Source organism: Coregonus lavaretus (assembly GCF_964263955.1).
Source record: "Coregonus lavaretus genome assembly, chromosome: 2".
NCBI lineage: Eukaryota > Metazoa > Chordata > Actinopteri > Salmoniformes > Salmonidae > Coregonus > Coregonus lavaretus.
The window spans coordinates 45,984,222-46,126,979 of NC_139989.1; the positions used below are offsets into that span (position 1 = coordinate 45,984,222).

The 142,758-nt window shown below is 45.2% G+C and overlaps 5 protein-coding genes across 8 annotated transcripts; 4 read left to right on the forward strand and 1 right to left on the reverse strand.

The window, feature by feature from the left end:
- Nucleotides 1-5,891: 5,891 nt before the first annotated feature.
- LOC311100696 (uncharacterized protein) lies at nucleotides 5,892-51,840 on the forward strand. 3 transcript variants are annotated; one of them, XM_084141653.1, is made up of 9 exons: nucleotides 5,892-6,063; nucleotides 30,770-30,834; nucleotides 31,853-31,904; nucleotides 32,919-32,999; nucleotides 35,066-35,145; nucleotides 35,436-35,514; nucleotides 49,842-49,869; nucleotides 50,144-50,227; nucleotides 50,890-51,840. In XM_084141653.1, exons 3-9 carry the CDS (start codon nucleotides 31,860-31,862, stop codon nucleotides 51,729-51,731), a joined length of 1,239 nt encoding a protein of 412 aa, XP_083997779.1. In that variant the 5' UTR covers nucleotides 5,892-6,063; nucleotides 30,770-30,834; nucleotides 31,853-31,859; the 3' UTR covers nucleotides 51,732-51,840. The 3 variants fall into 3 exon arrangements, with proteins under 3 accessions (XP_083997779.1, XP_083997778.1, XP_083997780.1); XM_084141652.1 differs by lacking the exon at nucleotides 30,770-30,834; XM_084141654.1 differs by lacking the exons at nucleotides 30,770-30,834; nucleotides 31,853-31,904.
- Nucleotides 51,841-57,531: 5,691 nt separating this feature from the next.
- Nucleotides 57,532-60,634, forward strand: LOC311100680 (uncharacterized protein). The gene is made up of 3 exons (XM_084141628.1): nucleotides 57,532-58,856; nucleotides 59,697-59,785; nucleotides 60,146-60,634. Exons 1-3 carry the CDS (start codon nucleotides 57,725-57,727, stop codon nucleotides 60,236-60,238), a joined length of 1,314 nt encoding a protein of 437 aa, XP_083997754.1. The 5' UTR covers nucleotides 57,532-57,724; the 3' UTR covers nucleotides 60,239-60,634.
- Nucleotides 60,635-62,499: 1,865 nt separating this feature from the next.
- Nucleotides 62,500-64,743, reverse strand: LOC311139265 (anoctamin-10-like; the record flags this gene model as incomplete). The annotated part of the gene is made up of 1 exon (XM_084174154.1): nucleotides 62,500-64,743. The coding sequence occupies one exon, from the start codon at nucleotides 64,741-64,743 to the stop codon at nucleotides 62,500-62,502; it is 2,244 nt and encodes a 747-aa protein (XP_084030280.1).
- A 15,898-nt stretch (nucleotides 64,744-80,641) lies between these two features.
- On the forward strand, nucleotides 80,642-84,922 carry LOC311100720 (uncharacterized protein). Its single transcript, XM_084141681.1, has 2 exons — nucleotides 80,642-80,952; nucleotides 82,496-84,922. The coding sequence occupies exon 2, from the start codon at nucleotides 82,591-82,593 to the stop codon at nucleotides 83,743-83,745; it is 1,155 nt and encodes a 384-aa protein (XP_083997807.1). The 5' UTR covers nucleotides 80,642-80,952; nucleotides 82,496-82,590; the 3' UTR covers nucleotides 83,746-84,922.
- A 5,258-nt stretch (nucleotides 84,923-90,180) lies between these two features.
- Nucleotides 90,181-107,234, forward strand: LOC311100625 (uncharacterized protein). 2 transcript variants are annotated; one of them, XM_084141551.1, is made up of 2 exons: nucleotides 90,181-90,391; nucleotides 103,888-107,234. In XM_084141551.1, the coding sequence occupies exon 2, from the start codon at nucleotides 104,396-104,398 to the stop codon at nucleotides 106,148-106,150; it is 1,755 nt and encodes a 584-aa protein (XP_083997677.1). In that variant the 5' UTR covers nucleotides 90,181-90,391; nucleotides 103,888-104,395; the 3' UTR covers nucleotides 106,151-107,234. The 2 variants fall into 2 exon arrangements, with proteins under 2 accessions (XP_083997677.1, XP_083997678.1); XM_084141552.1 differs by lacking the exon at nucleotides 90,181-90,391 and adding an exon at nucleotides 96,950-97,004.
- The last annotated feature ends 35,524 nt before the right edge of the window (nucleotides 107,235-142,758 follow it).

Here is a 142,758-nt window from a genome sequence, read left to right on the forward strand (position 1 = left end):
CATCCCAAACGTGAAGCACGGGGGTGGCAGCATCATGCTGTGGGGGTGCTTTGCTGCAGGAGAGACTGGTGCACGTCACAAAATAGATGGCATCATGAGGAAGGAATATTATGTGGAAATATTGAAGCAACATCTCAAGACATCAGTCAGGAAGTTAAAGCTTGGTCGCAAATGGGTCTTCCAAATGGACAATGACCCCAAGCATACTTCCAAAGTTGTGGCAAAATGGCTTAAGGACAACAAAGTCAAGGTATTGGAGTGGCAATCACAAAGCCCTGACCTCAATCCTATAGAAAATGTGTAGGCAGAACTGAAAAAGCGTGTGCGAGCAAGGAGGCCTACAAACCTGACTCAGTTACACCAGCTCTGTCAGCAGGAATGGGCCAAAATTCACCCAACTTATTGTGGGAAGCTTGTGGAAGGCTACCTGAAATGTTTGACCCATGTTAAACAATTTAAAGGCAATGCTACCAAATACTAATTGAGTGTATGTAAACTTCTGACCCACTGGGAATGTGATGAAAGAAAGAAAAGATGAAATAAATCATGGTCCTTTGTAGCTCAGCTGGTAGAGCACGGCGCTTGTAACGCCAAGGTAGTGGGTTCGATCCCCGGGACCACCCATACACAAAAAAAATAAAAAATAAAAATAAAAAATGTATGCACGCATGACTGTAAGTCGCTTTGGATAAAAGCGTCTGCTAAATGGCTTATTATTATTATTATTATTCTGACATTTCACATTCTTAAAAAAAAGTGGTGATCCTCACTGACCTAAGACAGGAATTGTGTACATATGAGATGAGTAGTGCAAGATATGTAAAAAAAAAATTAAGTGACTGGTGTTCCATTTCTTAAAGTGGCCAGTGATTTCAATAGGCAGCAGCAGCCTCTAATGTGCTAGTGATGGCTATTTAACAGTCTGATGGCCTTGAGATAGAAGCTGTTTTTCATTATCTCGGTCCCAGCTCTGATGCACCTGTACTGACCTCGCTTTCTGGATGATAACGGGGTGAACAGGATGACATTATATTTTTGACCTTCCTGTGACATCGGGCGCTGTAGGTGTCCTGGAGGGCGGGTAGTTTGCCCCCCGGTAATGCGTTCGGCAGACCACACCACCCTCTGGAGAGCCCTGCAGTTGCGGGCGGTGCAGTTGCCGTACCAGGCGGAGATACAGCCCGACAGGATGCTCTCAATTGTGCATCTGTAAAAGTTTGTGAGGGTTTTAGGTGCGAAGCCAAATTTCTTCAGCCTCCTGAGGTTGAAGAGGCTCTGTTGCACCTTCTTCACCACACTGTCTGCGTGGGTGGACCATTTCAGTTTGACAGTGATGTGTACACCAAGGGACTTGAAGCTTTCCAACTTCTCCACTGCGGTCCCGTCGATGTGGATAGGGGGGTGCACCCTCTGCTGTTTCCTGAAGTCCACAATCATCTCCTTTGTTTTGTTGACATTGAGTGAGAGGTTATTTTCCTGGCACCACACTCCCAGAGCCCTCACCTCCTCTTCTCGTCATTGTTGTTAATCAAGCCTACTACTGTTGTGTTGTCTGCAAACTTGATGATTGAGTTGGATGCGTGCTTGGCCACGCAGTCATGGGTGAACAGGGAGTACAGGAGGGGGCTGAGCATGCACCCTTGTGGGGCTGTTGTTTCCTACCTTCACCACCTGGGGGTGGCCCGTCAAGAAGTCCAGGATCGAGTTGCACAGGGCTGGGTTCAGAGCCAGGGCCTCGAGCTTAATGATGAGCTTGGAGGGTACTATGGTGTTGAATGCTCAGCTATAGTCAATTAACAGCATTCTTACATAGGTATTCCTCTTGTCCAGATGGGATAGGGCAGTGTGCAGTGTGATGGCAATTGCATCGTCTGTGGATCTATTGGGGCGATAAGCAAATTGAAGTGGGTCTAGGGTGACAGGTAAGGTAGAGGTGATATGATCCTTGACTAGTCTCTCAAAGCACTTCATGATGACAGAGGTGAGTGCTACGGGGCGATAGTCATTTAGTTCAGTTACCTTTGCTTTCTTGGGTACAGGAACAATGATGGCCATCTTGAAGCATGTGGGGACAGCAGACTGGGAAAGGGAGAGTATGTTCGAATATGTCCGTAAACACACCAGCCAGCTGGTCTGCGCATGCTCTGAGGACGCGGCTAGGGATGCCGTCTGGGCCGGCAGCCCTGCGGTGGTTAACATGCTTAAATGTCTTACTCATGTCAGCCACGGAGAAGGAGAGGCCACAGTCCTTGGTAGTGGGCCGCGTCAGTGGCACTGTGTTATCCTTAAAGAGGGCGAATAAGGTGTTTAGCTTGTCTGGAAGCGAGACGTCCGTGTCGGCGACGTGGCTGGTTTTCCTTTTGTAGTCCGTGATCGTCTGTAGACCCCGCCACATACGTCTCGTGTCTGAACCGTTTAACTGCGACTCCACTTTGTCTCTATACTGATGTTTTGCCAGTTTAGTTGCCTTGCGGAGTGAGTAGCTACACTGTTTGTATTCTGCCATATTTTCAGTCACCTTGCCATGGTTAAATGCGGTGGTTCGCGCTTTCAGTTTTGCGTGAATGCTGCCATCTATCCACGGTTTCTGGTTAGGGTAGGTTTTAGTGGGAGTGTTTATATGAGCAGAGGACCTCTAAGTGCTCCCCAGTCTACCCTGAGGTGAATCAGCAGGTCAACCACGGGTAACTCCACAATGACTCACTCACCTTCATTAATATAGCATTACCACTGGGAGGCTGATAGGCATTAGCCACATTAGCTAACACACAGTGCTCTCTGTATAGTATCTGACCCTACAGCATAAAGCAACACTGCCACTGGGGGTAACCCCTCTAGGCAAGCATAAAGCAATGCAAGACTGTTTTTACTTGTATTTATAGTTGTGCATGGCCTGTATACAAACAATTATCATAAATGTGTTACAATTTTTTCTTTTTATTATTGTTTTTAAACTCTGCATCGTGAGGAAGGGCTTGTAAGCATGTGACAAATAACATTTTATTTGATTTAATCATAGCCATTGTAGTCAATGGTAAAATATAAAAGGGGACTATTTTGTGGAGGCTAGGGCTGTACTAATGGTAGTTGCCCAGCTCTATAGCTCCAGCCCCAGCCCCCTGCTCCCCCCTCACTACCCCTCCTCCAGTGCATTGCTGTTCTGGCTCGGTGGGGTTGTCAGAGTGGGGATGAGATATGGCTACGGCATTGTGGAAATGAGGAATCTGGCCATTATTAGGCCGTTATGGTTTACAGCACATTGGATGTCTGTCCCATGGGTCTCCTCTCCTCCCCTCCCCTCCCCTGCCCTGTGAGAACATAGCCGAGCTGCCTTACTGACTGATCAATACAGACAGAGGAGGAAGGGGGAGGAGAGGAGGGAGGGAGGGATAGAGGGGGGTAAGGAGAGAGAGAGGTGGAGGGGTCCGGGTATTCTCACTGTGGGAGATGTGGGATGTGGATGTGTGGTTACTATGGTAACCCTGCCTCAACGCTGCACACCGAGACACAAAAAGACAGACACAACATGGGTGGACTTTATGGGATGTACACATACATTTACACATGCATGCACTTTGCACAAACATACACTGAATTAATAGAATATTCATATATGCTGTACATGTATGTGAATACATAAGCACCTCCGGTACCTCTGGTTTTACTGCCTATAACACCTGCATACTGACCAGTTTTAATAATTTAGGTGATTGATTTTGTGAGAGTCTTACATTTGATGGGCATCCATGCAATATAAATAATGTGATGATCCTGCAGTATTGGGCAGTCAGTCTGAGGGGCAGTCAGTGAACTGAACTAGCAGTACAAATCCAGTGGTTTTGATTTAATTGCATATTTCCTTTAACAATGTAATGGCATAATACATTTCCTATGTGGACAACCTCCACTCAGCAGATCAGTCTGCAGAAAGATGGGAAAACATGCTTAAGCATACACACATATGTGCACACATACATTGCCAAGCCAAGGCTCCAGCTGTGGTCCATAGGGGCAACTCATTAATCAGACACACAACAATAGGCTACAGGTGTAGGATCTTAATTTGATCACTCTTTTGTTGCTGAGAATCTTCCTGCACCGCAGGAAATGCAGATGAGATTTGTGATTTACATACATTCACTGAAAACCCACACTAACACATAGTTACATTAACAGTATTGCACTTTTCATGTAGCCTACTTTTGGCCAGCTAATAGCCTAACCACCGATCAAGCAACATTATGGACTAATCATTCAAATCCTGTTGCTGAAGGATTACTTTGCTATGACAATATACATGTAGGTCAAATTAAAATCCTACATCTGTACATTCCTGTGCTTGGTCTGCTGTCTAAACAGCCTCACACTGTTGGCCTTGGTCTGCTGTCTAAGTAGCCTCATACTGTTGGCCTTGGTCTGCTCTCTAGACAGCCTCATACAAGGCCAACAGTATGAGGCTGTTTAGACAGCAGACCAAGGCCTTGGTCTGCTCTGCTCGGCTCACTGAGAAACAAAACAATGAGCACTTAGGTAACACCGATGTGAGAGGAGAGCGTGCTCAGGGGAGAGCGTGCTCAGGGCGACACAAGGTGCGATACAATGTTCAGTCAGCCGGGCAAATGCCTGACTGACCTATCTTAACCTTATGCAAATGTCTGCTAGAGTGGCCTCCATTCTTGCGCTCCTGGAATGCTGTAGCTGTACTGTAGTCTATGCTCTGTGTTGGGCTGCTTCAGGTTTGTGTCATAAATATGGACGGAATGGATACAGTGAGTGGGCTGGCAATGCAAATGACAGGGACTAGGTGAGATGATTTGATGCCGATTAGAAACTAAAATCTTGTGATTTGTTTTACGCGCTTCAGTTATTTTTACAGGATCTGATGAAGCCTCTTGTTCATGTGAGAGAGACTGCAGAAAAGCCTTCAGGCATGGGGGAAATTATGCATGTTATTGTGAACACACCAGATGGGGTCCAGAGGCAGAGTACACTGAGGTATAGGGTGTTAATGAGATGTAAATGTAGGTAGTGCAGGCCTCATTTTAATGGATGACACTGCAAGGTTACGCAGGTTGGAGCAGGCTGGCATCCCAAATGACAGGTAGAAAACCTGCATGCCAAAAAATTCCCATTTGTCAAATTTGGCTGGGGACAAAACCTCATTATAATGACAAGAAGTGCACCTCCTACAGAGCTGATTATTAATCACTGTCTCATGTGTACACTATCAAAGGAGCACACCCATAATGACTCCATTCTGCCTCAGGTGATAGTGTCTGTTTGGCTGACTGCATGGTCTATTAGTGAGATGGAATTGATCTTGATTTTAAATGACTTTTTAAACTTGTTAATCTTGATGACTGCATGGTTTCCCTCTCCTGAATTATCAAGTAATAATCAATGGGTTTTCAATGGTGTAAATATTTAAATTCGTATAGGTATGCTTATACATGTGACAATGACGTTTACAATAGAGTACATACCATGGAAGTGTCCCTAACATGTCTACTGTGTGGTATCTGGCCCATACTTTATCTTGTATCTGGCCATAGGCTGCACCTTGTTATCTTAACTTAACCGACCCCCATGGAAACTGATGAGATAACCAAGAACAGTCGCCCTCAAGTTAACGTTCCACTTTTTTAAGGAAACACTACCTATCCTGGCAGCAAGACATATTCTAAAACTGTTTTTAGAAAATAAAACGCTAAGACTATTGCGGTAGTTAACGGGCTCGAGCATTCTTCTGGAGCATGCTATTCTTCTTCCCTGGACCTTCACTGGAACGAGAGGCGCGCTGAAGTGTTCATTATGAAGTGGGCTACTCTAGCCTCCTATTACGTCTCACTGAACTTTGTGGTCACTCCCACAAACGAATTCGTGTTTTCCTACTAACTTCCCAGCAGTTTTCATACCAAACGTCACACATCGTAGAAGTGGAAAATACAGTCAAATCAGAATGAAGAGTTGATAACTGTTTCAATCTGAGTCCTTGAACCATATATTTCTGTGCGCTTGTTCTACATTCCAACTGCGAGTGAAAGTTACATCATATTACGCAAGGTAAGGCTATTTACCTATTTGTTCAAATGCTTTACAAGTCATTTCAATTGTATGGAAATTATTGTAGTTCATCTCTTTTAAAAGTCCATTCTGCGGGTCAACTTCTAATTATCATATCCCATGAAGTTGTACCATGTGGATCCCATTTTGCATTATTATTCAACATTGAAGTTGTGCCACAGATCTTTAAAAAAAAAGTGTTTTGTTTTGCAACATTGCTTATTACAATGTTGTAACTGGGCTGCTTCAATATAATTACAACTTTTTATGAATATCATGTGAAATTAATCTGTTCAACTTTCATTGTAGTCCTGTTCAAAGTGTAAAAACCAAGTACCTGGCACCATTTCACAATAGACTGCCTGTTGTTAAATAATAAATTGTCCTCTTTAGGCATTCCTGAACTGAATAACTTTGTCAGGAGTTTTCTATGTCTGAGCCACTTAGCTTTGTATGAAAAAACTCCCTCGCTCTATTGGCAAAGCTTAAGACACAAATCCCTGCTTTTGGTATAGGAGAGATGAATGTGCCTTGATGCACATTAATATAATGTGTGCATTTAAAATAGCTGCTTTTGTGGCCCACTCAATACTGATAAACAACCTCTCAGTCATAGACAACTGACACATCTCTAACAGTGAGCGCTTCATTAACTAACCTACTCCATGGCAACAAAGATCCCCTAAAATGGCTTAAATGCTTAAGGAGACATTGCTTAGGGATTCTCAGCCAGGGCACAATAATCAAATGTAGTCTCATTGGAATTAAGTGCTACTACATTCCAGCCACACCGCACCATCCCAACACCACCACTCCAGGTCTTGGCTTCTATGCTGCAGTACAGAGACAGTCCCTCATTACTCTGTGACGTCTTCTGAAACAGAGCTGAAACACATATCAGCATCAGGCTGAGGAGCTTCATAGGAGATGACTAGTCTAGAATTGACACAGGCTCCACCTACCAAATATAGAGCTTGTTGTCAGGCAAAACATCACTCATTACCATAATGATAGTCATGTGAATAATGATATTCATGTGAATATGAATATCAAAGCAATGTCTTTTAATTAATGAGTAAATGGGTAATGATCAGAACAACATTAGCAGTGATTAGGGCACTACTGCTCATATTGATTTCACATCAACAGAGTGGTAGTGTTTGTGCTAGGGTGGACGGCGTTTGAAGCCACCACTCTGCTCTCTGTAAGAGAGGGAAATATGCAGCGAGTAGAGTGTCTGCCAGTGTTATGAGCATCCAGATTGGGCCTGAGGCGGGTGAGACTCACTTAAAGACACCCACATGCTCCAGCAAAGTGCTTCATTAGGTAGAACATGGAGGGAGGAACACCGGGGGAGGGGGAGGAGGGAGATGAAGGGATGGTTCTCGTGGCTCCATCTGGTCAGAATCTTGAACTACATTACGCTCCTGTGGTGTCAGGCCTTTACAGCCGGTTCAAAGCCTGACTTCTTGTCAATGTGTAAAATCTCAACCGGTAAGGTCAAACCAGCCACTAAAATTCCTGTTTTAAGCCTGCGAGAAACAATATGAAACAATTATTTACCAACAGTTTGTGCCCCCTTTAAACATTCAGACTATTGGTTGTTTGGTTGGATCTCTCATGGACAGACTACATAAACATAACCAAATTATGTGAGATTTTAGTTTTGGGTTAACCGAGATTAGGTTGTAAATAGGGCTTTGCACCTGTCCAGAGCCACCAATTTTCAGTGTTGAAGTGTTGCGCTTGTAAATGCAGGTGAATTTTGCTCTCTTTAATATTTAATGTTTCACATCACGTCAGGTAAGAGACTTACTTCAGAAGCTCTTGGTACATGGCTAACTTATTGTCAGTCATCTCAAAGAGAAGCAGCGCTGTTTTCTGAAAACATGGCTGAGTGGTTCATGTTCTTCTGAGCCATTACAGTTAAATGTCAGAGCTTCAGTCACGGGAGGGAAAATGGATTTCAGAGAGAGGAACATTAACCATGCAGTTTGATACTGAATATCTACTGTTCCATAACCTTAGGCAGTTCTGGTCTTGAACAGATGTTCTGCGATATGGAGGAATTAGCTTACTGTGCAAAATACTTTTGAACTGTAGTTTTTATGATTGTTACTATAGATTGAATGGATGTGGAAATGTACAGTACTGTTCCTTAGATGAGGCAAAACCAAAATCCTGCCCATGGATTTGGAAATCGAGCTTCAACTCAATTAACACCTCTGAGCGCTGCTCTCCGTGATATCTCCTTGGTGATATCAGCAGCACAGTCTCTCACACAATTAGATTGATGGAGAGCTTTGTGCTGTTTGATTTCAGCCATGCCCACTCTTCTTCTCCCCACAAAATCTCCATCCAGTCATCAGCTTAATGTAGCCCATGGATACACAAGCTGACAGCTTGAGAAAACCCTGAGGATTCTGGGGTCCGGGAGGAGACAATGGGCTGTCACTCCAGAGTCGTGAATCAGCCTTACGCCTGATGGAAAGACACCATTAGACACAAAACCTCGACGGATTTGTCTGACGAAGCTGGGCCTGTAAATGTGATTACAGACAAAGGAATATGGCTGCTGCGGCTAACACCGCCTTGCTTTCCCTTCTCTATTATTTATGGGGTTGCTCTGTCCCACAGCCCCCATTACCTTCACATAAGGTGACCCACTTTTGAGGGGATGGATGCCACTGCCAGGGAAATGGCTGGTAGGGAACCATAAATCAACATTTATTGGACCATTTACCATCCCAACTCTGACATGACATGTGCCGTCCTATGTTGGGTGGTGTTCTTTTGAAAGGAACCTCCGCCTAAATGACACAGCTGAGCGTTATGGATTGGACAAAGTGTTGTTACAATGACAATGTAACATCTAAGGACCTCGACTGCCACAAAATTCAAGAACCAATACTTCAGATTTTGAATACGTATTTATACTGTACACAAATTCATTCAAAGTACTCATAAGAGATATGAGGTCTGATGTGTAGGATTTGGATTGACATTTGGAGGCTCTGGAGGCTCATCAGACAATGACTGTTTATTCTGCCTCAATCTAACCTATTTTTAGTTTTTATTTAACCTTTATTTAACTAGGCAAGTCAAATAAGAACAAATTGTTATTTACAATGGCAGCCTAACAAGAGGCAAAAGGCCTCCTGTGGGGACGGGGGCTGAAAAAAAGAAGACAAAAAAGTAGGACAACACACACATCATGACAAGAGACACCACAACACTACATAAAGAGAGACCTAAGACAACAACACAACATGACAACACAGCATGGTAGCAACACAACATGACAACAACAAGGTAGCAACACAACATGGCAGCAGCACAACATGGTAGCAGCACAAACATGGTACAAACATTGTTAGTCACAGACAACAGCACAAAGGGCAAAAAGGTAATGACAACAATACATCACGCGAAGCAGCCACAAGTGTCAGTAACAGTGTCCATGATTGAGTCTTTAAATGTAGAGATGGAGATAACATGGATCTAATTACCCTTCAATAAGACTATAGTTGGTCCCCTTTCCCTCCTCTAGTGCCGCCTCATAAATCATGAAGTCAACTCAAATGTGATGTCACATGCATAAACAACAGGTGTAGATTAACAGTGAAATGCTTACTTCCAGGTCCGTTTCCAACAACACAGTGCAAAAAATATACGCCTGGCAAGTGAGACTAAGTGCTTGATGAATGCTCGTTCCCATTATGGAGTCATGTGGTCCTCTGTAGCTCAATTGGTAGAGCATGGCGCTTGTAATGCCAGGGTAGTGGGTTCGATCCCCGGGACCACCCATACGTAAAAATGTGTGCGCACATGACTGTAAGTCGCTTTGGATAAAGCTTCTGCTAAATGGCATATTATTATTAACTCATTAGACTTGCGCTGTACATTGACAACGGCAAAAAAAAATTTTAAGTGCTTAAATTGTAACCTCTAGCAAGAGACATTGAGCTATTTCAGGAAGCTGCATTAGAATGTGCTGGAAACATCTCCTTTCCTAAAAATTATTTGAAATGCCTTTGCTCCATTGCCGTTTTTATGCTGAATTTGAATCAGTGAAAGTACTTGTCAAGTGAGGTGTAGAAGAAAAATACATGAATTGTGCATTGAATACCCCTTTCCAAAGAGTAAATTGAGTGTAAAGTACCTGTGACAGGCTGAACGCACTATTTTCCATAACGTTTACACATTTGAATGGACAACCTGTTTTTCATAATCCAAGCTGCGTCAAGGAACCGGGGTTGACATCCTCACATGACAAAGCCATGCATACCTTAACGCTGAGGTTAACAACATGACCTCATCTCTGATCTGACTTGAAAAGACATCACTATACATATATTCCGCATATCCGCCCAAATTATGTAATCGTCCCTCCCTAACGATGTAATGGTGTTAAGGCAGAGGAGGGAGAGGCTGCAGTGTCGATGGCTAAAAACAACGTAGCTAGGGAACAACAACAGCTTATGTCTTCTGTTTGTTTCTCCAACTGGAGCAGGTTGCTGTGGAGGAACACACGGTGTGATGAACTGGACACTACATGATTTATCAGATATGCGTGAGCCTTAGCCAGAATAAACAAGGATTAAGTGGAATATGATGTGCATAGATAGAATGAGATACGATTTACAGACTTTTGGGGAGGACAGAATGAGGACATACTAGTGTTGCATAATGTATTTGTATACAGTGGGGAGAACAAGTATTTGATACACTGCCGATTTTGCAGGTTTTCCTACTTACAAAGCATGTAGAGGTCTGTCATTTTTATCATAGGTACACTTCAACTGTGAGAGACGGAATCTAAAACAAAAATCCAGAAAATCACATTGTATGATTTTTATGTAATTAATTTGCATTTTATTGCATGACATAAGTATTTGATCACCTACCAACCAGTAAGAATTCCGGCTCTCACAGACCTGTTAGTTTTTCTTTAAGAAGCCCTCCTGTTCTCCACTCATTACCTGTATTAACTGCACCTGTTTGAACTCATTTACATTTACATTTACATTTTTTACATTTACATTTTAACTCGTTACCTTTATAAAAGACACCTGTCCACACACTCAATCAAACAGACTCCAACCTCTCCACAATGGCCAAGACCTGCACAAGGCTGGGATGGGCTACAGGACAATAGGCAAGCAGCTTGGTGAGAAGGCAACAACTGTTGGCGCAATTATTAGAAAATGGAAGAAGTTCAAGATGACGGTCAATCACCCTCGGTCTGGGGCTCCATGCAAGATCTCACCTCGTGGGGCATCAATGATCATGAGAAAGGTGAGGGATCAGCCCAGAACTACACGGCAGGACCTGGTCAATGACCTGAAGAGAGCTGGGACCACAGTCTCAAAGAAAACCATTAGTAACACACTACGCCGTCATGGATTAAAATCCTGCAGCGCACGCAAGGTCCCCCTGCTCAAGCCAGCGCATGTCCAGGCCCGTCTGAAGTTTTCCAATGACCATCTGGATGATCCAGAGGAGGAATGGGAGAAGGTCATGTGGTCTGATGAGACAAAAATAGAGCTTTTTGGTCTAAACTCCACTCGCCGTGTTTGGAGGAAGAAGAAGGATGAGTACAACCCCAAGAACACCATCCCAACCGTGAAGCATGGAGGTGAAAACATCATTCTTTGGGGATGCTTTTCTGCAAAGGGGACAGGACGACTGCACCGTGTTGAGGGGAGGATGGATGGGGCCATGTATCGCGAGATCTTGGCCAACAACCTCCTTCCCTCAGTAAGAGCATTGAAGATGGGTCGTGGCTGGGTCTTCCAGCATGACAACGATCCGAAACACACAGCCAGGGCAACTAAGGAGTGTCTCCGTAAGAAGCATCTCAAGGTCCTGGAGTGGCCTAGCCAGTCTCCAGACCTGAACCCAATAGAACATCTTTGGAGGGAGCTGAAACTCTGTATTGCCCAGCGACAGCCCCGAAACCTGAAGGATCTGGAGAAGGTCTGTATGGAGGAGTGGGCCAAAATCCCTGCTGCAGTGTGTGCAAACCTGGTCAAGACCTGCAGGAAACGTATGATCTCTGTAATTGCAAACAAAGGTTTATGTACCAAATATTAAGTTCTGCTTTTCTGATGTATCAAATACTTATGTCATGCAATAAAATGCAAATTAATTACTTAAAAATCATACAATGTGATTTTCTGGATTTTTGTTTTAGATTCCGTCTCTCACAGTTGAAGTGTACCTATGAAAAAAATTACAGACCTCTACATGCTTTGTAAGTAGGAAAACCTGCAAAGTCGGCAGTGTATCAAATACTTGTTCTCCCCACTGTATGTTGTCCTTATATGTGTATAGCTCTGCATTTAAGTTCTAAACTATGTGCATGGTTGAGCGCATTTGTGCTATCATGTACAGTATGTCTGCGTTCGGGTTCAGGTTCACGTGTAAATGATTGCATGCATTTGTTTACATGTAGTGTGTAGGCTGGTCTATGTTCAGTTCATACACTATATATACACAAAAGTATGTGGACACCCCTTCAAATTTGTGCATTTGGCTATTTCAGCCACACCCGTTGCTGACAGATGTATAAAATCAAGCACATAGCCATGCAATATCCATAGACAAACATTGGCAGTAGAATGGCCTTACTGAACAGCTCAGTGACTTTCAACGTGGCACCGTCATAGGATGCCACCTTTCCAATAAGTCAGTTTGTCAAATTTCTGCCCTGCTACATTTTACATTTCAGTCATTTAGCAGACTCTCTTATCCAGAGCGACTTACAGTTAGTGAGTGCATACATTTTCATACTGGCCCCCCGTGGGAAACAAACCCACAACCCTGGCGTTGCAAGCGCCATGCTCTACCAACTGAGCCACAGGGGACTTAGCTGCCACGGTCAACTGTAAGAGCTGTTTTTGTGAAGTGGAAATGTCTAGGAGCAACAACGGCTCAGCCGCGAAGTGGTAGGCCACACAAGCTCACAGAACGGGACCACAGAGTGCTGAAGTGCGTAGCGCAAATGCATAGTGCCAACTGTAAAGTTTGGTGGAGGATAAATAATGATCTGGGGCTGTTTTTCATGGTCCGGGCTAGGCCCCTTAGTTCCAGTGAAGGGAAATCTTAACGCTACAGCATACTATGACATTCTAGACGATTCTGTGCTTCCATCTTTAATTTAAAGACCCTTGCTCCCTTCGGTCTCAATGTAGACTTTGATTTGAAGCCATTCTTGTGATTATTGTGATTTTGCTATTCATTGTAAATGTTTGTGGGCCTATGTAGCCAAGTTTTATCTATGATCGTATGTTATCTATTCATGTTTTTTATAGGTTCTGTTTATCTGTGAATTAACCAATGATATCAGGCAACACCCGGCCATGATTACAGACACCTGTGTGTGTCCTTTGACACTATTTCAACTAGTGACCCGCAGTGTTTGTCATTATACCCTGATGAAGACAGCTTGTCTGTCGAAAACGTTGGTTATTAGGTTATTAAATTATTGCATCTGAGCTCCTGTGTGCGACTCTCCTTTTCTTTTTCATGGCCTGCACAGAGCCCTGACCTCAACCCCATCGAACACCTTTGAGATTAATTGGAACACAGACTGCGAGCTAGGCCTAATCGCCCAACATCAGTGCCCGACCTCACTAATGCTCTTGTGGCTGAATGGAAGCAAGTCCCCGCAGCAATGTTCCAACATCTAGTGGAAAGCCTTCCCAGATGAGTGGAGGCTGTTATAGCAGCAAAGGGGGGGGACCAACTCCATATTAATGCCCATGATTTTGGAATGAGATGTTCGACGAGCAGGTGTCCACATACTTCTGGTCATGTAGTGTATGCTGAGCCTGTTTCTATGCAGAAGGTGGAAATCCTACAGAGGGAATGACAGCAAGACATCATGTGACTTTACTAGATTAGGAGATTACATTGTGTACACTCTGCTCTCCACAGCCTTCTTACTGTCTCTATGTGTACAGTAAATGTGATCTCACTGCCTGGAATGTGTGAAGATGAAAAGTGAGCAGGCTTTTAATGAACTTTGTAGTGATAGGGTCAGAGTTCAGTGCTGCTGTCAACTGAACGAAACATAACCAGTCATAGCACTCAGTGAACTATTAACTAATGTTCGAGTACATAGGCGATCTGAGTGTCTATGGGACTGAATATCTGCTTGTCTGCAAAGGCTCATACTTAGGAGTGTGTGTATCTGTGTGACATTCATACAATGTTTATGTTAGGTTGCACAGGACATTCCCTTAATGTTGTAAGAATAAATAAGTCTGTTTCTTACTGGTACCCCGTGGGAATCGAACCCACAACCCTGGCATTGCAAGTGCCATACTCTACCACACGAGCCACACGGGACCCCTGCCTTAGCTCAAAAGTGTGACAAAGCTGTCATTTCAGTGTGACCTAGCTGTCATTTCAAGCAGCAGTAAATTAAAGGTCTAGTGATATTGCTCATTACTTATATTGCTAGAGATCCTTTCAAATTTGATGTTGCCGGCCAGACAGTAATTGCTGGAATGCCATAATGTTGATTGGTCATTGTGGATAGTTTCATTCTGATCATGGACCAGAACGGCTGAATCACTGAAAGTAAGGTAAGGTTCACCAGCTTTAACTGATTGTGCTATGGCTTTTCTCTCTATAGTGATGACAACTCTGCTGTTAATGGAACTGTATAACGTGATGATAATGGTCATCAATGTAAAGGATGAGGTGTTGTGTGTGATGGGTAGAGGTAAAGAGAAGTCTATGTGAGCAGAGCAGGTTCAGCGTCTCGCAAAGTTAACCAGGCATGCTTATAGGCCACATTCTCCAGGCCAGAGCCATAGTTATTAAGTGCTAGGCAGCCCAGAAAAGCACGTTTCCACCTCCCTGAATGCATATTTTTTACACTGCCGAAATTGCAGGGCACAGGTTCACCAATTCTTTTAAAAGCCCAGCTTTTTAACTATTTATGAGATGAGAACTTTTCCTGGGTCAACACTGTGTTATCTCGGCCCTCATTGTGCAGAATATTCCAGTCACACAATGTGCTGCTGCAGACAGTAACACTTCATGCAACCTAGAGCACATTGTTTCCGCCTGCAGCCAAGTGTGCATGTGTCCATGTGTATCCATGTGTATGGACAGTATATGAGTGGAGGATGGGGGTGAGGTGCAAGTGTTGGCTGCATCTGATCATTTTGTACCCTGACAGAATCTCTAGAATAGATGATAATTGGTGTGTTCCCATTAACTATAGCTACCCTCAGTCACCTCCTCATGGTCGGAATAATGGCACCGGAGGGGATGGCTGCCGATTTACGGGCTCCTAACCAACTGTGCTATTTAGTTTTTTTGCATTGTTTTAACTCATTTTGTATATAATGTTGCTGCTACCGTCTCTTATGACCGAAAAGAGCTTCTGGACATCAGAACAGCGATTACTCACCTCGAACTGAAAGAAGATTCTTTCTTTAATGAGTCCAACGCAAAGACAAGGCCAAAATCCCTGTCATCAGCGTGACGAAAAGACGGAGGAAAAGGGGGAGGAGGCCTTGTAAGAATTTGCCGACGAGTAGGTAAACTACCACTACCCTCCGTATTATTGGCCAACGTGCAATCATTGGAAAACAAACTGGACGATCTATGATTAAGACTATCCTACCAACGTGTCAACGTCTGGGTGAAGTGGTGAAATGGAATCAAGCGCAGGACACAGAACTGAGAAATGAATGGATTTACTAAAACAAAAGTAAACCATACAAACCCTCCACGCAGGGAAGAGCAGAACAACAGCTCACCAGACAACGTAAAACAACGGACAATCACGCACAGACCCAGGAGAGAAAACAAAGATAATTATAGGGAAACAAATAAGCATAATGGGTAACAGGTGTGAATAATAAAGACAAGACTAGTGTAACACAGAAACATCGATCGGTGGCAGCTAGTACTCCGGTGACGACGAACGCCGAAGCCTGCCCGAGCAAGGAGGAGGGGCAGCCTCGGCTGTATTAGTGACAGTACCCCCCCCACCCCCCGACGCGCGGCTCCAGCCGTGCGTCGACACCGGCCTCGGGGACCGCCAGGAGGACGCGGAGCAGGGAGAGTCGGATGACGACGATGGAAATCCCTTAACAAGGAGGGGTCGAGGATGTCCCTCCTGGGAACCCAGCTCCGTTCCTCCGGACCGTACCCCTCGCACTCCACGAGATACTGCAGGCCTCCCACCCGACGCCTCAAATCCAGAATGGAACGGACCGAGTACGCCGGTGCCCCCTCGATGTCCAATGGGGGCAGAGGAACCTCCCGCACCTCAGACTCCTGGAGCGGACCAGCTACCACCGGCCTGAGGAGAGACACATGGAACGAGGGGTTAATACGATAATCAGGGGGGAGTTGTAACCTATAACAAACCTTGTTCAACCTCCTCAGGACTTTAAAGGGCCCCACAAACCGCCGACCCAGCTTCCGGCAGGGCAGGCGAAGGGGCAGGTTTCGGGTCAAGAGCCAGACCCGGTCCCCCGGTGCATACACCGGAGCCTCACTGCGGTGGCGGTCGGCACTCGCCTTCTGTCTCCTGATAGCCCTTTGCAGGCGTACATGGGCAGCGTTCCATGTCTCCTCCGAGCGCCGAAACCATTCATCCACCGCAGGTGCCTCGATCTGGTTCTGATGCCATGGTGCCAGGACCGGCTGGTAACCTAGTACACACTGAAAGGGAGACAGGTCAGTGGAGGAGTGGCAGAGGGAATTTTATGCCATCTCTGCCCAGGGGATGTAAACTGACCAATCCCCCTGGCGCTCCTGGCAATATGACCTCAGAAATCTACCCACATCCTGGTTTACTCTCTCCACCTGCCCATTACTCTCGGGGTGAAAACCTGACGTCAGGCTGACCGAGACCCCCAGATGGTCCATGAACGCTTTCCAGACCCTTGATGTAAACTGGGGACCCCGATCAGACACTATCTTCAGGTACCCTGTAGTGCCGGAAGATGTGTGTAAACAGGGCCTCCGCGGTCTGTAGGGCAGTAGGGAGACCGGGAAAGGAATGAGACGACAGGACTTAAAAAACGGAGGAAGATCCGTAACAAAGTCCACCAATAGGGCAGGTGTCTAGGTGACTTGCACTGGGCGCACACCGAACAGGAAGAAACATAAACCCTCACGTCCTGAGCTAAGGTAGGCCACCAGTCCTTCCCACTAAGACAGCGCACTGTCCGACCGATGTCAGGATAGCCAGAAGAGGGTGACGTGTGAGCCCAATAGATCAAAAGACAGAGTGTATGCCTTAGCATTCTGGGAACCTGGTCTGTACAATAGACACGTGAACACAAAACACGTGAAAAACATGGCCCACCTTGCCTGATGAGGGTTCAGTCTCCTCGCTGCCCGTATGTACTCCAGATTGCGGTGGTCAGTCAAAATGAGAAAAGGGTGTTTTGCCCCCTCAAGCTAATGTCTCCACACCTTAAGATCTTTCACTACAGCTAACAGCTCCCGGTCCCCCACATCATAGTTTTGCTCCGCCGGGCTGAGCTTCTTCGAAAATAAAGCACAGGGGCGGAGTTTGGGAGGCGTACCCAAGCGCTGAGACAGTACAGCTCCTATCACAGCCTCGGACGTGTCCACCTCGACCGTGAATTGCAAGGAAGGATCCGGATGAGCCAGCATGGGAGCCGAGGTGAACAGCGCCTTCAACTGACCAAAAGCCCTGTCCGCCTCAGCTGACCACTGCAGGCGCACCGGTCTGCCCTTCAGCAAAGAGGTTATGGGAGCTGCTACCTGGCCAAAGCCCCGGATAAATCTCCGGTAGTAGTTGGAAAACCCCAAAAATCGCTGCACCTCCTTTACCGTGGTAGGAGTCGGCCAATTACACACGACTGAAATGTGGTCAGACTCCATCTCGACCCCTGACTCTGACAGGCGGTATCCTAAGAAAGAAACGGTCTGTTTGAAGAACAGACATTTCTCAGCCTTAACGTACAGGTCATGCTCCAACAGTCTACCAAGCACCTTGCGCACCAGGGACACATGTTCGTTGCGTGTAGCGGAGTAGATGAGAATATAATCTATATACACCACTACACCCTGTCCGTGTAGATCCCTGAAAATCTCATCGACAAAGGATTGAAAGACTGAGGGAGCATTCATCAACCCGTACGGCATGACGAGGTACTCATAGTGACCAGAGGTGGTACTAAATGCCGTCTTCCACTCGTCCCCTTCCCGGATACGGACCAGATTGTACGCGCTCCTGAGGTCCAATTTTGTGAAGAAGCACGCCCCGTGCAATGACTCCGTCATACTAGCTATGAGAGGTAGAGGATAGCTGTATTTTACGGTTATCTGATTTAGACCTTGATAGTCAATGCACGGGTGTAAACCTCCATCCTTCTTCTTCACAAAAAAGAAACTTGAGGAGGCAGGGGAAGTGGAGGGCCGAATGTATCCCTGTCCCAGAGATTCGGTGACATATGTCTCCATAGCCACCGTCTCCTCCTGTGACAGAGGATACACGTGACTCCTGGGAAGTGCAGCGCCCTCCCGGAGATCTATCGCACAATCCCCTCGTCGATTCCAAATCGGCATATTCTGAGGGAATGTGCATTGTGGAGACATGGTTTGGACTCTCCACCGTAGTTGCCCCTACGGAAACACCTACACACTTTCCCGAGCACTGAGGTGACCATCCCTTAAGAGCCCTCTGTTGCCACGAAATCCTGGGGTCATGGGTGGCTAGCCAGGGAAGCCCCAGCACCACGGGAAATGCAGGAGAATCGATAAGGAAGAGACTAATTCTCTCCTCATGACCCCCCTGCGTCTCCATCCGGAGTGGAACTGTGACCTCCCTAACCATACCCGACCCTAAAGGGTGACTATCTAGGGCACGTATGGGGAAGGGCACATCTACAGGCAATATAGGAATCCCTAATTTATGCGCAACCAGCCTATCCATAAAATTCCCAGCTGCGCCGGAATCTACGAGCACCTTATGCTGGGAATGTGGGGAAAACCCAGGGAAATGTACATTGACCATCATTTAGAGCGTCTGCTAAATGACTAAAATGTAAATGTAAATGTAAATGTGAGCAACAGGGAGCTCTGGGTGAGTTGGGTGCATACTCACCTGGGATGGTCCACCAGGGCCCTGCCTGCTGCCTCGATTCCATCAGGGTCCTCTCCTGCACCGGCCCGCAGTGTGTCCTCTGCGGCCACAGTTGGTGCAGGAGACCACCCCCTTGCCGGGTCTCTCCACATCAGCACCTCCAAGCTCCATAGGAGTGGAGTCGGAAGTGCTGGGGGATGGACTGGACGGACCCTGATCTGGACGTCCGCGGGTGGCCAACAGGTTATCCAGCCGGATCGATAAATCTACCAGCTGGTCCAGGTTTCGTGTCCCTGCAGGCCAGCTCCCTACGAACGTCCTCCCGTAGACTGCATCGGTAGTGGTCAATCAGGGCTCTCTCTTTCCATCCCACGCTGGCTGCCAGTGTCCTGAAATCCAGGGCGAAGTCCTGTGCGCTCCTCCTTCCCTGTCTGAGGTGAAACAGACGCTCCCCCGCCGCTCTCCCCTCCGGCGGATGATCAAATACTGCCTGGAAATGGCGGGTAAAATCCAGTGTAACGTACGGATTCAGCGTCTATTCCACCCCACTCCGCGTTGGCCCATTCCAGCGCTCTGCCCGACAGACAGGAGATGAGGGCGGACAAGCTCTCGTATCCCGAGGGAGCCGGGTGGATGGTTGCCAGGTAGAGCTCCACCTGGAGCAGGAAACCCTTACACCCGGCAGCTGTCCCATCATATTCCCTCGGGAGCGAGAGCCGAATTCCACTGGATCCAGGATTTGATGGTCTTGATGGGGGAGAAATCGGAGGAGGAGGAAGTGTAGGAAACCCACCTCTCTCCCATCGATCCATGGTGTTCACCACTCGATCCATAGCCGAACATAGAGTCTACAGCATGGTTGAGTGCTGCTGGATGCGTTCCTCTACCGAGGCGCTGGGATCGAACGTGCCTGCTGACTCCATAGATGGTGCGTGATTCTGTCAACGTCTGGGTGAAGTGGTGAAACGGAAACAGGCACAGGACACAGAACTGAGAAATGAATGGATTTACTAAAACAAAAGTAAACCATAACAAACTGTCACGATCGTTTATGGAAGATACGGACCAAGGCGCAGCGTGATAAGCGTACATTTTATTACGTACTTAACACGACACAAAACAACAAACAAACGATACGAGAAGTCCTAGGTTACACAAAACAAACCTTAACGGAACAAGATCCCACACCGACTAGTGCCAAACAGGCTGCCTAAGTATGGTCCCCAATCAGAGACAACGAGATACAGCTGCCTCTGATTGGGAACCACCCTGGCCAACATAGATCTACATGATCTAGAAAACACAACATAGAAAATATGATCTAGAAACTCCACACCCTGGCTCAACATTTAAGAGTCCCCAGAGCCAGGGCGTGACACAAACCCTCCACGCAGGGAAGAGCAGAACAACAGCTCACCAAACTATGTAAAACAACGGACAATCACGCACAGACCCAGGAGGGAAAAGAGAGGTAATTATAGGGAAACAAATAAACATAATGGATAACAGGTGTGAATAATAAAGACAAGACTAGTGTAACACAGAAACATCGATCGGTGGCAGCTAGTACTCCGGTGACGACGAACGCCGAAGCCTGCCCGAGCAAGGAGGAGGGGCAGCCTCGGCTGTATTCGTGACACAACGGGACATTAAAAACTGTAATATCTTATGTTTCACGTGGCTGAACGACGACACATGATAATATAGAGCTGGCTGGCTTCTCCGTGCATCGGCAGGACAGAGCAGCTACATCTGGTAAGACGAGGGGCGGGGGTGTGTGTCTATTTGTCAATAACTGCTGGTGCGCAATGTCTAATATTAAAGAAGTCTCGAGGTATTGCTCGCCTGATGTAGAATATCTCATGATAAGCTGTAGACCACACTATCTACCAAGAGAGTTCTCATCTATATTATTCGTAGCCGTCTATTTACCACCACAAACCGATGTTGGCACCAAGACCGCACTCAACGAGCTGTATAAGGTCATAAGCAAACAAGAAAATGCTCATCCAGAAGCGGCGTCCTAGTGGCCGGGAACTTTAATGCAGGTAAACTAAAATCAGTTTTTTCCTCATTTCTACCAGCATGTCACATGTGCAACCAGAGGGGAAAAAACTCTAGAACACCTTTACTCCACACACAGAGACGCATACATAGCTCTCCCTCGCCATCCATTTGGCAATCTGACCATAATTCTATCCTCCTGATTCCTGCTTACAAGCAAAAACTAAAGCAGGAAGTACCAGTGACTCGCTCAATACGGAAGTGGTTAGATGATGCGGATGCTACGCTACAGGACTGTTTTGCTAGAACAGACTGGAATATGTTCCGGGATTCATCCAATGGCATTGAGGAGTATACCACCTCAGTCACCGGCTTCATCAATAAGTGCATTGACAACGTCGTCCCCACAGTGACCGTACGTACATTTCCCAACCAGAAGCCATGGATTACAGACAACATCCGCACCGAGCTAAAGGCTAGAGCTGCCGCTTTCAAGGAGCGGGACACTAATCCAGACGCTTATAAGAAATCCCGCTATGCCCTCAGACGAACCATTAAACAGGCAAAGCATCAATACAGGACTAAGATTGAATCCTACTACACCGACTCTGACGCTCGTCGGATGTGGCAGGGCTTGAAAACTATTACTGACTACAAAGGGAAAACCAGTCGCAAGCTGTCCAGTGACGCGAGCCTACCAGACGAGCTAAATGCCTTTTATGCTTGCGTCGAGGCAAGCAACACTGAAGCATGCAGGAGCGCACCAGCTGTTCCAGACAACTGTGTGATCACGCTCTCTGTAGCCGATGTGAGCAAGACCTTTAAACAGGTCAGCATTCACAAAGCCGTGGGGCCAGACGGATTACCAGGACGTGTACTCAAAGCATGTGCGGACCAACTGGCAAGTGTCTTCACTGACATTTCAACTTCTCCCTGACCGAGTCTGTAATACCTACATGTTTCAACCAGACCACCATAGTCCCTGTGCCCAAGAAATCGAAGGTAACCTGCCAAATAACTACCGTCCCGTATTACTCACATCGGTAGCCATGAAGTGCTTTGAAAGGCTGTCCTTGGCTCACATCAACACCATCATGCCGGAAACCCTAGACCCACTCCAATTCGCATACCACTCCAACAGATCCACAGATGATGCAATCTCAATCGCACTCCACACTGCCCTTTCCCACCTGGACAAAAGGAATACCTATGTGAGAACGTTCAACACCATAGTTCCCACAAAGCTCATCACTAACTAAGGACCTTGGGACTAAACACCTCCCTCTGCAACTGGATCCCGGACTTCCTGACGGGCCGCCCCCCAGGTGGTAAGGGTAGGCAACAACACATCTGGCACACTGATCCTCAACACTGGGGCCCCTCAGGGGTGGGTGCTTAGTCCCCTCCTGTACTCCCTGTTCACCCATGACTGCGTGGCCAAGCACGACTCCAACACCATCATTACGTTTGCTGATGACACAACAGTGGTAGGCCTGATCACCGACAACGATGAGACAGCCTATAGGGAGGAGGTCAGAGATCTGGCAGTGTGGTGGCAGGACAACAACCTCTCCCTCAATGTGCGCAAGACAAAGGAGCTGATCGTGGACTATAGGAAAAGGAGGGCTGAACAGGCCCCCATTAACATTGACGGGACTGAAGTGGAGCTGGTTGAGAGTTTCAAGTTCCTTGGTTTCCACCAACGATCTGTCATGGTCCAAACACACCAAGACAACACCTTTTCCCCCACAGGAGACTGAAATGATTTGGCATGGGTCCCCAGATCCTCAAAAGTTCTACAGCTGCACCATCGAGAGCATCCTGACTGGTTGCATCACCGCCTTGTATGGCAACTGCTCGGCATCTGACGTAAGGCGCTACAGAGGGTAGTGCGTATGGCCCAGTACATCACTGGTGCCAAGCTTCTTGACATCCAGGATCTATATACTAGGCAGAGGAAGGGCCATAAAATTGTAAAAGACTCCAGTCACCCAAGTCATAAACTGTTCTCTCTGTTACCGCATCACAAGCGGTACCGGAGCGCCAAGTCTAGGACCAAAAGGCTACTTAACAGCTTCTACCCCCAAGCCATAAGAATGCTGAACAATTAATCAAATGGCCACCCGGACTATTTACATAAAAGACACCTGTCCACAGAAGCAATCAATCAATCAGATTCCAAACTCTCCACCATGGCCAAGACCAAAGAGCTCTCCAAGGATGTCAGGGACAAGATTGTAGACCTACACAAGGCTGGAATGGGCTACAAGACCATCGCTAAGCAGCTTGGTGAGAAGGTGACAACAGTTGGTGCGATTATTCGCAAATGGAAGAAACACAAAATAACTGTCAATCTCCCTCGGCCTGGGGCTCCATGCAAGATCTCACCTCGTGGAGTTGCAATGATCATGAGAACGGTGAGGAATCAGCCCAGAACTACACGGGAGGATCTTGTTAATGATCTCAAGGCAGCTGGGACCATAGTCACCAAGAAACAATTGGTAACACACTACGCCGTGAAGGACTGAACTCCTGCAGCGCCCGCAAGGTCCCCCTGCTCAAGAAGGCACATATACAGGCCTGTCTGAAGTTTACCAATGAACATCTGAATGATTCAGAGGAGAACTGGGCGAAAGTGTTGTGGTCAGATGAGACCAAAATCGAGCTCTTTGGCATCAACTCAACTCGCTGTGTTTGGAGAAGGAGGAATGCTGCCTATGACCCCAAGAACCCCATCCCCACTGTCAAACATGGAGGTGTAAACATTATGCTTTGGGGGTGTTTTTCTGCTAAGGGGACAGGACAACTTCACCGCATCAAAAGGACGATGGATGGGGCCATGTACCGTCAAATTTTGGGTGAGAACCTAGGTATTCCAGCATGACAATGACCCAAAACACACGGCCAAGGCAACAAAGGAGTGGCTCAAGAAGAGCACATTAAGGTCCTGGAGTGGCCTAGCCTTAATCCCATAGAAAATCTGTGGAGGGAGCTGAAGGTTTGAGTTGCCAAATGTCAGGCTCGAAACCTTAATGACTTGGAGAAGATCTGCAAAGAGGAGTGGGACAAAATCCCTCCTGAGATGTGTGCAAACCTTGTGGCCAACTACAAGAAATGTCTGACCTCTGTGATTGCCAACAAGGGTTTTGCCACCAAGTACTAAGTCATGTTTTGCAGAGGGGTCAAATACTTATTTCCCTCATTAAAATGCAAATCAATTTATAACATTTTTGACATGCGTTTTTCTGGATTTGTTTGTTGTTCTTCTGTCTCTCACTGTTCAAATAAACCTACCATTAAAATTATAGACTGATCATAATAATAATAATGATATGCCATTTAGCAGACGCTTTTATCCAAAGCGACTTACAGTCATGCGTGCATACATTTTTCATGTCTTTGTCAGTGGGCAAACGTACAAAATCAGCAGGGGATCAAATACTTTTTTCCCTCACTGTACATACACAGCAGTTAGGACAGCTTTTCCCAAACTAGGGTCGCGAGAGAAACTCTGAAATAAACATTAAAAATTGTGCTTGGTTCATAGATCTGGGTTTACATCAGTAGCCTCCAGTAGCCACTAAATACGGTTGTAATTAACAGAGTGGTTTCAGTTTTCTTCCTACAAATGTGGCTCTATCTTTTGAATGGTTTAAGCTACAAAATATTATGACATCACTGAAAGACTGAAAACTGTTTCCCTCTACCTGCCCACAAGCTGCACAGGACTCATTAGAACAGAGTAGACAAGACCAGGCCCTGATCTTCTGAACTTCCCAATACCTTTCTGATGCATTTCATTTACTTCAAGCCATAATTCCTTCAGATTTAAATACTGTCAAAAGTACCGGCAGACTGATTTGTAATAGACTGTCATAGCCCCAAAATAATAAAAAAGTATACATTGGCTGTTGATTACATCACTTTTTTTACATGGTGTGGTCACAAAACATTTTTGATATCAAAATGGGTCGCGGGCCAAAAAGGTTTGGGAATACCTGAGTTTGGATCACATAGTAACTGAATACTTTAACAGTTTATGCTCAACACTTAACAACACTGTGTTGAGCATAAACTGTTAAAGTCCTCTGTAGCTCAGCTGGTAGAGCACGGCGCTTCTAACGCCAAGGTAGTGGGTTCGATCCCCGGGACCACCCATACACAAAAAAATTTAATAAAATGTATGCACGCATGACTGTAAGTCGCTTTGGATAAAAGTGTCTGCTAAATGGTATATTATTATTTTATCCAATGACAATAGGACAGGCATTTATACTGAACAAAAATATAAACACAACATGCAACAATTTCAAAGATTTTATTGAGTTACAGTTCATATAAGAAAATAAGTCAATTGAAATAAATAAATTAGGCCCTAATCTATGGATTTCACATGACTGGGAATACAGATATGCATCTGTTGGTCACAAATACCTTTAAAAAAAAGTTGGGGCGGGGATCAGAAAACTAGTCAGTATCGGGTGTGACCACCATTTGCAGGGCAACACATCTCCTTTGCATAGAGTTGATCAGGCTGTTGATTGTGGCCTGTGGAATATTGTCCCACAACTCTTAAATGGCTTTGTGAAGTTGCTGGATATTGATGGGGACTGGAACACGCTGTCGTACACGTCGATCCAGAGCATCCCAAACATGCTCAATGGGTGACATGTCTGGTATGCAGGCCATGAAAGAACTGGGAAATGTTCAGCTTCCAGGAATTGTGTACAGATCCTTGCAACATGGGGCCCACCGCCACAATGGGGCAGTCTGTTCGCCCACACGACGCCATACAAGTGGTCTGCGGTTGTGAGGCCGGTTGGACGTACTGCCAAATTCTCTGAAATGACTTTGGAGGTGGCTTATGGTAGAGAAATGAACATTCAATTCTCTGGCAACAGCTCTGGTGGACATTTCTGCAGTCAGCATGCCAATTGCACGCTCCCTCAAACTTGAGACATCTGTGGCATTGTGTTGTGTGACAAAACTGCACATTTTAGAGTGGCATTTTATTGTCCCCAGCACAAGGTTCACCTGTGTAATGATCATGCTGTTTAATCAGCTTCTTGATATGCCACACCTGTCAGGTGGATGGATTATTTTGCGAAAGGAGAAATGCTCAATAACAGGGATGTGAACAAATTTGTGCACAAAATTTGAGATAAATAAGCTTTTTCTGCATATGGAAAATATTTTATTTCGGCGCATGAAACATGGGACCAACACTTTACATGTTGCGTTTATATTTTTGTTCAGTATAAACGGCACACATTTAAACGGCACACAGGCATTTAAACGGCACACAGTGCAGTACTCTTTCTAGGAAAACTGTTAAGGGCCTGTATGAAAAATGTATACACTCACTAACTGTAAGTCGCTCTGGATAAAATGTAAAAATGTAAAGAAGTGAGAGAGCATTTCCATCCAAGCATGTGTGCCAGGGAAAGTTGGTGAAGTGTGTGTGTTAGTGAGTGTCTGTTAGTGTGTGTGTGTGTGCGTGTGCATGTGCGTTTGTACGTGTGTGTGTGTGCGCACGTGCATGTGCACGTGATAGGCGGAGCACCTGTGTGAGCTCTTGTGAAGTGAAAGGTTAAATGGAGTGTATTGCTGCATCTTACTCCCTGTTGGGAAGCAGCATACTGTATGTCCTTATTCTAATTAGAGACGTTGACAGAGAGGCTCAGACAAACAAACATAGCCCACAGGAACCATCTGTGCCCGCAAGCACAGCTCTGATGGTGGTTGAACCCAATGATGAAGTAACCCATAATGACAACGCAAACACTTGGTAGGCAACAGACACGTCCTGCAATCTGGCCTCAACATGGCAGGAGCTTCATTGTGGTGTGTGTGTATGTGTGTGTGTGTGTGCATGCATGTGTCCCAGGTGGAAGTTCCTGACAGAGAGACCATTAATGTGAGTCAGTCTCCCCTGCTAAGCTGTGTGCTATCAGCTGAGTAAAGCCTACCAGTCCTGTAAGTCCTGGCTCCAAGCAGCCCATCCCGTGCCAGGCTGAGGAGGGTTGGGGCTCTCCTGTCCTGACTCAGCCTAGTACAGTAACACAGTCTACAGTATGTCTGGACAACAGTGATTCCGATGGAACTTACTGTATTCTCTAGCTGACTTCATTGTACTTGAATGTTAGCTGCACCTCTGTTCCTGAAAATGGTGGCGTTGTTTACAGAGTTCAGGAAATCCCATATTTACTGCTGTATGAATATTGTTACTTCGTTAACACCTCTGCCAAGGCCAATTATCTCCCTGATCCCTGCCTTACATTCCATTTAGAGATGTTTTGGATGTGAATGAAAATTTTAGCTAGTAATATAACTACAACTGTGACTTTGCAGGAGAGATGTGTGGCTTCATGATAACCTCCAGAATCTCACTGGGAGTTTATACTGTTCTCACATCTCCAGTGTTCCCACCGTCACATCAGTCACAGGGCTGTGAGCTTCCTCCTCCAGACCTGCTTTTGCTTTTGGGGGAGAATGTTCTGTGAGTTATACTTCTGTGGCTTTCAAATCAAATACTTCTGATTCCACTCATATTCTGTCACTTTTACGGCTCCTTATCCTTTCAGCACTCAATCTACCAAACACACACACGTACACAGATACACACAAACAAACAAATGCATGCAGACATGCACACCCACAACGACTTAAAGCACTTGCAATTGATTGAAAACCAAAAGTATAAACAATTGAATCCATGCTTTCAGCAACGGGAAGTAGAGGAGGACTTGGAAAACAACGCAGAAAGTAACTTTAAAAACCTTGTCGATTCCGGAGGACAGAGAGAATGCCTTCCTAGTGCTGAATTATACATTAGGGAGTGGAGCAGCCTATCTTTTGTACATGACTGGTTTCTGGGAAAGATAATCGCTTTCTCACTGGACTGTGGCTGACTCTCTCCCCCATGTAGAATATGGCTAAGTGGCAGGGTCTGAGTTTGTCTCACTCTGTGGACTGGATGTGCCATGAAGACCACAGTGGCCAGACCAGATTGGCCATTTCTTGTTTTTACACTAACAATTGTATTACAATGCATTTAGGGCCAGGAGTTTTTCCAGATCATGGGACCTGGCCAGAACAAATCTGGGCCCTAGTTATAATCACAACTAAGGCCTAGTCTTTCCTGGTCAGATCACACAGTCAGGAAAAACTTAATGTATACCAGAAATCGTGGAGAACATATGACCTCCATCACTGGGCTGGTCTGGTCTCTCCAACAGTGAGTCCATGGGGAGCTCCAGGGAGAGATCCATTACAGCCTCGTCCACATAGTTAGGATTCCAGGGTGAGGTTATCCTGAGAAACTGGGTTCCCTATGGAGGAGCAACATCTGCATGTTGCCTTTTCCCCTACATTTCCACCCACCATTCCAAACATATGGGCAGTGCTCCTCTTGAGTATTGTTCATACAGCATAGTGATTACAGTAATACTGAATGTGTAAAGCCTTTCCTTCTTGTACACAACTATTTCTGAATGTATCAGTAATGCATACTGTACTGTATGGTGTCAGGCAACAGTATGTGCCTCCTGCTGTGCTACTGGTGTAAATATCTCCCAGTGTTCCTCCCCCCTCCACGCTCACGGAGTCTCACAGTCACATTCAGTGAGCCGTGCCTTAAGCGGAAAAGACAGAGGAGACATGTCATTTCCAACCCCCTTGCAGAAGATAAGGCACTGACTGTCATACGTCTTGCAGTTGATTGGGGTTGAGAAACCCAGGTCAGATCTATCTCTCTCCCACACACACATCACCCACCTATTTACACCCCCCCACCTTTCTGCACATACTATCTGTGTCCCCCTGAGAGACACTCAATGTGACACACACACACACAACACACACACACAACACACTCACTCCGTCCTTGGATCTCACCCACAGCTGGAGAGAAATCAGATCAGCATGAGTGGGCACTCCATGTTCCGTGAGAGCACTCCTCTCTCTGCTGACGGATGGATGAGAGAGAAAGAGAGAGAGAGAGAGAGAGAGAGAGAGAGAGAGAATGATGGCTCAGTGACAGAGTGGGTACAGGTGAGGGACATCCACACGCCAGCCTCAGTATCTGTGCTTACATTCCATTTTGGTCCCGCTCCAAGACTCCACTCAGAGGAAAAGGGTTGCAGGGACTCTGGCTTAAGTGCTCGATTTGTAGCTGTCGGAAGTACATTGTGTTTTCCCCTCAGTCCAGAGAAGATCACAGAGGACCCAGGTGTTTCTCTTTCCTCTAGCTCTCTCTTTCAGGACAGGTCTCTCAAAGGGCTGAGTTACAGTACAGTGTACAGGGACATTTGATGCATGGAGAGTTTCTGTCCCTTTGGCCCTAGTCATTTCTCCTCTAAGTTAAGCAGAAACCCTGGGAAGCTCACTGGAAGGTCCGGTCCCCTGACGTCTTCCCAGGAAATATCTTTCTCTCGCTCTCTCTCTCTCGCTCTCTCTGCTAAGGTTTGTGGGCTCATATGATAAGCAGCACACATCACATTTGCCGATTCCCACGAGAATACCATGTGACAAATGGTGTCTAGGAACAGCAGCTCGACTGCCAAAGCAACAACACACCCCCTCCCAAACCATAGCTCATCTCATTCACCTCCAGACTGTACACACAAAGTGGTATCCTCTCTCCAGGGTAGCAGCAGCAGCCAGTCGGACCCAGACAGACACAGAAAGGCTGGGGAGTCCTGGGGGGGGGGGGGGGGGGGGGGGTTGGCAGTGTGTGAGGTGTCCATCATCTGGACAAGGAGAGTCCCCCAGGTTGGCAGCGCCCTTGTGCTTCTTCTAATGAACCTCTGCCTGTGGCACTCCATCACCGTGACAATGCCCACTAATGACCCCGTGTTGGGTGTGAGATGTCACAGCCCCCTCCCTCTCCATCACAGCCCTGCCGTCAACACAAACCTCTACCAACACTCCCTCTAGAGCCGTCCGTCACCCTCACTACAACGCCCACCTGGGACTAACAATAGCCCTGTGTGGCTGACTATGGCTATATCACACTGTAGCTGTGCAGCCCTCAGACACCATACAACCATCCTCAATCCTGTTCTCCTGAGTGGCGCAGTGGTCTAAGGCACTGCATCGCAGTGCTAACTGTGCCACTAGAGATCCTGGTTCGAATCCAGGCTCTGTTGCAGCCGGCTGCGACCGGGAGACTCATGGACGGCGCACAATTGGTCTAGGGTAGGGGAGGGAATGGCCGGCAGGGATGTAGCTCAGTTGATAGAGCATGGTGTTTGCAACGCCAGGGTTGTGGGTTTGATTCCCACGGCGGTCAGTATAAAAAAAAAAATGTATTCACTAACTGTAAGTCGCTCTGGATAAGAGTGTCTGCTAAAATGTAAATGTTAACCACTTATGCTATATAGTATCAATCTGAGTTGGACAGAACTGTACTTAAAATATAGTCACCCGTGCCTCTTGAATACCATTCTCCATAGTAGGCTATTTATACCAATCATGTGTATAGAATATCTGTTCATTGACAGATATAAGGTCAATATCTGAGGTTGAATTATAACCTGTATAATTATAATACTGTATAATCTCTTCTTCTCCCATGAAATGGCTGTCATTGGCTGTAAATCATTATAGATCTCTAATTGCTTATCACATCTGCAACTTCAAACAAGCAGCCATCTCCCAGAGTGAGCTTTGATGTGAGTAGTGTGTGTGTGCGTATGCAGCCGTTCTGACAGTTGTTGGAGTTTAACTCAAAGGGCATCTTCCAGCTCTTTTTATGTCAACACTTTAAGTGTGTTTAAAGAGATGACAGGATGAGATACTGTAGTACACTCTATAATACACTCTGTAGTACACTCTGTAGTAATACTCTGTAGTGTAGTACACTCTGTACTGTTGTACACTCTGTTGTACACTCTGTAATACACTCTGGACCAGTGTCATGTCAGTGATCAAAGCTGTGACAGGTTGGTTTACAGCGTTGTATTTACAGTTGATGATGATAACATAGGACTGGAGTAAAAACAGATGGGGAAAGGCAAAGTGTGAAGCTAATACATCTTCTGAGACCAGCTCTGCCCTCCCACTCTTACTGATCCATAGTCCTATCCACAGCCTCTGTGTTACTCCCTCTCCTCCTACACCTTATCCCTGTGTGTGAGGTTGCTGCTCCAGGAATCAATCATTCCTTTAATTTCAGTCAGCCTTATTACTGTTGGGAGCTCAGCAACTCAGCATCAAAGGCTGTTATGTGCTCTCCCATCTCCCAGTTCCTCTCTGCTCTCTTACTTAGGGTTTTAGAAAATAATTAAATAAGAATTATGTAGTATTATGTAGTAATCATCTCTAGTGCAGATATTGCAAACAGGCAGTTTTCCGGTCACCTCTGTGGAAGGTGTATAATAATATGACAGGACAACACCCAAAGGACTCAGTACATGGCAGAATACAGTAGTGTAGCAGTCTCTCCATGATAAGCCTCTGCACTGCTTTGATATATGACTGATCTAGGAGCTGGCATCACATCACACTCTCTCATCCACTGTCGCACAGCTAGGGAAATTGCAAATCAGTTCTGCGGTTTCGCCAAATATGTGTGGAATAACTTTTAATAATTGAGTTTAATTTATATGATTTGCTCAGATGAGCAGTTTTCTGGACTGCTACAGTAGGAGTAAAGTAACTATAACTCTCCTCTGTGTTCTTGTGTTGTAGACCCAACATGGACGAGGCAGAGAAGTACCAGCAGAGAGTGCAGGCTATAGCGGTGAGTCTCAGGGCTTTAGTTCCACCTTATGAATTTATTTGAACTTATGCATTGATAAAGACGCACAACAATGGTCAGAGCAGTGAGACATTTACTCTGCATCAAGTCAGTGATCTGTAAATAGTTACCCTTTTTTAACCTCACATTCTGCAGAAGTCAACACAATTAAAGGCATTCTAACATTAGGCATACAACACACACACAGAGCACATTGACATTTACTATACATTATGCTTATATGATGGATATTTGCCCCAGCCCTGTACATCCACACATATACATACACGTCACATGCCTGCTCTCCCCCAGGTCTGTCCATGTGTTTGAATAATTCAGTTGGGTTGTGCTGCATGGCGTTTGCTTCAGGGCCACTATTGACCTCATCAGCAGGGTTAAACACTACAGGGACCTTGAGCATTAGGAGACAGTAGAAATACACACACACACACACACACACACACACACACACACACACACACATACACACACACCATGCCTTCTCTCCATGCTTTATCCTGTCTTTCTTTGATGCAGTGGGGTCTAGCCAACTCCCACATGTTATGCCCCAACACAGTTCTTACTGAATTAGGTTAGACCAAAATCGTTTAAATTCTGATCTAAATTAGCCCTTCTGTTTAGCATAATCTAATTGCAGTTGCTGTTGAAAGGAGGGATGTCGGGGAAACTATTTGACAATTCCAAAGGGATAGTAGTGGTGGTTTCCGGTCTCATGCCTGGATTGGTGCTAATGTATGGGAGTGAGCCGCTCCTCCTTACGGAGCATGAATGTGCAGGATGTGTGATATGTGTGTTACTGTCAGACTAGCTCATGAAGATGGAGTGCTGGCATGCCCACGTGCTCCTAGCCTTGCCCCTTCATCTCCATTTCTCTGCACTTTGACCTTAAAGAACCAGCTGTTCCACAGGTCAACAGCAGATATGACTAAGGGGCTTGTCACTGTAATCTACTGTCACAGCTTTGTCACTCTCTTTCTCTTCTTCTCCCTTCACCAGGACAAGCGACGTAAGCAGCAGGAGGACGAGAAAGCAAGGAGAGAGATGGAGGAGGAGTGGCTGATGCAGGCCCAGCGCAAGGTCTGTCTGGATCTGTCTGTCTGTGCTTCCCTGTTGTCCTGTTGCCAGGGAGCCACATGGCTGGCAGCTGGTTCACATGCCCAGGGTGGAGCCCTCCTGTGTGATGATCAACACAATTAGCTCCATAACACCACCAGACAACATCCCCAACACCATGAGGCGTCCTGAGGCATACTGTTGAGCTCCACTCTATTCCTCTAAAACAGTATTTTCTTCCTTCTTCCTGTTCACCTCTCTTCTGCTCATAATCTTACCATGACCTCTGTAACTGAGTGAAACTGAAATGATGAGGTGGTTGTAGAGAAAGAGGGAGGGAGTGAGAGAACTGTGCATTGTGTTGATCTTTGTCAGTAACTCTCTCCTCCACTGGGACCACCAGCACTGATCCCATTAACTTCTTCACGTCTGATCAGTGGTGGAGTGGCTAGAACCGCTCCATCAACACATAACACTCAGGCAGCCGCCCACACAAACAGTCTACTCTACATTACTGGGTTTGCCTGAGGATGTGTGCTGTGCTGGTGGCACCAGACATACACATGGCAGAGGAATGAGAGTTGTCTGAAGCCACGGGGCTTCCTTCTTCCTCCTCAGTGTGAAGTGTGAGAACAGTCTCTTGTTCCCACTTGCCCAGCAGTTATGGCATTTACATTTTAATTTTTTTTGTCATTTAGCAGACGCTCTTATCCAGAGCGACTTACAGTTAGTGAATGCATACATGATTTTTTTGTTGTTGTTTTTTATACTGGCCCCCCCGTGGGAAACGAACCCACATCCCTGCCGGCCAAACCCTCCCCTACCTTGGACGATGCTGGACCAATTGTGCACCGCCCATGGGTCTCCCGGTCGCGGCCGGCTGCGACAGAGCCTGGACTCGAACCAGGATCTTTAGTGGCACAGCTAGCACTGCGATGCAGTGCCTTAGACCACTGCGCCACTCGGTATTCACAGCTCACTTCCCCTCCTGTCTTACATTATTAGCTGACCCTGAGCACAGTAAGAGACTAGCCCGCATGGAGCGGTCACATAAGTTCCATCCAAAAGGTTTTTGTCCTGGCAAATAGTTGTGAACAAGGCCCACTTAGTGTCACCACCACTCCAATATACTGTTGTGTCATTGTCACCACTGTCTGTCTGTTGTTGTGACTCGGCTTCCTCTCACACTTCCCACGTTGTTGTATGGCTAATTGATGAGGCTTGGAGCCAGGTAGGACTATGTTCACCCCTTGGCTTGGTGTTGTCATACCCGAGTTGGAATGACAGGAGGACCCCTCCTTAAAGTCACTCCTTTACTGTACCTCTGGGCTCTGGAAGGTTTCTACTTCAAAGGTTGAAAGGGAACTCACTGAGTCGCAGCCAATGCAGGTTGGTCCATTTACAAACACTCTCAAAATGTACATGGTCAGGTTGATTATTGTCAGTCTCAATCAGACCCCTTGTGATCAAGCCTTCACCCAGGTTCGAGGATGTGTGGCTCTCTGAGCCCTCCCTGTGAGGGAGCCGGAGTTGGGGGCAATTTCTCCCTCTCAGACAGACAACACCAGGCTCTTGGCCTCACTCATCTTGCTGGTGATCCAAAATGGCAGCCAGAGCTCTGTACCTAGCGGCTGTTTGTTTTGGTTACTGCATACTGGATGACCGTTTCAGTATTCATAGAGACAGAAGGCTTTTGTTGTTTTTTGCTTTTTCTGCTATGGGGAATTTGGGAGAATAGGCTTGTTTTGAAAGGATGAGCTGGCAGGTGGGGGAGCTGCATGCTGCGAGATATGGCTCAGAGCGTAGGCCGTTCCATGCATATGCTAACGGCACAGGACACAGCAGACCCTAGTCATAGTCACCAACCCTCTCTCTCTCTCCATCCCTCTCTCTCTCTCCATCCCTCTCACTCTCTCTCCATCCCTCTCGCTCACCCTCTCTCTCTCATCCCTCTCTCTCCCTCTCTCCATCCCTCTCCCTCTCTCCATCCGTCTCTCTCGCTCTCTCTCTCTCCATCCCTCTCTCTCTCTCTCCATCCCTCTCACTCACTCTCTCTCCATCCCTCTCTCTCTCCATATCTCTCCTCACAGCGGAAGTCCTTGAGAGACCAGTGGCTGAGTGAGAACCCTCAGCCTGCCCCTGAACGCAGTGCTGAGGACTACACAGAGGAGTGAGACACCCACGGCACACCCACACCCACACCCACACACACACACACACACACACACACACACACACACACACAAGCTATCACTACCCATGCCTGTTGGCTGAGGGAGTTAATATGCTCAGATGTTTATATATCTCTTACATAAAGCATTTGATACGTACCCTCCCCTGAACTGTAGTCATGTCTCTGCATGTATGAATTGTATGTGTGAATGAGTTTGTATGTTAATGTGTTGGTTTCATGTGTCATGGGGTGTTAAGGTCATCATTGTGTGTATGTATGTGTATTAGGTTGCCAACTGAAGAGGATATAGTGGAGGTCATTGAATCCACAAGCTACACAGTCACCAATGCCCAGAACCACAGCCAGGCAAGTGGAGAAAGCAGAGAAATTCTGAGAACCTGAAGTTCAATATGATTTCTAATATACTCAAATCAACTAAAATAACTCTGTTCCATATTAAATAGCTTATCAGATTTTCCCCAATATATACTGAACAAAAATGTAAACGCAACATAGAAAGTGAGCATTTCTCACAGGTGCACCTTGTGCTGGGGACAAGAAAAGGCCACTCTAAAATGTGCAGTTTTGTCACACAACACAATGCCACAGATGCCTCAAGTTTTGAGGGAGCATACAATTGGTATGCTGACTGCAAGAATGTCCACCAGAGCTGTTGCCGGATAATTGAATGTTCATTTCATCATAAGCCGCCTCCATCATCGTTTTAGAGAATTTGGTAGTACATTCAACCGGCCTCACAACCGCAGACCACGCGTAACCACGCCAGTCCAGGACCTCCACATCCGACTCGTCACCTGCAGGATCGTCTGAGGAGTATTTGAGGAGTATTAATGTCTGTAATAAAGCCCTTTTGTGAGGAAAAACTAATTCTGATTGGCTGGGCCTGGCTCCCCAGTGGGTGGACCTGGCTCCGAAGTGGGTGGGCCCCATTTGGGAAATCCATAGATTAGGGCCTAATTACTTTATTTCAATTGACGGATTTCCTTCTATGAACTGTAACTCAGTAAAATCTTTTGAAATTATTGCATGTTGTGTTTATATTTTTGTTCAGTATCCTTTTTTTTACCCCAATGGTCTGTTTAACTCAATAGTCTCAATGTTTTAACATCAATAACAGTTAATTCCGTTTGAAACTGTGTAATATAAATAACATCTACAGCAGTTCAACAGAGAATTAATATTCAGCAGACACCACTCTTCTCTATAGTAAAGTATCCACTTGGTCATACAGTTATGACCTTTTCAACAGATTTGTTTTTGCCTCCCTTTGGAAATCAAACCACATAAAGTTGCAAGTGCCAATCCCCTGTTAGTTGGAGTGTATGTAGTACGCTACCCTATGGAAAACTCTTAACTCTTTGACATTTAGTGACATTATAGCCCTACACATTAGGGGAGCCCTAAAGGGTGTCTATCTATTGACTGACAGGACATTGACCCCGTACCAACTGTGAACTCTACAGGAGAACATACACTGAGTGTACAAAACATTAGGAACATCTTCATCAGAACATCCTCAATTCGTCGGGCATGGACTAAAAGGGGTCAAAAGCATTCCACCAGTAGCGGTGCGTGGGTAAAATCCCTGGGGAAGCCAAGCCAGAAAAATGTCATATTAAAACGTATGTGTTGTGATAATTGCGTTGTTTGCTCTATAAGCTGTTAGTTCATATGCCTTGCTTCCGTGATATATATGTCACAATAGCTGATGTGGATGCGGTGTAGGAGTCAGGCGCAGGATACAGAGGCTCAGTCAAAACGACTTTACTCAGACTGAATAGAGAACAAAATCAAACGGCCTCGAAAACACAGGAGGCAAAACGATTACGCAACACAGTGCGTAAAATACTCGTTCCACAATAAGAACGTACAGGGACACCAACGGACAGGCGGACAATCACACACAACTGCAAACAAAACTAAAGGAAACTTATAGGTGACATAATCAATACATAAGACGAAACAGGTGCACCAACAAGACAAAACCAAACAAACATAGAGAACATCAAGCGGTAGCAGCTAGTACTCCGGGGATGACGAACGCCGAAGCCTGCCCGAACAAGGAGGAGGAGCAGTCTTGGCGGAATTCGTGACAGTACCCCCCCTTTGACGCGCGGCTCCAGCCGTGCGCTGACCCCGGCCTCGGGGACGGCCAGGAGGACGTGGAGCAGGGCGCGTAGGATGACTACGGTGGAACTCAGTCAGGAGGGATGGATCTAAAACGTCCCTCCTAGGCACCCAGCACCGTTCCTCCGGACCATACCCCTCCCACTCCACGAGATATTGTAGACCCCCCATCCGACGTCTCGAATCCACGATGGACCGGACTGAGTACGCCGGAGCCCCCTCGATGTCCAGTGGGGGCGGGGGAGTCTCTCTTATCTCACTGTCCTGGAGTGGACCAGCTACCACCGGCCTGAGGAGAGACACATGGAACGAGGGGTTAATGTGATAATCATTAGGCAGTTGTAACTTGTAGCATACCTCGTTCAGTCTCCTCGGGACTTTAAATGGCCCCACAAACCGCCGACCCAGCTTCCGGCAGGGCAGGCGAAGGGGCAGGTTTCGAGTCGAGAGCCAGACTCGATCTCCAAGTGCGTATACTGGACCCTCACTGCGGTGGAGATCGGCGCTCGCCTTCTGCCGACGGATGGCCCGCTGCAGATGGACGTGTGCAGCGTTCCACGTCTCCTCCGAGCGCCGAAACCACTCATCCACCGCAGGAGCCTCGATCTGGCTCTGATGCCATGGTGCCAGAACCGGCTGATACCCTAACACACACTGGAAAGGGGTCAGGTTAGTAGAGGAGTGGCGAAGAGAGTTCTGAGCCATCTCTGCCCAGGGGATATACCCCGACCACTCCTCCTGCCGGCCCTGGCAATATGATCTCAGAAACCTACCCACATCCTGGTTCACTCTCTCCACCTGCCCATTACTCTCAGGGTGGAACCCCGAGGTAAGGCAAACCGAGACCCCCAAACGTTCCATGAACGCCCTCCAGACTCTAGAGGTGAATTGGGGACCCCGATCAGACACTATATCCTCGGGAACCCCGTAGTGCCGGAAGACGTGGGTAAACAAAGCCTCAGCAGTCTGTAGGGCAGTAGGGAGACCCGGCATTGGGATGAGACGACAGGCCTTAGAGAACCGATCCACAACGACCAGAATAGTGGTATTCCCCTGAGAGGGGGGAAGGTCCGTTACAAAGTCCACCGAGAGGTGAGACCACGGCCGTTGTGGAACGGGCAGGGGTTGTAACTTCCCCCTGGGCAGGTGTCTAGGCGCCTTACACTGTGCGCACACCGAGCAGGAGGAGACATAAACCCTCACGTCCCTAGCCAATGTTGGCCACCAGTACTTAACACTAAGGCAGTGCACTGTCCGGCCAATACCCGGATGTCCAGAGGAGGGTGACGTATGAGCCCAATAAATTAGACGATCGTGGACCTCGAGCGGCACGTACGTCCGACCCACTGGACACTCTGGGGGAGTAGGGTCGGTGCGTAACGCCCGCTCAATTTCCGCATCGACCTCCCATACCACCGGTGTCACCAGACAAGACTCCGGCAGTATGGGAGTGGGCTCAATGGACCTCTCCTCTGTGTCATACCGCCTGGACAGGGCGTCTGCCTTACCGTTCTGGGACCCTGGGATGTAGGTTATCTTAAACACGAACCGGGTCAGAAACATGTTCCACCTAGCCTGACGAGGGTTCAATCTCCTAGCTGCCCGGATGTACTCCAGGTTACGGTGATCAGTCAGAATGAGAAAAGGGTGTTGAGCCCCCTCAAGCCAATGCCTCCACACCTTTAGAGCTTGAACCACGGCTAACAGCTCCCTGTCCCCTACGTCATAATTCCGTTCCGCCGGGCTGAGCTTCTTAGAATAAAAAGCGCAGGGACGGAGCTTAGGAGGCGTGCCTGAGCGTTGCGACAGCACTGCCCCAATACCGGCCTCTGACGCGTCCACCTCTACCTGGAACGGTAAAGCGGGGTCCGGATGCGCCAGCACCGGAGCCGAAGTGAACAGGTCCTTCAGTTTACCAAACGCCCTGTCCGCTTCAGCCGACCACTGCAAACGCACCGGGCCCCCCTTCAACAGGGAAGTGATGGGAGCTTCTACCTGTCCAAAACCCCGGATAAACCTCCGGTAGTAATTAGCAAAACCCCAAAACCGCTGCACCTCTTTAACGGTGGTTGGAGTCTGCCAATTATGCACGGCTGACACGCGGTCAACCTCCATCTTCACCCCTGACGCGGACAACCGATGACCCAAGAAGGAGATGGACTCCTGGAAAAACAGAAATTTCTCTGCCTTGACGTACAAGTCATGCTCCAACAGCCTACCCAACACTCGGCGCACCAGGGCTACATGCTCGGCTCGTGTAGAAGAGTACACTAAGATGTCGTCAATGTACACTACCACACCCTGCCCATGCAGGTCCTGGAAGATCTCGTCCACAAAGGATTGGAAGACCGAAGGAGCATTCATTAACCCGTATGGCATGACGAGATACTCATAATGACCCGAGGTGGTACTAAATGCTGTCTTCCATTCAGCTCCCTCCCTAATGCGCACCAAGTTGTAGGCGCTCCTGAGGTCCAGTTTTGTGAAGAAACGCGCTCCGCGTAATGATTCAGTCATAGTCGCAATCAGAGGAAGAGGGTAACTGTATTTAACAGTGATCTGATTGAGACTACGGTAATCAATACACGGGCGCAACCCTCCATCCTTCTTCTTCACAAAAAAGAAACTCGAGGACGCAGGGGAAGTGGAGGACCGTATGTATCCTTGTCTCAGGGACCCAGCTATGTATGTCTCCATAGCCGCCGTCTCCTCTTGAGACAGAGGATACACATGGCTCCGCGGGAGTGCCGCACCTGTCTGGAGATTTATCGCACAATCTCCCCGTCTATGATGTGGCAATCGCGTCGCCCTCGTCTTGCTGAACACGAGTGCCAAATCCTCATACTCAGGGGGAATGTGCATTGCGGGCACTTGGTTCGGACTCTCCACCGTGGTCGCCCCAACGGAAACACCTAAACATCGCCCAACACACTGGTCAGACCACTCCTTGAGAGCCCTCTGTTGCCACGAAATGGTGGGGTCATGGGTGATTAACCAAGGAAGCCCCAGCACCACGGGATACGCAGGAGAGTCGATCAGGTACAACTGAATGATCTCCTCATGACCCCCCTGCGTCTTCATCTTTAGTGGCGCTGTGACCTCCCTAATCAACCCAGATCCCAACGGGCGGCTATCTAGGGCATGGACAGGGAAGGGTGCATCAACGGGCAGGAGGGGAATCCCTAACTTAATACAACATTTCCGATCAATAAAGTTCCCAGCTGCGCCTGAATCGACTAGCGCCTTATGCTGGGAATGAGATGCAACCTGAGGAAATACCACAGGTATACACAAGTGAACAACAGAGAGCTCTGGGTGAGTGGGGCGCCTACTCACCTGGAATGACTCTCCAGTGCGTGACCTGTTGCCCCGACCCCCTCCCCAGCACCTAGCCGCAGTGTGTCCTCCACGGCCACAGTTGGTGCAGGGGACGGCCCCCCTCGGGCTCTCTCTCCTCCTCTCTCTAGCGCCAGCACCCCCGAGCTCCATAGGGCTAGGCTCGGAGATGCTGGGGGATGGAATGGACGGCCCCAACTCGGGACGTCCGCGGGTGGCCAGCAGGGTATCCAGACGGATGGACATGTCCACCAGCTGGTCGAAGGATAGAGTGGTGTCCCTGCAGGCCAGCTCTCGTCGAACGTCCTCACGTAGGCTACACCGATAGTGATCGATGAGGGCCCTCTCATTCCACCGCGCATCCGCCGCTAGAGTCCGGAAATCCAGGGCGAACTCCTGTGCGCTCCTCTTCCCCTGTCGGAGGTGGAACAGACGCTCCCCCGCCGCTTTACCCTCAGGAGGGTGATCGAACACAGCCCTGAAGCGGTGGGAGAACTCTGCGTAGCTGATGGTGGCGGCGTCTATTCCCCTCCATTCGGCGTTGGCCCACTCCAACGCCTTGCCGGAGAGACAGGAGATGAGGGCGGAAACGCTCTCGTATCCCGAGGGCGCCGGGTGTATGGTGGCCAGGTAGAGTTCCACCTGAAGGAGGAACCCCTGACACCCGGCTGCGGTGCTATCATACGCCCTCGGGAGCGAGAGCCGAATCCCACTGGACTCCGTAGCTGGTCTGGTGGGGCTGGCCGATGGTGGTGGTAAGGTAGGAGGAGGTGTGGGCACGCCTCCTCTTTCCCATCGGCGCAGGGTGTTCATCACCTCTTGCATGGCGGAGCCGAGTTGCTGGATCCTGGCCTCCTGGCAGCTGACCCGATCCTCCAGCGACTCGGTCGCCGCCGCTGCTCCTGCTGACTCCATGGTATTGGTGTGTGATTCTGTCACAATAGCTGATGTGGATGCGGTGTAGGAGTCAGGCGCAGGACACAGAGGCTCAGTCAAAACGACTTTACTCAGACTGAATAGAGAACAAAATCAAACGGCCTCGAAAACACAGGAGGCAAAACGATTACGCAACTGTCAGCGGGTGCTGTAGGTGGGTGTGGTGTGGGAATCAGGCGCAGGACGCAGAAGATAAGTCCAAAAGACTTTAGTAATGCACACTCAAAACACGATCCAACAGCCCGGAGGCGAGAAAATGCGCACACAGGCGTAAACAAAAGGGCGCACTAAACATGTGCGAAAAATACTCTCCTACACAAAGGAGGCAAGCTACAATAGCGCACTGTAAATAGTAGCGCACCAACACGACAGCGAAAACAATCACACACAACACCTGACAAACACAACGAGAACTTATAGGACACTAATGACGCTAAACGACAACAGGTGTACATAATCCAGACAAAACCAAACGAACATAGAAACATACAACGGTGGCAGCTAGTATTCCGGAGACGACGAACGCCGAAGCCTGCCCGAGCAAGGAAGAGAGGCAGCCTCGGCCGAAACCGTGACAGTACCCCCCCCTTGACGCGCGGCTCCAGACGTGCGCCGACTCCGGCCTCGGGGACGACCAGGAGGACGCGGAGCAGGGCGCGTCGGGTGACTACGGTGGAATTCCGTCAGGAGAGACGGGTCCAAAATGTCTCTCCTCGGCACCCAGCACCGTTCCTCCGGGCCGTACCCCTCCCACTCCACCAGATATTGGAGACCCCCCATCCGACGTCTCGAATCCAAGATGGACCGCACGGAGTACGCCGGTGCCCCCTCGATGTCCAATGGGGGCGGAGGAGTCTCCTTGATCTCATTTTCCTGGAGTGGGCCAGCTACCACCGGCCTGAGAAGAGACACATGGAACGAGGGGTTAATACTTTTATACTCAATAGGTAGTTGTAATCTGTAACACACCTCGTTCAATCTTCTCAGGACTTTAAACGGCCCCACAAACCGCCGACCCAGTTTCCGACAGGGCAGGCGGAGGGGCAGGTTTCTGGTAGAGAGCCAGACTCGATCACCAGGTGCGTACACCGGTCCCTCACTGCGGTGGAGATCGGCGCTCGCCTTTTGACGACGGAGGGCCCGCTGCAGGTGGACGTGTGCAGCGTTCCACGTCTCCTCCGAGCGCCGCACCCACTCATCCACCGCAGGAGCCTCGATCTGGCTCTGCTGCCAAGGTGCCAGAACCGGCTGGTAACCTAACACACATTGGAAAGGGGTTAGGTTAGTGGAGGAATGGCGTAGGGAATTCTGGGCCATTTCTGCCCAGGGAACGTACCGTGCCCACTCCTACGGCCGGTCCTGGCAGTATGATCTAAGAAACCTACCCACATCCTGGTTCACACGTTCCACCTGCCCATTACTCTCCGGATGGTAACCCGAGGTGAGGCTCACCGAGACCCCCAACCGCTCCATAAAGGCTCTCCAGACTCTGGAGGTGAATTGGGGACCTCGATCAGACACAATATCCTCGGGTACCCCGTAGTGCCGGAAAACATGGGTGAATAGAGCTTTGGCGGTCTGTAGGGCAGTAGGAAGGCCCGGCATAGGGAGCAAACGACAGGCCTTAGAGAACCGGTCCACAACGACCAGTATAGTAGTATTCCCCTGTGAGGGAGGAAGGTCAGTGATGAAGTCCACCGAGAGGTGAGACCATGGTCGTTGTGGAACGGGCAGGGGTAGTAACTTACCCCTAGGCAGATGTCTAGGCGCCTTACACTGGGCGCACACCGAGCAGGAGGAGACATAAACCCTCACATCCCTCGCCAACGTGGGCCACCAGTACTTAGCACTAAGGCAGTGCACTGTCCGGCCTATACCAGGATGTCCAGAGGAGGGTGACGTGTGAGCCCAATAGATCAATCGATCCCGAACCTCGAGCGGAACGTACGTCCGACCCTCCGGGCATTGAGGAGGACTAGGGTCGGTGCGCAACGCCCGCTCGAGTTCAGCATCGACCTCCCACACTACCGGTGCCACCAGACAAGACTCCGGCAGTATGGGAGTGGGCTCCACGGACCTCTCCTCCGTGTCATACCGCCGAGACAGTGCGTCTGCCTTACCGTTCTGTGACCCAGGGATGTACGTGATCTTAAATACGAACCGGGTCAAAAACATATTCCACCGCGCCTGGCGAGGGTTCAGTCTCCTAGCTGCCCGGATGTACTCCAGGTTACGGTGGTCAGTCAAAATGAGGAAAGGGTGTTGAGCCCCCTCAAGCCAGTGCCTCCACACCTTTAGGGCCTGTACCACGGCTAACAGCTCCCTGTCCCCTACGTCATAATTTCGCTCCGCCGGACTGAGCTTTTTGGAATAAAAAGCACAGGGGCGGAGTTTAGGTGGCGTGCCGGACCGTTGCGAAAGCACGGCTCCTATACCGGCCTCTGACGCGTCCACCTCTACCTGAAATTGTAAAGAGGGATCCGGATGCGCCAGCACCGGAGCCGAGGTAAACAGGTCCTTCAGCCTCCCAAAAGCCCTGTCCGCCTCGGCAGACCACTGCAAACGCACCGGACCCCCCTTCAAAAGAGACGTTATGGGAGCTGCCACCTGTCCAAAACCCCGGATAAACCTCCGGTAGTAATTCGCAAACCCCAAAAACTGCTGCACCTCCTTCACAGTGGTTGGCGTTTGCCAATTACGCACGGCTGACACCTGGTCAACCTCCATCTTCACCCCTGACGCAGACAACTGATAACCCAAAAAGGAGATCGACTACTGGAAAAACAGACACTTCTCTGCCTTGACATACAGGTCGTGCTCCAACAGCCTCCTCAACACTCGGCGCACCAGAGCCACATGCTCGACTCGGGTAGACGAGTACACGAGAATGTCATCTATGTACACGACCACCCCCTGCCCCTGCATGTCCCTGAAGATCTCATCCACGAATGATTGGAAAACTGAAGGAGCGTTCATCAACCCGTATGGCATGACAAGATACTCGTAATGGCCCGAGGTGGTACTAAAGGCTGTCTTCCATTCATCGCCCTCCCTAATGCGCACCAAGTTGTACGCGCTCCTGAGATCTAATTTAGTGAAAAAACGCGCCCCGTGCAATGACTCCGTCATGGTCGCAATCAGAGGAAGTGGATAACTGTACTTCACCGTGATCTGATTGAGACTACGGTAATCAATGCACGGGCGTAACCCTCCATCCTTTTTCTTCACAAAAAAGAAACTCGAGGACGCAGGGGAAGTGGATGGCCGTATGTATCCTTGTCTCAGAGATTCGTCTATGTAAGTCTCCATAGCTCTCTTCTCCTCCTGAGACAGAGGATACACATGGCTCCGTGGGAGCGCAGCTCCTGCCTGGAGGTCTATCGCACAATCTCCCTGCCTATGGGGAGGCAACTGCGTCGCCCTCGACTTACTGAACACAATAGCCAAATCCTCATACTCAGGGGGAACGTGCAATGCGGGCACCTGGTTTGGACTCTCCACCGAGGTAGCCCCTACGGAAACGCCTAAACATCGACCCACACACTGGGCAGACCACTCCATCAGAGCCCTCTCCTGCCACGAAATAGACGGGTTATGGATACTCAACCAGGGCATGCCCAGCACCACCGGATACGCAGGCGAGTCGATCAGAAATAGCTGGATCATCTCCTTATGACCCCCCTGCGCACACATCCTAAGTGGCGCCGTGACCTCCCTGATCAAGCCCGATCCCAACGGACGGCTATCTAGGGCATGAACGGGGAATGGGACGTCAACAGGAAGAAGGGGAATCCCTAATTCTAAACAAAATGTCCTATCAACAAAATTCCCAGCCGTGCCTGAATCTACCAGCGCCTTATGCTGGGAATGAGGTGCTACCTGTGGAAAATGCACAGGTATACAGAAGTGCGCAACAGAGAGCTCTGGGTGAGTGGGGCGCCTACTCACCTGGAAGGACTCCCCAGTGCGGGGCCTGTCGTCTTCTCCCCTAGGAGGCCATCCCCAGCACCTAGCCGCGGTGTGTCCTCCACGGCCACAGTTGGTGCAGGAGACGGGCCCCCTCGTACTCCGACCCCTCCTCTCTCTAGCGCCAGCGCCCCCAAGCTCCATAGGGCTCGGCTCGGAGGCGCTGGAGGGTGAAATGGACGGACCCCCCTCGGAACGTCCGCGGGTAGCCAGCAGGGTGTCCAGCCTGATGGACATGTCGACTAACTGGTCGAAAGAGAGACTGGTGTCCCTACAGGCCAGCTCCCGATGGACGTCCTCTCGTAGACTACAGCGGTAGTGATCGATGAGGGCCCGCTCATTCCACCCTGCATCCGCCGCTAGAGTACGGAATTCTAACGCGAACTCCTGGGCGCTCCTCCTCCCCTGCCGGAGGCAGAACAGACGCTCCCCAGCCGCTTTCCCCTCCGGTGGATGGTCAAACACCGCCCTGAAGCGGCGGGAGAACTCAGCGTATGTGATGGTGGTAGCGTCTATCCTCCTCCACTCGGCGTTGGCCCATTCCAACGCCTTGCCGGTAAGGCAGGAGATGAGGGCGGACACGCTCTCGTGTCCCGAGGGCGCCGGGTGCACGGTGGCCAGGTATAGCTCCACCTGGAGAAGGAAGCCCTGACACCCGGCAGCGGTCCCATCGTAGGCCCTCGGGAGCGAGAGTCGAATTCCCCTGGGTTCCGGAGCGGGAATGGGCTGACTGGCTGATGGTGATGGCAGGGGAGGTGGAGTTGGGGGTGTCCCTCGGGTCTCCCAGCGTTGAAGTGTGTTAATAACATCCTGCAGGGCGGTCCCGATCCGAAGGATCTGGTCATTCTGCTCCCGGACCCGATCCTCCAAAGTCTCCTGTGCTGCTGCGGCTCCTGCTGATTCCATTCTGAATGGTGTGTGATTCTGTCAGCGGGTGCTGTAGGTGGGTGTGGTGTGGGAATCAGGCGCAGGACGCAGAAGATAAGTCCAAAAGACTTTAGTAATGCACACTCAAAACACGATCCAACAGCCCGGAGGCGAGAGAATGCGCACACAGGCGTAAACAAAAGGGCGCACTAAACATGTGCGAAAAATACTCTCCTACACAAAGGAGGCAAGCTACAATAGCGCACTGTAAATAGTAGCGCACCAACACGACAGCGAAAACAATCACACACAACACCTGACAAACACAACGAGAACTTATAGGACACTAATGACGCTAAACGACAACAGGTGTACATAATCCAGACAAAACCAAACGAACATAGAAACATACAACGGTGGCAGCTAGTATTCCGGAGACGATGAACGCCGAAGCCTGCCCGAGCAAGGAAGAGAGGCAGCCTCGGCCGAAACCGTGACAGCAACACAGTGCGTAAAATACTCGTTCCACAATAAGAACGTACAGGGACACCAACGGACAGGCGGACAATCACACACAACTGCAAACAAAACTAAAGGAAACTTATAGGTGACATAATCAATACATAAGACGAAACAGGTGCACCAACAAGACAAAACCAAACAAACATAGAGAACATCAAGCGGTAGCAGCTAGTACTCCGGGGACAACGAACGCCGAAGCCTGCCCGAACAAGGAGGAGGAGCAGTCTCGGCGGAATTCGTGACAATATATGCCTAAGGCCGAGACAATAAGAAGACACAGTGGCAGAATAAATTCAATCACACCTTTGTTTCATCACAAAACCGGAGAGCAACATCTGTCCGGTGGAGTCCACAAAGCATATTGCATGTAACAAACAGTTACATGACTTACAGCATGGTCAAGCAAGTTAATGTTTCCGACATTTTCGGACTACTAAACAACTGTTGATTTAGAACACCGGAGTGTTACTGCAAGTCGCAAATAAAACAGGAGCTGCCTCCACTATTCCAGTACCATTTCAACTTCAACATTTCAACATCAAATCACCTATGCTTAGTCTAATACAGTAACAACTAAAAGATACCAAAAACAATTTAGTTCAATCAATGTACGCTAAACATGATGTGGCTGCCCATGGTACTGATGTGTGTGTGTGTGTGTGTGCATAAGTGGAAAAAAAACATGTTGACTCGCCCTACTTGTAGAGAAACGCAATTCTCCTCTCTTTCATGTTGCAGAAACAGTCTACGACTTGTCATACAGTACACACTTTTAGTTTTTGTTGTCCTAGGCTACCTGGCTAAAATGTTTGCTCGCTAGCCAACTTCCTTTCATAGGCAATGATGTGCCAGCTAGTTAACGTTAGTCTACTACAGTGCCTTGCAAAAGTATTCATCCCCCTTGGCGTTTTTGCTATTATGTTGCATTACAACCTGTAATTTAAATTGATTTTTATTTGGATTTCATGTAATGGACATACACAAAATAGTCAAAATGTGTAGGGTGAAATGAAAAAAATAACTTGTTTCAAAAAAGTCTAAAACATTAATAACGGAAAAGTGGTACGTGCATATGTATTCACCCCCTTTGCTATGAAGCCCCTAAATAAGATCTGGTGCAACCTATTACCTTCAGAAGTCACATAATTAGTTAAATAAAGTCCACCTGTGTGCAATCTAAGTGTCACATGATCTCAGTATATATACACCTGTTCTGAAAAGCCCCAGAGTCTGCAACACCACTAAGCAAGGGGCACCACCAAGCAAGCGGCACCATGAAGACCAAGGAGCTCTCCAAACAGGTCAGGGACAAAGTTGTGGAGAAGTACAGATCAGTGTTGGGTTATAAAAAAATATCCGGAACTTTGAACATCCCACGGAGCACCATTAAATCCATTATAAAAAAATGGAAAGAATATGGCATCACAACAAACCTGCCAAGAGAGGGCCACCCACCAAAACTCATGGACCAGGCAAGGAGGGCATTAATCAGAGAGGCAACAAAGAGACCAAAGATAACCCTGAAGGAGCTGCAAAGCTCCACAGCGGAGATTGGAGTATCTGTCCATAGGACCACTTTAAGCCGTATACTCCACAGACCTGGGCTTTACGAAAGAGTGGCCAGAAAAAAAGCCATTGCTTAAAGAAAAAAATAAGCAAACAAGGCATGTGGTAGACTCCCCAAACATATGGAAGAAGGTACTCTGGTCAGATGAGACTAAAATTGGTGGTGGCAGCATCATGCTGTGGGGATGTTTTTCATCGGCAGGGACTGGAAAACTGGTCGGAATTGAAGGAATGATGGATGGCGCTAAATACAGGGAAATTCTTGAGGGAAACCTATTTCAGTCTTCCAGAGATTTAAGACTGGGACAGAGGTTCACCTTCCAGCAGGACAATGACCCTAAGCATACTTCTAAAGCAACACTTGAGTGGTTTAAGGGGAAACATTTAAATGTCTTGGAATGGCCTAGCCCAGACTACAATCCAATTGAGAATCTGTGGTATGATTTAAAGATTGCTGTACACCAGCGGAACCCATCCAACTTGAAGGAGTTGGAGCAGTTTTGCCTTGAAGAATGGGCAAAAATCCCAGTGGCTAGATGTGCCAAGCTTATAGAGACATACCCCAATAGACTTGCAGCTGTAATTGCTGCAAAAGGTGGCTCTACAATGTATTGACTTGGGGGGGGTGAATAGTTATGCACGCTCAAGTTTTCTGTTTTTTTGTCTTATTTCTTGTTTGTTTCACAATAAAAAAATATTTTGCATCTTCAAAGTGGTGGGCATGTTGTGTAAATCAAATGATACAAACCCCCAAAAAATCCATTTAAATTCCAGGTTGTAAGGCAACAAAATAGGAAAAATGCCAAGGGGGGTGAATACTTTCCCAAGCCGCTGTACATCTAGCTACATATTGAACTTCCATCCTTTCAGGCCAGAGGCACAATGTATGAATTTATGGTTGGATCAAAATTGCCGTTATAATCATTGTCCAGTATGGACAATTAAGTAAAACCACATGTCCAAATCCCTATCTCCATCCATGGCTTATTTAGAAAAGGTGACATCAATAAGGGATCATAGCTTTCATCTGGATTCACCTAGTCAGTCTGTCATGGAAAAAGCAGGTGTTCCTAATGTTTTGTACACTTAGTGTATATAATATATTGGTCCATTACGTGAACTTTTACATTCAGGTTCATGTATGGTCCATATTTAGCTCACACTTGGTAAGGACAGTCAGTGTGGTATTCATCTCTAACGCTTCTCTAATGATTACTGTAACATATTTATGGCAGTGCGCCGGGCCTGGGAGAGATCAGGGATGAAGAGTAAAGTGTTTGGGGGAGACAGTGACTGTAGGACCGATTGGACCTGGGGTTCCACTTAAAATGGTCTCCTCTGTTTCCCCATAGGCTGACATTGAAGAGGGTGGGATACAAGGTAAGCTTCACCTACATGGTCCTTTATCCCTAGGCCTGGATATCTCTTTCATTCTCACTTTCTCTTAGATCATCCTGCATGTGACTGTTCTTTCATCTCTTTCTGACTGACACTAATGTAATCAGTGTGACAGAATGAAGCCACAGCTGTGATTGTTTTATCATTTGTATGATATAACTCAAACGCATGATTGTCGCACAGCACATTAGCCTTTGTATATGGAAAGATGCAGTACAATGGTTTTGTATTAGCTCACTGTATCTTTATCCTTTAGACATCATCAAAGCTGCTGGGAGTCAGATCCCTGGGCCAATAATGGAGAGGGTTCTCCGTGAGAATGGACTGGAACGTCGATCAGGTACTGTACGGAGAGGATTCCACCACAGAAATGTGATAGTGCTCATCATCATCATCCACACCATTGATTTGGGACAGGCCCAGTCATAGTGAAAATCTATACATACCTTCGCTATGAGGGAAACCATATTTCTCTCCATATTTTTCTCAATATGTGTGTATTTACTGAGTGGAGGGACCTTGACTTCCTGTTCCTGTGGCTGGGTTTTGCCTCCAGGGTAAGGCTTAACGATGTGGCTGGCTGGGGTGAAGGGCTGGAGCAGAATGCAGGCGATAGTTATATTTAGCCCACTTTGTTTCTTTTGGTACATTTCTGATGCATGCTGGGGGCTATGGAGAGTGGAAAGTGTACTGGGTTGTACACTGTGAGGCTGCACATTGACCCTGTGTTGTTTACTCATGTTGTGCAGGCTGACATTAGCAAAGAGGGCTCTGACATATGCCACAAAAATGTGCCTCCTTGCCCTTCACCTTCTGGTAATGTAGGCCTTGCTTTAGGGGAAAGGCTATATTGATAGCATTTGAGTAGTGGTATGGGGAGAATATAACATTAATATTTTATGTTTATGTAGCCCAGGTAATCCATGCTCTGACCATGATTCCAAATATAGTGACTTGACTGTTATATTGCCCTGGATAATTTCTCCCTCCTCTGTGTTGCAGTGCTGGGGATGGTTGCGGTGCAGGTGGAGAGGGATTCAAAGACAGGGGTCACCAAGGTCAGGTCTGTGGTGCCCATGTCTGGAGCACCCGGGGCCTTGGGGGAGACAGTGTTCAATGACAGCAGGAAGAGCGTCCACCACGTCGGCGGGGAAGAGGGGCAGCCTTCTGTTGAGGAGCTGGGACAGATCCTCAGTGTCATCAACGATGTTGGGATGCAAGTTCTGCTGGATGAGGTCCCAGTTGTACCACAACAGAAGGCAGAGGAGGAGATAAAGGTTGGTGGTGGGATGGAAGAGGAAGTGGACAATGTGGAGGACCCTGCCACACCAACAACCCTGGGCTACAAAGAGGAAGAGGATGAGGTTGTGGGGCATGGGGATGATGAGATGGATGAGGAGATAGGAGTAGGTCAGGTAGACCTTGTCGAGGACGCTGTCACACTGACCTTCCTGGGCTACACTGAGGTAAAGGCAGAGAGCGAGGGTCTGGGCCATGAGGATGATCGAGAGTTGGTGAAGGTGGAGCGGGTGATCATTTCTGACGCGGGTGAGGAGGAGATTGTTCTTCAGTCTCCGGTTCTTGGGTCTGAGACTGAACCCTTCCTGGGCTACACTGAGCAAGAGGTTGAGGCTGTGGGGCATGAGGATGATGAGGAGGACATGAGTGGATTGGTGGACTTTGTGGAAGGCTCTGTCCCACCTGCCATCCTGGGCTACACTCAGGAAGAGGTTGAGGATCTGGGACATGAGGATGATCCCCCCAGACCAAACCCACGCTACAGAGCAGAGGAAACAGGAAAGAGGGCATTCAAACACAAGACCAAGTGCTGCTCTATCATGTGATGCTGCACACACTGGCGAAAAAATTACACAGTATCTCTCTCTCTCTCTCTCTCTCTCGTCCCCCCCTCTATTTCTCTAACCTATGCCCCTCATGATGAATGGTCATCAGTAAAGCTGGTCCGGTTGTAAAATTACACAGTATCTCTCTCTCTCTCTCTCTCTCTCTCTCTCTCTCTCTCTCTCTCTCTCTCTCTCTCCTCTCTCTCTCTCTCTCTCTCTCTCCTCTCCCTCTCTCCTCTCTCTCTCTCTCTCTCTCTCTCTCTCTCTCTCTCTCTCTCTCTCTCCTCTCTCTCTCTCTCTCTCTCTCTCTCTCTCTCTCTCTCTCTCTCTCTCTCTCTCCTCTCTCTCTCTCTCTCTCTCTCTCTCTCTCTCTCTCTCTCTCTCTCTCTCTCTCTCTCTCTCTCTCTCTCTCTCTCTCTCTCTCTCTCTCTCTCTCTCTCTCTCGTCCCCCCCTCTATTTCTCTAACCTATGCCACTCATGATGAATGGTCATCAGTAAAGCTGGTCCGGTGGTAACAGACAACAGTAACTTCCTTCTGGACTGGAAGTTTGAACACACTCACAACTGGAAGGAGGTTAATACAGCTATAAAGATGATACCAGGTGTGGTAGAGACAGGTCTGTTTGTGGGGATGACAGAGAGCGGGTGTACTTTGGGATGGAGGATGGTAGTGTTCGTATCAGAGACCCCCCAGTCAACTGACCAGAGCCCTGCTCCAGCACTACCTGGAACCAACCACCATCAACCATCTCATCTCAACCACAAGTGCCCTAATATTCTATCTCTGCCTGATCTGACGGACTCCGACTGTGATTGGTGTAAAAATAGTCACCTGTAGTTTTGCCTCACACAGACACAACGTCACCTCAACATCTGTCTCTCATCATGGCATGTACAGACTCTAAGTCCCAAATGGCACTCCCTTTGTCCAAGGCAGATAGACCCATGGGGCTCTGGTCAAAGGGAGTGTAGTATGTAGGGATTAGGGTGCCATTTGGGACTGTCTTAAAGAATGTCACTGTCATAAACATCCAACCTGCATTGACTCACTGTGGCCGTAGCTGCTAAACCTGCATTGACTCACTGTGGCTGTAGCTAAAACTGCATTGACTCACTGTGGCTGTAGCTAAAACTGCATTGACTCACTATGGCCGTAGTAGCTAACAGGGTGTAGTAACATCAGTCAGTGGTGTGTTTTCTGTTTTCTGTTATCTTTAGATAAACAGAGAGCTCTGGTGGAGTTGAACAAACCAGTCTGGCAGCAGCGGTACAGTCCAAAGACTAAACCTCCTGAATGGTACCCTATCCCCTTTATAGCGCAATAGTTTTGACCCTATGGGGCACACTGACACCAATGGGCCCTTGTCAAACGTAGTGCACTAGAATAGGGATTATGGTGCCATTTTGACCACTAGCCTGAACATCTGCTCTGTTTCTACTGAGAACTGTCTTAACTGGTGTTGTCTGTGTCCCAGATCTCTCTCTAGTAGCCTGGTCCCAGATCTGTCTCTAGTTGCCTGGTCCCAGATCTGTCTGGATGGCCCAAACAGACTTTCTCTCAGGCTGTGTCTCTGTTTGTCTAGTTGTTGCACATCGTTTCCGTTCATTGCTCAAGCCAGCCTTGTGGCATTCTCTTACCTAATACCAAAGTTGCAGGGTCTGGATTCACAAAACATTTCTTAAGGTTTTCAAAATCCAGACTCAATGCATGGCTCACCTAGTCTCAACCTGCTTCCAAACAGCAGTACAGGGGAAGGGGGGGGGATAATGCACCAAATGTAACTATTGAACGGCCATGCATGTCCCCATCTGTAGCCTATTGGCTGTCTTGACTGAGTCTGCTTCTGGCACTAATAACATCCCTTCTCCTTCTATAGCAGCTCCATTATTGGTCACTTAGCAGAATGTTACAGTTTAGCACCAGCTCTATGTCTAACTATCTATACCTTTCAGTGCCAATACGACTGTGATGACAATTTGTAAGTCGCTCTGGATAAGAGCGTCTGCTAAATGACGAAAATGTAAATGTAAAAATGTCTGTATGCTTGGCCTAAATCTACAACATTGTCTAAAATGCACAGGGTGTGCTCCAGAGAACCGTGCCTTTGCTCCTCATCTAAAATGTCACTGGTATCCTCTGAGACTACAGTACCACATGGCTTGTGTCATGGAGTGTTTACTGTAATCCTCCGCTCTTCAAACAGCTCTGTGAACAGACTCCAGTGTGACTGTTACTAAGCCCTTCTGCCTTCTGCTGGACACAGTTAAGTAATGCAACTAGGTTTTACTGCCAGAATCCCAGCAGCACTCATCTCACACTCCTCCTCTGCCTTTGGGATTTGTTGTATCAGCCAGAAAAAAGTACTCAGCATTATGTCCTCTAGGAATGCACCAAAGATGAAGAATGAAACAACCACTGATCTGTTTCTTTTTGGAAATAGATTTTTAAATATTAATCTCAGAAGTTCCTGATGTGCCTATTTCAATTTCAATTGCAACTAACCCTTTTGTTCTCTACTTTTAGAGTGTCCTCTACTTTTAGTGTCCTCATCAGTAATCAAATTGGTTATGAATATGATACTGTATTCCATCAGTGACCAAAACAATCTGTTAAAGAAGGGTTGGTTGCCATTACATCTATTCAGTGCGATTTGTATGTGTAAGTGTTTGATAGTTGAATTTCGATTTAGCCATGTCTGTTAAAAAAACTGGAATTTGTTTGTGATTTTCAAAACAAAATATATTTAATATTCTTACGATTTATGTTTGACTCTTTCTTTCCTTTTGATGAACAGTACCAACATTCCTTTCAGGACTTTCATGTATAGGACTCTGTATTGCAAATTAGCTAAGGTTACATACCATTAAAGACATGCACCGGAACTTTGGCGACTACAAAGTATTTTTTTTTACCTCCCGCTTTGGGCTGGATGTGTCAATGTGTAGTTCATACATACTTAATATATGAGCAGAATTACTGTCTTACCTCAATTAGCCATCAAATCCCTAGTTTAAAAGAGAGACTATTTGGAAGCTGTGCTGCGCCACTTTCCCTCAAATTTTCCCCACGTGGGCCAGCCCTGTAGCAATTCGAGTTGTAGCCAATGAGCTTAAGCCCCTTTGCCGTTTGAGTGACAGGCAGTCTCACCTCTCACGGGTCTCAGCAGCCTAGCAGCATCATTCAGACAGAAGCCTGGACACAGCCACAACACTGCAAACAGGTGGGTCTCTTTCTTATTATTCATTTTACAGTACCTTGCCGTATTCTGATATTATACTGTTAGTTACCAATGTTTTGTCATTAATAGCACTCACAGATGCATATGATTAATTTACATTTAATTTCCATAACCCATTCAGTTTTCATAAACTAATAATAATGGTTTTGATCAGTATGGCTGTAATTATTGATCACAAAGTAACAACTCATACTCTTTGAAACAAGTATCTAGCTTTGCTTTAATATAGATTTATACAGCCTACAGTTTATTCCCACAAAAATGCTTTAAATATTTGAGATTTAAGGATATTTGATATTTCAGAAGGTAATATGTATAATTAGTTGTGGTTTTCAAGGACGAGCTTGTATTTGTATCACTGAGAAATGTTTGGCTGACTTCCCCTTTATGGAGGAGATGGAAACTAAGCTATAAGCTCATTAAATATCATTAATATGTTGTGTTGCTATGCTATCACTTCATACATAGCGCGGCTGGCGTGTTGATAATCCAGGGCTGGAGTATGGCTATAAGCCTGAGGGTAAATATAGACATTTAAATCTCACCTGCACCTGAGGTGACTATAGATGTAGGAATTTAATTTAATCACTCTTGTTGCTGAGAATTTTCCTGCTCGGCAGGAAATGCAAACTTTGTATTAAAGTTTTTAAAAGGCTTCTAAAGTTGGTCATTTCCACTTTTAAATTTCAGACTTGATTTGCCCTAACAAAACATTTATCAACCTCTACAAAAATGACCATTAATTATAATCAACACAATAATTCACATTTCCTGTTGCTGCAGGATTATATTTCTGTTGTAGGAAACTGTTTTAAAATAAAGATCCTACATCTGTAGATTACATGGGAGTATTTGTAATTAGACACGCTGACAGACAGAACTGCACAACCTCAATGACAAGGCATGAGTTCTGATCAGTTTCCCATTATGCATAGTAAAACATCTGGAGTCATTTTAACAGGTATGGTGTCTGGAGACATTCATGCAAATGACATACAGTAAACATGAATTTTCATAAAGTGGTTCACTGGTTCTCACAGATAGAGATTTCAAAATTGGCAGGAGTTTAAATGAGTATGTTGTCAAGACTGAAAGTGAAGTCAAAGGCTGAAAGTGATATGGCTCTGAAGGAGAAGGCTGTGAAGGAGGGGGTCCCTTAGCAGATACATAGTGGATGTGCCAGACAGTGAAAAGCTGATTACTCTTCCCCCTGGTAAGCAGAACTCTCCTCAGGTCAACTGCATCACCATTGTAGTGTCAGCTAGTAAATATGTCAGGTGAGAGAGAACAGAATGCACTACTACTTTCAGATAATATGCTTAATTTTAGAGCTTAACATATTTTTCAGATTGTGAGACTGAAACCAGACAGTGAAAGGAGAAAAATTAAATATTAAAAGGTGTGAAGTTCAAGTTACGGAATTATACCCCATCACTATGGAAACAGAGCCCATGGTCAGCCCCCGATCTCCTAAGAGTCCAGTCTCCCAGGAGGATTGCGGTCTCTGGATGGAGGTTGGCTGTAAACCGGCAGAGGACACAGATATGGCCAAAGACAACTCCTCCCTGACTTCTGGTGAAAAGCCCTGTGAGGCCTGGCAGGCTGTCATACCTCCTCCTCCCCCTTTGGTCACCGCAGGCCACCCCAATGGGATGGAGGAGGATGACGATGTCTTCATCCTTCCCCCACCATGCACAGACCCCTCTTGTCCAGAAGAGGGCAGCACTATTGAGCCCAATATAAAAGTCTCAGGTGGGGCCATAAGCGTCACAGAGGCTAAAGAAAATCCCAGGAGCTTAGATGGAGTCCATGCTGAGCAGCCTAGCAGCACTCCAATCGTGGACAAGGCTACAGTAAGAGTGGAAGAGGAGCAGCTGACTGAACTGAAGAAGGGAGGATCTGTGGATATCACAGTGCTGACTGAAGGAACTGGCTCTGCCACGCCACCACCAACAGACGGAAATAAAGCAGTGGGTGCCAGTAGCCCAGAGCAGCCACATCCGAACATGGAAGTCAGCATTCTGAAAGAGACAGATCCTGTCCCGTCATCACAGACATGGGTGTCTGAGCCAGAGCACTGCCTTGACAACAATAGTCATCCAACCTATGAAGGAACCATCATGGAGCCGGAACATACAGACGAGAGTAACAGTGATGTTGAGGACATGGTCGATGGTAGATCACTAGACTACGACATGACCAAAGACAAGTGGGTCAGGAGAGACAGTGCTAGCAGTGACATCCAGTGCCCCCAGCCTCACCTTTCTATTTCAAGAGGCTTATCCAGAGAACAGGTATCAGTGCCCTCGCCTCAGTCACCTGCCTCTGAGCAGCAGGAGCAGCAGGAGGCTGGCAGCCTGACAGTAGCTAAAGACATCCAGCAGGGGGAGCAGCTGCTGCATCGCCTGCACCTGGTGCAACAGAGACAGGACGGACCACAGGTGCCACAGGAGCCGCCTTCACACCAGGTAGCCATGAAGACAGCCAATCAGGATACAGGCTACCAGGAGGTAGAGAGAATCGAGTGTAGGAGGGAGGAGGAAGAAGAAGAAGAGGAAGGAGGGAATGAGGGAACCGGTGAAGAGAGAGAGCAGGGAGAGAGAGTACAGCTTCACACTATCGAGGTGGAAGAGAAGGCAGCGTTAAGTGAGGAGGACACAGAGATTCCAGAGAAAGAAGATATTCAAACAGTGAGAGGAGAGAAAGCGGAGGAGGTCCAGTCTAGTCCTCCTGCCCAGCTCAGTGTCCAGCCTATGGTCAGGATGGAGACGGAATGCAGTGACGATGACCAGAGTGACAGTGGGGTGTCCACTGACTTCTCCCCTGTCGGCACACACGAGATCCAGATGACCACAGCCCCCACCATTGACAACAAGGCTCCCCCACCCCAGAATGAGACTCCCATCGAGAGGGAGATCCGGCGAACTGCTGAGAGGGAGCAGAGCCTGCGGCGGTCCAGGTGCATGTCAAACACCCAGGAAGGTCAGGAGGTGGTGGACATCCCACTGATGAAGACTCCCCTGCTGGCTAAGACACTGTCCTCTAAGGTGGGGCCGGGGCAGGGCGCCGACTGGCAGTTCTCAGAGAAGAAGATGCAGAAGGAGATCAGCCAGGAGATCCAGAGGGAGCTGGTCCTGGTGAACATGGGGAAGATCCCTGGAGTCTACAGCAAGGGAACAGTACGCCAGATGAGGGAGAGGAAGCTGCTGTTTGAAGCCTTCCAACAAGGCAATGTAGAAGGACCCACCAGGCACAGGAGACCCCCCACCACAGCAAGCCTGGGGATGAGAGGTCATGTCTACCCCTCTGTGCTGGAGAGGACGCGTAGCATGGAGCTTGTCTCTCTCAAAGGCTGCCCTCTCTCAAGAGCCCACTCCCACCAGATGTTTGACTTAAAGAGCCAAAAGGAGGCTAGCTCAGGCCAAAACCCAAGTGCAGAGGGCCAACCGGCGGATAAAGGAGCAGAGCGGAAGGTGATTATTCTGGAAAGTGACGACACAATCATAGCCCACTATCCGAACCAAGACAGAGGAGCCCAGCGCCTCTGCAGAAGCCTAGACTGCCTAATTATAGGGGGCACTGTCTTTACTGAGGAGGAGGCCACGGATGAGGTGAGGGGAGAACAGCCAGGGGATGAGGACGAGGGCTCCGACATCCTCAGGGAGAACCCCTTCTTTAAGCTGCGTCCCTCACTGGCCATGAAGCCGGAGGTGGAGAAGGACATCCGGGAAGCCAGGGAGAGGGAGGAGGAGCTCCGCAGGCAGAGGTGCCGTCTGTACGGAGAGACAGGAGTCAGTGGGGGCAGGCCAGACAGCACAGAGGACCCCGGCCCAGACTCACCTACCACACTCACTCCCTTATCCACCTCCTCTTTCAAAGCATCAGGTCAGTGGATATGTCCTGTTTACACTTAAAATTCCTTTGTGTTTGAATTGGGGCAAAGTGAGGGAGAGAGTCATACAGTATGTTCGAATTTTAGCAGAAAGTATTTGTTTGTACCATCATCATATGGTGTTGCGTCAACGTTTGATAAACACACCTAGCTGAGGGCATGTGGATAAGCCAGTTATAGCCTCATTCATTCCACAGCACACATTCATCCCAAGCCAAGCACTTTAATGTCTGCCTATTTGCATTAGCATCAGATAATGTTATTATGGGCACAGTATTGTCGTCAACTTAGTGTCATCCCTGTCACCAGCGGTTAGAGCAAGATCACTCTGGCTGAACACTTATCTGAATCAGCAGCACATGCCACAGGGTGACTTTGTAGGATGATGTAACCAAAGTTACCACACTAGTACTCCACTGGCCAGGAAGTTCAGCTCAAGGGTGTTCTGGGCATCTGCATGTTTGAGATAGCAGATATGTCTTGGGGGGCAGCAGGGGGTTAGGGTTCTGTGAGGACAGTGCAGTCACAACTTATTCCTGTCATGTAATGTAGAATCATATGAGTGTGTATATTCTAGATTGATAAATGACTTGTGGGCATGGGGATGATTATCTATATGGCTGTGACCTGTGACCATTGATATTAGAGGTCTGGGGGGGACAGACAGAAAAATATTATTTCCTTGACTTCTAGCATGATTCAAATAAAATGAACTAGTTCCAAAGAATAGCCATCGGAGGAATTACAGTAGGAGTTATAGTACTGCAATGGATATCAGTCTGTAAATCATTTCCTTATCCCATTTCCTTATTCCTTATCCTGCCTCTCTGCAGTTGATGGCCGACAATCCAAGGGGAAGTTGGATCGGACCTGGCCTCCTCCCAATCCTAAGAGTGCTAGGGAGAACCCTGGACTAACACAGGTACAGCTCTGCCTTCCTAAAAGTTTCCTCCCTGTGACAGGAACACAACATGTCGTTCACTCACAAACTTTTACTGGATGTATCATCAAAAGGATTGCAATTTATAATGTATGTCTGTCTCTGCTAGCAATGTAACAGTAAGGGTTCTGTTTAGAAGCGGTGTATTTACACTGGCAAAACTGACCTCAACATTTATTTTCATAAATGACTGCACTATAATGTTTGACATCTGACAAGAGATGTAGTTATATTCAAGTACTGTGTGTGACTAAATGGAGATTCAGACTGAAATCTAAGCAAACCTAACCTGCTAATCAGACTAGCTAAATCCATTTCCTGTGTCCTGCATTATCTTTCCAGGAGCCCAAGGTTTACAAGGCAGGCGGCCAGAAAACTCCTCTGTGGCAGCGTTGGGAGGCAGGTATGGTGAACGGGCCACTGCCACGGGAATAGGACTGATACTGGAGGTCACTAATACCAGTCCCTCTATAACATTAACATTCCAAATGTATCACTAAGGAACTAGGATGATAGAACTGCATCATTCAAATTGTGGCAATGACTTGAATTAGTTTTAGCTTGAACATTCTATGCTTTGTAAGACTGAAATCTGTGTTGTATATAACATTACAATTTCATTGCAAATATTTACAATGTACAATGTACAAAAGACGTCCTCTCTCATTTAATTGCTCTGCTTGTAAAGGTATAACTACTCTTCAGTGTTCGATCAAAATGACACGTCATCCACAATTCAGATAAATGTCATTGTCAAGGATTGCATAAATGTGAAGGTAATCAAAACTACTATCAATGTTTCAATAAACTTACATTTACATTTTACATTTTAGTCATTTAGCAGACGCTCTTATTCAGAGCGACTTACAGGAGCAATTAGGGTTAAGTGCCTTGCTCAAGGGCACATCGACAGATTTTTCACCTAGTCGGCTCGGGGATTAGAACCAGCAACCTTTCGCCGTAATCATATCTCAGTCCGTACATAGCTCAGTTTTGTCCCATCAGGCTCTGCTTATCAGTATTGTACAGTTTGTTAATAAAATCCAGTGAGGGGAAATTAAGTGCATACATTAAATATCATTTTCAAATCAACTCTGTCTAATTTATCTTGCTACATGAAAGTTTCTGTCCTTCATGTTATAGTCATGTGTGACAGTGAACTACCAAGGACCTACTGTAATTGGCATTTTAAAATGTTTTTGTTATATGCTTGGACCCAGATGCATTTTGAAAGCCAGATGACTATTAACCTGGGTGCAACCATGTTTGACTCAGCAAGCAGAGTTAGCTGACCATAACCCATCCAGTCTACTTCAACATGAGCTGATGCCTCTGTGGCCAAAGCTAAGGTGTCACTGGGGGTCTCTCTCTATCTGCCATAAGTTAGAGGTGAGACAGACAGCTTTCTGGACTCTCAATGTGTGGCTGGGATCCCCCTTCCCATCTCAGGTACTGTACCACTGGCAACTCATTATAAACATTATTGTCCTGAATGACATGGAGTAACCAAAACAGTCCATCCACATATAAAACAATGTAATGATATGATTCAGATGAATAGTGGAAACAGGGTTCTGTTTTAACACCAGAAATCTGTTTTTCTGAGTCAAGGGTTCAGTCCTTTCCTGTTGGCAGGTAACATAGAATGACAACAGGTAAGATGGAATGACAAAACAGAACCTTCTATATTGTCCAATATATATAGGCACCATATATATATTGGCTCTCCTGTAGCTCAGTTGGTAGAGCATGGCACTTGCAACGCAAGGGTTGTGGGTTCGTTACCCACGGGGGGCCAGTATGAAAATGTATGCACTCGCTAATTGTAAGTCGCTCTGGATAAGAGCGTCTGCTATATGACTAAAAAAAATGTTTTACTAAGAGTCTTATTATCAGCAGATGGAAGTTCATTTAGGCCAAATTTTAGAACTACAATAACGTTCACATTATATTCATTTTAAGTTAGAATATATCTTAAAATGTAGAAGAAAGAACCCAGGGGACTACCTGCTATTTCTGTGTTGCAATTTAGAAAGATACAGCAATGTTTGAAGGACCCAAGGCAAGCAGCACCCTCTTGTGGCACTGGAAGGCAACAGTAAAAATCCATAAACACTGTAAAATGCCACTGTAATCAAGTAATGTGCAGGATCTTTATTAATGCAGATACACATTTGATACATACTGTAGCTAGGTCATGTGTTTACCAAACATATATCAGTCTCAAAAAGCTGATAATTAAACACTTTCTCCTACTAGTACTTTATCCTGTCTGTGATCAGACTCAGTGGAGAGTGTCTAATCTGTGAGGTCACAGATATGACCACTAAATTTAGCCTCTCTTAGCACCATCTGTCAGTCCCACTGCCAGGGAGGAAGGACTCCAGTCCCAGTGTTAATTGGTTGACTGTTATCACCATGCAATGGGCATAGCCTACAGTAGATGGGACAATGGTTAAAAATTGCCCTCTAAAGATCCCGGATATAGATGTGTGAGTTTGATTTGTTTGAGAAAGCTTTCTGTACGCTAATGCCAAAGTTGATAGTTGTCAAATAAAAATGACACCCTTACACACACACACACACACACACACACACACACACACAGCACACCTGTGTCAATCCTCACTCCTCACTTTATTTGCAAGATACAATGATCCTCCCACAAAGCCTGAAGCTGATTGGCTGCTGCATCTCTACAGTATGTGAGAGTGCTGCTGCTGTTGGTGGTGGCGATGGAGCCTATGGAGGCGGGGTTGGCGAATCTCAGGCCGCTCTGCCTTTCTGCCAACAGCCCAGGCCAGGTGGAGGAGTAGGAAGGTGACCGCCCACCTCAGGCTCAGCAGCAACAGCTGCAGCAGGAGGAAGGCCCTGAGCATCTCCCACCCAGTGTAGCTCAGGAAGAGAAGCCTGAACTCCAGAGAGGACCACAGCAGGAGGGAGTTGAGCAGGACAGCCAGGGCCTCAAAGCCCCCGAAGACCCGCTGCCACAAAACGTTAACCCCGGGGGATGTTCTGGGGAAGGGGCGGCGCGCTCCTGAACACAGGTGCCACAAGTCCATGCAGGATGTAGCTATGATGGTCAACAGGCACCAGAGGGCACACTGGGGGTAGATGCCTGAGAAGAACATGACGTGGCAGTAGGAGATGAGGAGCTCCAGGTAGCTCCAGGTCTGGGTGTCACACGGTGGTCTGTTGCTCTGTTCTGTGATTTGTCTAAGGATGGGAGACTGATGTTCCTGGTGGGCGCGGGCAGGGGGCGTCCTCATCCTCCTCAGGCGGGGCAACAGCGTGGCGGAGAGCAGCTTGAGGCCCAGGTGGGTAGCCAGCTGCACAGACAGGTGGAAGCGCACCATGGAGAGGTCATTCAGGACCAGAGCCCTGTAGAAGTGGACGGAAAAGTGGTTGAAGAGGCAGGAGAGGATAACCTCAGGGATCAGGGGCTGTTGCCATGGTGACTGTTGCCCTGGCGGCTCGGGATCAGGGCTGAGGCCTTGGGACAGTTGGAATGCAACACAGTCCATCCCTGCCATGGCAACCGTGAGGGCGATTTCAGGGAGGTAGACAAGGATGTGGTGAAAGATGAAACTGAGCTCTTCTCTCAGGAGGATGTCCCCCACTAGTCCATCTAGGTGTAAATACATCAGGATCAGGATGGAGGAGAGGCAGAGGGTGCAGGTTAGGAAGGTAAAGGAGTGTTGCAGTCTCCTCCAACTCATCTTTCCAAAAGGGTGGGCATCGATCTGGGGCTGTGGTGGTGCTGTGCCCTGTGGCACCCTGGGCACCGCTGCTGCTGTTGATGAGTGACTGTGTGACTGATGAGTGACCACAGTCCCCCAGTCCCTCTCCAGGGCTTTGCTCCTCTTCCCCCAGCCCTGCAGGAACAGCTCTGACCACACCACACTGGAGAGGGTGAAAAAGACCAGGTTGTTCCCCAGCCTGAGGGGGTAGAAATAGAGAAACATGGACATGGTGGATTTCAGGAGGAGAGCACTGACCATCGAACTCTCAAACCCAAAGTAGAGGGCCACCGCCTCCCCGAAATAAGCCCTGATATCCTCCAGTAGCTGCCGATGCTCTCTCTGGCTGAAGGGTTTGAGACCACACCAGCCAACCCTCCACCTCCCCTGGAGGCTCTGAAGCAGTGGGGCTTCATGTAGGGGGTAGGTGTTAGTTAGGACTCCGAAGCGGGACATACTGGCCATCACTGGTTCTCCTGGGAGGAGGGGAATCCTCTGGAACACCTGGATTTCCTCCCACTCCCCCACTCTCAGCCTGGCCAGGATCCTCTGCACCAGGGTCACACACTCAGCCGATGACAGCATCCCATAGACCCCCTCCGTGGGGCGTGTCCCCCCCAGGTCCCCCACCTCCCGCGCCTGACCTCCTATAGGGCAGCAGGGCTTGTGTCTGAACAGAAGGTCCTCGTCAGCCTCCAGGAGCAGACGCTCTGGGGTGGCCCCAACCACCATGATGGCACCCCCAGCCCTGGTCCGGCTGATCACTCTGGCCAGCAGGTCTAGTCCCCCCAGGGGCTCGGGTGTAAGGATCTTCCCCAGGAGCCAGTCCACAGTGTCAGCCTCCACCTCAGGGTGGAACTCCAGCAGAACCAGAGGGGTGATCTCATTGAGGCGCTGCACGGGAAGCATGAAGGCTGCCATGGTGACGTTGGTGAGTTCTTTCCTCCATGTGTTCCCTCCTCCTAAAAACATGCCGTCCCGGAGGGCGTTCATGGCTCCTTCTTCCTGGTGTTGACAGGGGGTTCTGCGTAGTGTTCGCCAGCCCCCTGCTTCCCCTCTTCTCTTCACAAGGTACAGGGACAGGGCTTTGATGGAAAATATTGTCTCAGCACACAGTGCCACAGGGATGTATGATGAGACTAGCTGTAGCTGTGAGAATGTCTGACAGTGGGGAAGCACAGTGCGGTTGCATTGTGACATCAGCATAATGTCATAGAAGAATGGTTGTCACTAGTAAGCACAGCCACACAGTCAGAATTGGCTATATGATACAAATTCATGAAAACAAAAACTTGCTTTTTGGTCTTAATTTAAGGTTAGGGTTAGGCATAAGGTTAGCAGTGTGGTTAGGGTTAAGGTTAGGTTTAAAAACTGATTTTAAGAAGATAAATTGTAGAAGTAGGTGGGGTTTAGTCATAACCATGACTTTGAGGCTGTGGTAACTAGTGACAACCTAGAAGAATGTTTTCTCATACACTGAGCTAGAATGAAATTATCATTCATCTAATTTTGGGCACTGAGGTGATGGCTTTGAGACTGCTGGAAAATATTTTGCATAGCTTTTTATGAAACATAGGATTTGTAAAAGTATTTTTACAAGTCTACACCCTCCTTGGATTTCTTCCAATTTGATTGTGTTACAAAGTGGGATTAAAATGGATTTGAATTGTAATTTTTTTGTCAACAATCTACACAAAATACTCTGTTATGTCAAAGTGGAAGAAAACTATGTTTTATTGACCCTCTGAGTCAATACATGTTAGAAACACCTTTGGCAGTGATTACTTGGGTAAGTCTCATAAGACCTTTGCACACCTGTATTGTGCAATATTGGCCCATTTTTCTTTTCAAAATTCTTCAAGCTCTGTCAAGGTGTAGGGGATCATGGCTAGACAGCAATTTAAGTCTCGTCTTAGATTTCCAAGCAGATTTAAGTCAAAATTGTAACTTGGCCGCTCAGGAACATTGACTGTCTTCTTAGTAAGCAACTCCAGTGTAGATTTGGCTTTGTGTTGTAGGTTATTGTCCTGCTGAAAGGTGAATTGCTGTCCCAGTGTCTGGTGTAAAGCAGACTGAAGCAGGTTTTCCTCTAGGATTTTGGCTGTGATTAGCTTCATCCCGTTTCTTTTCATCCTGAAAAACACCCCAGTTTTTGCCAATGTCAAGCATACCCATACCATGATGCAGCCACCAGTGATGTGTTGTGTTGGATTTGCCCCAAACATAAGGCTTTGCAGTTAGGCCAAAAAGTGTATTCCTTTGCCATGTATTTTCTTTTCAGTATTACTTTAGTGCCTTGTTGCACTAAAAAAAAAAGTTGTATTTGTATTCTTATCACTCTGTCATGTATGTCATTATTGTGGAGTCACTACAATGTTGCTGAACCATCCTCAGTTTTCTCGCATCACAGCCAATGAACTGTGTAGCCCAATGGCCTCATGGTGACATCCCTAAGCAGTTTCCTTCCTGTCCTGCAGCTCAGTTCAGTTCAGAAGGACGACTGCATCTTTGATGTGTCTGGGTGGTTTAATACATCATCCACAGCATCATTATTAACTTGACCATGCTTAAAGATATATGCTATGTCTGATGTGTTATTGTTTCCCATCTACCAATCACTGCCCTTCTTTAAGAGGCTTTCGAAAAGCTCCTTGGTCTTTGTAGTTGAATCTGTGCTTGAAATTCAATACTTGCCTGAGGGACCTTACAGATGTTAAATGTATGGGGGACAGAGAAAGGGGTAGTCATTCAAAAATCATGTCAACCCCTATTATTTCACACAGTGAGTCCATATAACTTATGTGATTTGTTAAGCAACATTTTTACTTCTGAACTAATTTTGGCTTGCCTAAACAAAGGGGGTGAATACTTATGCAACGACTATATTTTAGTTACACAATTTTTATTACATTGTAAAAATGTGTAGAATTTTCTTTTCACTTTGACACTATGGAGTATTTTGTGTCGATCAATGACAAAAAAGTACATTTAAATCTGTTTCAATCACACTTTGTAACACAACAAAATGTGAAAAAGGTTCAAGGGGGATTAGACTTTCTATAGGCACTGTAGCTTTCATACTCTCATGATCAAAGCATACAAAATCATTAATTTACTTACATGAAAATGAGTGTTCAATTCCTCTTTAGAAATCAAAAATAGTTTATCCAATTAACTGTAATAAGTAGGCCTAATGAATAGGACAGCAATGAGGCTCTGTGGGTGGATTCAGACATGTGATACCATCTTTTACCAGAAGATGGTAATATCACCCTTACAAATAGGGGAAAGCATTTCCTATACTGTACAGTAGTTCCACAAAGTCACTACAAGGGTAATATGAGGTACTTAGAGGTAGAACACTGCTACTTGTGATGTGCACCAGTTAACACCAAGTAAAACGATTATGAACAGCTCAACAACACCACCTGCTAAACTGATTAGTTTTTCTATTTCTGAAATACCATTGAAATATGAGTCCCTCTCTGACTCATAGGCTTGTATACAAAGCCTGCAGTGTAGTGTTTATTATGCAATTGATACAGTTTAGACTAACAAAAGCTATTGGAGGGAAGCCAAGCCTCTCAGTGTTCCAGCATTTCTTGGAAACCCATCGGCTGACTTTCGTAATTTCTTCTGGGAATATGAATATTCATGCCTCCAGCCAGAAAACAGCAGAGAAAACAGGGAGTGGGGAAGGAAGAGGGTGAGAGAGAGGAGGGTAAGATGCAGAAGTGAAAGAGAGAGACAGTACAGTCCATTCATTCCAGTCTCATTCTCCCAGTGTTCGTCAATAAGAGGAGCAGTCTGTGTGGGCTCAGGCAGAGTATAGCTGTGACAGCTCTGAAATCACCACTCCTTCAAATGCCATGAGATGAGATGGGGCCCAACAAACTGCCAGCAGAGACAAGCCCAGAGGATGACTCACCCACCTCACCCTCCCATCATCATCCATCAGGAAGCTCTCAGGTGGCTCTGCCCATCTGCCAGATAGATGTGTATAAGTTTTCTTCCACAGGACAGATATGCATCGATGAATACTTCATGACCACTAAAAGCCTGTTTTCTTCCTTCAATCTAATGTAACTGACATCTATGAGGTCCTTTGAGGTGGATGAAAAGAAGAATGGGTGAGGAGGGAATAAATAACTTTTTACAAAGATAATGAATGAGTCCAAGGTTTATGATTGGGAAACATTTTTTGTGCATTTGCCATCTCAAAGAAGAAAATATTCTGTAAAACCTGAAATGTAAATTCATGGAAGCACAAATATTTGTCCCCAATGGTGATTTTCAATCACCTTACTTCCAGGAGTGCAGACCATTTTGGTTCTAGACACCACTATAAGTTATATTTCACCTCTGTGGACAGGAGATTCTGACTTGCCTGTACTGCCATCTGAATAAATGAATTGAAATGAATAAACCAACATTGGAAGAGGGTCCATGGTGTAATAACAACCAACAGTCCTCAAATGGCCCAACTATGGTATGCCATTGTGCTCACTATACCCTGCCCTCTCCCTTTCTCCTTCTGTCCTCCCCAGTTCCAAAACAAAAACACAGTTGTCTAATTCAATAAGACAACATTACAAGGGCCAACAACAAAGACAAGGTTGTCACAATTAGATGATGAATAGTTGGCCTCCAGCCTCGCGAGCCACCGGATCCCACAAGCTTGCATGAGGGTCGTTCCACCTCAAAAAGCTGAAGAAAGATGATTTCCACACCCACCATCTCAGATTGTTCTGAAATCGGTTGTTTTTAGAAACAGATAAGATTAGCATTCCTGCAAAAATTATTTTGTTGAAATATAATTTAATCTCTGAAACATTAACCTCATTGATTGCACCCAAATTTGCCATTTTCATTTATAGGATTCATATAATGTTGAATAAATATAGTACCTAACATCCGATTTGTACCAAACTGTTTTCTAACAATGAGTTAGACATTTGGAATCAAAGAAATTGTCAAAAGCCACCCACGGACCCCCCACATCCCACGCCAATCCCACACCAACAATGAGTATAAATATATAAACTTAACATGGAACAATTTCAAAGATTTTACTGAGTTACAGTTCATATAAGGAAATAATTCAGTTGAAATAAATTCATTAGGCCCTAATCTATGGATTTCACATGACTGGGAATACAGATATGCATCTGTTGGTCACAGATGCCTTTAAAAAAAAAGTAGGGGAGTGGATCAGAAAACCAGTCAGTATCTGGTGTTTGACCACCATTTACCTCACGCAGCGCGACACATCTCCTTCGCATACAGTTGATCAGGCTGTTGATTGTGGCCTGTGGAATGTTGTCCCACTCCTATTCAATGTCTGTGCGAAGTTTATGGATATTGGTAGGAACTGAAACACGCTGTCGAAAACGTCGATCCAGATCATCCCAAACATGCTCAATGGGTGACATGTCTGGGAAGTATGCAGGCCATGGAAGAACTGGGACATTTTCAGCTTCCAGGAATTGTGTACAGATCCTTGCGACAAAGGGCCGTACGCTATCATGCTGAAACATGAGGTGATGGCACGACATGTGCATTCAAATTGCCATCAATAAAATGAAATTGTGTTCCTTGTCCGTAGCTTATGCCTGCCCATACCATAACCCCACTGCCACCATGGGGCACTGTTCACAATGTTGACATCAGCAAACCACTCGCCCACACGACGCCATACACGTGGTCTGCAGTTGTGATGCAGGTTGGATGTACTGCCAAATTCTCTAAAACGACGTTGGAAGTGTCTTATTCAATTCTCTAGCAACAGCTCTGGTGGACATTCCTGCAGTCAGCATGCTAATTGCACGCTCCCTCAAAACTTGAGGCATCTGTGGCATTGTGTTGTGTGACAAAACTGCACATTTTAGAGTGGTCTTTTATTGCCCCCAGCACAAGGTGCACCTGTGTAATGATCATGCTGTTTAATCAGCTTCTTGATATGCCACACCTGTCAAGTGGATGGATTATCTTGGCAAAGGAGAAATGCTCACTAACAGGGATGTAACCAAATATGTGCACATCATTTGAGAGAAATAAGCTTTTTGTGCGTATTGAACATTTCTGGGATCTTTTATTTCAGCTCATGAAACATGGGACCAACACTGTATGTTGCGTTTCAAATGTTTTTCAATGTAGTATGTTCAGAGAAATGAGTCATTGAAGTTGTTAGGTTTATGTCCCATCCTATATCCTGATCTTACCAGGTTCTGACCACTAGATGGTGCTGTTCCTGCTATTAGGTTATTCTTTTTTACAGTGGTAAACAAGTCTGGTATATACACCAGGCTAGCTAGAATCTTTTCTCTGTGGTGATTCAACACCAGTATGCAATATTGTACACTTCCACAATAAATCCTTTATCAATTGTCAAAGTAGCAGCATGGAGCAATGGTAAAACCCCAGGGTTTCTCAATCCAGGAAAATAATGATCGCAAGTGAGGACCAGCTCAACCTATTGTCCCCATGTCACAATTATAGAGCCTATATCTGATAACAGTAGATGACAGGTCCCATTACTGACCAATCAGAATGGGTTTTTAGCCTTGGCCACTAGCTCTGGCATAGGGTTGGTTCAGAGGATCAGGGGCTGAAGTCACTTTGGGTTAAGCTCTTACAGCCAACTGTTCAAAGCCTTTTTTCACTGTTTTCCTCTGTACTGCCATTACTGTATTTAGGGAGTTAGTGGAAAGACCGTATGTGCAGTACTTTGGATCTTTCTCTGGAACACCAATAGACATTACATAAACCTCAACATCACATCATGGGCAAAACATTAGTCCAACAAGGAGTTTCCATCACCGAAGCTGTGAATACTCTGTTTAGTTTTCAGGGGGAAAGATATGCTTGATATACAAATGCTTGTATTGGCAGCATATCTTTTTATTTATTTATTTTTATTTCACCTTTATTTAACCAGGTAAGCCAGTTGAGAATATCTCTCTAGATATACAGACCAAAGCATGCAGTGGTCACAGCTGACATACTGTAGTTTCAGCATGAAAGTCACTGTGAGTTTTATGTTACAGCTACAACATGAATATGAACTGAAGTCAAGACTGGTACACAAGGATGAATCTCGAAAGGGTTTGTCTGAAAACGCAGGCTAAAGTGAAGCCCTATAAAAAATTATGGAGCAAAGTTTCAGATGAGTTTCCTTGTCTCTGTTTTTCATTTTCATTTTTTAAAATTAATATTTTCTAATGTATTTTCCTTCTACCTTATCTAAATGCATATCACATGCTTTCATATCTCACTCTCTTTTCTTCATTACATTAGCTTGATAATCTGCCCAGCAGCAGAGTAAGGAACAGGGAAACTACAGCCGTGGTCCAAAGTTTTGAGAATGACACAAATCTTAATTTTCACAAAGTCTGCTGCCTCAGTTTTTATGATGGCAATTTGCATATACTCCAGAATGTTATAAAGAGTGATCAGATGAATTGCAATTAATTGCAAAGTCCCTCTTTGCCATGAAAATGAACTTAATCCCAAAAAAACATGTCCACTGCATTTCAGCCCTGCCACAAAAGGACCAGCTGACATCATGTCAGTGATTCTCTCATTAACACATGTGAGAGTGTTGACGAGAACAAGGTTGGAGTTCACTCTGTCATGCTGATTGAGTTAGAATAACAGACTGGAAGCTTTAAAAGGAGGGTGGTGCTTGAAATCATTGTTCTTCCTCTGTTAACCGTGGTTACCTGCAAGGAAACATGTGCCGTCATCATTGCTTTGCACAAAAAGGGCTTCACAGGCAAGGATATTGCTGCTAGTAAGATTGCACCTAAATCAACCATTTATCGGATCATCAAGAACTTCAAGGAGAGAGGTTCAATTGTTGTGAAGAAGGCTTCAGGGCGCCCAAGAAAGTCCAGCAAGCGCCAGGACCATCTCCTAAAGTTGATTCAGCTGCGGGATCGGGGCACCACCAGTGCAGAGCTTGCTTAGGAATGGCAGCAGGCAGGTGTAAGTGCATTTGCACGCACAGTGAGGCGAAGACTTTTGGAGGATGGCCTGGTGTCAAGAAGGGCAGCGAGGAAGCTACTTCTCTCCAGGAAAAACATCAGGGACAGACTGATATTCTGCAAAAGGTACAGGGACTGGACTGCTGAGGACTGGGGTAAAGTCATTTTCTCTGATGAATCCCATTTCCGATTGTTTGGGGCATCCGGAAAAAAGCTTGTCCGGATAAGACAAGGTGAGCGCTACCATCAGTCCTGTGTCATACCAACAGTAAAGCATCCTGAGACCATTCATGTGTGGGGTCACTCACAATTTTGTCTAAGAACACAGCCATGAATAAAGAATGGTACCAACACCTCCTCCGAGAGCAACTTCTCCCAACCATCCAAGAACAGTTTGGTGACGAACAATGCCTTTTCCAGCATGATGGAGCACCTTGCCATAAGGCAAAAGTGATAACTAAGTGGCTCGGGGAACAAAACATCGACATTTTGGGTCCATGGCCAGGAAACTCCCCAGACCTTAATCCCATTGAGAACTTGTGGTCAATTCTCAAGAGGCAGGTGGACAAACAAAAACCCACAAATTCTGACAAACTCCAAGTATTGATTATGCAAGAATGGGCTGCCATCAGTCAGGATGTGGCCCAGAAGTTAATTGACAGCATGCCAGGGCGGATTGCAGAGGTCTTGAAAAAGAAGGGTCAACACTGCAAATATTGACTCTTTGCATAAACAATGTAATTGTCAATAAAAGCCTTTGACACTTATGAAATGCTTGTAATTATACTTCAGTATACCATAGTAACATCTGACAAAAATATCTAAAAACACTGAAGTAGCAAACTTTGTGAAGACCAATACTTGTGTCATTCTCAAAACTTTTGACCACGACAGTCTATTGAATAGGCTGTAACAAAGTGCTTCTCTACATACCTCTATAAGTGCCCTCTGGGATTTGTACATTCCTTCTACTCTAATTTTAACCCCCCCCCCCCCCCCAAACTGAGGAGAATAAGACCATGTGAGTCTGTCTAATGGGTTCACTCCCAGTCATGCAACTGACCAATAATCACAAATCAGTCAATTCTGCTAAGTAACTCTGAAAATGAATTGATGTAATTACCCTGATGGAAAGACCCCTGTCTATCTGAGTGTCTGCCTGACGCTGTTGATCCAAACATGTTACATCAGAGGGTGTTACGAAGTGTACTTAGTTGTCTCTGTCAACGGAATAAGTTGGTATGATGGGGGAAGTCCTCTCTGATAACAGCTGTAACCTAGTTCCTTTATTTGAGTGTATTCACTCTGACACTACATCACTAATGTGGATAGTACAAAATGTTTCAACTTTAAATTAATGAGAAAAGGTGGTTACCTGAGGATGATGCAACAACTATTTCAAACAAAGGCCAACTGGTGTTGATTGACAGGTAATTTAACTGTTTCATAATTCACATAGAGTTACACTGAGCCAGGCTGTGCGGATATGGTCATGTTAGCATTGAAGAACAGGGAGTTTTGTTTTAGCTTTTGTAGTAGAAATAGTGTGGTGGAATTAGTATTGGAACTGGTCATAAGCTCAGCAATGTTGGTGAAAGAGCAGAGGTGACATGAGTAGAGGAATGTTCTAAAATGTCTTGAGCATGGCATGCTGAAGGGAAAACAAGTAGGGATTAAATACCGAAAGAGTCTGGAGCTGTGAAAGTATAAATAGAGTAATGACAGGGTGGCTCTCGCATGCATACTTAGAAATGAATCTGTTTGACATGGCTTAGGGCCTTGCAGTGTGTTATGTGTCATGTCGTGTCTAAATGTTGTCAACTACAGGAGGGATTAGCAAACAAACAAATTATGTCTCACAACAAAAACTCTGTGGCCATATTTGTCTCAACATTTATACGGCAAATGCATTTTTTGTCTTCTTTAGACACATCACTGTGTCTGACATAAAAAAAATCTGGAAAACTATACATATGCTGTACAATCCCAAGCCTTTTCCCTCTGCAGCCTGCAGTGAAATGAGTGTTCAGGACACTGTGACACTGGTATGCTGGCAGGCACAAGGTGGAAACTAGGCCATCTATATCTGTCCTGGAGACTGATTATGAATGTATTACGTAAGTACACAGCATGGGTTACATAACTCTAGTCATGCACTCACTCTACCCCCACCCCTCTGTGCTATAGATTGTTCAACACCAACCCCCCAGTCAGAATAGCACAACTAAGAACCCCCTCCCACACACACACACAACTCCCTCCGTCATAAGCTTTGAGGATTTATCTCTTATTTCATGATAACTTAACACTACATTTGATTTCATGAATGATTCATGGTTTCGAGAGATGTCATAGTAGAGTAGTTGCACAACAAATATAAATATATTCAGCTCCTTGTTCATTTCTACTTCAGTAGAGTGGAAGAAGGCAATAACATCTTGTATAATAGGCTATATTCCATATGCTTTTATGCTCTTTGAAACCAATACAAAAAAAATGGTTTATCAGAGCCTATGTTCAAAGAAAAAAGAACTGGTTTCAATGAGCATTGTATAACAAAGTGCCTGTCTAGTGTGCCTCTTAGAATCGCACACTAGACAGCTGTCACATCCGCTCTGCAATAAGCCAGGATTGTAGGTCAAAGTGTGCCCATTGAACAACAACATGGATTGGTGACACATTGAGTCACATAATGGCATTAGGTGACAAGGTCATTACCTCCCAGTTACAGGAGATAATGCAGATTGGGATCCTTCCTGTCTGCATCTGCATCATTAACATTTGTGCTTTTCAACATAGTGTGAAGAAAACAACTTTAGGCTGAAAGTATTTTTCTGATTGATTGATCTGGATTTGAAAACATGATTTTCCATTTTTTACCTGCCCATTTTATGATTATTTCATAACAGCTCCTCCTCTCTGCAACCAGCAGTGGTTGCTGTGGCAACTGTGTGACGTATTTTGGAATCCAGGAATAGAAGCATGCGGAAGGAAGTGGTCTGAGGTCTTGTGTTCCTCATCACAATGCTCTGTTTTTCCCATGTTTTTCTGATGTGTGTGTCAGAGGTTAATACTGAAACATATGCGGTTTTGCCTCAAGGCAAAATGTTAACACAGAGTAAGTTGTGTGTGTTCATTGAGTGTTCATTGTGAGTTTGTGCATGCATGTTCTTTGAATTTAGTAGATGGGGAGTGATCGACACACAGTATAGCGTTAAAGGGGCAATCTGCAGTTCAAACTATAACAACACTGCTGCTGTTCTGATAAACCGCTGAGGGATGGGGCTGGAGAAATGTAACTCACTCTCAAATCCATAGACAGAGCTAAGGATGCAAGGACTGACCATCCAAGATATCAAAATTATAGTTTTAACCATGTTTTGACGCTATAAAGTGTTAGTTTACAATTGCATTGTTTACAAACAATGGAGTAAAATAAGCTTATACTTTGGGTTCCGATGGGGTATGGCAGTTAAAATAATCTCATAAGGCATTTATGTTATATTCTTCAAGAATCAATGGGTATATATCATTAATTTGTCAAAAAATGGATGTAGCAATCACAGATTGCCCCTTTAAGGAGGAGGAGGGGGGGCTAAGTCCCCCTGTTATGAAACAGACCCCCAAGTTACACAAAATGAGTTGTGTTCTATTTTTAGGACCCGCAATACATCTCATATGCTTATGATTATGAAGCAGTGGATGTGGCTATGTGTATATATGATTCCATGTGAGTTACATTAATGTTTTTCTGTGTGGAACTCTCAAAGGAGCAGTGATTCACAGCTTGAAGTTAATTCTCAATTCAGGAAAACTAAATGTGGCAAGATTGTCGAATAATAATAACAACGAAAGAAAGACACAAAGAAAGAAAGAGAGAAGGAAAAAAGAGAGAAAGAAACTTTGACAAGGTGTGGTCCAGGTGAGCAGGAAGTGTTGTCAAATATTTTCCTGCAGTAATCCAGCCTGGTCTCATAGACTAGACGTAGCATAGTAAATGTACATCTGGGACACAAATTAGTATGATATGTTACATTTGGTATGGTTACATAAGACAGACTAAGGTGGTTGGTTGTGGTGGATGGGTGGGCGTACAACGCGAACATCTAGCAACCCAAAGGTTTCGAGTTTGAATCTCATCCCTGACAACTTTAACATTTTAGCAAATTAGCAACTTTCCAACTACTTACTACATTTTAGATACTTTGCAACTACTTAACATGTTAGCTAACCCTACCCTTAACCTTAACCCTTTTAGCAAACCCTTCCCCTAACCCTAACCTTAACCCTTTAACCTAACTCCTAAAATGAACCCTAACCTTAACCCTAACCCCTAACCCTAACCCCTAGCCTAGGTAACATTAGCCAGCTAGCTAATGTTAGCCACCTAGCTAGAATTCGTAACATATCATACGTTTTGCAAATGTTTAACATATTGTACTTTTTGTAAATTTGTAACATACAATACGAATTGTAATTCGTAACATTCATACGAAATGGATGATGGACATCCACAAATTAATAAATACGGATTTACATACATACATCTCACGGGGGGGCGGTATGAAAATGTATGCACTCACTAACTGTAAGTCGCTCTGGATAAGAGCGTCTGCTAAATGACTAAAACATTTTTTTTTTAATAATAATAATAATATGACATGCTCTGAGACCAGGTTGCAGCAATCAGTCAAACAAAATACACAGTACAGTATAGAGATCATGGCCTTTGCCCTCATCATTGGACTCCTTGGTATTTTAGGCACGATCCCAGTGTGTCCCAGGGAACGTTACATAACATCCCTGTACCACCATCTTTCACTAAAACCTCCCTGTCCTCTCCCAGTGGTCAATTCTGTCATTCAGTTTTGCTGGGATAAACAGCCTAACTGTGAGTCCCTCTGTGCCACTGTGTACCACCCACTTGGCAGGCAGGACCAGGCAGGACAGAGATATTTATATCCCTGCTGCCTACTGGGATACTGGAAATGAAGTGAGTGTGTAATGCCCCGAGTGAATGTGTATTTCAGGCAAAAAAGGCAAAAAAGCAGGCTGTGTTACAGTGTAGTTACAGTTACATCAAAGTGTTCCTTTAACTCAATTGAAGACACTGATAATGAGTATCATTAAATTAATTGGAGTATGACCTGTTCAATTACATCTGTGAATACATGCATCCCAGCTATCTCCCACCTACCCCACCCCAGCTTGCAGTGAGATACATAGAGGGCTCCCGAGTGGCGCAGTGGTCTAAGACACTGCATCGCTGTGCCTCCTGGCTCTGTCGTAGCCGGCCGTGACTGGGAGACCCATGGGGCGGCACACAATTGGCCCAGTGTCGTCCAGGGTAGGGGAGGGAATGGCTGACAGGGATGTAGCTCAGTTGGTAGAGCATGGTGTTTGCAACGCCAGGGTTGTGGGTTCGATTCCCACAGGGGGCCAGTATGAAAGATAATGTATGCACTCACTAAATGTAAGTTGCTCTGGATAAGAGTGTCTGCTAAATGACTCAAATGTAAATAGATAGATGCCCCTGGCCCCATGATGTTTGATCTCCTTTGGCCTGTGATAGCCATGGCAAACACAGTGAGGAGGACAGTGACCTCACCATGTACATTGAGATCTGTACAGAAGAACTCTGGAGAAAATGGGTTATCCAACTAATCCCTGCCCCCATAGAATTAGAACCTTCACAGTACAGTTTAAGGGAGCAAAATCCTGATGTGAAAGTTGATGAGAGAGCTGCATTTTGTAACTATTACAACGTAATACAAAATATCTTGACTAATTTGTACTGCATCCCAAACAGAGGCTACTGCATGTACACCAGTAGTGGTGCTGGTTGTGCTCTCCCTGCAAAAACAGGACTCTGTCCATTTTTGTCATTTGCTGGACCAGATGGGCTGGAATTCATCTGACCCAGAACAACCTCCTCACTAGCTACTAATGACACACTGGCGGCTTAGTAAAGTCAGAGGAGAGGGCCTCAGACTACTGCCACTAATAGAAGGGTTCAGGTGATCTTTTGTTTGTTTATATCTTTGCTTTGCATCAGACCCACGCAAACAGCAAGCATTCACGCAGGCTTTGTTGAAGGGATTGTTGAAGGGGAGAGGACCAAGGCAGGCACTGTGCCAGCTGTGGTGGGTGCGTAGTGGTTGAGTAGTTAGTGGAGAGGGCCGAAGGAACGCCTGTGGTCATACCAAATGGACAGAGAGGGTGATAATTGGGAAATGGCATCACTTGCGCCTTGCAGCCCCTGGCTATTGTAGGCCGAGTGCTCAATGGGAATCACACAGTATAAACATACAAACATACAAGTACATAATGAGTCACTATTCATTTAATCACTGTAATTCATTTCATCTTGTTTTGACTAAGAACTGATTTGATATGTTATGAAGTCAGCAACCAGTTCATTGAGCATTATATAGTACCGGTCAAAAGCTTTAGAACACCTACTCATTCAAGGGTTTTTCTTTATTTTTCCTATTTCTACATTGTAGAATAATAGGGAAGACATCAAAACTATGAAATGACACATATGGAATCATGTAGTAACCAAAAAAGTGTTAAACAAATGAAAATATATTTTAAATGTGAGATCTTCAAATAGCCACCCTTTGCCTTGATGACAGCTTTGCACATTCTTGGCATTCTCTCAACCAGCTTCACCTGGAATGCTTTTCCAACAGTCTTGAAGGAGTTCCCACATATGCTGAGCACTTGTTGGCTGCTTTTCCTTCAATCTGCCATCATCCCAAACCATCTCAATTTTGTTGAGGTCGGGGGATTGTGGAGGCCAGGTCATCTGATGCAGCACACCATCACTCTCCTTCTTGGTAAAATAGCCCTTAAACAGCCTGGAGGTGTGTTGGGTCATTGTCCTGTTGAAAAACTAATGATAGTCCCACTAAGCCCAAACCAAGTGGGATGGTGTATCGCTGCAGAATGCTGTGGTAGCCATGCTGTTTAAGTGTGCCTTGAATTCTAAATAAATCACAGACAGTGTCACCAGCAAAGCACCCCACACCATAACACCTCCTCCTCCATGCTTTACGGTGGGAATACACATGCGGAGATCATCCGTTCACCCACACCGTGTCTCACAAAGACACGGCGGTTGGAACCAAAAATCTCAAATTTGGATTCCAGACCAAAGGACACATTTCCACCGGTCTAATGTCCATTGCTCGTGTTTCTTGGCCCAAGCAAGTCTCTTCTTCTTATTGGTGTGCTTTAGTAGTGGTTTCTTTGCAGCAATTCGACCATGAAGTCCTGATTCACATAGTCTCCTCTGAACAGTTGATGTTGAGATGTCTGTTACTTGAACTCTGTGAAGCATTTATTTGGGCTACAATTTCTGAGGCTGGTAACTCTAATGAACTCATCCTCTGCAACAGAGGTGACTCTGGGTCTTCCATTCCTGTGGCGGTCCTCATGAGAGCCAGTTTCATCATAGCGCTTGATGGTTTTTACGACTGCACTTGAAGAAACTTTCAAAGTTCTTGAAATCTTCCAGATTGACTGACCTTCATGTCTTAAAGTAATGATGGACTGTCGTTTCTCTTTGCTTATTTGAGCTGTTCTTGCCATAATATGGACTTGGTCTTTTACCAAATAGGGCTATCTTCTGTATACCCCCCCCCCCCCCCCCCCCACCACCTTGTCACAACACAACTAATTGGCTCAAACGCAATAAGAAGGAAAGAAATTCCACAAATTAATTTTTAAGAAGGCTCACCTGTTAATTGAAATGCATTCCAGGTGACTACCTCATGAAGCTGGTTGAGAGAATGTCAAGAGTGTGCAAAGCTGTCATCAAGGCAAAGGGTGGCTATTTGAAGAATCTCAAATATAAAATATGTTTTGATTTTTGTAACACTTTTTTGGTTACTACATAATTCCATATGTGGTATTTCATAGTTTTGATGTCTTCACTATTATTCTATAATGTAGAAAATAGTAGAAATAAAGAAAAATCCTTGAATGAGTAGGTCTTCTAAAACTTTTGACCGGTAGTGTACACTGAGTATTCAAACATTAAGAACACCTGCTCCTTCCATGACATAGACTGGCCAGGTGAATTCAGGTGAAAGATATGATCCCTTATTGATGTCACTTGTTAAATCTACTTCAAATCAGTGTAGATGAAGGGGAAGAGACAGGTTAAAGAATGATTTTTACGTCTTGAGACAATTGAGACATTTATTGTGTATGTGTGCCACTCAGAGGGTGAATGGGCAAGACAAAAGGGAGTATTTCATAATGTCTCATGCGGCTAGCTGTTGCCTATAGTCTGGATTTGAAACTAACTCAAGAGAGACTTTTTGAAACCCGGGATTTATTTTCATAAGATGATTGGTGGTCATTAGACTGATGCATACAGTATGTTCCACTCTAAAAGCTCATGTGACTGCTGAACCCCTGAAGAACACATTAAACAACCTACGGTTGCTACCTGGTCTCAGAGCATTTCGGATTATTCTGTACGTAAATCCGAGACACTCCATTTAGTATGATAAGTAGTAGGCCTACACTGTGTTTTTCTGAGATTCTGAGAATATTTCGCAAGGCTGGGTCAAGCTCTTGGCTTATGTTATGGAGTTCATTGACACTGTGAAAGATGGATCATTGCAAAAGAAGCAATATGGAAAACAGAGAGTATTTCCCTGAACTATATCCATCGAGACACATACAGCTCAATACATTTTTTAGGAATGTCTCCTTTTATAATGGAAAATGGATTCAGTGGAGATCACCATATGCTGAAAAACTGTGATGTGCTTGCATAATGACTGCTGGCGTTTTCTTTCTAAATTCTATTCCAACAACTCTGATCTGTCACTCACTTTGACCTGATACCAAGCATGCCATCCATAAAGCTGATATTGGGTTGAAGAGCATAGGTCTATTGGAAATCTGCAGGGAGAGTCAGAGGGAGCCAGAGCTGGCAATACTACTTAATTGTTATGAAAGGATGGGCGAGCGAGTTCAGTTGATGATGCATGAGCAGGATAACGTTATGTGAGCTTTCCCTTGCGGGGTGGGTCTTGGCATGGATAGAGGCGGTCTCAGTGAGCGCACCACACATACGCGGCCAATTGGTTCAAGTGAGGATAGGGAACGTCCTCGGCTGAACTTCACCGGGAAAGAAACAAATAGGAGCAGTAGCATTCCAAGTGGAGCAGAAACGCGAGAAGCAAGGTGTAAGAACGACTAGTAGCCTAATATTGAGTAGGCCCACAGTATCCTACTCCGTGCAGGCAACAAAGTATCCTATGTATTCGATGACCCAGTGCTGAATCGAAGCTGCTGAATTATTACGATCGCTCTGTTGGCTTTACATTGTGACACGGCTTTACATTGTGAGACGAAATTGAAAGGTCGGTGCTTTTCTGAAACAACGAGAATCCAACTCAAGGTAATTTTACAATTTTCACTCATGCCGTATATTTCAACAGTGCATTCATTAGTGCAAGCATAATGAGCAGAAATGTGACATTGTTGCCTATAACAGAAGTCTATCAATTATGTAGGCTACCATGATGAGGTTAAATCAAATCAAATATTTACCAAGTAAAGAAAACTATAGCCTACTTTCGATTCAGCTTTAGATGTTTACAAAAATAATATATAAATATATATATATATTGTTTGAGTATTCTAAATGAATGTAGCCAACGCAACAACTACTCAACAAATGTCATTATTAGGCCTATTCAGTAGACAAACATTATTTTAAAGTCAAAGAATTATGATGAATTATGATGATCTGAATAGACTTGGTGGAACAAGTATGCAATTATGCTTAACAGGACCTCCATTGCAATAGTCTGTTGAAACTTTTAATTGCGGTTTCAGTAAGTTATTTCGTTTCTTTTGTATATCTGACTGGAATTAAGAATGACATCCACTAAAAGGTTTAGAGAAGAACCAGTTCAGTCTTCGCTTAGGGATGTAGGTTAACAGTTCGATCCATACAGCGAACCAATTTTAAAAGAACGGAGGGTATAGCAGTGAGGCGCAGAGTATTCTCAACTCGCTAACTAGGCTATTGCTCTTATCAATGTCCTTGATGCAATTCGATTCCTGAAAGATATAACGTCTGGTCATGAACTCAAAATGTTAAGTCATTTTGTTTTAGTGAAATTTAAAATAGACAAGGCAATCAATGCAGGTCATTGCGCGGATTTTTCTAGAGGTTGATACGGTTTGTTAGATAACACTAAGTTAGCCTACATGTAGGTCAACACTGAATAAGTCTGATGAAGCAACTTCAGTTCCAGTCATTGGGTCAGGACAGGGATAATAAAGGCTTTCTTTAGAATTGGGAGGAAAAAACAATAACATTTTAGCCTTACATTTATTAAAGAAATCTGAATATAGATCTTATAATTCTCCTCCTGAGTGGCGCAGTGGTCTAAGGCACTGCATCGCAGTGCTAACTGTGCCACTAGAGATCCTGGTTCGAATCCAGGCTCTGTCGCAGCCGGCCGCGACCGGGAGACTCATGGGCGGCGCACAATTGGCCCAGCGTCGTCCAGGGTAGGGGAGGGAATGGCCGGCAGGGATGTAGCTCAGTTGATAGAGCATGGCGTTTGCAACGCCAGGGTTGTGGGTTCAATTCCCACGGGGGGCCAGTATAAAAAAATATGTATTCACTAACTGTAAGTCGCTCTGGATAAGAGCGTCTGCTAAATGACTAAAATGTAAAATAATTAACCTTTAGACTGCTGACAGGTGCCCACTTTGATTATTATATTGTAAACATTTTCAAAAGAGATTGAAATGTCTGTCTAGCACTTAGTACATAATGTTTCTTATTCAAGAGTAATGTGGGGTTGTTGTGCAAGTAGCTCCAGTTTAACTGGGAAGATGTAATGGGGTTACATAACATTGTGTTGTAACCGATCTTGCATAACTAAATCCCCCTCTCCATTTCTTCTTCCTCTTTTGAACGCTAGGTGGGGCTATTGCAACAATTTACCGCCATACCATTCCATAACACTGGATTTTGAGACACTTTCTGAAGAACAGAACATCTCAACACAGCAAAACCATGAGTGTGACCAGTGAGATGTTTGAAGAAGATTCTCAAGACATGAGGGAGCAGAGTGGTGCTGCACTTGGTGGGCCCCTGTCCTTCACAGACGAGGCCGTGTCCATCCTGACCTCCAGCAGCCTGCTGGCCCGCTCTCTGCTCGGACGCACCTCTGCTCTGAAGCGCACCAATGACCCACCCGCCTCTGGGAATGCCCTCAGGCGGAAGCGTGAGTTCATCCCCAGCGAGAAGAAGGATGACGGCTATTGGGACAAGCGCAAGAAGAACAACGAGGCGGCCAAGCGCTCCAGGGAGAAGCGCCGCGTCAACGACATGGTGGTGGAGAATCGCGTGCTGGCGCTGCTGGAAGAGAACGCACGTCTCAGGGCCGAGATGCTGGCTCTCAAGTTCCGCTTCGGCCTGGTCAAAGATCCCACCAACACACCCTTCCTGCCCCTCACCGCAGCCCCCTGTGCTCCACAGACCTTGGCTCCACACTACTATCTGCCCAGTGGACCAGGGAGCCACCCTGCTGCCCACGGGGGCCAGTTCAGCGTGCGAGGCTCCAGGGACGCTGGCAGCATGTCAGAGGACTCTGGGTTCTCCACCCCTGGCAGCTCCAGTGTAGGGAGCCCCCTCTCCTTTGAGGACCGGCTTAGTGATCATGGCAAACTGTCCCCACACAGAGCAGAGGAGCTGGGCTACGAGCTCCACCACTCCCCTGCAGAGGTACAGGTGCACCACAGTGGACACTTCCCTGGGGAGCTCTCCAGAGTGATGATGGGGAAAGTGGAGTCTGGGGAGGGCATAAAGAACTTTCCTCACAAAATGCGCTTCAAGATCCCCAGCAGTGGGGAGGACAACAGGCACAGCCCCATACAGTCAATGGGAGCAAGAGACGGTCCCCGGGAAGCAGCGAGCGGACACATCATGTTGGGTGGAGCTGAGGGGGCAGGAGTCTGGCCACAGCAGCAGGAGGGAGAGGAGACCAGGAGGGGGCAACAACGGCAAGAGTCCCTTCAGTATGGCCATCCTACACCCCCACAGGGCCAGCCAGAGTCCCATTACCATACAGAGAACAATGTCCTCAAGTCCCACCTTAGCTCCCTCAGTGAAGAGGTGGCCCAGCTCAAGAAGCTATTCTCAGAGCAGCTGCTGGCTAAAGTGAACTGAGCCCAGGACTGAGTCAGTGGATGCTCGCTGAACTGTCCCATCCCAGAAGATGAAGCTCAATCTGAGCTAGCATACTAACATAAGCACACACACATGGTGAAAATGAGATAATGAGGGAAACAGAGACTCTAAACACCACAGTACCTTCGCTGCTATGGTGACAAACCAATGCCCTAGGCCAACTGGACTATGATCCACCAACTCCTCAATTCCAACTGTTTACCTTGATGTTTTTGTAGTGTGTGTATTTTTACCCTCTAATTTTGAGTTGTCATGATTTTCTACTCCTAAATGCTAAATCCTAAACTCCTAAATGCTTATCCACGGCTCAATTGAGAACTGTTTCTGTAACAGGGACAAAATCCCATCATCACCTTATGAAAGCACAAAGCTATATGTGTTGGTTCACTTATGGCCCTCTGCCTCATACACTGTGAGACCCTCAAAAACACTGGCACAAGAGGACACTGCCTCATCTCTCCAGAGGATACTGTATTATTTACTTTCATTTCCACTCTGCATGTACAACAATGCTGCTTCTCAAGGTCTCACAACCACAGACAAAGCAATGTCAGTGGTTGAGACATTGAGGTGAACTGGGGCTGAACTAATGTACACTGTAATTCAACTGGAACTTCAACAAACTCATTATTAGTGCTGTGGCATTGGCACTCATTGGGATTGAATAGGCATGAGGAAAGAACACCACACTCTTTTAAACTGTAAACACAACCATAGAAAGGAGAGAAGAGACAGTATGAGGACAGATAACCTGAAAGGTGACTGTCTCCAGTCCCTGAATGGGGACTTTGAACTATTGTCATCTCTTTAATGTATTGTAACACAATGGACTTTGGATGATGACAATTGGAAATCAACTAATACTGTATCATTCCATTGCACAGTCAACAGCATAGCTGTGAGGACACACACACACCATGTCAATCAATGAAATGTGGTATGCTTCATGTAGGACAACACACTGTGTCTGGCAACTAGTGAAAGTGTTTTCATGTCTCAGTTAAATACTTTTTGTTAGCCTTGTCCAAAGAATACATGGTATGTGTAATTACTAGACATGCACTGTAAACTGTATCTAGGTGATGAAAATATTTGTTGTTATGTGAATATCTGTATGAATATCCATTTTTGTACTTGTGAATAAATCTTTGAAATGAAATATTTTTGTCTCGTTTTGATTATACACTTTCTAATAATCTAAAAGTCAAGCAGCCACTTGATCATAGATGGGCAACATACAGTATAAGGGGTGGGCAACGGCCTGTGAGCCCATTCAATCTGGCCCGCGGGAGGTTTGAGTAAAAAGAAAATGTGTGCGGCCCTCCGCTGAATTTTTTTTATCACAATGTGGCCCTCGAGCCAAAATTATTGCCCACCCCTGCACTTGATCCTCCCACTGTTAGGATACCATTATATCCACCAAAGCATGCATTATCATAGATTTCCTCCATGTATTAAGTAAATGAGAAAACAACATGTTGCAGTCAAAATACCTCCACTTACACTGTGGAAATATGTATCCAGTCTCTTGCTTTGTCTCACAATATCTAACAGATGGAGTAATTGTTCTACATTGACTCAAAGATTTCTTCAGGGATTAAGTAGCAGCCTTTTGAGAACATATTTCATCAGTAAGCACAAAAGTCAACCTGTCTTTACATTTTAGTAATTTAGCAGACACTCTTATCCAGAGCAACTTACAGGAGCAATGAGGGTTAAGTGCCTTGCTCAAGGGCACATCAACAGATTTTTCACCTAGTTGGCTCAGGGATTAGAACCAGCAACCTTTTGGTTACTGGCACAACACTCTTAAGCACTAAGCTACCTGCCACAACCCTACTAGCTTGATAAATGAATCTCCTCTGTCACATGTTTCTCCTGTCTGAGACCTAAGTTCCTTATTAAGCCTTACACATAGTTAAGTATGTAGGAAGAGCAGCAGTGCCAGAGGTGCTGACAGATGTGGACAGGGTAGACTATAGAGCTGTGTCTATCCAGACAGGAGCAAACGAGCCCTGAGGGGTGGTGTCTGCATGCCAGTCAGCAGCTAGTGTTTAGTAGAGGCCACAGCTACAGAGGAACTGGAATTATAATCATTACAGGGGATTTCAGGGGATGTGGGTGGTATGAGAGACTGGGCCTGAAGACACATTCACATCAACGATTGCCGAAATAAGATTTAATCATAACAAAAATGAATTACAATCCCTGCACGGCACACATAGGTTCACTCATCATGCAGATGCTTTACTAAGAGCTTTACGTACTTAGTCTCAGATCTGTCATACCAATGACCTTTAAAACCTATAATTTGTCGGAACAATATTAATTTCCCATATGAAACCCCTTAACACACCAAAGCAGATCAGAGCGCAGTTAGAAATATAACAGCATAATAACTACTTTAGAAACCACTAGGTGGCAGCAAAGACTACCATTTGTTGAGTAGGCTAGCTGATGGAGCTATTGTTGTCATTCAGAGCATGCACTATAGATCGTGACATAGTAGCCTATGTGTTTATTTCAGTGTCACATATTTTATTTGGTGCAGGTGTAGTGGCAAAATTACACCAAGGTTGGATTGCTATGTCACTCAATAACAACACTCAACCCATCAAGTCATTTAATCATTATTTGCCTCCAGTAACCAAGCCCTACATTGAATGAGATAGGCCTATCTAAACCAGCATGTGTCAATGTGAACAAGTCAAATCAATCAAGATGAAGAGGAAACAAGCCGACAGTAGACCTCTGTAGAGGCTCCATGTACTCAATGTATCCACCAGTGCAGAATATCTTCCATTCACTGAGCCCTGTGCTGTTCCAATCTCATTACAAAGGAGAGGCTCTCCTCAACCTGCAGCTGGATTCACAGGTTCCTCAGTAAATTGGGGATTCCTGTAGTGAGAGTGGGAGGAAGAGGAAGGGTGGGGGTGGAAGAGAGGAGAGGAGTGAGGCTAGTTAATGAAGCTACTACTACACCACCACACCCAACAACACACCCCTTAAACCGCAACCCCCCTGCTACTCCCCTCTCCATTCTGTCCCCCCTGTTTTTCAGCTGGAGATAAAGCTGGTTGCTAGGCAGGAAGTGCAGCAGTTTCCATGGGAACCTGTGCATATGTAGCTAGGAGGGGGAGTGGTTGGGTAGGGTGGGGTACAGAGGGAGTGGGGGGGTGCGTCAAGTTCACAGCCAATGTTTCAGCTCTGAACAAAGAGGAATGGGAGAGAGAGGGGTAAAATGGAAACGTGGCAGTGCTTGGTCCATGTTTGGGGTTCTCTCCAGATGATGAGATGGACATAGAGTAGGCAATGAGTGGCATCTTCAGGTAAACAGCAATTACTAGACATAGAAAAATGAGGACCAATCCTCTAAGCCTCCATATGACCCATTTTAATGAAACATTTATATGCATTTGCTCTCAAGGTTGTTTCTATCATTGACATGTATGAGGAAGGTATTGCTGCATGCTCACTTCCTCCTTTCATTATCCACAACACAAAGAAACACAAAGAAAACCTATCACAAATGGTGAGTCAACCTGCTCATGTGAACACAAATTAGGCATATGGAGCTGCACTTGTGTCTGTGACTCTGTGTTCAATAACACAATGATAAACAAGAAAAGGCATGGCATTGCAGGCAGAGCCACAGAAAGTGCATTTGAAAGCTCAAGTGGGTCGGTTGAAAAGAGAGAGAGAGGGAGGGAGAGAGAGAGAGAGAGAGAGAGAGAGAGAGAGAGAGAGAGAGAGAGAGAGAGAGAGAGAGAGAGAGAGAGAGAGAGAGAGAGAGAGAGAGAGAGAGAGAGAGAGAGAGAGAGAGAGAGAGAGAGAGGGAGAGGGAGAGGGAGAGAGAGAGAGAGAGAGAGAGAGAGAGAGATTATGTTGAACAAAGACTGAGCCTGAAGTCAGACTTCATCCATGCCCTGCTGCTCTCTCCGGCCACATGAGAAGAAACCAGGGCCTTGAAGATAATGAGCGAGATCAAATAAAAACATCCGCAATTGGAAGCAGCCCTTTAGGCATCCAGCCAGTCATTTTGTTTCAATCAAAACTGCAGTGGACACCACAAAATGCATTAAATACCGTTATCGCTACAGTTGTTTCCATGGCTCGCCGTGACGCAAGAGAGAACAGGCACGTGTGCAGCTTGTAAGGTCAGATAGCGGAGGGCAGATGGACTGGGTAGAGGAAGAGGATGTAATCATCACAAAGCACAGGAGGTCACATAGTCTATCTCCTAACCATGAGCCTGTCCCACCAGGAACTCATGTACCAGAAAACAAGCAGAATGAGAGTGAGAATGAGCTGTCAACCTTCCCCTTGCTGTAACTACATGGCATCTTCATATCCAGCTAGGACATAGGCCTAGGCCTAACCTATATTGCTCATTCCAAATCAAGATATGCATGACATGAGCAAATGGATATGGATATTTCAGACAAATAATTATTGTCAGGGTGCACAGATTACATTCCACTAGTCTACACTCCATTTCAATCATTTCACCCTGTTATTACTGTATTGGGTAACACATTTCTGAACTGGCAATAACAGCAATAAACACAGAATGTCAACCAATGTGTTACAACTGTGTATTTAAAACTATGTAAAGTGTTACCCTGTATATGGTATAAGATGACAGGGGGCTTTGGTGATCAATTAAGAATGTACACTTCCTTTCCATCACTGAATGCTGTGCATTGTATATTTCATGCAAAACATGATAAAGTAGCCTACTGTATAAAGAGGTTTCAATGTCTTTATCAGATGAGAATGAGGTACTGAGCTCTTGTGATTTAAGCTGTTATGCAAAAACTGTAATCAGATGCATCCAACCACAAGGCCACAGCTGCTTGAAATGAGAGCCAATGTCACAACAAAATCAGACAACTTACTGCAATGTGTCCACAAATTACAAAAACTCATTTTCATCGTGGTCTTGCTTGGCATGAGTGATCAGTCTGGTCTCATAGACTAGACATAGCATAGTAAACAAAAATATTGGACACTCAAATTAGTATGATTTGTTACGTTTGGTATGGTTGCATAAGACAGAAAGCTACTTAAGGAAAAAACGAAAGTAGGGTGGATAGGTGGGCGTATAACGCGAACATCTAGCAATCCAAAGGTTGTGTGTTCAAATCTCATCACGGACATCTTTAGCATTTTAGCTAATTATAAACTTCGCAACTATTTACTACTTTTTAGCTACTTCCTTCCCCTAACCCTAACCTTAACCCTAACCTTAACCCCACGGCTCATAATAATGTCTGGAATGGAATCAATGGAATGGTATCAAACACATGGAAACCATGTGTTTGATGAGTTCTATACCATTCAATTTACTTTGTTTCAGACATTGCTATGAGCCCATCCTCCCCAATTAAGGTGCCACCAACCTCCTGTGCTTAACCCTAACCCCTAACCCTAACCCCTAGCCTAGCTGACGTTAGCCACCTAGCTAATGTTAGCATTAGCCACCTAGCTAACATTAGCCTAAACAACTTGGAATTCGTAACATATCATACGTATCACAAATTTGTAACATATCGTACGAATTGGAATTCGTAACATATCATACGAATTGGAATTCGTAACATATCATATGAAATAGAGGATGTACATCCACAAATTAATACATACCATACCAAATGTAAGATATTATACTAATTTGAGGGTTCTGGATTTTCGTTTACTATATTATGTCTACCCCTGAATCCAGGTTGCAGCGATGTGCATGTCACAATTGTATGTGGCCATGTCGCAATTGTAACTGACCATTGTAGTTCCTGATAAATGTGTCCGACATGTCACCTGCTCCACGTTAAGCTAAAGCCTAGGCCATGTAGGCTATGCCTTCAATCTTCTGAATATGGAGAAAAAATTACTCGTGCTAGTGAGGGACAATGTGAATAGATTTTGGTTTGCGGATTAGAATAAAACTGAAAATTAAGGCTATATTTAAAGGGAAAAACTGAGCCCATCTGGAGTAATTAGGCGTATCCATTCAATAAAGTGGCATACATTTCCACCCAAACAATAGCTGTTGGATAAAATGTTATTTTTATATATCCTGCTCCTGCTTGTTTCTAAAAATGTCTCCCCACCATTCTATTTTTCAAAGTCTCTCTCTCTGTGTCTGTCTCTCTCTCTATTAACCTTATTAGGCGTATCTTCACCCTTCATCCAGCCCAGCATCTCAGCAAGTCTGGCTTTGTGCGCTAGTCCCTCCCCTCTCTCCTCTTCCCCGTCTCTCTGCAATAGGATTCGAAGGAGAAGGAAAGGGAGGGGTCAGATACGGAGCGCGCGAGCGAGAAACAAAACGTGACTAGGCACCCAAAGAGTCCTGTTATGCAACTACTGACCTACTAACATACAATTGGAGACATTGAGAGAGTGAGGAGGAAATTGTAGCAAGTCCCCAACGTAACACGAGAAGCAGATTCAAAATAAGCGACACAGAATTCATGCTCAGATACAAGCACTAATCACAGAGCTCGCACTCTACGTGAAGCACGATCGTACATTTGAATTCGACAGACGTCGGAAATAGGAATTGTTGAACAGTAACGTGGCTGCTATATTAGGCTTCGCACTGTGGGCTTTTATTTACACATACAAGGTAAGCATTTCTTTTATATGGATTGCCTTTAAATGTCCCGTTGATTAATGTGTATAATGTTAAAGATTTATTATTAGTGAAAACAATTCAATCCAATAGTCTAATAATACCAATTTCAATGTTACTTAGTGGCACTTCGATTAGACTTTTCATCATTTTTGTTTTGCATGACTTTCAAGTACACTGACACATTGTTGCAACAGTTTTGGCACAACGGGAAGTGTTTATAACGTTGGAGACGGACGTTGAACCATATGCATTTTCTGTCAAGACATTCTTCCACCTTTAGTGGCAGAATGTATAGGTGGATGATAACGAGAAGGTTAGAAGTGGGAGCATGGAATTCCTTCAGAACAAGGAACGTTGGGTGTCAGGGGCCACAGAAAACACACATATTTGGAGTAGCTTCCCTAATTTTGTTTCCCCCCCATCATTGTAGAGTTTTGAAAAGATTGAAAGATACAATAACTTGAAATAAGGTTCAATTATTATTCTTTGTCACGGTTCAGACAGACGACCAGAGGACCACAATTGCGTCACACCAGAAAGTTTATTAAACTTAAGGGAAAAGGGAAGTAGGGAGTGAATGAAGGCTCCAGGGGTAACAGGGATCCCGTCCAATGTGCTGGATCTGTGCCCCCCCCAGTGGCAGCGATGCGTCCTATGAAGCCGGTGGTGGGTGGTCCAGAAGTCCTGGGGGGGGGGAGACACAGACACAACAGGGCGGAATGAAACAAGGCAGCAGTACAGTTCAAGGGAAATCCAAAATACGTAGTAGCAAGGCAGAAGGCTGGTCAGAGTTACCGGGATTGAAGAATAGTCAGGAGTCGTAATGGCAGAAGCAGGTCTGGATCTCCTGAGGCAGAAGAGTATCCAAAAAACAGGCAGGTCCGGGGTCACAAAACCAGGGTGAGCCAGAAGCGCGAGCAAACAGGTTCCGGGTGTGAGCTTTGCAGACGATCTGACACCGGAGAGCTGAAAGACAGGGCCTTAAATACTGGGAGAGGTAGTGGGTAATGCAGCGCAGCTGGCAGAGTAATTAGAGCAGAGCAGAGCAGGGACAGGTGGAGCTAGTTAGGCTGAGTAGAGAGAGTGGTGAGCAGAGTGGAAGAAAATTAAGGTGGTAACCCGGTGGAGTGAGAGGCCCATGACAGAACCCCCCCCCCAAGGGACGGCCCCAGAAGTCCCAAGAGCAACACCACGCCGGGCGGGAGGAGGGGAGCCGGAGGAGGGCTAGAACTCCTCCGAACGGTCCGAGTGAACGTCCTCATCCTCGGAGGAAGCCGGAGGGCCGTGGTCGGGAGATGGGACAGGTCCCGAGACAGGATCAGGCACAGGACAGGAAGCCGAGCGGGCAGGACGGTTAGGGACCCCTCTGGGGCGGCCCCTACGGATTGCAGGTTGATCAGGATGCCGTTGGTGGAAAGCGGTGATGAGAGTCCTATCCACAATCCGACTAGCTGGCACCCAGGTCCTTTCCTCAGGTCCATAGCCCTCCCAGTCAATGAGGTACTGGAGACCCCTACCCCTCCGTCTGGACCGAAGCAGGCGGCGGACGGTGTAAACCAGACCACCATCGACGAGCCGTGGAGGAGGAGGACCAGGCGCAGCAGGGACCAGCGGACTCTCATGGATGGGCTTAATCTTAGACACATGGAAAGTGGGGTGCACCCTCAGGGAATTAGGCAGTTGGAGCCGGACAGCAGTTGGGCTAATCACTCTTATGATAGGGAATGGGCCAATGAACCGAGGTGCCAGCTTCTGCGACTCCACCCTGAGTGGCAGGTTCTTCGATGACAACCACACCCTTTGACCAACATGGTAGGTGGGAGCAGGAATTCTCCGACGGTTGGCCCCGGTAGTGTAGCTGGCAACGGATCTGAGGAGTGTGGCTCGGGCTTGTGACCAGGTGCGGCGACATCGACGGGCAAAAGCAAGTGCAGATGGGCAAGTAACCTCCTCTTCCTGGCTGGCAAATAGAGGAGGCTGGTATCCATAAACACATTGGAAAGGGGACATACCGATGGCAGAGCAGGTCAGAGAATTGTGTGCGTACTCCACCCATGTCAATTGCTGCGACCAGGAGTGGGGGTTGCGTGAAGTCATGCATCGCAGTGCCTTCTCGAGCTCCTGATTAGCCCGCTCTGACTGCCCATTGGATTGGGGATGGAATCCGGAAGTCAGACTGACTGTGGCTCCCAGCAGGTGACAGAACTCCTTCCAAAAAGCGGAGGAGAATTGTGGACCACGGTCAGAAACTACATCCTTTGGCAGTCCGTGGATCCGGAAGACGTGTTCCAGGACCACCTGGGCGGTCTCCTTGGCGGTTGGGAGCTTGGGGAGGGGAATGAAGTGTGCCATCTTGCTGAAACGGTCAACGATGGTGAGAATGACGGTCATGCCCCTTGAAGGGGGCAGCCCCGTGACAAAGTCAAGGGCGATGTGAGACCAGGGACGTCTGGGCACAGGCAGGGGCTGCAGCAATCCGGCTGGGGGCTGGCAGGACGACTTGTGTTGGTTGCAGATGGGGCAGGCTTGGACGAATTCCCGTACATCCTTCCTCAGAGAGGGCCACCAGAACCTCTGGGCGAGCAGGTTGTAAGTGCGGGTGGAGCCAGGGTGACAAGCTAGGCGGGAGTCATGTCCCCACTGAACGACCTGGGACCTCAGGTCTTCGGGGACAAAAAGGCGGTCAGCTGGGCAAGTGCTGGGACCTGGCTGGTTACGGAGAGCCTCCAGCACCTGTTCCTCAACAGCCCAGGTCAGAGCTGCAACGATGCAGGGACTTGGCAGAATCGACACAGGGTCCTTGGAGGGGGTGTCATCCTTCTGGAATTGACGGGAGAGGGCGTCTGGCTTGGTGTTGCGTGATCCAGGCCGGTATGACAGAGTGAAATTAAACCTGGTGAAGAACAGGGCCCAGCGGGACTGCCTGGAGTTCAACCGTTTGGCCGTGCGGATGTACTCCAAGTTCTTATGATCGGTCCAAACGAGAAATGGAATGGTGGACCCCTCCAGCCAGTGACGCCACTCCTCCAAGGCAAGCTTCACAGCCAGCAGCTCACGGTTCCCTATGTCGTAATTGCACTCAGAGGGGGACAACCGACGTGAGAAAAAGGCACAGGGATGGAGCTTCCTATCCTCCGCAGCCCACTGAGAAATCACAGCACCAACTCCCACATCCGAGGCGTCCACCTCCACAATGAATTGCCGGTCCACATCAGGCATCTGGAGGATGGGAGCGGAGGTGAACCTCACCTTGAGGGTACTGAAGGCTTTGTCGGCTGCTGGGGTCCAGGTGAAGGGTTGCTTGGTGCTGGTTAGAGCAGTGAGAGGGGCAGCAACGGTACTGTAGTTCCGGATAAACTTCCTATAGAAGTTAGCAAACCCCAGAAACTGTTGCAGCTTCTTTCTGTTCTCCGGAACTGGCCATGAAGTGACTGCTGATACTTTGGCAGGATCCATTTGGATACTTCCCTCTGCCACTATGTACCCCAGGAAGGCCACTGTCTTGACGTGAAACTCACATTTCTCTGCCTTGGCGTAGAGGGAATTCTCCAGAAGACGATGAAGGACTTGCTGGACATGGCGGGTGTGTTCAGACAGGTTTCTGGAGTAGATTAAGATGTCATCCAGGTAAACGAAGACAAACTTGTTTAACATGTCCCGCAGTACATCATTCACTAGAGCCTGGAACACAGCAGGAGCATTGGTGAGGCCAAAAGGCATAACCAGATACTCGTAGTGGCCTGTTGGTGTATTGAATGCGGTTTTCCATTCATCTCCCTCCCGGATCCGCACTAGGTGGTAAGCGTTTCTGAGATCCAACTTGGTAAAAACAGTGGCTCCCTGGAGCAACTCAAAAGCAGAGGTGAGCAGAGGCAGAGGGTAACGGTTTTTCACTGTGATGTCGTTGAGTCCCCTGTAGTCGATGCAGGGGCGAAGAGATCCGTCCTTCTTCCCCACAAAGAAGAAGCCAGCACCAGCAGGAGATGAAGATGAACGGATTAATCCTGCGGACAGAGAGCCATTGATGTAGTCCTCCATGGACTTTCTTTCAGGAGCAGACAACGAATAAAGACGACCCTTTGGAGGAGCTGTTCCAGGGAGGAGGTCGATGGCACAGTCGTACGGTCGGTGAGGGGGCAGAGATGTGGCTCTTGCTTTGTTAAACACCTCTCTGAGACCATGGTAGCATTCTGGGACATTGGAGAGGTCAGGAGCGGAGTTAGTAGGTACTGGCCGAGGGGGTAGTGCGGCAGCAAGCAGGCAGGTTCGGTGGCAGTCCTCTCCCCACTCCCTGATCACCCCGGTCACCCAGTCGAGCTGAGGGTTGTGCCGGCGGAGCCATGGGTAACCCAGGATGAGGGGTTGGCCTGGAGAGGGGAGCAGGTGAAACTGGATAGTTTCTTGATGGTTTCCGGACAGACCCATCGAGACCGGGGCCGTGACATGAGTGACCGATCCGAGTAAGTGTCCGTCCAGTGCCCGGGCAGGAATAGGAGGTGTCAAACGGAGGTTCTCCAGTCCCAGTTGGCGTGCCAGCTTGATGTCCATTATGTTGGCTTCGGCGCCAGAATCCACCAGAGCAGCCAGGGTGTGAGTTGAGTCAGAGAGGCGGAGGTGAACTTGCAGCAGGGGTTTGCGGTCGGAGGACTGGATGGTCATTGAACTCAACCGGACTCCCCCTATGCCCGGTGAGCTTCGGCCCTTTAAAGGGCAGGTTACCACACGATGTCCATCACCTCCACAATAGAGGCAGAGGTTTGAGGTGAAGCGGCGCTGGCGCTCTGCAGGAGTGAGAGAGGCTCGCCCAATCTCCATAGGCTCAGACTGATCAAGCTGACCTGGGTGAGTGGCAGTAGATGACAGGAGCCCAGTCGGATCTCTCCGAATGCCGGTAGTAGGTGGACCTTGGCGCCCCCTCTCACGACGACGGGTCTGTATCCTTCTGTCGATCCTGACAGTCAGTGCGATGGCTTCATCAAGAGTGGAAGGCAGTTCATGGGAGACCAACTCGTCCTTGATATAGTCAGCCAAACTATGGAAGAACGCGTCCACCAACGATGGTGTGTTCCAAGAACTTCGTCTAGCCAGGGTTCGGAAGTCGATGGAATGGTCTGCGACTGTACGTCTGCCTTGTCGAATACTGAACAGTTCACGAGACGCCTCTGCGGTGGGTGAATCCAGGTCAAACACCTTCAGCATCTCCTCAGCAAACAGGTCGAAGGTTGCACATGCGGGGGTTTGACGTTCGAACTCTGCTGTTCCCCAGAGTCGAGCTCGGCCCGTCAGGTGAGTGATGGCATACCCAACTTTAGCCCCCTCCGTGGCGAAGGTCCTTGGCTGCAAGGAGAACTGAAGTCGGCAGCTAGTCAGGAATGGCCGGACCTGGGTTGAATCGCCGTTGAACCGCTCGGGGTTTCCAATCTTGGGTTCCGGAGCAGCGGCTGCAATGACCGGGGCAGGTAACTCGGGGGCAGGGCTGGTGGGCAGACTGGCTGGGGTAAGGTTGGTGAGGAGTTGAATGATCATGGCGAGTTGTTGTTGCTGCTGCTGGAACTGCTGCTCATGCTCATCGGTTTCCATGTCGGGGAAAGTGTGCGCTGAGTCCATAATGTTCAGATCGTACTGTCACGGTTCAGACAGACGACCAGAGGACCACAATTGCGTCACACCAGAAAGTTTATTAAACTTAAGGGAAAAGGGAAGTAGGGAGTGAATGAAGGCTCCAGGGGTAACAGGGATCCCGTCCAATGTGCTGGATCTGTGCCCCCCCCAGTGGCAGCGATGCGTCCTATGAAGCCGGTGGTGGGTGGTCCAGAAGTCCTGGGGGGGGGGAGACACAGACACAACAGGGCGGAATGAAACAAGGCAGCAGTACAGTTCAAGGGAAATCCAAAATACGTAGTAGCAAGGCAGAAGGCTGGTCAGAGTTACCGGGATTGAAGAATAGTCAGGAGTCGTAATGGCAGAAGCAGGTCTGGATCTCCTGAGGCAGAAGAGTATCCAAAAAACAGGCAGGTCCGGGGTCACAAAACCAGGGTGAGCCAGAAGCGCGAGCAAACAGGTTCCGGGTGTGAGCTTTGCAGACGATCTGACACCGGAGAGCTGAAAGACAGGGCCTTAAATACTGGGAGAGGTAGTGGGTAATGCAGCGCAGCTGGCAGAGTAATTAGAGCAGAGCAGAGCAGGGACAGGTGGAGCTAGTTAGGCTGAGTAGAGAGAGTGGTGAGCAGAGTGGAAGAAAATTAAGGTGGTAACCCGGTGGAGTGAGAGGCCCATGACATTCTTTGGATTAATTCCGCTATTTTTAGTAACAAAATTAAGGACATTTATTTCAGCGACATAAATTAATAGAGATAACCTATTGTAAATATATTATATAAAGACAATTCAGTATATATATAATATTATGAAAATGTTACTTTAAATGCTTGTGAGTTAAAAGGACACCGTTATGACACGAAACGTGGCCCTTTGGGTTAGGCTATGAGTCCATGCGAGGCAACTGAAGAAAAAAAACCTGTCGGTCTACACCTGGACTCATGAGTAGACGTAACATAGTAAAGTGAATCCGGGACACTTCAATTACTATGTAATGTTTCGTATGGTATGTATTCATTTGTGGATGGCCATCATCCATTTCGTATGATATGTTACAAATTCCAATTCATATGATATGTTACGAATTCCAATTTGTTGTGGCTAAAGTTAGCTAGGTGCCTAATGCTAACATTAGCTAAGTGGCTAACGTCAGCTAGCTAGGGGTTAGGGTTAAGGTTGGGGACAAGGTTAACATTAGGTTAAAGGGTTAAGGTTAGGGGAAGGGTAACTAACATGCTAAGTAGTTGAAAAGTATTGAAAGTAGTAAGTAGTTGCAAAGTTGCTAATTGCTCAAATGCTAAAGTTGTCCATGATGAGATTCAAACATGCAACCTTTGGGTTGCTAGATGTTCGCATTATACGCCCACCCATCCATACTACTTTTGTTTTTGCCTTAAGTAACCTTCGGTCTTTGTAACAATACCAAACGCAACATGTACTTATTTGATTGTCCCGGATTTACGTTTACTATGTTACTTCTAGTCTTATCAGACCAGGCTGGTCTGAGGCAATGACTGTCTGAGGACAGTTGTAGTAAGTAGTTATTTGTGAAAGGTTATCACGGGTGTTAGCCAACCCGTTAACCCTTCCCCTGCTTAGTGGGGCAAACTGAATCTAGAGCAAAGGCTACTGGAATATTGTGCTGTCCTACATCTCTGAAAACATTGTTTTGGATATGAATGATGAAATCTAAAGTATTGGCTGTTTCTGTAAGGTGAGCTGGATGGATATACTGGGTATGATTATGTATGTCCTTATTTAGGCTACTGGGTCAAATGTGAGCCTATCTCAAAGTCGTGACAAGTTGTTGAAGTAGCCTATGGGTGGCGAATGCAATTGGGCAACAAGCTATGAGCAGGAAACTTGCATTTGCCTTGAATGACTTCCCCGGGGATCTGATTAAATATGAAAAAGGTACATTTATCAGAGACACAACAAAGAGTAGTGGTATGTTGAAGAGGGCAGAAAACTTGTGTTGTGACGTGGATATGTGCCTGCCCTGTAGCATATTAGTTATATTGGGAAACAATTTTAGACAATGTAACCCTCTACAGCAACTATGTAACATGTGCATTATAGTCTACATTTCCGTATCAGCAACACTTGCATGTCCATCTCAATTTATAGCCTATGCAGTTATTAGGCTACATGCATATAATAATTAATACTGCACACACTTGTTGTAACTTGTCTTATAAAAGACCATCCTGCTCAATCTGAATGTTGAAAGTACCCCCTCACTGCACGTGGGAATGATTGTGGAATGAGTGCCGCCGCCCGGTGCCCGCAGCTCATGCATTTGTTGTTTAGTGATGGCATGCGCACTTGTGTCTAGCCTACTGTTAGCTATAGCTGCTATAGGATTACTTTTGGTGCCGCGGTAAGGGTGTAGGCTATTGACGCTGTTAATGTTTTTATGAAAAGTCATACGGGAATTATGTCTCACGAAAAGTTAATCAATACCATGTAGGTTAGAATATAGCCTATGGTATAGGTGTTCTATGTACAATGGGAAATTACGCAAAGCATTTGGTTATGCGTTCAATTTTTGTACCACGTTGCACTTTTAGATTCAGCTAAAGGCTCTAGAAGTTGTGCGGGTTGCATAATAAATCATTTAAGAAATTATAACATATTAGGCAGGGGAGATGATGCAATCAGCGGAAACCCATAGCCTCTATTGTGCTTTGCTGAGGAGGGCTAATTGTTTGGCGCATACGGTGGACCGCTATGCCAGCTCCAAATGTAGGTCACATTAGTCATTACATTTTACATTTTAGTCATTTAGCAGACGCTCTTATCCAAAGCGACTTACAGTTAGTGCATACATTAGTCATTACAGGGAGGGGGGATGTGCTGCAGAGCCCCTATAATACCAGAATAAAAACCTACCTAAATAAATCCTAGCTGGTTTAACAAAGACACCAACCCATTCATGCAGAACAGAAACACTGATGGGCAGCAGATAAACGCGCCTAATAAACAGTTCGGGTTTCCTTCATATCATAGTGATACACAATTAGAAACATATTCGTTTAGCCTTTTTTCAATTAACTTCAATCCTCACCTTTCTGTGCCACACCCCTTTTCTGTAGGATTCATGAACCTTTCCATACATTGCTTATAATTGCAATGCAATGATCAGCTGTTATATTCCTTATTGGATTAGTAGGCTATTGCCAAAAACATGGTAATAACATGGCTATAATTATCATGAGGATGAGATGACCTTTGTTTCACTAGAGCAGCTTACACAATGTCTTGTTTCACTCCTATTGTAGTTGATGGTAAACAATGTGGAGTGGGGTTTATCCTGACCCTCCTGACATTCTCAGGGTTTCCTGGCACAATGAAAGATAATAGAAGATATAGTAGGTGCTTTGTTATTGTGCTGCTGTGGCTGGGAGGGAGAGGCAGAGAAGTAGGCCAAGGGAGCACATGTGACTGAGGAAACACATGGTCTGCACTAGGCCTATCTTTTTTTCCTTTTTAAGAGAGGCTGATATGGCTGTGTTTATGGAACAAGGAGTTGGCTTGGAACTCCGCCTGCCTGTCCGAGAATTTTTACTTTTTCTTGGAAAGATAAACCCATTCTTGGAATTAGGGTTGGACGATATTTGGGGAGACCTCTTCTACGATGTGCTACTCCAAATATCGCGATATCCAATATAATAGTTTTTCACCGTTAATGACTAAATAGTTCTAGACTGTGCAATTTTTGTACTTATTTACAATGTTATAGTCGCATTCTCGTTAAATAATCTTAGTGTGCCGGAAAAAAATAAGGCTTAGTTAATTCATTTAGACTTCATTTTCAACATATAGATACAGCCTAATGGATAAAACTTTCAGATCAAATAGAGTATAGTCTTGCACATCATGATATATCCTCAATGTCAAATGTCACGATATTCTATTTAATCATATATCGTCCCAAACCTACTTGGAATTTGGGAAAAGGCCAGCCCTCCACGTGCCATCCATTTGCATTCTTCCCCCCTGGGGACAGTTCAGTTCCTCAGTCTCAGTGAAATATTGCACCCCGGTCTGGCCGCCTCCCCCTTATTTTACACATGCTCCCATTACTTTTAAGAGCTCAACAAAAACACGCTTTTGAACTCAAGCCCCACCAAATTTAGCTTTGTGTGGTTGTTTGGGCCCAATAATTGTAAATGGCAACTTTTAGATTCTCTTTGATCACTTCACAAATGTAACCAAGCCCTAGACAGTGTCCTGTGGTAGAATTACTTTATATTTGTTAAATATAAAAAGGACGTGTGCTGATGTTAAACAGTGATATCAGTAATGGATTCATACTCTGATGAGATGCAGCTTTTTGTTCACCTTTTATCATGAAATTGGACATAGAATTAATTATGATCTACCACAAGAGTAGGAGTGTTCCATTGAAATACAGAGCCTCGTAAGCATATTGGATGGGTGAAAAGGGCAGCAGTAGAAATTCTTACTAATTGACATTTGTTCTGGCAGGTCACACTACATTTTCCATAAAAACACATGAAGCTTGCATTGGCAATCACGACCTCAGTACCCTGCGGTTAGTTATTTGATACACTATAATGTGGATGGGTTTGAGGCTTAGTTAGATGTTTTGATGAACAGGGAAGGGTGGCACGCTGTGCTTGGGTGGGATTCACACTTATTATGATGGTCTATTCCTGTAGCTGTAGTGTGAGACTAAGAGCTTGTGATGCATTAATCAGCAAACACTCCAGCTCCATTCATGTCTCCAGCTAATTCCAAGTCAATCCGTTTGCGCAGAGGGAGTGTGTTGTTCGATGAGGAGGGATTGATGTTGACATGATTAGTTGCCCCCTTTTTTTATTTTGTTGCCATGGGTGATATGTTGTTAACGCTGGTAGAGTACCAAGTTTCTTTACATCCTGCGAGGTGCTATCATCTGAGCTAATTTTTCCCTTTCTTTTGTCTATCTTCCCTCAATCTCTTTGTCCCTCTCTCTGTGCATCTTTCACCTCTATAAATAGAGTACTCTCTAATTCTCTGTCTCTCTCTCCCTGCCTCACCCGTGGTTCCACTGACCTATATTCCAGCGTGCCGTGTAGGCACTAGTCAGAGCCAGTGTTTACTGAGTGGTCCCTGGTTTCTGTGGTCTTTCCACTCTTTCCCTCCTGCCACACAGCCACAAGCAAATGGCTCATGGGAATGATGACCTTAAAGTACTGCATTTAGCAGTGCATGAACCCTGGCCCTGTCTCAACCGTTTTTCCAGGCATAATCGTAGCCTATATCCCTATTTAGTCTCTACTGCATCATGGGACCCAAATTACCCATACCTAGAAGGCTTGTCATCATTTTGTGGGAAGCAAAACATTTTGAATGTAAGAACTATGAGTATAATATCCCATCTAGATTTGCGCTCGTTTTGTTGCTGAATTGTGCATGGAAAGAAATATTGGTGTTGAACCCACATTTTAAAAAGTGTAGAGCAGTTGGTAGTTATGTAATATTGCCCCAGACTCCTGGGAGATTATAAACTGGGTTGTTTGAGCCCTGAATGCTGATTGGCTGACAGGCATGGTATATCAGACCATATACCACGGGTATGACAAAACATGTAATTTTACTGCTCTAATTATGTTGGTAACCAGTTTATAATCGCAATAAGGCACCTCAGGGGTTTGTGGGATATGGCCAATATACACTAAGGGCTGTATCCAGGCACTCCGTGTTGCGTCATGCGTAAGAACAGCCCTTAGCCGTGGTATATTGGCCATATACCACACCCCCTCAGACCTTATTGCTTAAATATAACCCATGGGGGAAAAACAGATTATGAGATTACGGAGGCAGAGAGAATCAGTGTGTCTCAACTCATGTTGTTCAGTAAGAAAATGAGAATAAATGAGGCAGGGAAGTAGGGATGAAACAACTCCTGTTGGCCAGTAACCAATTTGATTTAAGTCATTTGATTTGAAAGCATACAAGACCAGTTTAATGGAATCATGGAACAAGGAAACATAGTCTGAATGAGTTACCTCAGAAATGTTCTAGGAAGAATCCATTCTCAGATGCCTGTTGAATTCCTTTGCTTGCCTCAAGTCTGCTAAATGACGTAAATGTAAATGTAAGTCACCAATATGGAATGTCATGTCTATTGAATCAGTTAGTCAGCAACACAGATAAAATAGGCTAACTGGTACACAACCAGCAGAGACAAATTGGAAAACATGAAAAGAGACACTGGAAAAGCCATTTGGCTTATTAATGAAAATCATACTTAAGAGATTTGGCTAGTGACACATCTGTCTCTGTTTAGCTCATTACCAGGAGGGTCCCTGCTGAGCAGGTTCCCAGACACTTGATAGTTATGAGGCTGACCACCCTGGTGTCATAATTCAAGAGAGCTTGGCACATTCTCCAGCCCCCTCCTTCCTGAGACTTGACCTATATTCATGAATTAACCCCCCACCTCCTCATCCGCCCTTACCTTAAAATCCTCTGCCCTCTCCACCTCTTTTCCTTGGCGGGGAACCTTTGTCTGTCTTCATTCACCACCAGGAACTGGTTGTCCAAATAGAATGTGTTCTTTACGGTTATTACAATTATAGTAAATTCTCAAATTCATGATGATTTCTATGTAAACGTAGTGGGCTGTTTCTTAATCTGGTTGCTTTGGAATCTTTGTTCCTGACCTAGAATTCTAAAATGGAATGAGGGGAAGCCCACACCCACTGCACCTGGGCGATTCACTGTTCTGGCTCTTAAAATACATCTGCCTGAAATACTATTTAGAGCAGCCATGAAATAAGTCAATAATTGCTGTTTAAAGCCTACAAATTCAATGTCCAATCATTCCATGTGTTCGAATGATGTAATTTCGGGTAGTGTTACTGTTTCTGAATTTACATGGTAATCATTTGCTCTCGACTTGGTTGCCAGACATGCAGTTATGATTACAAAGGTGTAATGTCTTACTCAGAAAAAGATAGTAACTCAGAAACTACTATATTGGCATCATGTTTATTACACCATGCAAGTCAACATCAACATGCAGGGCTAAAGGCGTCCGCATGCTTCCCATCTTAAACAGTTCTGAAGAGTTTGTGCATACATTTTGTGTAAGGGTACAGGTTTTTTCTCATGGCAAGGCGAAGTCGGTAGCTGAAGTCTACGCCCCTCCATTGATCAACAGTAGGGATTCTTCAATAAAGTCTTTGTTGTCATTCAACAAGAGATTAATCGTTTTCATGCACATTTTCTCATTGAGAAATACTGCACCAAACATCTCAGTTAGATGTAAAATTGCGCGACTAAGATCTCTGCAAAAAAGTCACAATTAAATGACAGATTTCCTGATTAATTCGGACTATTTTGAGGAAGTGTATACTGCCAACGGCATCTCAAAATGGACAAACAGTACTATTGCTGCTTTTTTTCTAGTTTTCCAAGCGAAGGTATTTTAAGGGAGTATGCAAGCACACTCATTCGGTTCGCCTAGCCGAATTTGGCTGGGCACCAGCTGAACTGAAGCCTGCTGACGCCTTAAGGGTAAGGGGTCATGGACCACAGACAGAGAAGCTCAATAGAAGGGCCATGAGGTCAGACAGTGGTTACTAGGGTCTAGTGAATATTCACTGGTTGCCAGGGGTAACAATTCAGTCAAAGCCAGATGCAGAACATAGCAGGAGGATGTGAGAAGGAGGATGTGAAAGCAGGAGGATGTGAGAAGGAGCGTATTGTTAATTATCCCTCAAAATTATTTGATCACCAGGCATGCCAAAACCTAAATTGGACTTCATTAACAATGACATAAAGAAGATATTATTCCTTCAAAATCTGAATGCATAGCGGTCGACAGCAGTCCACGAGGATTAAGAATTTTGCCTTTTCTTTCTTTGTCTCTTCAGCCTTTCATCTTGCAACCTACTGGAGAAGGAGAGGCAGCGCCCTTCCCAAGAGACTGACAAGCCGAGATGGACTGAGTGACCTACATCCTGCAACACGCCTGGAGCAGTAGGGCACATCTCTGTCTGCTCAGCACAGCGCAATCGCAAAAAGATAGAAAAATAAAAAACAAAGAAAATAAGGTCAGAGAATCACTCAGCGAAGCTCGTCATTCTCCACTCCAGGAATTCTTTTTTTTTCTCTCTCTACAAGGCAGCTTTGACCCACTTTTCTGTGAGAAAGCTGAAGAGACTTGCCTAGAGAAAGGCGGAACATACATTGGATAAATGAGGGGAATTAACGCAGAGTTCCACCTTTTCTTGATCTTCTTGGCCAACGTAGACACTTGAACTATAAGCTCATTCATTCAGTGACATATAGCTGAATCACACCCGTTCTTATCACCCCATTCCTTGAGGTTCTTTTCCAGTGGTTGTAGCAATATTCCAAACTGGCCTCCACTGAGCAACAATGGAAAGCCTGAATTCACAACTCCAATCAGCAAGCTCAGAAAATAACCTGGACAACCTAGAGACATACTCTAACTACGAAGAGTCTCTCCCATCGCCCCAAGGAACCCCCTCTCGCCAGGGGCATCTCATCAAGCCCAAGCCCAAGCCCAGCATGAGTTGCAGACGCAAGCGTGAGTTCATCTCTGATGAAAAGAAGGATGCCTCCTACTGGGAGAAGCGCCGTAAGAACAACGAGGCGGCCAAACGCTCCAGGGAGAAGCGCCGACTGAACGACATGGTGTTGGAGAACCGCGTCATGGTGCTGAACGATGAGAACTGCCGCCTGAAGACGGAGCTGCTGCAGCTGAAGCTGCGCTTTGGCCTTATCAGCACTGCCTCCTACATGGAGAAGAGCCAGCAGCTCACTAGTGGAGTCAACAATGGAGGCAATGGGGGATCCTCCACATCCTCCTCCAACTACTACTCCAGCGGCTACTCCAGCAGCTCCCAGGTGATGATGAACTCTGACTCCTCTGAGACTGAGCAGTCAGGCAGCGGGGGGGGACATAGTCAACTGGTGACGTACTCCCCACATGGGTCCCTCTCAGACATGTCAGACAGGTCCTCCCGAGACAGCCCAGAGCCTACAGTCTACGAGATCAAGCAGGAGGAAAGCAGCCTGGAGATGGACATTGGAAGCAGCATGTTCAACGTCCACCATAGCCTGTCCTCCACACATCACCAGGAGGAGATGGCGTCAGTCTACAGCAGCCAACAGCACCACTCCCACTCCTACCACCACCAGGAGAGCATCACCAGCCAGACCAGTCAGGCCCCTCCACCCACCCAACAGAGGAGTGTCATCCTCTACCGCTCCAGTAGTGCCTCCTACCCTGTGGAGAGCCAAAGGCAGCAGGACATGGATCAACAGACAGCCCAACAGCAGAGTGCTCAGGCCAGCCGTCTGGCCCAGGCTCGAGAGGGCCACACGGAGAGCTCAGAGAGACTGGCAGAGGTGACCAAGCAGATGGAGAGGAAGACGTTAGACTCCCCTCCGTACCACTACTCAGACTGCCACAGCGAGGCAGGAGAGAGGCAGGTGTACAGAGCTCTGCAACAGGAGCAAAAGACCCAGAGGGGCCTCGCTCCAGACATCCTCCAAAAACAGGAGGCAGTCACGTCCCACCTGTACCACAACCAGGCTAGTCACTGCTACCTCAGCGCCCAGGACGAGGAGCCCCCCATACTGACCTATGAGGGCGGGGCCAGGAATGAGGGGTACTATCAGGAACACTCAACCTCAGGCAAAGACACCTCCTCTAGTGACAATGACCCCCGCAGCTCTGACAAGGAGGCCTCCACGGACGACGAGTCCCCATCCTCCTCCTTCTCTGACACCGGGAGCTACCTCCAGCACCTGTCTGTCTCACACCAGCCAGGGTCCCCTCTGCCCTCCCCTCAGGGCTCCTCCCAATGCCAAAACGGGGATGCCCAGGCAGAGGTTAAGGGCACTGCCCTGCCCCACAAACTGCGTCTCAAACACAAAGCCATGAGCTCCCAGCAGGACTCTCCACCCACCCCTCCTCCTTCCTCTATCCTACCCCTGCCCCAGCACCCTTACCTGGCCCTCACGCAGCAGCAGAGCGGCAAAGAGAGGGAGAGTGAGAGCCAGCCCCCCACAGGGTTCTGTAAGCAGCAGTCCTCAGCTGAGTCAAGGAAGGAAAGTGGGAAAAAGGAGGAGTCAAGCGGACGCCATAACAACAGACGAGACTAAGTGTCTCTAGAACACTTGAGGGCAACACAAATATGTTGAGGTTCCTTACATTGTGAGGTGTCTCTGATGCTGCCTTAGAACAAAATACGTTCTTTCCCTTTCCCGTCCTCAGTCTCAATCCACTATCATCCCTTTACCCCCATCTACACCCCCCTCACCTTCAAGCCCTGGGACTAAAAAGCTGTACTTGCTAACTAAAGCCCAAAACAGGGCTGGACATCTGGGTGAACTGTATTATATTTGTATATATTGTATAGATTTTTCAATTCTTGCATCTTCTCCATAATTACAGGACTTTTGTTTATAAATGAGAGGAGGGAAGAAACTCTTTCATATCATTTTTCAACAAGATTCATTTTAAATCGTCAAACCACAGTTGGTCATTTCAAATGAGAATATAAGTTGACCATTATTGGAACTATACCTGCACATCTGGCTTTAGACAAACATAGCAGCAACGTTCTGGGAACATTCCCTTGACCAAAGATGCAACACAACGAGAAGTTTCATCCCTCTTCCCTAACCCTACCTCTAGCAATCCATATTTTCCCTTCCCATCTCCATGATCTCACACAGCCCATCCATTGTCTTTCAAGCACTTGGTTTGTATATTACTGTGATATATAAATATACCAATAATTTATACATATATTTTTTCAAACAAAACAAACAAAAATATGCGACAAACTGTTGAGGCAAGAAAGGATTTGGACGTTATCATCCTGTTTTTGTCAGAATTACTGTACAGTCACATTGTCTACTGTTGCAAACACCACTTAAATTAAAACGCCTTTAATGTAATCACTTGTTAACTCTGTTTACAGAAACATGGCCAATAACTTTTAATGCAGCTTGCCTGTTGTTACGGTAGATCTTTAAGATCTTAGACAGCATTCAATCAAAGTCAATCTGAGACAGAACTAGGCTACTGGCCTAAAGTTTAGCAGTATCAACAGTCTAGACTTCCACTGTTCCCATCTCTTAGCTCAATGTACTGATTCATATGCCCACCACTGCAGAAAAGCCCATAGGAACATAGACTAAAATATGAATCTGTAGAAAGATATAAAAGCTCAAGTTACAGTGGGGAAAAAAAGTATTTAGTCAGCCACCAATTGTGCAAGTTCTCCCACTTAAAAAGATGAGAGAGGCCTGTAATTTTCATCATAGGTACACGTCAACTATGACAGACAAATTGAGTATTTTTTTCTCCAGAAAATCACATTGTAGGATTTTTAATGAATTTATTTGCAAAATATGGTGGAAAATAAGTATTTGGTCACCTACAAACAAGCAAGATTTCTGGCTCTCACAGACCTGTAACTTCTTCTTTAAGAGGCTCCTCTGTCCTCCACTCGTTACCTGTATTAATGGCACCTGTTTGAACTTGTTATCAGTATAAAAGACACCTGTCCACAATCTCAAACCGTCACACTCCAAACTCCACTATGGCCAAGACCAAAGAGCTGTCAAAGGACACCAGAAACAAAATTGTAGACCTGCACCAGGCTGGGAAGACTGAATCTGCAATAGGTAAGCAGCTTGGTTTGAAGAAATCAACTGTGGGAGCAATTATTAGGAAATGGAAGACATACAAGACCACTGATAATCTCCCTCGATCTGGGGCTCCACGCAAGATCTCACCCCGTGGGGTCAAAATGATCACAAGCAAAAATTCCAGAACCACATGGGGGGACCTAGTGAATGACCTGCAGAGAGCTGGGACCAAAGTAACAAAGCCTACCATCAGTAACACACTACGCCGCCAGGGACTCAAATCCTGCTGTGCCAGACGTGTCCCCCTGCTTAAGCCAGTACATGTCCAGGCCCGTCTGAAGTTTGCTAGAGTGCATTTGGATGATCCAGAAGAGGATTGGGAGAATGTCATATGGTCAGATGAAACCAAAATATAACTTTTTGGTAAAAACTCAACTCGTCGTGTTTGTAGGACAAAGAATGCTGAGTTGCATCCAAAGAACACCATACCTACTGTGAAGCATGGGGGTGGAAACATCATGCTTTGGGGCTGTTTTTCTGCAAAGGGACCAGGACGACTGATCCGTGTAAAGGAAAGAATGAATGGGGCCATGTATCGTGAGATTTTGAGTGAAAACCTCCTTCCATCAGCAAGGTCATTGAAGATGAAACGTGGCTGGGTCTTCAGCATGACAATGATCCCAAACACACCGCCCGGGCAACGAAGGAGTGGCTTCGTAAGAAGCATTTCAAGGTCCTGGAGTGGCCTAGCCAGTCTCCAGTTCTCAACCCCATAGAAAATCTTTGGAGGGAGTTGAAAGTCTGTGTTGCCCAGCGACAGCCCCAAAACATCACTGCTCTAGAGGAGATCTGCATGGAGGAATGGGCCAAAATACCAGCAACAGTGTGTGAAAACCTTGTGAAGACTTACAGAAAACGTTTGACCTGTGTCATTGCCAACAAAGGGTATATAACAAAGTATTGAGAAACTTTTGTTATTGACCAAATACTTATTTTCCACCATAATTTGCAAATAAATTCATAAAAAATCCTACAATGTGATTTTCTGGATTTCTTTTTCTCATTTTGTCTGTCATAGTTGACGTGTACCTATGATGAAAATTACAGGCCTCTCTCATCTTTTTAAGTGGGAGAACTTGCACAATTGGTGGCTGACTAAATACTTTTTTCCCCCACTGTATAACCATAAAGTGGAGACATATAGGGGTGGGAGTTCTTTTAAATATAGTAATATAATCTAAATGATATCTGTATGATATTTTAACCCTGAGTGAGGTCACCTAGTCTCCTCAGCAAATCAACACACTACACAATGCACTGAGCTCAGAACCTCAAGCTTAAGTCCTATTTGAAATGTTGTGGTCTGACCTGACTGCCCTAGAGACACAGAGTTAAACCCAGATACTAGCTAATTGGATCTCTGAAACAGAGTCTAATTTACTATATTACACAAATAGCCCATGACTAAAGAAAAACCTGGTTTAGAATTAATCAGAGCTATTCCAAGTAAGTTTAGTAAAAACCAAGGACAATCTCTACTTTGTTAGTGAAATTGGGATTTCCCCTTTTTCCAATGTGCCTCTGTAGTGTAATACATGGGGCATCCACCCCCGGCCTTTGTTTTCCTCGTATTGGGTGACAATGAGAAGCCTGCACTGTACCACACAGTTTTATAAAGTATATGTTTAGCTTTTTTGGCACTTGTGTAGAAATGTAAAGCTTTCCCTCTCTCGGACAACACTGTAATGTTAATTTCATTGTTTTTTTATCTGACAAGTCTTGTTGTGTTATTATCTTATTGTGTCTTTCTCCTATTGACTGTGATGATGTATTTGCCCCGTACCCCCATCCTCCCTTTTTTCAATGTGTATTAATCAGTGATGCTTGTGTTTTTGCTGATGGTTTTATGTAAAATATACAAAAAAAGGACAAAAAAGATGCAGACGAGACTTGTGTGGTGTTTAGCAGTAGGTAGTGTCTAGGTCATCACCACCCTTCTTTCTGCCATGGCTGTGTATGGAGACACTAATATTCATCATGGAAGATGGATGCATTTCAAGATTGAAAACAATAAAAAGGATGTTGAATCTCTCGACATATCGTTACAAATATCTGATCTTTCTCTTCTTTCTTTACTCTGACACTAGTAAAACTCTTGTCTATGGGGATTACACACAGTTCATGATGGATATGTTTGAAAATCAGCTGTGCATATGCCAGATGGATAACTACAGGGAAGTTTCAGTCACTTGATGCTGAATACACAGTGATTCATGGGTTAGTTATTACACTGCAAAGAATAATAATAACAACTATATGCGAGCTAACGTAATAAACAAACTATCATTTACACTAGAGCAGCTGCTGACAAACAACATTCTTCTATGGTCATTTGAATCACCGCCTACTAATTGAACACAGCCACAAAGCAGAGCCGCGAGGTACCATGATTAGACAGACACAATATAAATCAAGGCAACACACAACTGATTGTAACCACAGGCATGTTGAACAGAGACTCTGAGTCCCTCTCTTTTAGCTGGTGTGGGGACACCCTGTTTCCAGTCCTCACAAATAGCTTGGGTACAGTCACTCCCTAGGCTCCTTACTTTCCTGGCACACTGGATTCATTTGAAATGAGAGGAGCTTTGGAGTGACACACTGACACACATTTTCTAGACAGAACGCCTGTCTGACCTCCCTTATGTAACAGTGGCCTACTTCTTCCTTCTGCTAACTCTCTATAAGCCTGCGGACCGACACACGCAGGGCAGAGATGTACCCGCATGACCACACTAAACACACAAAAGCCCTCAGATATAAGCGCATGCACATACACCTACACCTACAGATTATTACCCCCCACCCCCCCCCCCCCCCCCCCCACCCCACCCCCCTCACGGAACGGAAGACCTCTCTTATGGCCCAGTCCACTTTATAAACGCCTCATTCAACCTGACACAAACCACTTTACCCAGAGGGAAAACTGGACAAGCTTCCTCTCCTTCTCGAAGCCCAGTGCTAACATACCTCACGGCCTGTTCTCACAGGCTCTCACTCAGCAGGCATGTCCATGGCTCTTTGACCTACAAAGTAAGGGCAGAAACAGTCAGTCCCTGCTGCCAACTCTCCAGGCCCAAGTTCAGTGTCACAGCAGACCTGTCATGAGAAGAATATATGGGGCTGTAAATCAAGGCAGAGCCCAATGGGGCAGTGTCTGTTTATCATCCCATCTTCTCCCCCGCCCTCCCAAACACACAAAAATGGGGTTATGTTCATAACACAAGGAGTAACCTGGACTAAGCCTGCAAACAAAGCAGCTATTTGAGGGCTGACACCACAATGCCCTTCACAAACAAACGCACAGCACACAAATTATTTTTGCCTTGCGTTCAGCCCATGCTTGGTCTGGGTGGTGCGGCTGATGTCCCCCTGCAATAGTTGTCTTTGGACCCATGGGACAGGAGCAAGGTGACATTTCCTGACAACTGCAGCACTCGTCTACTGGATTCAGCTGTGTTTCCCCTTTTCCTGATTTGATTGGAGCACGTGGTAGCTTGCATGAACAGGTTAGGAGAAAAGTAGGTGAACGTGAGAGGGAGTGGAACGAAAGGTGGTGGAAGGCATGAGGAGAGGAAAGGAGGAGGGAGGGAGGAGAGAGGTGGGGGCTGGAGGAGACTGGATGTGCGTGTCACAAAACGGTTCCTGCAGAATAGACCTCCTGGCAAACAGCACAAACAAGGCTCTCAGGTTACCTGGCTGTCCCTCCCAGCCTGGGGAAGAAGGTCAGTGGAGCAGCTAGCGAGGGAGTGGGCCACAGGATTACACAGGCCTGGCTCATGTCCAGTGTGACACATTGCAACCTTTTCACACATTTCTGGGGTAGCTTGCAGACACCTCAGGGTTTCACAGCAGGGGCAAGTCAAAGTCAGGTATTACTGTTATAGAGTGGAATTCCCCCAGATTCTACAGCACGCAACACCTGAACCACACACTACGGTTGTGAAAGATTATGATACTTACAGTACATATGGACCTTCTCGTTTGATGAAAGACTGATGTATTGCATGGTTAATTAGGGTTTTTCAGTGTGTTATCTGATAAAAAATATAAGGGTCCAAACCACCACTTAACCCCTGCTCAGTTGTAGTAAACGATAACTACAACCCTGATTCAAAACCACCCACTGCCATCAGTTCCTACCATGCACACACACACACACACACACACACACACACACACAGTACAAAATGGCATGAATTGTCGCGCCTCGCCGCTGTTGATATGACCTACTTTTTCAAGAGGCATGACCCAAAAGGGGCGATTCCTTGTGGCATGGCTGTTATCATACACGGTTGACAGTGATGGAATAAACATCACTATTAAATAAACATACAATAATACAAATCTCTGTTTTGAAAACAGCACTCAAAAAGGTTACATGTCTCATGCTCTAATATCCTGGTATTGTTTGTATTTTGGCATCGAATCAAAAGAGTTGGAATTGAATGGAAAGATTCAAAACATTCCTTGTAATAGACATAAATCTAATTGTACAAAAAACGTGAGTAGGTGGGAGGCAGGGGGAGAGAGAGGAGGAGAGACGGGGAGAGGGGGGGAGAGGGGGGGGGGATGAGGGGCTGTGTGTGCCATTAAACTCTGTTACATAAACGCAACATAACAGCCGTCAAACTGGTCCAAAGAGGCTGAGTGAATAAATAATAATAATAATATGCCATTTAGCAGACGCTTTTATCCAAAGCAACTTACAGTCATGCGTGCATACATTTTTGTGTATGGGTGGTCCCGGGGATCAAACCCACTACCTTGGCGTTACAAGCGCCGTGCTCTACCAGCTGAGCTACAGAGGACTACAGACCTGGGGAGTGGCCCATCTCAAGGTCCACTTCTGCCCCCTCCATGCCTGCGTTCAGACCCACTCCTCTCTCCAGTCACAACCCAACCTCCAACCACAAGTGTCACTTACATAGGTGTGTCTACTGACGTGATATAAGGAGGAGTGTCGTAATGTAAATAAGATAAACGATATGGTTTATACACTGAGTATACAAAACATTAAGAACAGTTCTTTCCAAGACATAGACTGAATCCAGGTGAAAGCATTGGAGTCAACATGGGCCAGCATCACTGCGGAACAAATTGAGACTGTTCTGAGGGCAAAGTGTGTGTGGGGGGGGGGGGGGTTTGTATACTCAGTGTATAAATCACCACTACTGAGTCTGCATTAAAAGTATTTCAGTTATGTCAATAACATGTTAGGGTGTTCATTTATTTAATTTGACTTAAGTCGACTGCCGGAGACCTGGAATTGAATGGTAGGCAGGTGAGGGCTGAAGATTTGACAAAGGAATAAAAGATCACACTTGCCTATAATTTCTCACTAAGGACCTACGGTCCATCAAATCTGTAGCCTCATGCACTGTGGTGCTGTGAGTCTACCAGTGCCAGCTCCTCCTCTGTGAGACAGAACACAGCAGAGCTGGGCTGAATCAGGGTATCAACTGCAGAGACAGTCTTGTTCTTATGTAACCAAATAATGTAGCTCTTATTAGAAAGTAGGTCAGAATATATAACAGAGAGAGGCCTACATGGGGAATCAGTGGAAAAGCGAGGGAGAGAAGAGATAGAAATGGTTTAAACAATTGATAGAGAGAGAGAGAGAGAGCGAGAGAGAGAGAGAGAGAGAGAGAGAGAGAGCGAGAGAGCGAGAGCAAATGGGGAAAGGAGGGGCAGCCATGGAGAGAGCATAAGTCAGAGTAATAACAAAGAGCTGGCCGTGTTTCTTCCCCCTGAGTTTCCTTCCTGTTGGACCAGAGGAGAGCTTCATGAGCTCAGAGGCCATGTGTCACTTAACTGTTGGTGCTGCCCCACCCAAACAACCCTCCCTCTCAGCCAGGTGATCTCTGCTGTTTGGGTTACCTACAGCAGGGGCACGATGGAGAGATTCTGGGCCTCATGACAGGGCTTCTCCCCTCCATGGCGTCATTTTATACTGGGAAGGAATTTGCCTATAGAGAAGATGTGCTTATCACTGCAAACAGACACTTTCAATGTGATGAAATAACTGATTAAAACGATAGCTAGCACTATAACACCTGTAACACTTGGCTACATAAACTAGTGCAGCATTGTGCAATATGACGCAACTTGTTAGGCATAACAAAAACAAAGCATAATTTATGCAAGGGATGCTGAAAACATTCAAACGTTATCTTGAAAAGCACTAAGAGATACTAGTAGTATATTAGTAGACATTTCTGAGACAATACTAACACTGTCACAGTCACATCCTAGTCTAAAGTGTGATCATTTGCAACTGACAAAAACTAAAACAGGCAGGCAGCACTATAAAAGTAATCAAAGTCATAAACAGGACTCTGATAATCTCATTCAAACATTGACTTTATGGTCATCATAATAGTTTATGATACACATTAAAATGTCAGGAATAACCGGGAATGTAGAATGGTTTATTATGAAACCACATACAACAACAACAGGCAATCAATCAGATATGAAGTTTGTTATTGACATCAGGGCATACGCCAGGCCTAGTTTCAGTTGGGCCAAGGCAATCCTCAAAAAGTGTGTGCAAAATGCCTGTGAACAGGCAATTTATGAAGGGATTACTGAAGTGGTGTAGAAAACATTATGGAGTATTAAACAACCTGCTGCTGTGTGTTGAGTCACACACGGTTCTGTGTTTCAGTTTGAAGCGTTACATAGTGTTTGTTTTCCATTCAGATGGCTCAGTGAGGGAGCCCAGAGCATAGTTCCTCGGCCTGGTCATGGTTGTGTGCGTGTGCATGTGCATGTGTGCAGAGGTGTCATGCCCATAGGGGGCACAGGGGCACGTGCCCCCTCAGATTTGTCCGGTTTAAAACATTTGTTTTAAACAGGACCCATTTTAGTTTTTTCTCTGTAGTACTAGGCTACTAGCAACTTAGCAATATTAAGAAGTTGGCTTTAGCTAGCCCAGATAGCTTCCCAATTTCCCAACCTCATAACTAGCTACCAAAAAGCCATTTCAGGCTATCAATCAAGTTACAGCTTGCCTAACTATCTTAACTGGCATGCCTGCTGGCAAGGTTGGTAGACTTTAGAATATGGGAATTCAACCGGGGGTCCAGTTATATTAGGAACACCTTCCTAATATTGAGTTGCCCTCAAAACAGCTTCAATTCGTCAGGGCATGGACTCTACAAGGTGTCGAAAGCGTTCCACAGGGATGCTGGACCATGTTGATTCCATTGCTTCCCACACTTCCCCAAGTTGGCTGGATGTCCTTTGGGTGGTGGACCATTCTTGATACACACGGGAAACTGTTGAGCGTGAAAAACCCAGCAGCGTTGCAGTTCTTGACACAAACCGGTACGCCTGGCACTTACTACCATACCCTGTTCAAAGGCATTTAAATATTTTGTCTTGCCCATTGACCCTCTGAATGGCACACATACACAATCCATGTCTCAATTGTCTCAAGGCTTAAAGATGATTCTTTAACCTGTCTCCTCCCCTTCATCTACACTGATTGAAGTGGATTTAACAGGTGACATCAATAAGGGATCATAGCTTTCACCTGGATTCACCTGGTCAGTCTAGGTCATGGAAAGAAAGTGTTTTGTTCACTCAGTATATATATAGATAAGGCAAATCCCGCCTTATCTTAGCTCATTGGTCACCATAGCAACACCCACCCGTAGTATGCGTTCCAGCAGGTATAGCTCACTGGTCATCCCCAAAGCCAACACCTCCTTTGGTCGCCATTCCTTCCAGTTCTCTGCTGCAAATGACTGGAACGAACTGCAAAAATCTCTGAAGCTGGAGACACTTATCTCCCTCACTAACTTTAAGCATCAGTTGTCAGAGCAGCTTACCGATCACTGCACCTGTACACAGCCCATCTGTAATTAGCCCACCCAACTACCTCATCCCCATATTGTTATTTACATTGTTATTTATTTTGCTCATTTGCACCCCAGTATCTCTATTTGCACATCATCTTCTGCACATCTATAATTGTAATTATTTTGCACTATGGCCTATTTATTGCATTACCTCCATAACTTACTACATTTGCACACACTGTATATAGATTTTCTATTGCGTTATTGACTGTACGTTTTGTTTATCCAATATGTAACTCTGTGTTGTTGTTGTTTTTACCGCACTGCTTTGCTTTATCTTGGCCAGGTCGCAGTTGTAAATGAGAACTTGTTCTCAACTGGCTTACCTGGTTAAATAAAGGTGAAATAAAATAAATAAAATAATATATATATATATATCTACATACACTACCAGTCAAAAGTTTGGACACACCTACTCGTTCAAGGGTTTTTCTTAATTCTTTCAATTTTTTTACATTGTAGAATAATAGTGAAGACATCAAAACTATGAAATAACACATATGGAATCATGGAGTAGCCAGAAAAGTGTTAAACAAATCAAAATATATTTAATTTTTTAGATTTTTCAAAGTAGCCACCCTTTTCCTTGATGACAGCTTTGCACACTCTTGGCATTCTCTCAACCAGCTTCATGAGGTAGTCACCTGGAATGCGTTTCAATTAACAGGTGTGCCTTCTTAAAAGTTAATTTGTGGAATTTCTATCCTTCTTTATGCGTTTGAGACAATCAGTTGTGTTGTGACAAGGTAGGGGGGAATACAGAAGATAGCCCTATTTGGTAAAAGACCAAGTCCATATTATGGCATGAACAGCTCAAAGCAAAGAGAAACGACAGTCCATTATTACTTTAAAGACATGAAGGTCAGTCAATACGGAACATTTCAAGAACGTTGAAAGTTTCTTCAAGTGCAGTCGCAAAAACCATCAAGTGCAATGATGAAACTGGCTCTCATGAGGACCGCCACAGAAATAGAAGACCCAGAGTTACCTCTGCTGCAGAGGATAAGTTCATTAGAGTTACCAGCCTCAGAAATTTCAGCCCAAATAAATGCTTCACAGAGTTCAAGTAACAGACACATCTCAACATCAACTGTTCAGATGGGACTGTGTGAATCAGGCCTTCATGACTGAATTGCTGCAAATAAACAACTACTAAAGTGGCGCAGTGGTCTAAGGCACTGCATCGCAGTGCTAGCTGTGCCACTAGAGATCCTGGTTCGAATCCAGGCTCTGCTGTAGCCGGCCGCAACCGGGAGACCAATGGGGCGGCGCACAATTGGCCCAGGGTAGGGGAGGGAATGGCCGGCAGGGAGGTAGCTCAGTTGGTAGAGCATGGCGTTTGCAACGCCAGGGTTGTGGGTTCGATTCCCACGGGGGGCCATTATGAAAATAAAAACTAACTGTAAGTCGCTCTGGATAAGAGCGTCTGCTAAATGACGTAAATGTAAAGGACACCAATAAGAAGAACAGACCGCCTTGGGCCAAGAAACATGAGCAATGGACATTAGACCGGTGGAAATGTGTCCTTTGGTCTGGAGTCCAAATTTGAGATTTTTGGTTCCAACCGCCTTGTCTTTGTGAGATGCTGTGTGGGTGAACAGATGATCTCCGCATGTGTAGTTCCCACCGTAAAGCATGGAGGAGGAGGTGTTATGGTGTGGGGGTGCTTTGCTGGTGACACTGTCTGTGATTTATTTAGAATTCAAGGCACACTTAACCAGCATGGCTACCACAGCATTCTGCAGCGATACGCCATCCCATCTGGTTTGGCCTTAGTGGGACTATCATTTGTTTTCCAAAAGGACAATGACCCAACACACCTCCAGGCTGTATAAGGGATATTTTACCAAGAAGCAGAGTGATGGAGTGCTACATCAATCCCCCGACCTCAACCCAATTGAGATGGTTTGGGATGAGTCGGAGGGCAGAGTGAAGGAAAAGCTGCCAACAAGTGCTCAGCATATGTGGGAACTCCTTCAAGACTGTTGGAAAAGCATTCCAGGTGAAGCTGGTTTAGGGAATGCCAAGAGTGTGCAAAGCTGTCATCAAGGCAAAGGGTGTCTATTTGAAGAATCTCAAATATAAAATATATTTTGATTTGTTTAACACTTTTTTGGTTACTACATGATTCCATATGTGTTTTTTCATAGTTTTGATGTCTTCACTATTATTCTACAATGTAAAACATAGTAAAAATAAAGAATAAACCTTGAATGAGTAGGTGTGTCCAACCGTTTGACTGGTATTTAGTCATATTTGCCCATCCCTGGCTCTGAGAGTGTTGACCCACTGGGCACAGATGTCAAGTCAACATTTATTCCACGTTGGTTCAAACAACGTTGATTCAACCAGTGTGTGCCCAATGGTGACTTTGGAAACGGCCCAGCCATCTGCCCTTTCACTGTGGCAACAGGTGTTTTGGGTCCGCATGGAATATAGCCCGGATAAGCGTATTTAGTGGGTGGAACAGGGAGAGACAGTGAGCCTTGTGAGGGACACAGAGACAAGTTCAACAACTTAACAGTCAACACTGAAGAGGTTTTTAGCGTCCCTTGGGCCAGCTGTTATTTTAGAGGTTCAGCTCCCTAGAAGGCACCAGAGTGTGTGGAATGACTGGGTATGTGTGTGTGTTGGAGTCCCAGTGAGTCCTGGCTGCGCCTCAGTCTGAGAGACTTTCTGTTAAGGGGAGCCCTGCTCTCTCTGCGGTTTTCCTGAGGACCTGCTACAGTACAGTGCTGCTGCAGACCCAGGCAGAATGTAGGTCAGCCCCACCCTCCCTGTCCCAGGCCACACCTCTCATACCACCGCAAAACAAGTTTTCACCAGCAGAACCTTGAGTGAACCCACTCCCCATGGCAACGCAGCTGTAGCCTGTCTGGCTGGGGGTAAAATGAAGGGGGGGAAGTGAGTTCCAGGCTAAATAGGCCATGGCAGACACTACTTGGCCCTCCCACAATGCCTGCACCGCCTCAGATTTTCCTTCTTCACTTCTGAGGAACTGGTCTCTGGTCTCCCTTCTCCAGGAATCCTGACCATATACAGCCCCCGGATTACAGGCTTAACGATATGCATGTTCTGTTCTGTGAACTAGAAGAATGTGTTGTCGTGGCCTCTCTCAGGCAAGGCACCCATTATCTCTCAACAGTGTTTTATTTTTCCGTCGTGTTGATACTGTGCCATAACTGTTTGTCTTTTGGGGAAGGCGAAAGTGGTAAAACAAGGCAACCTTTTAAGGAGGCAAAAACAAAGGGGGTGTTTGAGTCTGGCTTATTGAAGGAGAGGGGTGAGTCGGTGAGGGAGGTTGATTTTCTCCTCTTCTCAGGGTGGAATGTGAGCAGGCCACTTTGGGGCTGCTGGCAGCTGACTATGTCAGGGTGTGGATGAGTGACTACAGCCTTCCACTATGAGGCCAGGTCAAACAGTTTCATATACAGATACAGACCATCATTGTCACTGGGAGAACAGACACACCATCATATAAATGGCAGGAAGCAAGAAACGCTGTATGACTATACGCTGGTCAACTGTTGTCTCCGTCTTACTGATAAAATATACAAACACACACATACACACACACAGGAAAGCAACATTGCTGACAGTATGCTTCTTCAGATATTGAAATATTTACAGTTGAGGAAGTGTGCAAAAGGACTTGCGCGTCACTAGTATATCAATTTCAATGAGGTGTGATTCTGAAATTCTAAATAATTCTTGCAGTTCAAGAATGACAAGGAAAAAGCAGAGGCAGAGGAGATCATTATTTTAACAAAAAAACTGAAGGGTTCAACAAAAGCTAGATTTATGATTCAGTCACGTGTGGGTGATTTAGGACCTGTCTTTGTGAACCTGCAGTAGTTCCCACAGGCTCTTGTTGGGTAACAAGGCCAAGCTGGTACCTGAGCTCATAGAGGTACTGCTCCTACTGTTCATCAACACTCAAAACAAAGTGTCTAATGTCAGCCTGGAATTTGAGCCAAATGGCAATAAAAACAGGCATTAATCATATCGAAGTGATGACAGAAGTGCCATACAAAGCAGCAGACACCAGCACAACCAAGGTTTACAGATGGAATACGATACCCTTGGAGGAAGGAGGATCTCAAGATAGGCCTACCTCAATGGAGAGTATACCCGCACAGTGAGATACCAGTATGAAACTCAAGAGGCTTGACCGAAAGTCAATCTCATGTTATGTAATATTTTGTTGGAAAATATGTTTTGGGTGTGAAAAGAGGAAGCCTACACTGACTGATACACTACTCCAGCAGATGGTCAGTACAGTAGAGCTTGGTTCTGTATCACCACCAAAACAACCAGGCATTGTACATCTAGTTAGTGTGACCAGTCCACTACTGCTGGTGGTGGAGAGACCGGTTGTAACTACAACTTTTACCTCTGTAAATGAATAACAAAGTGTTCTCCGTAATGCCACTGTGCATGCACATTAGTACACGCCTGCAGATGAGTGAGACCTGAGAAAAAGTGGTGAAATTCCAGAGCACTCAACCTTGTGTTAGTCTGATTACAGGGGTCAGATGTCAGGATAAACCCACACAGACCTTTGCCATTTCCTCTAAAGGTTAGAGGTCACTGCAACTGCAAACATCTCTGTCCGGACCAGAGCAGCTACTCCACCGGACCACTGTCTATTAATCTCCCTAACAAGTCACACAACACTGACTAGAGTTTGCTTCCCTGTGCACGTACAATATTTGAAAAGTTATAGTTAGCCTGATTCACAGAGAGACCCTTTACTGTGCTGTATAGTGAAATATTAGTCCTTCTCAACAGATGACGGCCTAAACCACCTGTGAGTGCAGGTGCAAAGAACATCATGCTGATTGACATCTTGCAGGATATCTTATCCCATCCAGAGGCTGGCTCTCTGAACAACACAAAGGACCAGGCAGGGGGCCTGAATTCCAGGGGAGCCTCCATGTGGATCTGTGCTATTGTGCCACTGGCAGGCAGTCTCCGGGCCTCACACAAAGCTGTCTCTCAGCAGACAGTGTCCCTAGTCTCTCTCCTTCTCGCTCACCTACATTCCCTCTCACCAGCCACACAGTCATGCTATCTGCATTAGCTCTCCTCACAGCCTGCGGCCTGTGGTTACATGAAGGGAAAAACTGTGAAGAAACCCGCTCTGGAAATTAGAAGAGTTAATTACATAAATGGCTTTTCTTTCAGTCTTCTTTGTCTTTAATGTGGTTGCCGGGAGCCATGCGTGGTAGCAGTGGAGGAAATGTAACCTGTTAAAGTTAACTATTTTTATCTCTCAATCTAGCCTACAGTCACAAACTACACACAGCAGCTCTATCTAGACTGAATCTAACCTTTGGATGAGACCCTCAATTATAAATAAAAAAATGCCAATTATTCCTTTATGCTTGTGTAATGGAAATTATTGTATCAATCATTGTCTCTTTTCATCTTATATCATAAATATTTATGAGAACTTAAATACTGTGTACTACTGTGGCTAATGAGGCATACTACTCAGTCTGTAATTGTTTGCAAGCAGCATTAGTTCAGCCATGCCTGTCTGTCCCTGTGCTGCCCAGTGGGCAGGTTGTAGTGTGAGTGGAGCGGCTGGATGTGCACATGCCCATGTGGGTCAGGGAGGGAGTCCCCACAGGCCTCCAGAGTGTCAGCAGCACTGGGCCCAACTGCCAGGGGCACTCAGAGACAACCCACTGACCTTTACCACTGAGCTCCTGCTCTCACCACCAATACTGCACTGGTACCACTATAGTAGCTTCCACACCTTTGATTCATTAATGAGTAGCCCAGAGCCTTATCTTTGTTTGACAACACATGTGTACACTTGTTGTCAAACAAAGTGGTGTGGGTGAAATCAGTGCTTTTTTCATAAAGCCATACGCAGAACGGCTCCTGGGAATATGGCATGGTACGTTTCACACTGAGTGTGTGTTTCAATATGGGCCGTGCCACCTGAGTTAAGTAGGACAGACAGTCAGGAGTGGCAGTACAAACTCACTGACTCCATTACCTCATACAGTAGATCTGTGTCAACAGGTCCATCCATCTGTTTACAGACACGGATCAAATGACTGAAACGAGAGCACTGTTCTCGTGGACAGCGTAAGACACACAGACTCACACACAGAGTTGGGGTGGATTACATGACATTACTGGTTGTAGAATGAGACTGTGAACGGCCCTGGACAAAAGGAGCTCTTTCTGTTTGGTTAGCTTACATAGAATGTCAAAGGGTGCAATAACACTAAAATATACTTGAGGTGCCTGTTGATCTGTTGACAGATAGTCAATAGGACTCGGCAGCTGTCTCACCTTGCATGAAGAGAGACAGCAGCCACAAGTGCAAACAGCCACTCTCATCGCTGGACAGAGGAGAAAAAGTGATGACAGTAGCATTAACAAAAACAGATCAATAAAGTGTGAGGACCTTTGAGTAGTGAGGGAGCAGGGGCCTATAAATGGACAAACAGACAGGAGAAGAGTCAGCCCCATGTGACTGGGAGCTCACATGCATCGTTACGCAACGTGTTACTGTAACACCTTGACTGGAGCCAGGGAGGTTACGTAAAGCACACTCTGCCAAGGGCACAGGAGGGGATGACGGGCCAGCTGGTGGGGTGAGATCAAGTCAAAGAAGTAATGTATCAGCTGTTGTGTGCCACCATATGGGTTGTAAGAATCAAACAACTTGCTTTGAGTTCTCAAAAATAGTAGTACTGTACATTAGCTGAACTTTGTAATCATTTTGTTAGTGTCATTGCTGACAGATTTTGGAACTAAAAGTAGAAAATGAGTTATACAGATCACTATCATAAGCTGCATCAATCATTAACTTGTATTAGTCTCACATCATATTTACACAAATGAAATGCAAGACTAGGAAAATGTTACATTACTTAAGGGCAATTCCATGGTAACAGAGTGATGGCAAGACTCAGATTTTCACTTTAAAATGCATGTCAACCAAAAACCAATGATTGCAAAGTTAAACTTTTTCTGTGGAAATTGTTAAAAGTAGTCCATAGAGTTGTATGGTTTGTTTAACTTTGCAATCATTGTTTTTTGTTTGGCATACATTTTAAAGTGAAATAAAAATTGGAGTCTCAGCATCACTCTGTTACCATGGAATTGTCTGTAGGCAAGAGTCCAAGGTAACTATAAAGGAATAACTTATGTAGCATTCCGAAACAATGTTGTTTGGCAAGAAAAGACTAAGGCTTAAGTAGGAAGTACTGCATAACTGCCAGTCCTTACTATAGGGTAATAATTACATAGGAATATTTCACTGGTTGTTACTGTGGTACACTATAAGGCCAAGATATTGTGCGACTTTACAAGCCAACAAATGACCATAACAGATAAAGCAAAATAAGACCATTGAAACCGTTCAACTTCGTAGGCTTCCAGAGTGTGAACATTTCTATTTTTAGAAAATAATCCCTGTGTCCTCCAGATCCAGAGGCATGGGTTCAGCGAGGACAGGGGGTGATCTGCGCTGGGTAAAGTTCACAACGGTGCACAGAAGGGCAGACAGTCAACAGTACAAGGGAAACACACAACACATTTCTGGGAGGTTTTCACAAGTCAGGAAGAGGGGTTAAGCAGGAGTTAAGGCAGAGAGTATGAGGTCCACTAAACCTGTAAAACCGGGTTCTTCAGATGAAAATCTCAGTTCTTGTCAAAACAAAAACACACTGCTTTTACTTGACCTTGTGGAGGTTCAGCCATGGGCAAATAAACACCAAGTAAGCAAAACCAGAGAGTCTTTTGTAAAAGCTTGGGAGCATATCTCTGTGATGAGAGGATGTGTCCTCCCCATTAGGGTGAAAGAGGAGAGTGAGCATGGAAAAAGGAATGGAAAGGGGAAGGGGGATTTCTAGTCAGTTGTACAACTGAATGCATTCAACTGAAATGTGTCTTCGCATTTAACCCCTCTGAATCAGAGAGGTGCGGGGGGCTGCCTTAATCGTCATGGCTTCTGATATTGACACCTGGGCTTTAACATGCTCTGTAGTAAACATATCTGTGTTATGTAGCTGTGCTGCTGAGTTGCTATTGGATTGAGTTGAGTCACTCACTGCACTGTAGATGGATTTTAGTCTCATTCATTTCCAACGATGACTTGATATTCATCTCTCCACTAATAGGCCTATCGCACTTGGCTTATTCGTCTGAAAAGTAGTTAATGCGTCCTAATCCACACCGTCATACTATCTTTTTAGTTCCATTATAGTATCTTTACTATTTCATTCAAATTGATTTTCTCTTTATGATATCTAAGCATTCTTACTGAAAATCTGGAAGCAAAAAAACACAAGGAATTCCAAGGGAAAGTATCTCAACCACAATGCATACTATTAAACATTTCCTCTGTACTGTAAAGACGTTTGTGTGTGAGAGAGAAACAATATGCGACAGAAAGAAGACAGAAAGGAACTTTAAAGTAATCCTGCTCTGTTTGTTCCCTGTTTCAGCAAATATGGGTTATGAACTCAGAACTTACAGGAAAAAAAGACTGCTATTGTCCTCAAACCAACAGTGAGAAAGAAAAAGGGATATATGGGTGGGTTGCTAGGGAGAAAATAAAGAGAGAGAGAAAGAGCTAAAGAGAGAGAGTGTGTGAGTAGGAGAGAAGGCCAGCACATGAAGTCAGATTGTGTGTTGTCTCGGAGCCATGTGCTTAGGCCAAGCCTTTGAGTAAGTTGAGCTGTGAACATCAGTGCATGAGTCATACTGGAGGAGACACTGCACCTTAATTCACACCACAGTTAGAGAAGTCAGAGAATGGAAAACATTAACACACCAGGCCAAATGACAGAATAATGATAGGAAACGTTTCCATGTAACTCTTAAATGACAAAAACAGAGACATGGGAACATGCTCTATACTGGATTAGGGAAGAAGAAACATTGTCACGGCAACAGCGAGACCTCCTTTAGGCCACTGGGGTAAACAACACAACGGTGCACAGAAGGGCAAAATGCAGCAGCGGGGTTGTACAACCAGGCTTGAGTGGCAAAAGCTGCATTGGCTTAGAAAGGAACAGTGGGTGAGTTAACAGGCTGCAGTTACACCGGTAGTAAAGGAGGCATTCCCAATGGCAGCAAAACTGCTTTGGAAATATGGATGAGAATTCCCAACACTTAAGACAACTGAGCACCTCTCTTTATCTTACCTTCTTCGCACCAATGAGAACACTCAGTCTTGTTGGCTAAAAACAGATACATTGGAACCAGTGGATGTAAGAGGTACAGGTTACTGCCAAACTAAAGGAAACACTTGAATAAATGAGGGATACAAAGGATATTGAAAGCAGGTGGTTCCACACAGGTGTGGTTCCTGAGTTAATTAACATCCCATCATGCTTAGGGTCACGTATAAAAATGCCCAGTTGCCCATTATTTTGGATACCATGGCTAGAAGAAGAGATCTGTGACTTTGAAAGAGGGGTCTCAAAGGAGCATAGAGGGTTTAAAGGGTGTGTGTGTGTCAATGAGGAGATTCTATTAATGCCCAGGGCGTGAACCGGGTTAGCGTGAATTGCATTCGATTTGGAGACGGGCTGTCTACCGGGCGTGAGCCAGGCGAAGTTGGCTCAAAACAAAAGTGACATAGGTTAAGCAGGTGGAGTAATGAGTAAGATTATTTGTTTCGATGTGTGTCTCAGTCACCATATCTCAACCCAATTGAACACTTATGGGAGATTATTGAGCGGCGCCTGAGACAGCGTTTTCAACCACCATCAAAAAAACACCAAATTTTGGAATTTCTCATGGAAGAATGATGTCGCATCCCTCCAATAGAGTTCCAGACACTTGTAGAATCTATGCCAAGGCGCATTGAAGCGGTTTTGGCAGCTCGTGGTGGCCCAACGCCCTATTAAGACACTTTATGTTGGTGTTTCCTTTATTTTGGCAGTTATCTGTGTGTAGACAACAAAAGGGCGAGGCTTTATGGAATTTACATTTACTGATGTGTGTGCAGTGCTAATATTGACAGTTCCCCTGTGTCTTCTCTGCATCACTACAGAACTATTTCTATTCTCCTCACTTCTGTCAGTCTGAGCTCCATCACTGCCCCCACACCGGCGAGGCAAAGATAGAAAAGGAGAAGCTCAGTAGAGAAACATCATCATCGATCAACTTGCAGCAGAGAAACAAGGTATAACTTAGTTGAGAGTGTGGGAGGCTGAACATTTGGCTAGTGTGTAACTATGTACAGTATATGAATAGTATGTATTAATGTAGATATGGATTCTAAATCTATCCATATACAAGCTTTATATGAGGGTTGCCAGAAGATACCGACCCTACCGTTACGCTTGTTTACACTGAGCTGCACTGAAGTCGGAACACAATCATGGTTACATTAAGACACTGTGGCGTCGGCGCGAGATATGGGTCAGAAAACATACCTCAATTCAAGAATAGGATATGCCACTGTACTCCAATCAGCTCCATCGAGAAGATTAAAATACTGCTTTAGTTTTTCCCGGAAAAGCAGTAGCCCCCTCACCATTTAGGAATGGCACGTCATGTTGAACAACAAAGGAGCTGATTGGCTGACACTGCCATTCCAAAATGGCTGTGGTGGCTACTGATAGCCAGCATGAGGACAAAAAGGGCAGTTTTCCAGGAAAACTAGCAATATTTCAATCTTCGATGGAACGGTGTCTTAATGTAACCATGATTGCGTTCCGACTTCGGTGCAGCTCAGTGTAAAGAAGCGTAGCGGTAGGGTCGGTATCTTCTGGCAATATACTGTATGAGGGGTGCATCTCAACGTGGGATTGCATGCACAGTGTAGTGCATATTGTGTGTAGTGTATGTGTTATCTCTTAGAAAAAATGAGAAACTTTTTGGTTCAGGTAGAACCCTTTTTGGTTTCAGGTAGAACCCTTTTTGTCTTCCATGTAGAACCATCTGTGGAAAGGGTTCTACATGGAACGCAAAACGTTTCACCCTGGAACTAAAATGGGTTCTTCCAAGGGTTCTTCTATGTAGACAGCCGAAGAACCCTTTTAGGTTCTAGATAGCATCTTTTTTTCTAAGAGTGTAGGCTTATGTAGGCATGCTTGCATGTGTGTGCATGCCTGGGTCAGTGCATGTCTGGCTATTCTCTAAAACCCCAAGCTTCATTTTTATAAAAAACAATCCCATTTTCATGTGAAAATACAGAATCCTACTCATTACTCCACGTGCCTTCCAATGACAAAACTAGTTTCTAAAATTAAAACATATATTTTATGGAAAATGCACCATGTTGCCTTGTTTACAATATGACTGAGAGGCACAGATTACCATTCGATTTGAGCAGGGCGCGCCTCCCTCACCGGCTTCGCCCGGTCACGTGATGGGCCATAGCCAGGTTCAACAGAATCCCCTCATTGACATGGTGAGTACGCACACATCCTGTACAACAGAGAATGAGTATCAGCACTCAGTGGCATCCTACTGGATCCATGTGGAGATGGTTGTAAATGCACATTTTCATTTGAGTCAACAAGCTCAGGAGCATGCAATGAAAAACAAAGGGGTCTATTGCCATCTACTGGCCCCATTTAGCAATGGTTTGTCCATGCATGAACAAATAGAAAGAATCAAGTCTAGATTAACCATGGCTCAAACTACATGTTCAAGGGACTGATAACACTTTTCATCTTGTCAAGTTATATTGTTTTTTCTAAAATAATAGAGTATTTATTATCACCTGGGGGCATTCATTAATGATAGGCCACCTTCTCTCATACTAAAACTAACTGAAGTGAAGAGACAGAATTCAGCAACTCTTGGAGGACAGTGGAAGTTGATAAAAGTGCTTATTTATTGCTAACATTAAAACCAATGGGTTTAGGCCCTTCATCAGGGTTTACAGAAAGAAAAATCAAGGAGGGTTTTATACATTTCAAACTGGCCCCCTATGGGTTCAGTGACCAATCAAAATGGGAATATAAAACAAAACAAAACAAAACATGATGTGATTGGTAAATGAGTTGCAGAAAGCTGACAAATTGTATTTAGGCATAGACTAACCAATAGATTGCGTGATCATTTTTTGTAATTGGACCAACATGATTATAATGATGATGACTAATGATCTAAAGCCAGGAATTTGATACATTGTAGCCAGGATAAAATCAAAGAGTGAATATAGTGCTTTCCGACAATAGACTTATTTAAAGTTCTTGAGACAAACTTTGAACCAGTCAATACTGTAGCCTACACCTTTTTACAGAGAAGAGTTTGCCCTTTTGTCAGTAGGTGTCAGTCCAATCACACATGTACTGTAGTCCTACATACCTCACCCATAGAGCTCAAATAAACTTAATTGAAGTAGGCCTGTGCATCAAATGCATAAGTTTTTGTGCTGTCTATATGGTTGTCCTTGTTCGATAGAGCCATTGGACATCTTTCAGCCATGTTCCTATCAGCGGATTAGTTGCTAAATATACAAGCTGACACATTTTTCCCAGTCTCTGAAAGACTACAACTCGTGTGGGGCGGTGCTTCGTGCTCTGGCCCCATCCCTCCCCCAAGGCAGGCTTTTGTGAAAGGGAGGCGGACACTAACAAACAACACGATCCTTTGGGCAAAACTGAAAGAACTGACCAGACCACAATGGCTTCAAATGATTCCTCTCATCAACATGAATTCGAAGATGGAGCTTTTCTTTTTTTGCTACATGGTTACATTCAACCATACATGTTTCAACTGGAATATAGCAAAGAGGATTTGAAACAAAGAGTTAGCTAAACAACTACAGGTAGCCAAATCTATGACTAAAAGTAGAAGAGGTTTTACAATCAGAGATCTATTGTATCTCGATTGTAAAACGTCTTCTCTTTTTAGTCATAGATATGGCTACTAAACAGCAAGCTACAACGTTACAACCAGCCACCTAAAGCTAGGTTTACCAGCCAACGTTAGCACGACTGGAGTTGGCTAGCTAGTTAGCCTGGCACCTGCTAACTTGTTACTATGCGCCAGGCCTCCCGTTTGTAACTTTTTAGCAAATGTGTAACATCAGCAACTGTAAATAGTTTTACTAGCTAGCTATGTAACATAATTGACGAGGGTTGCCATTGGTTATGATTATGACCATGGATACAGTTCAAAATCTCATCATTAGAGGCATGACGCAAGATGGGATTCCAAACAGATGTAAATAACAATTATTGGCTATCCAGCAAGCTAGCTAGATACGTTTACTATCTAACAGTGAGGAGAAACAATACAACAATTTAACTATTGTAAATCTCTACAATTGATAAACTGGTTTACTATAAAAATATTTGCCTAAGCATGCCTGTTAGACATGGCTGTAGCTAGATACTGTCTGCCTACCTACCTAGGTACATTTGTACGGTCTGGTCACTGTGCAAAGGTTGAGGGTTATGACATATTTATATTAGGTTAGATATGGGTCTAAATGTAATCTCTGTGCCTATGCACATGTATGCATGTTCAACTAGTCTACCCTAATGGTATTATGCTGGCACAGTTCAACTGTCGTTCAAACTGTGCAATGGAGTATAATTTATTATCTTTTTTTGTCTTACAGACAATACCGTGTGGTGCCTGGGCTTCTTTCTGGATTGGATTCTTGGAGAGAAACAGAATTCCTTTGCCTGCGTGTGTCATTGTAGCAGAACTGTATCCCGTGAACTGCATGCCTCTCGATGGATTAGACATTATGCTGGATTTCAAGCAGAAGATGACTCAAGAGGAGCTGAATAGCAGTTTGATCATGACAACACTCCCACAGCTGTGTTCCCTGAACTTAGTGTGTTTCTTTGGAATGACAATTTCCTCATGACCACCTCTCCCATCATCTGCTGATCACCAGTTCTCTGAGCTACAGATTGTTACACCAGATAATGTGATTTAACCAAAGATTTTTGGTATCCATTACTGGGACAGCATAAAATATGCTGTTGTCCTCAATTCGTGGAAACAGGAGTCTCATAAAATGTCTGTGTCCAGTTGCAAGGGGATCAGTTTGAATTTAGAAAATGCTCAGTTATTTAAATAAATACTTGTTTTGCTCCATTAAGTAATCCAACAATGTGTACACTGCCATCTTGTCTATTTCAAGTCTTTTTTCATTGATCGAGACAGGTGTCTGTCATCATGACATGCGGCATGCGGGGTGAACAACTTTCAATGGTCTGACAAACACAGCTGTAGCTCGGCCACCTTCCACCGCAGATGCGGAAGGCTGACATGCAAAAAACCTGTTATCGCTAGCTTAAATTGATGAATTTTGATGGGGATTTTTTTTATTATGCTACTTAGATTGATGCACGAGTCAAGACTCTTAAAGATTAAAAACAAAGCACTCAAACATTTACAGGTTCATTTAGATTGTGCTCCAAAAAAGTTACTAACTTGTGTTTTACCATGATACAGCTCTGATCATGTAAGTCCAAACCTTCAAAAGCCAACATTACATGGAACCCAATTACATTGTGAATACATGGCATTCAATTACATCAGATTCAGCCGCAGGCCAATTTTTTTCTTGAGTGGAAGGTCATGGGGCTGGAACATAATTACAAATAATTTGTAGTCTGCAAATTGACCGCAAGAAGACCAAACAGATGTAATATTTGACAAAAACAATCATTTCAAACCTTGCTTACATTTGTATATGATCACATACAGTGAGTGTAGCCTACAAAACATTAGGAACACCATCCTAATATTGAGTTGCACCCCCTTTTATTGTCAGAACAGTCTCAATTTGTCGGGGCATGGACTCTACAAGATGTCGAAAGCGTTCCACAGGGATGCTGGCCCATGTCGACTCCAATGCTTCCCACAGTTGTGTCAAGTTGGCTGGATGTCTTTTGGGTGGTGGACCCTTGTTGATACACACGGGAAACTGTTGAGCATGAAATCTAGTGATGTTATATTTACTGGATCGGTGTCCCGAAATCGGGACAGTTGTTGCTCAATATGCGATAATATGACTAGAATGACGTTGTAAACAACAGCCAACTTTCCAGGACATAGACATGTCTTATATGGGCATAACACTTAAATTATTGTTAATCTAACTGTAGTGTCCAATTTACAGTAGCTATTACAGCGAAAAAATACCATGCTATTGTTTGAGGATTGTGCACAACAACAAAACAATTTTATCAAGGCAACTGGTTTGATACATTCACCTCTGAAGGTAAATAATGTACTTACATTCAGTAATCTTGCTCTGATTTGTCATCCTTAGGGTCCAGTGATAAAATGTAGTGTAGTTCTGTTTGATAAAATCAATTTTTATATCCTAACACGATCCATGTTGTATACAGCATTTCGCATGAATTCCGACTCTTTCAACTTGCAACAAAACAATCTATGAAAAATAAACGCTAAATCTTGTTTCAGCCAGTCAAGTTCAGTTTCTTTGCAATCCTCAGACACTCAGAAAGTAACCAAACATTATTTCATCATTCTACATTACATATTGGCATTACATATCGGCTATACAACACCTATATTAGCCCACAAAGGACAGACATCATTACGCACCAATGAGACGGGTGGTGTTCACTTGATTGACAGTGTCTTGGTCCAATGACCACCTATCGTTTTGAAACTAAGCTAGCTAGATAGCAAATGAGCTGGACTTTACTTCAGTATGTGAATGCCCTTTGTCCGACAAACAGCCATTTTGTAAGAGATATGTGTATTACGGTTAGTTCCCTATATGAATAAGACATTAGGCGTTGGATAGTTCTGTTCAACAAACTTTAGCAGGAGAAGCAAACATTTATTTTAGTGGAAAACCTACTAAGAATGTTAAAGCTAAATCGAACATCAAGTATACAAATTTGGATGAGATTATTGCAGAAATTGACCGGGAGAGGGACACAGAAGGAATGGAGGAGGACTCCAGCGCGCAAAAAAGAAAGGGAGGAGAAGGTACTGTTACATCCATAAGTAAAATACGTTTTTACTTCTCCTGCTAATGCAGTTGTTAAAATGGTTTCATATTCATTTGTGATATGTCTTTGATTTCAATATATATATACACTACCAGTCAAGTTTGGACACACCTACTCATTCAAAGGTTTTTCTTTATTTCTACAATTTTTTACATTGTAGAATAATAGTGAAGACATCAAAACTATGAAATAACATATATGGAATCATGTAGTAACCAAAAAAGTGTTAAACAAATCAAAATATATTTTATATTTGTCACGGATCCCCCGGTACTGCTGCTCATTCCGTTCACCAGCTCCGGAGGTCTACCTCACCGGCCTTCTAGGCGTCTGTCATGAGAATTTCTATCTCTAATTCAACCTAAGCTTGAATCATTACCCTTGGGTTGTAAGGCTCTGGTTATAATCATAAATGATTCAAGGTCCACAACCAGCAAGAATGATCTGTATTTTTAATCATGGAGAGCTCTGGTGCCAAAAAACATACATACAGCTTCATACCCCTTGACACACAAAGGCACATTGCTCCGCCCACCTTTAGGAGGCTTTTTTTAACCCGTTTTCTCAGTCCCCTTCACCCTGGAATGTTTAGTCCCGCCCCCCTCTGTTAGTGGGTTGCCACTACATTATAACTCTAACACCGTTCACACATTTATACTGTATTTGGGGTGAAATCCTTTAGTCATTATTCTTAAAATACAAATTAATCTATCAATCCACCCCTTTGACTAAATGTTTTCACATTCAGGATAAATGTATTTTACAAGCATGATTAATCTCAGAGATTACATCAGAACTAATAAACATTTCATCCAATGGCGGTCTTTCAGGGTCAAAATCCCTGGGAACACCCCTGGGGATGCCTATACCATCTATCCAAATTGGGCTATTTCCTTCCTGACCTATATTTCTTCTCCTCCTGATTATTCTTCCTGTCACTGGTCTTTGATGACTAATTCTTACAGGTTTGGACCAACAATACTGGGGCACAAGTACCCACCCATCCTTCTGGTAATGTCTGTCGAATGCTCCCTTTGTTAGTATATGCCCACCACACATCAGTCAGAGGGATGGTAAGGTTCATAATTTTTTCCCCCTCCCCTCTCTAAATCAGTCACATTAATGATTATTATATAAATATATATATATTTTTTAAAGTATTTTGTCCTCTCCTTCGTATATTATTTAATCCTACCATTAGCCTCTTCCCCCCTCTTGACACATAGCTCTGCTCATGTGTCAATCCTACCACCTACCTAAACAATCACTTAGGTAATTTATCATCCAATTGCCATCCCTTATTTATTTTTGAGACTGTCCCTTGCTTCTTTATTGCTCCTCCCACTTCCTTTGTCTTTTATGGCGGCTAAATTCGACTTTCACTCAGTTCAGAATCAATTAGTAATCCAATCAATCAATCTCTTATCTTGTAAAAACACTCATGTTTAGTTCAAACTCTGTTCTACCCCGGCTCTCCCGGGCTTGACCTGAAGACTGATGGTTGGACATGACAGGTCCATATTTAAATATTTCTAACCTAACACAAACCCCCCTTCATGCTGTAATCAATCAAGAAGATAACAAAGGAGAGACAGGTTTTAGCCTGAATTCTGCTTAACCCTGGTGCCGCTCCCTTCACAATGTTTGAAGAGAGACAAAAGACAGCCATGGATTGAAGTAAGAGCAAGCACTTCGACCCTAGGTCGAAAACTCTATGTTCGTGATTCACCCAGTTATATCTAATAGCCCACCAAAAAAAAAAAAAAAACATCACCATCTTTAAATCACGACCAATGTCATATCCCTCTTTACACTCTACCATTTGGGTAAAATCCCTGATATATGTAGGAAAAGCTAAGACTGTTTGGGAAGTGAGCAACAACATAAATTGTTCTTCCTCCTCAGAGTTCCAAATGATTTTACCATGGGCTGCCATTGCCTTCCCATAGATAAGATCACTTAATTTACCAGTATGCAGTACATAATGGAGTACCCAAGCTTTACAGCAGTCTATTATTCCCAAAAAGCTCATAATTCTTCATCTATTTCTGGACAGCTAGTCCCTATATTAAATTATCCTATCCAGCTTCCTATTACTACTATCTTCCTGATCTTATTACTAAATCAATGATCTAGGCAATAGCTGTTTCGCATTAAATTGTGCCTTTCTCTGATTACTGCAGCTCATTGCATTAATTTAGTTTCAAATACCAACTTGTTGTTTATTAAAGTCTAATAAAAATGAAATGTAAATGACAACATTTGATAATATCTCAACCTACTTCTATCCCGTAAAAGTAATCCAAGATTAGTACAATTGACTAGCAACAGGTATCTTTCATTCAGGGAAAGCTCTCTCCCTCTTCTGTTATTTTAATGTTTCAAATATCACCCAACAAACCGTTCCATCCCACAGCATAGTAAACACCACCTATGAACTGTTGAAAATTCCCTAAATTCAACATAACAACCATTTATAAACATCATACTGGGTGTGTTGTTTTTTATTTGAAAAACCCAATTGAAAAACAACAATCAAAGATAGCCAGGCTCAACTTAATTTGGTAGCTCACTTTTATGACCTAAATACTGCCTAACTTCACTACTGCTCCCCCTAGCCCTGGGCAACATTCCAATGAGATAAGCTAATCTCTTTATCCTGGTTATACATTTTGTTAACCTTCAATTATCATCAGTAATCTAAAGATGGTAGTACACACAAAACATGATACAGATATCCCCAGTCCTAACCCATCAATAATTGTTTGTATCAATCTAATTCCTCATAACTAATCCATAAAACCACTCAAAATTCCTCGAGTATATAATTATTATTTAATTGATTACCCTAAATCTGCTACATGTGATCTCATCTCAAATGATCCATTATCAATTATTTGATCAACACCCTAGGAAAATCTGTCTCCCCTTCTATTGTTCCTGTTGAAGTGCTAAGTCAATAGTAGCCAATTCAAACCCCTCACAATTTGGATCAAAGGGTTCTACTCTTTCTCCCTCAAGGACTAGTCACGCCTTATCTTCCTCACGCTCAAAGCTGGGAAATAGACGTCTGTTAGGCTTCTCTCTCTTTTCTTTCTTTCCTGGCTCTCTCCTGTCTGTTATTCTGCTCATGATGGATTGCATGTCTCTCTGAGGCTATTACACAATTCAGTTATTTTCTCAACATACTCTCCGTGATCGGCCCATGGCAAAAGTGTCCTCTGGGCATCCCCTGAAACCCATTGCCCTCTAACGGCAGCCCAAACCTTACTATTCCTGTTTTGGGGTGGGTCATTCCTTCTACCGCTCTGGCCACGTCCTCTGTGTTCATGGCCTGTCTGCTAAATGGCATATTATTATTATTACTGTATATTCCCAATTTACTATTACTTTAATCATTGCAACCTGTTGCATTGATGTTTTTAAAATATAAACCTATTGTTTAATAACTTCATACTTATAACCAATGTTTATTCAATCCATCATTCTAATAGTAAAAACGATATCCCATTGTTCACGTAACGAAACCAAATTATCATTTTAGAATTGACCAATTATTTGCATACACTACTGGTGTTAAGCAACCTATCGAATAAAGTAATAACAACTTCGTCAAAGAAATGCTTTTCATTCAACTATTAAAACTTCTGCTCGATCTAGTCAAGCAAGTACAACCCTTTTACCCGGGAACTAGAATCATAAATTATTTTCCTTTGTCCTCAACTTAAATCATTTTCACAGCTCTATCGCCATTCCAGTTCACTATTCAATTTCTTTAACTGTTCTCTCTGATTCGGCCCTAATTAATAAAACAAATACTTGATATCGTTGATAAGCATACATTTAATGATATTCCTATCATCTGAACTATGTACTGTCTCTCACCCCCCCCCCCCCCCCCCCCCCCCCTTCCTACATAACGGGGGAGGCGCGGGGACCTTCCCTAATAATCTTCCTTCTTTGGAAATAATGTCATTCGTACTTGTAACATATTTTCATAGACCTATCTAGAATACTTCTAAAGCTATCTAATGCAACTTTTAATACACGTAAAAACTCTCTCTCCCTACACCCATTCCCTATTGAATAAGTGAGTCTTTCTATTTAACCCCCAACCACGCTTCAAATCTTCCATTCAACATCAACAAACCAAATACTTAGTAGTATCCGGTTATCATTCATACCAGCCGTTGAATTCCCTCATACACACAGATTTCACCTTATGCCATTCAAATGCCCAACAAAACATAATAGTTCAATGGAACCCTCTATTGGCTCTCTACTATTTATACATTACTTCTATCACCACATTAGTTATGGTCCGATTACCCATTAAACCTTATCACATGATCAAACAACAGCACAACCTTAAACTCATATCGGCCGGCTGGTAGCCCAGTAACCAAGAGCACCGTGTCAGCAACTGAGAGGTCGCCGGTTCTAATCCCCGAGCCGACCAGGTGAAAAATCTGCCGATGTACCCCCGAACAAGGCACCCAACCCCAATTGCTCCTGCAAGTCGCTACGGACAAGAGCGTCAGCTAAATGACCGCAAATGTAAATATTCTCTACTTTCTCACCCATGACGTACGTCTACGTTTGGGTGAGAAAGTTAATACGTATATATCGTTAGAAATGTATAGGTACCTCTCAAATAATCGCTTCGTGGTGTTTCTAGCCAATTCTTAATCGACACAAATTACTTCTTCAAACATTTTACCCGTGGAACCAAAAAAATAGACTGTCATTTCCCGGATATTGCCCTTTCGCTTAGCTCTGCAGTCGCGATGGTTATGACCTGTTTTGTTGCAGTATTTACACGGGTCCTTACACTCCCTGACAAAATGTTACAGTTAAAGCACTTCCTCTTATCTTCGCGCTTCCAAAAGCCATACCCTCGCTGTCTCTAGCCCCTCCCCTCGCTGTTTCTTCAAATCCGTTCCACAGTTTACATGCATCTGCCTAATCATAACCTCTAACTTCTCCACATCGAGATGCCCAATAAATCCATACCTCTTCTCCCAAATGGATCCATAAAACATATTTCTTCGATCCCTCCCTAACATATATCTTTCATCCCCCGTTAATTCTCGGACCTCTTTAGAATATTTATTCCCCATGGTAGCAAAATAAGAAATCCCCCCCTTTAGTAATAATTCAATCCAGAATTATTTCCTTTGGGACTTATTAATAGTGCGACTTTTGAAAAATGTTATGATCTGCTTTTGTAATCAACCATTAAAATTATTCAACCCGTAACCCAGAGTTTTTTAAGACCCCAGTTTTAAACGGATGGGACAACCATTTTTTCTCACACGACATATTTTAGTCACTCCCTTTAAACAATTATCACGTATTTCGATGGATCATTAGGTCTCACATATACAACCTTATACGATTTTTTGCTAACACTATCCGTAACCTAGAGGTCGTAACTGCTCCAGTTTTATGAAATAGACAGAGTTAGAGCAAATCCCCAGCTGCTTCTGACTCTCGACTTGTTTAATGTATCTATCTAACACGACGATAATTATCCCCCTTCCTGTTTATATTGTAAAGACTGTATCTCGTACAATCTCAATATTAACTAGTTTATTTTGGTAATAGCTATTCATCTAGGGTCAATTCCGGACCCCCCTTCCTTCCTTTATAATTCTCTTATGAGATTTTGGTAACTATTCTCTGCCCTTCACAAGAATTATTATTCTCATACAAATTCAAATAATCTCACCAAAATTCATGAATAAAAATTACTGACCTCCTCCTTGCAGTCGGGATTAAATGCTTTTTCAATCTCGTTAACGTCTTTATCGTTCATAAGATTCATCACCGGCCTGTTTATAACCTTAACGTCGAAGGCCAGGACTATTCTCCACGGATGCTATCATCCGCCCGTGCACGGATTCGGTGTCCTTAGAACGACAAAGACGTATTTTTGAGATCCGCTCGAAGGACCACTTGGCATGAGAATTTCTATCTCTAATTCAACCTAAGCTTGAATCATTACCAGGGGTTGTAAGGCTCTGGTTATAATCATAAATGATTCAAGGTCCACAACCAGCAAGAATGATCTGTATTTTTAATCATGGAGAGCTCTGGCGCCAAAAAACATACATACAGCTTTATACCCCTTGACACACAAAGGCACTTTGCTCCGCCCACCTTTAGGAGGCTTTTTTAAACCCGTTTTCTCAGTCCCCTTCACCCTGGAATGTTTAGTCCCGCCCCCCTCTGTTAATGGGTTGCCACTACATTATAATTCTAACACCGTTCACACATTTATACTGTATTTGGGGTGAAATCCTTTAGTCATTATTCTTAAAATACAAATTAATCTATCAGCGTCACTGATCTGGTTCATTACCACCAACCCCGGACTGTCTTGTCTCATTACGCACACCTGGTTCCCATTCCCCCTGATTAGTATGTGTATATATGTGCCCTCTGTTCCCCACTGTCCTTGTCGATTATTGTCCCATGTCCGTTGGTCTTATGAGTAGCGTGTATTGTGCTCTTGTTATTATGGGTCTCGTCCCGTGTATTGTTTAGAGGTTTACACCTCGCTCTGTTGTTTGGGTTACATCCCTGTGTTTTTTTATATATATATATATATATATATATATATATATATATACACGTGTTTGTTTTGGGCTTCGTCCCCGTCGTTGTTCATGACATACCTTGTGGTTAGTGGAGAAAATAAAACCCCTATTACGTATTCCTGCGCCTGTCTTCAAATCCTTATACAACGTGACAATATTTGAGATTCTTCAAATAGCCACCCTTTGCCTTGATGACAGCTTTGCACACTTGGCGTTATGACATTCCTGGGAGTGTGTTAACTTAACATTTTTATTACCATAGCATTTTTGTATGTTCTCTATAGTTATGTACTTGAAAATATATAAATTGACCAATTTGGCCACTTGGGTACATTTGGGCAAACTCGTGAGAGACACCTGGGAGACTTGATACAAAATAGTATTCTGTCTTTTTATTGTTCAATGTATCACTGAAACGTTTCAGACACTGCTGCCCTCTTGTGGACAACATTTAAATTACACCCAGCTTCCTATCTGAATGAATGACCTTTGCATTTCAAAGATGATGCAACAACAAAAAATAGAAAACACATTTTTGTTTGTATTATCTTTTACCAGATCTATTGTTATATTCTCCTACATTAATTTCACATTTCCACAAACTTCAAAGTGTTTCCTTTCAAATAGCATCAATAATATGCATATCCTTGCTTCAGGTCCTGAGCTACAGGCAGTTAGATTTGGGTATGTCATTTTAGGCGGAAATTGAGATTAATGGTCCTATCCTCAAGAGGTAAATGCCGGCCCTTCCGAGGCATACATCGAAATCGCTAAGCAGTGTACTTCGACGCAGTGTACCGATGCCTGTTCACTTTATTAGAAGCACGTGATCAATGACGTCCGAAGATTTGTTTTGACTTACTGGTTTGGTTTGTTTGGTAGAAGACAAAAAGGCTACGCTACCGGGCGTGGGGAGATCATTTATAATTTGGCTGCTCTAAATTATTTTGACCAGCAGGTGCCACTAGTGTACACTGTGTTGATCAAATCCTCAAGTAATGAACCTATTTTCAACACAATTTGTTGGAAAACCTCAATGCTTCAATATGTATATATTATTCATTTTCTATTACTGTTCCATTCACTTCTCGCTCCCCTATGTAGATTCCTCAACATACTTTTCTGCCCCCACCACCCATCGGTCATTTATCAGTGATACAGTTGTAAACGTGTATATTATTATTAATTGTCTCATTCACTTATTTTTTTTAAAATCTGCACTCTTGGATCCCAGAGCATAAGAGTTTCGCTGTACCCTGCAATTACATCTGCGTCCATGTGACTAAACACAATCTAATCTAATCAGGAAGCTTTGTTTCCCCAGCACTATGAAAAACCCAGCAGCGTTGCCATTCGCTTCAAGTTCAGAGCTTCAAGTTCCTTGGTGTCCACATCACCAACGAACTATCATGGTCCAAACACACCAAGACAGTCGTGAAGAGGGCACGACAAAGCCTATTCCCCCTCAGGAGACTAAAAAGATTTGGCATGGGTCCTCAGATCCTCAAAAAATTCTACAGCTGCACCATCGAGAGCATCCTGACTGGTTGCATCACCGCCTGGTATGGCAACTGCTTGGCCTCCGACCGCAAGGCACTACAGAGGGTAGTGCGTACGGCCCAGTACATCACTGGGGCAAAGCTTCCTGCCATCCAGGACCTCTATACCAGGCGGTGTCAGAGGAAGGCCCTCAAAATTGTCAAAGACTCCAGCCACCCTAGTCATAGACTGTTCTCTCTGCTACCGCACGGCAAGCGGTACCGGAGTGCCAAGTCTAGGTCCAAAAGACTTCTCAACAGCTTCTACCCCCAAGCCATAAGACTCCTGAACAGCTAATCATGGCTACCCGGACTATTTGCACTGCCCCCCCACCCCATCCTTTTTACGCTGCTGCTACTCTGTTAAGTATTTATGCATAGTCACTTTAACTCTACCCACATGTACATATTACCTCAACTACCTCAACTAGCCGGTGCCCCCGCACATTGACTCTGCAACGGTACCCCCCTGTATATATAGCCTCCCTACTGTCACTTTATTTTACTTCTGCTCTTTTTTTCTCAACACTTTTTTTGTTGTTGTTTTATTCTTACTTTTTTTGTTTAAAATAAATGCACTGTTGGTTAAGGGCTGTAAGTAAGCATTTCACTGTAATGTCTGCACCTGTTGTATTCGGCGCATGTGACCAATAAAATTTGATTTGATTTGATTCTTGACACACTCAAACCAGTGCGCCTGGCACCTACTACCATACTCCGTTCAAAGGCACTTAAATATTTTGTATTGCCCATTCCATGTCTCAATTGTCTCAAAAATCCTTCTTTAACCTATCTCATCCCCTTCATCTACATTAACAAGTGACATCAATAAGGGATCATAGCTTTCACCTGGATTCACCTGGTCAGTCTATGTCATGGAAAGAGCATCCTAATGTTTTGTACAATCAGTGTATATCGCTCTATTATGCGTGGGAATACTTTGGAACAGATTTCCAAAATTAAAATCACTTGGAGCTGATTTGATGCTGTTGTTACAGTCTTTTATGTCCAACAACTACAACTCTTTTTTTTGTTCAGAAAACTTGGGGGGGCCAAATAAAATCACGAGCGGGCCACGGGCCACCGGTTGGGGAACCCTGAATTACATCATGAATATAAGTGACAATCTTCCAGAATGGCGTGCTGTAGCCTACACATATTTCAGAGAGATGGCAACCAATAATCCTAGAATCATAAAGTGAAATACAGTATAAGAAATTTAGACAAACAAAGCTTGATGTGATTTTGTACATAATCAGAAAAAAGGTTTTGAGAAACTGTTTATTTGGAGCACAGAGACAATTAAATTGGACAGCTCAGTAAAAGTGCAGGGATTTCTGATGTCCTGTTGCTTGAATCACTCAGTTTTTTCATGTTTGCAAGATTTTCACATAGCATTGTATAAACCATATATTTAACACTTCCTCTTTAGTTTACATTTACATTTACGTCATTTAGCAGACGCTCTTATCCAGAGCGACTTACAAATTGGTGCATTCACCTTATGATAGCCAGTGGGACAACCACTTTACAATTATTATTTTTTATTTTATTTTTTATTTTAATTATTATTATTATTTTTGTTACATATATTTTGTGGGGGTGGGGTGGGGGGTAGAAGGATTACTTTTATACTATCCCAGGTATTCCTTAAAGAGGTAGGGTTTCAAGTGTCTCCGGAAGGTGGTCAGTGACTCCGCTGTCCTGGCGTCGTGAGGGAGCTTGTTCCACCATTGGGGTGCCAGAGCAGCGAACAGTTTTGACTGGGCTGAGCGGGAACTGTGCTACAATTACCTTTAACACTATTCATCTCAAAGAGACAACTAAGTAACCTCTAAGAATTCAGTTTCAGGCAGATTTGTAATATACAGTAGATTTCAACCTGGGTTCTGGGTTCAAATTACATATCTGCAAGCCCTGGATGAAAGGGGTACATCAATGCTCTGGCAGATGAAAGCGCCTCAAGTTATTTATAGCACTTAACTTATACAAGGGCTTATGCTGTCTGAAGTGTTTGGATTTCTTTTCACCTTTTTTCAGAATGTTGCATAACCAATTTGGTTCAATCATAGCGGAAATGTTAAATATATCACACTTTTTTGCATGATAGTCCCCATAAACATCTAAATTAAGCTACTGTAGTGTCATACACTGATTTTTTAAATAAATATTTTGGAAATACCTATTCATTTGCAAGTTTTAAACTGTCAAGAAACCTGGCATGGTTTAGAATGTATACTGAACACAAATATAAACACAACATGTAAAGTGTTGGTCCCATGATTTCATGAGCTGAAATAAAAGATCCCGGAAATGTTCCATACGCACAAAAAGCTTATTTCACTCAAATCTTGTGCACAAATTTGTTTACATCCCTGTTAGTGAGCATTTTTTCCTTTGCCAAGATAATCCATCCACCTGACAGGTTTGGCATATCAAGAAGATCATTAAACAGCTTGATCATTACACAGGTGCACCTTGTGCTGCGGACAATAAAAGGCCACTCTAAAATGCGCAGCTTAGTCACAACCCAATGCCAAAGATGTTTTGAGGGAACGGGCAATTGGCATGCTGACTGCAGGAATGTCCACCAGAGCTGTTGCCAGAGAACTGATTTCTCTACCATAAGCCGTCTCCAACGTTGTTTTAGAGAATTTGGCAGTACGTCCAACCGGCCTCACAACCGCAGACCACGTGTAACCACGCCAGCCCAGGACCTCCACATCCGGCTTCTTCATCTGTGGGACCGTCTGATACCAGCCACCCGGACAGCTGATGAAACTGAGGAGTATTTCTGTCTGTAATAAAACCCTTTTGTGGGGAAGAACTATGCCTACCCATGCCCACCGATGGCTGCGCCCCTGCCCAGTCATGTGAACTCCATAGATTAGGGCTAATTTATTTATTTCATTTGACCAATTTCCTTATTTGAACTGTAACTCAGTAAACTCATTGAAATTGTTGCATGTTGCACTTATATTTTTGTTCAGTATATTTGTATATTCAATTGAGAAGTGCACACAGCCTTGCCTGACGACCCAAACTGAATTATTTCGCTGCTCTATCGTTCGCTACATAATTCAGTCTGAGAATGCC

Excerpts from the sequence above, each read along its gene's own strand:
- LOC311100680 (XM_084141628.1), top strand. The coding sequence starts at position 57,725 with ATGGTCAGGATGGAGACGGAATGCAGTGACGATGACCAGAGTGACAGT. Across the intron at positions 58,857-59,696 it reads CTCCTCTTTCAAAGCATCAG|TTGATGGCCGACAATCCAAG; the intron begins GTCAGTGGATAT and ends GCCTCTCTGCAG. Across the intron at positions 59,786-60,145 it reads AGAACCCTGGACTAACACAG|GAGCCCAAGGTTTACAAGGC; the intron begins GTACAGCTCTGC and ends TTATCTTTCCAG.
- LOC311100720 (XM_084141681.1), top strand. The coding sequence starts at position 82,591 with ATGAGTGTGACCAGTGAGATGTTTGAAGAAGATTCTCAAGACATGAGG.
- LOC311100696 (XM_084141653.1), top strand. The coding sequence starts at position 31,860 with ATGGACGAGGCAGAGAAGTACCAGCAGAGAGTGCAGGCTATAGCG. Across the intron at positions 31,905-32,918 it reads AGAGAGTGCAGGCTATAGCG|GACAAGCGACGTAAGCAGCA; the intron begins GTGAGTCTCAGG and ends TCCCTTCACCAG. Across the intron at positions 35,515-49,841 it reads ATGCCCAGAACCACAGCCAG|GCTGACATTGAAGAGGGTGG; the intron begins GCAAGTGGAGAA and ends GTTTCCCCATAG.
- LOC311100625 (XM_084141551.1), top strand. The coding sequence starts at position 104,396 with ATGGAAAGCCTGAATTCACAACTCCAATCAGCAAGCTCAGAAAATAAC.